Genomic DNA, 101,774 nt, shown 5'->3' with positions numbered 1-101,774 from the left:
AGGTTGGGGCTGTGTCCTCTTTGTATAGATCACTCATTCACCTATTGATAATTGAACACCTACTGTATGCCAGACCCTGTTCTAGACACGGATGAGGTATCTGTTCTCATGGACTTATCTTCCAGAAGGTCCCTTAACAGAGGGCTGCATTGCAGGCCATTGCAGTTTCTAGGAATCAGAAACCCAAGGCCTCATGTTAGTATTGCGTCCTATTATATCGAGCTCATCCTTCTCAGAGCTCATCATTCCATAGTGTAACATTAGTAGTTTGGAATACTTTTTTAAATAAGACATTGAAATTTACAGCCCTTCACATAACTACAGCGGCTGTTTATTCATTTCATGGTATGTGCTATAATGAGTGGTTTGTGTGTATTAAACCATTAAATCCCCATAACATCACACAGGGAACACAAACCTCAGAGAAGTTAAATAACTCACTTGAGGTTGCACAACTAATGAGGAGAAGAGCTGGGTTTTGAACAGAGAGAACCTGGCTCCAAGTTTAATATTTTAACCCCTTTGCTGTGCTCTCTCCTGTCATATTTGAAGATGCCTTTCCAGACTCAGGATATGAACTTTGAGGGGTTTTCCTAATAAAATTATTAGCACTTAACATTTGTATAAGACCTTAAAGTCTCTAAGCCCATGGATAGATTTTTGTAGGGTGAGTAAGAACTGAATCCTTAATGTGAACTGGGTTCCCCCCACCAAAAAAAAAAAAAAAAAAAAGATACTAATTTGACTAGGAAGAAAAACCTTCCAGTGTAACTATTGTTTACTAAAGGATTTTAGCCCTCATGGGTTTTGGCTAAGCAAAACCTTGTTACTATGGGAGGCTGAGGCAGGTGGATTGCAAGTTGGAGACCAGCCTTAGCAGTTTAGCGAGCCCGTCTCAAAATAAAGTTAAAAGGGCTGGAGATGTAGGTCTGTGGCAAAGTGCCCCTGGTTCAATCCCTATTACCAAAGGAGGATTGTATAAAAAGTATAAGATCATGAGAGTTCTGACTCAGTAAAACAGCTCTCTGCTCTCTAACCATTTCTACCCCTGGCTGCTGCTCTTCCCACCAGGATTTCCTAAATACATATACTTTTCTGCAGATTGTTGACCTGTCTTTTAAGTATTGTTTTATTGGAAAAAATATATAGCAGTAATATTTTTTAAAGTTTGGGTGAAAAAGAGCCCTTGCCACATCATTCTTGCTAGAGGCTCTCAGCTTGGTTGTGCATTAGAATTGCATGGGGAGCTATTTAAAATACTGACTCCTGGGTGGCCTCCGTTATACTATTGTTCTGGTATTGCTATTCTTAGTTTTGCTTATTACCTTCTAGTCTTTGTCTAATATATATATTTTACCTCTTTGCACAAGCCATGTTTGAAAAAAAAAAAGTCAATCTACTTTTTAGTTTAAAAAAAAATTCTCTCTATCCAAGAAAAACTTCACACATAAACCATTTGGAAGTAAGAAGTAGATTTTTTTTTTTCCATTTAAAAATGTCTTTTCTAATTCTAGAAGTAAGATGTGTCCATTATAGAAAATTTGGAAAAGAGGCAAATTTTTGTACTTCTAAAATAAACTGATTTCTAAAGAAGCAGCATGTGAACCACACAGCAAGGGATTCTGGGCAGATATGAAGTGGCCCTCCCTCATGGCAAAGCTGCTGAGACTGTGGAAGGATTGACAAGAGACTAGGGTGACCTGTCCTCTGGATGAAGTCCAAAGTCCCTGGACAGGGCTCTCTCTGTTCGTGTTCAATCCTTCTACATAGAAGCAGTGGTTCCCGAAAACCTGGTGGGAACTTTGAGGTCAGAAGAGTGCTGTGGTCCAGTGTGGGCTTTAGTGAAGCTGTCTGTGAATTTCCTCCCTGTGGGCTTCTGCAGCTCCACTGTGTCAGAGATAGGAGAGCAGAAGTGGGTGTGTTAGTCATCTAAACTGCTCGTTTCACCCCTCTCCTTACTCTGTATGCAGTGGTCTAACGCCCCCCAAACGCAGTCGTGGGAAGCCAGCCCTGTCTCGAGTGCCCTTCCTGGAAGGTGTGAACGGAGACACCGACTACAGTGGTTCAGGTGAGGAGTGGTGTCGAGGCAGTGCTGGTGGGTGGGGGGGCAGGTCTTCTGAGCAGCCAGCTCTTCAGGCAGCTTCACCACTGGGGCACAGAATCAGGCAGCCAGTCCTGGAGCTCCCCAAACTCTCAGACACTGGCCAAGGAAATGTCCCTCACTTGTAGGCCATTCGTGCTTTTAAATATTTTTTTCATCTTAAATTTATATATATAACGCATGCCATGCCATGGTACCAAAGAAGAGAGAGAAGGTGCCAAAGGGTATATAATGACAGCCAGTGCTCCCCTCCCTGGAACATCTGTTAGCATTTTCTTTTGTGTCTTTCCAGAGGTAATCCATGTATGTACAAGCCAGAACTTGTGTGTCTATTTGAATGAACAAAGAAGCTAGTGTATACATATTCCTCTAAACCATTTCTCTTTTTCATCTAATAGTATAGCTTGGAGATCTCTCTGTGATTTGTATTGGTTGCCTTGTTCCCAATACATGGAGCGCCTTCATTTGCTTAGCCATCTAAAGGTAGAAGTGTAGATTGTTTTCACTTATTTGTTATAATCAGTATTGCATCGAGTATCCTTATGTGTGTATGGACCATTTTATATCCAGGGCGATATATCTATAGAAGTAAATTGTTGGATTGAAGGAAATATGCATTTGTAATTTGGATGGATATTGCCTGTCTATGCTCATTAATCAGTGATAGAGTGTGTCACTGAATCTCACAAAACTCTGTTGTTTTATGGGTCTTACTCTTTGGATCAGTGGACTAAAGGGCAGGGCCTGGCCAAGAGGAGAAACTTGGGCTGGGGCTCAGATGCAGCAGGTAGAGCAGGCTGTTCTCTGAGCTCACCCTTGTCCATCCCCATGCAGTCTCTGCAGCACTTCTCTGCCCCTTTCCTTTTCCCTTAGCATCAGTTTCTGGTATGTGTGTTGATGAATGCATGCCCGCGTGTTTCATTACTTTCTGTGACTGTCAACACCCAGAAGGCAGGGTCATGTCTAGATGAATTTGTGTAGCATCGAATATCAAAACCAAGAGTGAACTGGCACACTTTGTGCTTCTGGTGGTGACATTTTATTCTTATTTTTAAAACCCACATACTTAAAATGATGCCAAAGGAAATTGACCTCTCATACTTCTATCATCTTAACACTATTATCTTCATTTCTCTGTGTTGCCTTCTGTTTATTTTAGGCATGTTTTTAACAAAGTGCTAATCCAAAACATATACACTTTTGTCTTCTGTTATTTTTTTACTATTATCTCATACTTCTTTCATGTTGACACATAATCTTTATATATCTCTTATTGTAAAATGTATTGAATATAATCAATGCATTATAATGAACTGGTCTATTGTTAGACATCTCCAACTTTTAACATACATTATACATTAACATTATATAATGTAGTGAACATTTTTGTTCAGAATCCTTTTATTCATCTTTAAAGTTATTTTTCTTAGAATAAGTAGCCAAGGAGCAGATGGTTCATATACTTTTTTAATGGCTCCTGAGACATAACCCCAAATTACATTCTAAAAGAATTGCAGTTGTATCAGCAGTGTATCACTGCACCAGTTCCCGCTCACACTGCCTCTTCACCTAGTGTCTTTTATCTTTTCATTGTTATTACTGTTGATTCAGTAGAGTCAAAACAGTACCTCATTATTTGGGTACATTTTTTTTTTTAAACCATAAATGAGAGTGTAGTATTTCCTGAGAAATATAATTAGCCACGTTGAGCTTTGGACCTTTTTCCTTTGTTGAGTGCAATCGCCTCCTTGTTCCCAGTTTGTAAATATGGGGAGAGAAAGAGCTTTCTCTGGTGTTTGGAAGCATTTGTGAAGCACCTGAGCATGTGTGCTAGGTGGGGCCTGAGTGTAGAATGAAGTAAGCTGAGGAGATAGGGTGCCTGCCTAGGGCCAGACACCCAGAGAAAAGTCTGATAAAAACAGATGTGAAATACCTGCAGACCTACTTGGCTCTGCTGAGTGCTGTACAGCCAGGTGACCTGGATGACCCAGTGTGGCCTGGTCAGAAAAGAACTCACTTTGCGAGTGGTTTTACTGCAATGTCCTTCCCAGATACTTTTTCCCTCAAAGCTTCCATCATGAGGACTCCCTACTTAGCGGGGCCAGAGAGTGATATGTGGCTCTTTCTGCCCAAGCTGGGGTATTGCCCTTCTCCCTGAGACCCTGGGGATGAAGCAGGTTTCCCTGGGAAAACCATCCTAGGGTTCAAGTTCAGAGGTCGGTAAACTATAGTCTTCTGCCTGTTTTTATATGGCTTGTGAGCTATGAATGGTTTTTACATTTTTAAACTATTAAGAAGAAAATCAAAAGAAGAATATTTTATAATGTGAAAATTATTTGAAATTCAAATCTCAGTGTCCAGAACAAAAATTGGTACACAGCCACACTTATTCACTCACAGATCATCTGTGGTAGCTTTCATTGGACAACTGAGAGTTGAATACTTGGGACAGAGACCATGTAGCCCTTAAGTACCTAAGATATTTACTGTTTGGCAGTTTGTAGAACTAGTTTGCCGACCCCTGATCCACTAAGAATTTCTCCTAAGGAAAGGGCAGGGTAAAGGAAGGGTGGAGGGGATGTTGCTGACTCATTTCTGGGCTGCCCCAGACAAGTGGAGGCCACAGGCAGGGCTTTGGGGCACCATTCCAAGTCCCCTTCGGGCGCTGTCTCCTCCCCTCCCCCACCCCCAGGCAGAAGCCTCCTGATGCCCTTTGAAGACCGCGGAGACCTGGAGCCCCTGGAGCTGGTGTGGGCCAAGTGCCGAGGCTACCCCTCCTACCCTGCCTTGGTGAGTCTGCCCCAGACACCACCCACCTACCTCCACCTGTTGCCTTGCCTTGGGGGCTTATCTGAGTGGGTCAAGCCAGCAGAGTGTGGTGGGAGTCAGGGTGCCTTTAACTGTAGAGGGGAGCGGAGTTTTACCCCTGCCTGGATGGGGCAGGCCAGTAAGACTTCCAGCTGGGAGCATATGAAATAGGTTAAGCATAGGCAGACAGAAATTAGGGTTCTTAGAGTTTTGATAGCATTTATTTATTTACTTATGCATATGTGTTGGAATTTGAGTCCAGGGATCAAAATGTGTGATGCCAAAGCCCTTGTTCTGAGCCATTGAGTTCAAAATCATCCACAGTCCTGTATTCAGGGATAAATTGGTGTATACCTCACTCAGCCTTTTTTTAAATGCATAAATATGCATATATACGAAAGCATACTGTTTTTAACCTCCCTTTCACTTAAAAAGCATACTATGAATATGCAGCTCTTATGCCATTAAACATTCTTCATCAGCATCACTTTTAATGACTGCATCATCTTCAGTTGTTTTCATGTACCATATTTTAATCAGTCCCTAGTTGGACATTTAGATTGTTTGAATTTTTCACCATGATAAACAGTTGGCAATAGAGATCACTGTATCTTTACTTTTCTGTGTATCCTTGTTATTTCTTTACAATGAATTCTGAGGAATGCCTTCCTGGGGCAAAGTCTGTACAATTCTTGTACAAGTTCCCAAGTTGCCTGAATATGAGTTCCAGTTTATATTTCCACCAACAGTAGCTAAAATTTCCATTTCTTCCATAGTACAGTAGCTAAGAATTCCATTTTTACCGCCTTGAGTCTTATTTCTTAGAGCTCTTTCTCAGTTGGGGAGGAAAAGTCCACCTGGTTCTGGAAGATACCACTGATCCTAAACCTTTGGGCCGTGTCAGAATCATTTGGGGGTGGGGAGGATTTTAAAACAGCACATACACTGAGTCAACTCCACCTTACAACCGCCAAATTAGACTCTCTTAAACCCAGACTGAGGCATGGATAATTTTTTCAAAAACTTCCTGAGTGCTCTGTAGCCAGGATGGGAGCCACCTGCTAGTCTCTCATATGCACACATCTCTGGGCTTTTGCTTCCCCAAGCCCTTTACTATCTGTGCTTCTTTGGAGCCTAACAACAGCATCTTAAGATAAAGAGGGCAGGAACACAATTCTGTTTGGACAGATAAGGAGACTGTATCTCAAAGAGGTTATACAGTTTGCTGCAGCCATAATGGGAACCCGCCTTACCTACCTCATTCTCTCCTAGTAGTGGCAGCTGGGAAGATCCACCCTGTGTCCCGCAGCTGTACACATTGGACCAGGGGCTGCCGATTTCACAAGGCTAGGGCCCTGCCAGCTGTGAGACTGTAGGACCCCCCCGCCCCACTCCCAGCTTAAGTCATTAAGGAAATGATTTATTTAGGCTGTGCAGGTTTGGTGGTTTTTTGTTTTAAGCCTCACATGCAAAAGACCTAGTCCCAAACTAGTCGTTTAAAAAGAAATTCAGCCACCACCTGAACACAACCTGTGTTTTTATTTTGGTGCATGCTTTCCCAGTCTTTCTCCTGTGCACATTTCAGTACATATTTGCATATTATATTGTACTTTAATCTTATTTTAATTCCTTGTCTTTTATACAAATGTGTTTTGTTTTTTTTTTAGTGTGCTAAAATGTAGAAGTTTTGGGAAAACAGAAAAAAAGCAACATAAACCCCACCATTCTAACATGTTGCTCTTAAATATTTTATATACTTTTATTTGTTGTTTACTTATTGTAGTTGTGATAATAGAGAAGGTACACTTTATTGTATAATGTTAAATTTTATCACAAGCTTTGTTTCCATCTTGTTTTACATCTGTATAGCATTCATTGAGTGAATGGACCATTATTTATTATTTTGGGACATAAAAGCTATTCTCAGATGGCAGGCTTACCTACTTTGCTTTTGCCCTCAAAAAGTTTTTCACAATCTATTCTCAGGAACCAGCATGCCATAGTAGCCCCACTGCCTCCTTTGGTAATTGAGGAAGCTTAGAAGGGCTTGTATAGTTGTTCTTATTAGGACCCTTAGCTTCAGTTCCAGAAGGGACTCATGCGGGGAGGTAGACTTTTGACCAAATTACACAGCTGGCGGGTGGGGTAGAGGTGGTTCTTCCTTGGAGTAAACTCTTAAACAGAGCACCTACTTTCAGCTGCTTATCTTGAAAGGGATGTGGGGAAGTTGGCAGACACCCAAAGGTAAATAATGAGAGCAATTTATTATGAAGAAGAGGCCCCTGGGACATGGTATAGGAATTAAGATTACTCTGTCTCTAGAGAAGACTGCTTCCTCAATAAGTTTCCAAGTCTCTCTGGCCTTTGTGCGCAGAGACCATCAGCTCACTCCTCTGGAAATGGGCTGTGCAGGAGGCTGCTGGCAGCAGAGGCCCAGGCCTTGTCCAGGTATCTGGTTGTCGTCCCAGCCATGGCTTCAGCCAACTACATCTACTTGCTTGGTCTTTTTGTCTGTCAGGTAACACTTTTCAGACCTCCCAGCATCAGCAAGAGATTGAAATGAGATGATGTGTAAATAATTAGAAGCTTTGGAAACTTTGAGAGTGCTCCATAGGCCTAGAAAATTATTGTTTTATTGACGCTGCCGGGCATTTTGCTGTGCACCTGCTCTGAGTTAGGCCGGGGGTGCTAGGTGCTGGAAACAAACCCCGAACGAGGCAGGCCCAGCCCCTGCACCTCTGGTGCTTCTGCCTCAAGGATTAGTTCCTCCAGTGGTCCTTGTTTCCAACAATCTCATTCTCCCTTCTCCACTGACCCTCCAAGCTCAGTCTTCTACCTGTACACTGAACCTCTTCTGATTTTATCGTGGAAGTGTGATGTGTATCTGACCCTTACCTCAGGATGGGTTATAGTTGGGCAAGAAGGTATTGGATGGGCTAGGGATAGAGCTCAGTTGGTGGAGTGCTTGCCTTGCATGCATAACGCCCTGGGTTCAATCCCCAGCACCGCAAAAAAAAAAAAAAAAAGATGTTGGGTGACCAGGTTCTTTTCCATAGAACTGAAAGGATGTCCTACTTGCTAATACTGAGCCTTTTTGGTAGCCATGGTGCTAGGCAATTTCCTTAAGCATTCGAGGTGAATTACAAAGGTTCTAAAGGGAAATTGAGGGGGGAAATGACCTCTACTCTTACCTTGTAAAGGACATTGGGAAGAAGGGGTTTACCTACCTGGTCAGGACATCAAAGATACCCCATTCAGTACCATCCCTGCATGAACTTCCCATTTCTTGTTTCAACTCCAAGGCCTGATAGTCCATAAAACAAGTTCTGTCATCAGGATTGATTGGGCAGAGCTGGAGGATTAGACAGAGTCATGGTTTCTGTTTTGAAGTGTTGCAGGTCATGGATGACACCGGCCTCTCCATTCCTCAGTTGTGGGCAGAGCTGAGCCCTTGCATGGCTTAGGTATAGGGTGTTTTGGCAACTGGTCCTGCACCAGGGGTTCCTGTTCAACCTATCCTTCCCCACTGAGTGCCCATTTTCTTTTCTGCCTCCAGATCATCGATCCCAAGATGCCCCGGGAGGGTCTCCTGCACAATGGTGTCCCCATCCCTGTCCCCCCGCTGGACGTGCTGAAGCTGGGAGAGCAGAAACAGGCAGAGGCTGGAGAGAAGCTCTTCCTTGTCCTCTTCTTTGACAACAAGCGCACCTGGTGAGTGATGGCACCACTTGGGGCCATCAGGTGAAGGGAGAGGCGTTACCTACCAGCAGCTGTCCTGTATTGCTGTGTTAATGATAACTGGCTACTAGTATTAGTAGTAACTGAGGGGGTCACAGATGGGACTCTCTGGGAAGCACTCCGAGGTGAAGCTTTGCATTAGGAGGCAGGCTATAGAGAGAGCTGTGGGGTGAGGGGCACAGCACTGGGCAGAGGAAGAAGTCAAAGTGCAAAAACCTTGAAATGGAGGCCTCAGCTCATCCTCTGAGGAGCTTGGGAGGGCTGTTGGGAATTGGCACTGTGTCTTTGTACCTTCATGCCAATTTGTCCCTGAATGCCAGCTGTCCCTGGAGAGGGCATGACCTTGGGCCAGGCAGCTCCCTTGGTGGATGGTTCCTGGAGAGAGAGACTCAGCTGAGAGCCTGTCGGCTGCTAGCACTCCCTGCAGCTGTGGGAACACGCATCTCCATCCTGGAGAACATCTGGGTGATGTGAACCCTCCACAAGGGAATCACTTGCCATGGTTTATGAACACCTTAAGGTTCTTCTTAACACTAGCAGGAGAGTGTTGTCACCTCTGCTTTTGTAAAACAAGGAGGTGGAACTGGTTGGTAAAAATAATGATAGCAATAGCTGCTGTTTATTGAGTGCTTACTCCATGTTCTTATGCTAATTGCTTTACAAACATGATCTGGTTTATTCTCATTTAAATCCCAGTCCCCTCACAATTCATTTTTTTATATGAGGAGGCTGAGACTCAGACAATACCCCTGCTGGGCATGTTGTCTCACACCTGTAATACCAGTGACTCCGGGGGCTGAGGCAGGAAGATTGCACGTTCAAAGCCAGTTTCGGCAACTTAGTGATGCCCTAAGCAACTTGGCGAGACCCTGTCTCTAAGATATAAAAAAGGCTGGGAATGCTGAGCGCGGTGGCACACACCTGTAATCCCATGGCTTAGGAGGCTGAGGCAGGAGAATCGTAAGTTCAAAACCAGCCTTAGCAAAAGCTAAGCACTAAGCAAACTCAGTGAGATCTATCTCTAAATAAAATACAAAATAGTTCTGGGGGTGTGGCTCAGTGGTTGAGTGCCTCTGAGTTCAAACCTTGGTACCTGCCCCCCCACACACACAAAAAAAGAACTGGGGATGTGGCTCAGTGGTTAAGTGCCCTGGGTTCAATCCCTAGTACCAAAAAATAAAAGACACCTTGACCAGAACTGACATAGAAACCAAGATCTGAAGGCTGTGCTCTCAGCCACACATTAGATCCAACTAGGGAAGTGGGGATGGGGGTAGGGGGATAACACACACACACACATAAACACAATGTAGACACCAAGGAGGTCCATAAATTCCTGGCATTGCCTCTACTTCCTAACCACAGCTCCATTTCCTAGCCATAACTCCCTAATTCCCCAAAGCATGTGAGGATCAAAGTCCTCCAGGGTCACTCAGCCTGCCCTCTGGGACAGCAGATGGGCCTCTAATGGCTCTAGGGCCCTGACAACCCTCAGAGCAGAGTGAGGGCCCAGGGAAGGACCTGGCTGCCAAACAGATCCTATGCCCTCCTCCCCACCCCTGCATACTTGCTGCCCTGTCCCACCTGGTTCTTGGTGGCTCTTGCATGAATTTGTACCAATCTAACCTACTCTGCCCTGTAACCTCTCTCCAGCCTTGCCTGTTCTGGGCAAGTGGGCCCAGAGGAGCCCCTGGACCCATTACAGTCCAGCTTTTTAACTGTGCTTGTATTTCAGGCAGTGGCTTCCAAGGCACAAAGTTCTTCCCTTGGGTGTAGAAGATACTGTGGACAAGCTCAAGATGCTGGAAGGCCGCAAGACCAGCATCCGCAAGTCAGTGCAGGTGGCCTATGACCGTGCAATGATCCACCTGAGCCGAGTCCGGGGACCCCACTCCTTCGTCACCTCCAGCTACCTGTAAGGATGAGGCTGGGTTTGCTTCTGGCTGCCCTGCCTGCCTCCGTCCCATGGGGCACAGAGAAGCCTCTTCTGCCCAGCCAGATGTATGGCCGGCAGTTCCCACTCATGGCAGGCCAGGGATTGGACTGTGTCCTCACTTAGGGCAAGGCCTCAGTTTTGACCAATAACATGGTTTCCCTGGAGGGCCTGCTGTGTGCCAAAAACTCCCACCTGAGGTCCATCAGGGCCATTCCACTGAAGAACCACTTAGAAGTAGAAACAGCTGTGGGGCTTGGGCCCAACAAGGAGATGGACCTGGCCCAGAAGGCGAGAGGTGCTAGGCTCCTTCTCAAGGGGCTGCCTGGCTCCTCCAGCCCCTTCCCAGCTAACTACACCTCAGGGCAGGCGAGGTTCTGACACTGATCCCAGAGATGCTGTGGATGCGCCAGGGTCCCTTGGGGAATCCCACTGAGCTCCCCTTCTCCCCCTCGCCAACCCATTCTCAACCTATCTTGTCTTCACCCTCTTTCCCTGTTCCTTTCCTTCCTTTCTCTCTTGTGCCAAACTGACAGAAACATCACCAAACTTGTCTTTTTCTTTAAAGTCTCATTCCCTTCCTGGCCGGCTGCTATGCTGGGTGGATGTCTCTGCCAGGCCCCTCAGGGTCCAGGCAGGGGCCAGCCCACCCGTGAGAACCCCACCCACCAGCACACCTCCCCATCCCACTGACCTCTGCTGCTGCTAATAGGGCTGAGCCTGGCCATCTGAGCATGCCCCAGGGTGAAGTGGCCCTCTTACCCTCTCCCTGTCTTGCTGTGTCATGGGCCCAGGCTGGAGTGGGCCCCTATCAGCAGACCAGGCTGATTGTGAGAGTATCCATCTGTCCCCTGAGATGCCATGGGCAGTTGGGATGGAGCGGTGCCCATCAGCTGGGTGTGCCCTCTCCCTCCTCCCCTCTCATGGGCTTTTTTGTTCTGTAACTGCAGCCTTAAAGCTCTCCACCACCGTGGACAGCATGGCGCTGCCTTCGCACATCCCCCTGCCTGCACTCTGCCCCATGGTTCTGCCCCATGGCTCTGCTGCTCCCTCCTCCCAAACCAGGGAACATAGCCCTTGAATTTCATCCCCTGTCTCCTTCCCTCTTTCTCTTCAACCTCCTCTCCACCACCTTCCCAAAAAATGGAAGGGAAAAAACAATACAAAACTGTGAATGGGGAATGCTGACTGACAAACCAACGCAGCTTTCAGAGGCTTCTATGTTTGTTCTCTGGACATTTCTTTTTTCCTCCTCTTAAACACCAAAGTCGCAGGCCAGCTTGCAGGCCACTGACCGCCATGTTGATTTTTAACTTGACGTTCTTTTTAATTGTTTTAAATTTTTCATAGGGGAGTTTTGGACAAAACAAAGTCACTGGGGAGATCACTGCCATTTGTACACACTCAACTTTTTAAAAATACAGCCAACCACACACTGACTTCTTATACATTTGGGACATGAGCCAGAGTTTAAAAGGGAACCAACTAAACTCAATAACATAAAGGATGGGATTTTGGATTTTGTACAATAAAAACAAAAAAACAAAAAACAATTCAGCATATGGCTAGGGAAGGACATGGTGTATATAATTGTAAAATACTGTTCTAAATTATTCAGGCCTATACTGTCCATTACTGGAGTCCTCCATTGTGTGGCCACACAGTGTGGTTTATTTAAAGGAGCCTACGCGTCCCCTCTCCCCGGGTAGTTGGTCAACTGTGGACTCTGTGACCTTTGTCTAAACCTGTGTTGTAAGATCTTGGAGCTCTCTCCCCACTCCCCCACTCCATGTCTGTCTCTCTCTTCTCTTCCCCTAGCACTTTCTTTTCTTAGTCTATTTTTCAACCTCTGAATCCTTCAGTCTCTCTCTGAGTCTCATTTTTAAAAATGCTCTTTTAGAACGCGAAACGGCTCAGATCCTGCTGTGGCATGGGGCCTGTGTGTCTCTGTCGCGTCTGCTGTGAAGCACATGATGCTCTATTTATTGTAGAAAGTGACTTTATTTGCTTTCTAGAATTGTTTATAACAGATGGTATAAGAGAGGTAATAAACAGAGAAAATCTATGCCTGTAAAGAATACAAAAGTTAATTTTACCTACTATAATATGACTGTCGGAAACTTATTTTCTCTCTGAGAAATAAATGTTCTAATGGGCAGCAATTGCTGTGTTTGATGTGGTCAGTGGGGGCCCCTCTTCCTAAGACCTACTCAGTTGCTCCTCAGAAGGCCAGAGCCCTTAAGAATGGGGGTTGTCTGGCTGTTGCAGGCCCCTGGCTGGAGAGAGCTCTGTCTCTTGAACCTTTGGGTAGGCATGAAGATGGGTGCTGACCTTGTTTCCCTCCCAGATAGTGCCACCTGGGAGCCACGGAAGGGCCAGCCCACCTTCCTATACCTCAGATTCTCTGTGGCCATGTTCCTGTAGGAGCTCTGCTCCTCTTCAGTGGGAGGAGTGGCCATCCGGACACCCACAGCACCTCAAGAGTTTTAAGACGCTCTCTCCTTTTGCCATTATTGCTGGTCTGTTCTATAGATGGGCAGCTGACCAGGCAGAGCCCAGCTCTTCTTAGATTTGGAAGGGATCCTTGAACCTGCCTTGCCCCCAATTCACAGAAACAAGGAACAAGGCCAGCAGGAGTGAAAGGCTTGACCAAGGTCCACGAGCTAAGGAATGGTGGCAGAGTCCTGGGAGGAGGATCTGGCCAGAGCGCCCCGTGGGCTCCACGGCATTTCAAGGTTGCAGTGGCCTCTTGTATTCCATGCTCCCCATTCTTGGTGGTTGTGGCCTCAGCCTTTCTGGAAAGGGCATTGAGAAGAACGGAAGCAGCAGGAGGATTCCCAGGAACAAACTGCTTGGTTGTTGGGCCTCAAATAGCTTTTCCCATCCCACCGCCTCTCTGGGCCTGCCCAGCTCCTGTGCCTGTCTAGTGTGGCAGAGGACATGGGTCTCCTGACTATCTTCTACCCAGGCCTGTGACATTCTTGATATTGAGGTTACTAATGTGTGAAAGTCAGTTCAGCTTAACACTAAAGAGGTTCCTCCTTTGTGCTGATGATCCTTGTGTTGCAAAGAGCCTGGGTCTCAAGGTTCTCACAACCTGATGATAAGACATCACAGAAATCTCTGAACGAGGCCAGTACCAGAGTCCCAGAAGCCTGGAGAAGTTTGGGAGACTTTTTTGGTTGGAGAATAATGAAACTTTCAGAAGAAATAAGCAATTCAAGCCTTGAAAAATTGTCAAAAAGTCCTTATTTATGAATTGAATTTTGAATTATGAAATAGTGTAATGAAATTATGAAGCCTATAAAATATTTTAGAAATAAGGAAAAATGGCCAAGTGGGTGGGATTTAATAGGCACACCTGAAGATAGATGAAGCAACTTGTCCTGGCTAAGGAAGGAATTGTGCATATACTGACTAGTGACCGACTAAAACCCCTTTTGACTGGAAGCCAATAAGGTGGTGAGGCAGTGCATCAGGCTTAAAAACCCTGTCACTCACTGGCTGTGTGACCTCAAGCATGACAGTCAACATCTCTGAGCCTCTCTGAGACTGGTGTAGTGGAGGACCCCCAGGGCAAGGCATCAGTACACAGAAAGTGGCAGCATCCACTAAGGACTTGAACAGGGAAGAGATGATCAGAAAGGAAAAGAAACAGGTGTTTGAGACAGGGTTGCTGGTTAACTGTGGGGATCAGGGAGCCTGGGAAGTTGGAGGGTGCATTTTGCTGCCTATGGAGCTTCTGAGAAAAACCTCTAGTATGCAAGTGGGAGTTGGACCCGGAGTTCAAGAAAAGGAATAGATGACGAGGAGGTGGGCAGTTAGCAGAACGGCCAAGGAAAGAGGAGGTGACAAAAGACTTGAGGAAAGTCCCATGTGTATATAGAAGGCAGGGAGAGGATGGAGACAGCACCCTCAGAGGGCCTTGGTCCCCAGGGGTCCCTGTGGAGAATTGGCAAGCCCTAGGGATCATCCCACAGGTGGGGATGGGGGGAAGACAGCCAGGTGTGCTCAGCATCACAAGGCAAGAAAAGGCGGTGCCGGAGCAGAGCCCAGAACCCAGCACCACCTACTCCGCAGACCCACCCCTCAGAGCCTTCCAGGGGAACAAACATGTCCTTAGTAAGTTCTGTTCATGGTGTGATTGGACTTCATGGACTCAAGTCTAACACGGTGTTTAAACCTTGGAGCATGCAGCAGGGGAGGTCTGACTTGGAACAGAGAATCCTGTTTTCCTAAGAAGTTTAAAAACACCATGAAGCCGGGCGTGATGGTGCACACCTACACCTGTAACCCCAGCGACTTGGGCTGCTGGGGCAGGAGGACTGCAAGTTCAAGGCCAGCCTCAGCAACTTAGCGAGACCCTGAGCACCCTGTCTCAAAAAATAAAAAGGACTGGGGAATGTAGCTCAGTGGTAAAACTCCCTGGGTTCAATCCCTGGTACAGAAAAAAATCAAAAAATTAAAATATCACTAAAAGCATTTGCCAAAAAACCATGGTGGGGGTCGGGGGCTGAGATTGTGGCTCAGTGGTGGAGCACTTGTCTAGCATGTGTGAGGCCCTGGGTTTGATTCTCAGCACCACATATAAAAAAATAAAGTTCTATTGACAACGAAAAAAAATATTAAAAGAAAAAAACAACAACAAACATGGTTGGCTTGGCCACTTCCGTTACTGTTGGCCTTACCACTTGAGCGTGAGTTTGCCTCTCAGAAGGGCTTGCCTGACCTGGCTTGGCTCAGCCTTGACTGCCGGGCTATGCAAGAGGGTGCTGAGGGGGACATGGACAGTGAGGCCTTCATGAGCCCCGGGGCTGCAGGCCTCCATCAATGCCTGTGGACAAGCATCAATCATGCGCATCTCTGGTCCTGCCAACTGCAGCCAATCTGGCCTTTACCGGAGTCAAGAGCAGGGAATAGTTTCTTTAAAACAAGGGGTAGAAGTTTCTAAATGACTGCAGGGGCCAGGGAGGTGTGTGTGTGCTGGGCCAGAGCAACAGGGAACTGGCTCCATCTTGGCACTTGGGGTGTCCTGTTTGCCCTTCCCCTTCAAGGGCCTCAGCTGGTAATTGGAGTGGACAGGAAAAGAAAAAAAAAGAAAGTGCTAAGGAGAAAATAAGAACTATCCTCAGCAATAACCATTTTAACATGATTCCTGAGAGTCTCTTGTTTTCTCTAGGTGAGCATGTGTTTTAGTTTCTTGTACTTGGTGGCTGAGAAATCATCGGCCCCGTTCTCCGTATGACTAGGATGCGAGCCTCCCAGCCTCCTCTGCCCACAAACGCCTCCTCCTCACTGGCCTTCTACTAAAACTATACACCCCAGACACTGCCTGTCATTGTTTTCCTTCATTTTGTTAAAATACCGGAAGTCTCCATGGCATTGGAAATCAGACGGGTGCAACACATCTCTGTCCCAACAACTTTGTACATTTCCATGGGAATAAGTCCTAGACCAAATTATGCCCCATTTCCAAAAGTCCATGAACAAGGAGGCATCACAAGACCACATCATCCTCTGATTCAAGAAACTCTCAATCTGCCCTTTAGTACAGCCACCAGCATCAAGAATGGAAGGTCATTCTCAGGTGGACACGATGCTCTTCCGAGGGCAAGACCTGGGGCTTGAGTGGGTGGGTTGGGAGCAGGAGCAACTGAGCTCTAAACTTTGAATCTTTTTTTAGATGTAACTTTACCTTGAGTCCCATGAATTTGCACATGTGCAGGTCAAAATGCAGAATATTTCCAGGGCCCCAGAAGTTTCCTCATGGCCCTTCCCAGTCAGTACCCCTGCTCCAAAGGTGACCGCCTATTCTTGAACTTGGTGTAAATGGCATCACACAGAAAGCGCTGCTTGTGTCTAGCTTCTTCCATTCAGCATCATGTTTCTGAGCTCTCTCCTGTTTGGCCTGTAGCTATAGTTTGTTTTTTGCTATTTCTGAGCAGCATTTCATTGTTCAGACACCCTGCAGTCTGTCTGTGTGTTCTCCTGCTGACGGACACTGGGGTTTCCATTTGGGGGCTGTTAGGCCGGCACTGCTAGGAACGTTCTTGTATGTGTCTTTGGTGGACATAAGCACTTGTTTCCCCAGGAGTGGCATCGCCTAGCGGTGGGGCAGATTCATGTTTAGCGTTAGTCCATTCTGCCGGATTTCCATTGGTTGTTCGTTTTACACTCCCCAGTGACACAGGTCCGCAGCAGAGGCACAAGTCCAGGTGTTCCCCATCCATGTCATACACGGCTCCTCGCCCAGGGCATTTGCTCTGGATCTGCTTGTTGAATGGTTTCCACTGAGCTCCAGCAGGCAGCCATTCTTCTTCCTTTACAGTGCTACCCTGCTCCAGGGTGTTTTCAACTGGGGAACCCCCAACTGAAGGGACTGGTGGGGAGGGAAGCTGAGCGGGTGCAGTCTGCAGACGCATGTGCCCACCCGACTGTGCTGCCCTCTACCCTTGGCACCCACCTTGCACCATGGCATCTCTGCACTGGCTCGTTGCAAAGTGAGTCATGCTGAACGGTCCCTGGCTCAGAGTATACAGCCCTTCCCTGGCTCTCCTCCTCACCCCTGCCCACGGGGCTCCAAAGGACACCAGCCTCCAGCACTTCAGTCTACCCCCAGCACATCGTGTCCAAATCCTTCCTTGCCCACAGGCTGATGTCCCCAGTTCCACCATTAGCACTCCGTGCTTTTACCTCTCGAGGCCATGACCCACTGGCTCGACCCCGGTCAGAGTGGGTCCATTTCCCTTTAAAGGGTTGGTGACCTGGATGAACAAAGGCAACCGGAGCAGGTCTGCATGAGGCCATTGACAAGGACACTCAGACCTTGAGGGAGGATTAAAAGGAGAGGAGAAGGGCCCATGTGTCCTTGGCTGACCGTGTTCAGAATCAAGCAGGAGAAGGCGCAGAAGTCTCTGAAGTGACTTCAAAGGACTCACTCAGATCTCTGGTGGGGTGAAGGTCATTGGAGATAAGAATGCAGGTCAGGGGAAGAGACTGGGCAGCCTCATGAGGGAGTCAAGCTCTGGACACACAGGACTGTGGATCCAGGGTTGACTTGAGCAACGCTCTGAAGCTGGCCTTGTCCTCAGGCTCAAGAGTATCATCTAGGACTGGGGGCAGGGGTGGGTCCTCAGAGGCGGGTGAGGCCACAGGCTTTCCTGAGCTGGATACAGGGCTCTGGACATATCCAGGAATGGCAGCCGGAGCCACAAAGCCAGTTCCCCTTTTCCTGCCCCCCAGCCTGGGACCTGGATTGGGTGCCTCCCCTCCACCCTTCATCTCGCCCTCCCCCTTGTCTCCCTCTCAATCTTCTCTCTTTATGACTTTTTTTTTTGAGAGAGAGAGAGAGAGAGAGAGAGAGAGAAAGAGATTTTTTAATATTTATTTTTTAGTTTTCGGCGGACACAACATCTTTGTTTGGGTGTGGTGCTGAGGATTGAACCCGGGTCGCACGCATGCCAGGCGAGCGCGCTACCACTTGAGCCACATCCCCAGCCCTCTTTATGACTTTTGATTTCCATTTGTTATATGATTCAGAATTCCAAAACTCCTCTCACCGTCCTCAGCCAGAGGATTTTACCAGCCACAGATGCAACCTTCCAGAGATCCTTTAGTATAAGAATGTGTGCGTGTGTGTATGCACACGCATGCGCACGTCTCCGTTTTGTGTACGTATTATAGCATATTGCACACACAGTTTTGAACCTCATTTTTAAACATTGGTCTCATTAAGTATTAAGCAGATATAACAGTTATATATAGAAATTTATTTTTTTAAATTTTTTAAAATATATATATTTTTTGAGATGGACACAATACCTTTATTTTGTGTATTTATTTTTATGTGGTGCTGAGGATCGAACCCAGGGCCTCACACATGCTAGGCAAGCGCTCTACCGCTGAGCCACAACCCCAGCCCATAAGATATATATAAATTTAAGAGACACCCATGATACAATGAACCCACCTGGTATCTGCAATCTGTTTTAGACAAAGAGGGCTGACTTTCCTTGCTTCTCTTTTCTCTTTCTCTTTCCTTCTTTCTTCTTTTTTCCTTTCTCTTTCTTCCTCTCTTTCTCCTTCCTTCCTTTTACTCCTTCTTTCCTTTTTTTGTACAGCCTATGTTGCCCAGGCTGGCCTTTAAAATGCTCTCTGTGCCCTTCCCCAGCCCCACTGCTCTTCCCCTGAACACCTCCCCAGTTTTATGCCTATTATGCCTTTTTCCTTTGTAATCTTGTCATTTATTTATAATATATTATAATAAATATGTATTTACTATAATCAAATAATCATAAAAAAGTAGTACATTCAGTAGATATAATAAACATAAGCACTGTATATAATAAATATAATAAAATGCTGCAAATACATACTGCATACTTCCTCAACCTTTTGGTAGCCCTCTCTGACTTTTATCCCAATCATGACTGTAGTCCCCAGACTCAGGGTGCTGAGAGGAAGCTGCAGACTGATCATTTTCTTTTTTACTTCCTTCCTTCCTTCCTTCCTTCCTTCCTTCCTTCCTTCCTTTCTTTCTTTCTTAGTTGTGGCCTTTGTTTTATTTATTTACTTGTATGTGGTGCTGAGGATGGAACCCAGGGCCTCACACGTGCCAGGCGAGCGCTCCACCACTGAGACCCAGCCCAGCCCATCTTCACTGTTGCACAGAATTCCATGGCATGGAGACACTGGGGTTCATTTCCGTCGTCTTGTTGGAGCACATTTGGGTTGCTTTCTAGCTTTTGCTTCTAGGCAGAGCAGGGGTATGCATGAGCCTAGTTGTCTCACTTGGTGTTTGTGAGGGTTGAGTCAGAACTTCTCCAGGACCTGGGCAGGGTCCTAGGGAATGAATGCACAGGTGACTTCAGTAGATGCTGCTGATCAGTTTTCTAAAGTGGTGGTGACTTTCCACACACCTGCCTGCGGTAAGAGTTCCCCTTAATCACCTTTTAAACCTGCCAGACAGATCCAGGTCAATCGTCATTAAGTGAGGTTAGGTTTTCATTTCCCTGATTACGCACCTGGCATTTTCTTTTACTTCAAATGCATGTTGGCAACGATTCCTGATCAGAGCCGTGAGGGCTTCCTCCTCCCATCTTGGCTGCAGAGGGTGCCATCATATGACATTCTCCTGACTGATTGCACCATTCCTTACGAATGGACACCTAGTGGCCTCCAATCTTTAACCATTGGGCAGCACGTGACTGGGGGTGTGGAGAACAAAGTGCACCTGCGCCCGAGGTGTGGGTGGGCAGGTCTGGACCGGGAACCTCTTGAGCAGTTTAGATGGAAGACAGTTTGCTTTCTTCTATGGCCTGTGCCTGCTTATTTTCAGCAAATTTCTTTAACTCCTGGAGCCCAGGGTCGGAGCCTCATCCACCTGCTCTCTGCAGGGCCACCCTGTCCCATTTGCCCTGCACCCCCACCCCTTTCTCTCAGATGATGAGTCTCAAAGGGGCCGGGGCAGCACATGCGCAGAAACAACCAAATATAGGACACGCCCTGGCCCCCCACCTATGTGCTGTGCCACCTTGGCTGAATTCTCTGCCCTCCCTGAGTCTCAGCTTCTCCCCACCATGAAAAGGTCAACAGCACTTACTTTTCTGGGGCTGGGAGTGGACCAGGCCAATGCTACTGAACCACTCTGTTCATGCGCTGGCTCCCTTGTCATCCAGGACCGTTCTAGTTCTAGGAAGCTGTGATGAAGCTGGAGGCTCTAGGGCTCCTGGAGGAGGCCCAGCAGAGCCCCAGATGGAGGGTTGCTTGGGGAGGGGATATTTGAGCTGCTTCTGTCAAGTCAGGCATCACTGAGGCAAGTATGAGAAAGGGCATTGATGGGTTGGGAAGTGAGAATCCTTGGACAAGACACCAGGCAGCCAGACTCAGGAGAGAGGGTGGAAAGGTTGGGATGTGCTTGGGGGCCGCTGAGTAACTGGGAAGATGTATTGGGTAAAGGATGTGGGACTTAGAGCCCTGAGTGCCTCTGGGGCTCCCTCTTGGAGAGCTCCGTGGGCAGAATGGGGTCCAGGGTGGGCCCAGGCTTCGCCATAGTGCCAGCAGTTCAGATGCCCGCTCCTACCTGAACTTGACAGCCATACTTGACAACTGCTGTTTTCATCTGCCTGGGGAGGTGCAGCCCAGGACAAAGGGCTGTGGGGTTCAGCAGAACTGGACCCCCTACCAGAGAGCTCAGTAGCTAGTCTGGGGTGTTTGCACTGGGAGAGAGCATGTTGGGGGGTGGCACGTGACTCAGACCAATGCCCTTTTCCAACTCAGCTGTGACCTGGTAACCTGCAGCATGGGATTCCCAAGGGCTGGGTGCCAGTGACATTGCCTGTGACTAAGCAGCATGTCCTCCAGGGAGTCTGGAAGCTGATCTGGAGAGTGGGAAGCCATGACTTCTACAACAATCACGTTCAACTTAGTGCTTGAAACTCGTTAGTCTCTAACTCCCAACAGACCAGGTAGATTGGAGGCATTATGATATTATCATGCCTCTTTCAGGCCCAGGCTGAGTCTCAGAGAGGTTGAGTAACTCAGGCAAGGTCACATAGCTGGGAAGTGGCGGACCTGCACAATTACACACTCTTCTGGGTGAACAGCTGGAATTCTTACGTCCGATTCTGGAGTCCCACTCTCTTCCTCTTCCTCCTTTTTCTTTATTCTCTCTCTCTTTCATAGATATTGCATTTAAATGGCTCCAAAATCAAAGGACACAAAGGATATGCAATGATATTCCTACCCCTATTTCCCAGTTTTCCTTCCTTGGAGACAACTAAGGGTGCTAGTCTGTGATAATTAGTTTTAGAACATTCTCTGCTCATATAAATAGGTATATTCTATAGATAGTCTTCCTTGCTTTTTTTGTACTGTTTTGGTCAGTTTTTTACCTCACTTAGTATCTCTTGGTAATCTTTTCACATTGGCTCACAAAGATCTTTTCCTTATTCTTCATGTAGCCTGTTTATTCAAGCCCCCTCTAACTAGCAGATATTTGGGGACTTCTGACCTGCACAATTACACACCCTTCTGAGTGAACAGCCTTGTGCTCAGGTCATTTGCATGAGCAGGTGTGTCTGTCATGTGATGCTCTGGAAGGGGAACTGCTGGGCACACTTGGTGCCATTCATTACCTTCTCCCCAAATCTGTCCATAGACTTCACCAAAAAAATGATTTTTCCTTCTACAAACGGACTCCCCTACGTGTTCCTCTGATTGTCCTTTCTCCTGCACACTGAGGCTCTCTGGGCTCAGGTCCCGGCTTCTGGACTCTGCAGGGAGGGGACAGGTGGCACTCCCCAGCCATGTGCCCAGCACAGTAGGAGGTCACTCAGCATGGTGAGCAGCACCCATCTTCCTCATGTGTCACCATTTCCTTAATTGGTCCTCAAACAGCCTTGTGTGAGCCTGGCAAGAATGACCATGCCCACTTTACAGGTGGGCAAGCTGAGGCTCCGGAACAACCTGACCTGCCCTCCACCTTGAGGCCGAGGAGGAATCCCAGGGCCTCCAGAGCGGCACAGCCCCTGCCCTGGGGCCACACCGCCTCCCAGTGGCAGCTGGGCAGCAACTAGCCCAGGCAGGAAGGCTCCTCAGCCTTGTTTGTCATTCCCCAGTCACAGGCTTTGAAATCGGCTTGTTTGTTTGCCAACAAAGATCAGAGAGATGGAACGGGTGGCAACGTTTGGGGTCCGCGCAGCTCCTCCGTTCCTCCCACCGGCAGGGGCAGGCGCAGACGCCCCCCCGCCGGGGTGGGGCGCGGGTGAGGGCGCAGGAGGAGCGGAGCCCCCCTCAATGCGTCCCCGCGCGGCCCTCGATGCAGGGCAGCTGACAGATCATCTCTGCTCTGGTGGCTGTCGAGTTGCCATTATTCCAGAGACGACCGGAAGGTCCTCACGCATAGAAAACGAGCCGTCACCTGGAGCTCAGTGCCGTGCCTGCGACAGGCACCATTTGCGCTCTGAGCCTCTGGCTTCGATCCCGGTGCCCACAGGGTCCTTCCCGGCGTTTCTCAGCGTGTTGGTGCCTAGGCAGCGTCTCAGGACGCAGGCGGCTCTCTCCTGCCTGTTATTATAAAAATGAAAAGGGTTTCCCCAGATGGAAAACGGCTGCGCAGCTCCATGCCTGCAGGGCTCCGCCTTGTTTTTTGGGGGGGGTGTGTGTGTGTGTGTGCTGGGGATTGAAACCAAGGCCTTGCGCATGCGCACTCTACCAACTGAACTATATCCCAGCCCCTGGGGTGCTGCTCTTGGTGTCCCTGTGACTTTCAGCTGCCACCTCATGGTGGTTGGTCCTGCCTGGGTCCTCAGTGGTTCTCTATCCACTTACCTCCCCAGCGGGTGTGGCCCTGGCCACCTGCTTCTTTGACCTCCTCTTCCCCAGTACTCGGCTTTCCCTGTCTCCCCACTCCATCCTCAATCAAGCCAGAGCTGTCCAAAGAAGCCAGTGTTAAACCTCTTTCTAGTTAGATCCTGCTCTCCACCAGCACCATGGTGATTTTTTTGTTTTCTTTTGTTTGTGTGTGTGTGTGTGTACCAGAGATTGAACCCCCCGGTGCTTAACCACTGAGCAACATTCCCAGCCCTTTTTATTTTGAGATCTTGCTTAGGGCCTCACTAAGTTGCTGAGGCTGGCTTTGAGCTTGCAATCCTCAGCTTCCTGAGCCACTGGGTTTACGGCATGTGCCACCATACCTAGGGTTCACTGTGTATTTTACTTCTTATTTTGCGTACCTCTGTCTACCCCCCTAGCACATGAGCCCCACAAGGGCAAGGACTATATCCACTGCTCTTTTCAGCACCTAGAGGAGTGCCTGGTACACAGTAGGTGCACATTTGTTGAATGCATTTCTTTCCGAGTGTGGAGAAGGCTCCGAGAGCCAAGTTTACACTAGTACCTAGGAAAGAAGTGGAGGGCGAAGTCACTTTCTATCCAAGAGGCTGGAGGAGGGTTATGTGTGTGTGTGGGGGGAGGTGGCGCCAGGATGAGGAGGACAGACTCCAGCTCTTTGCCCAATTAGCTGTTCTTAGCTTGGGAGGTGATTTTGGGAGTGTTCTTCATTCTTGAACCCAAATTACAGGATTTACCTTTGCTAAATGGTTGCTTCCTCCTGTCTCAGTTACCTAAGGTTTCTAAGCAGATGATTGAATGGAACCCGCCCCCTGCCCCGTCACCTCCTAAATCTAAAGCCAGGGGCCACCCAACCCATCACCTCTTCCAACCCCTGAATTTTGCAAGCAGAGAACTGAAGCCTGGATGGGGTGCTGGGGGGTAGAGGCCGGCCTTCAGCCCAGGCCTCCTGCCCTGCAATTGTGTCTGCACCACAAGCTATGCTGCTTCACCCTGCTGCCACATGCAGTCATTTGCCCAAATATCCTCACCCCTAAAAGAGACAGAGAAAATGTGTAGCACAGCCCACACTGAAATGTGCTGTTGAAGAGGTTGACGGATGTAACCCAGCCCCAGGGTACCCAAGGGATGTGCTCACCATGTGGCAACACAGTTCTCGGTGCTCTACATGTGGCACCTTGTTGAATCCAGTGCCAACGCCAGAGGAGGGCACCGTCACTGTTACCTCCCTTGTATCGGGGCTCAGGAGGTCACATACCCACACACACTATAGGAAGTGACAGAGCCTAAATCCAAACCCCGCTGGGCTCCAGAGCCCCTACTTGCGTCTTTACTCTCTGTCTTACATTCCACACCAAGTGGCTTTTCCAGACAGTTGGAGTCAGCCTGGAAGAATTCAGTCCTTCTGCAACTTTAATTAATTAATTTATTTTGCGGTTCTAGAAAATACCCAGAGCTTCCCACATGCTAGGCCAGCCCTCTACCACTGAGCTACAGCCCCGGCCCCTGTCCTCCTCTGACACAGGATGAGGTGTTCTGCTCGAGGAATTGGATGCTGGCTGTATATCCATCCTAGAAGTCCCAAGGGAGGCAGCCGTGGAAGGGGACCCCGTCCCAGTTAGTGCCAGGTGCTTCTGTATGTTTGTTCTCCTCAATTTCCACAATGGACCTAGGACCTAGGATCTCAGAGCTAACAGGTGGCAGAAGTAGGACTTGAAGCCACACTTTTCTACTCAAGAGACTCCCCCAAGGCTTGTGTTAAACAGGATGTGACTGAACAGTGTTTCTGGGTCGTGAGCCTGGGCCTCAAAGTCATCTCAGTATGTTCCAGCTGAGGTTCTTATACTCTTCCTCTTACTCCTTGAGAACAGAAAAAAAGTCATGTAGACTGGAGTTTCCACTGAGATGGGTAACAGAATTTGAACCAAATTATCACCAATTTTTTTTTTTGTACCAGGGACTGAACTCAGGGGCACTCAACCACTGAGCCACATCCCCAGCCCTATTTTGTATTTTATTTGGAGGCAGGGTCTCACTGATTTGCTTAGTGCCTCACTGTTGCTGAGGCTGGCTTTGAACTTGTGATCCTCCTGCTTCAGCCTCCGGAACCTCTGAGAATATAAGCATGTGTCACTGCACCGGGCACCCATTTTTGACTCCAGAAAAGAAGACAACTACTTTGCCAAGCCTTAAATCAAATACATTTGTGTGTGTGTGTGTATGTGTGTGTGTGTGTGTATGTGTGTGTGGTGCTGGGGATTGAACCCATGGCCTTTACATGCGAGGCAGGCGTTCTACCAACTGAGCTATATCTCCAGCCCTCGAATACAATTTTTAAAAACCAAATTGTCTACAGTATGCCATGCTAGACATTTTGGTTTTTTTTCAAAGATCAGCATATTAGTGTGAGGTGTCCAGATAGAGGCAGACCAGTGTGGACTGAAGGATCACCTAGGAGTGAGGGCTCTTGAGTTCTGGGTCTGGCTCTGACTTGGGCTTGCTGTGTGACCTTTAGCAGGTTGCAATGACTAACCAGTTTTGAGCACATCTTGAGCAGAGTCACCTTCTTTCCCTGGCCCTCTGTTTAAGCACCCTGGAAATAAAGGGCAGGGTCTGATGAGTCCTGAGGTCCCCTCTAGATCTGAAGGTCTAGGATAGGAAATCAGGTTCTGGGATTGAGATCACTGGTGTTCAAAGCCCTGTTTCATCACTTACCAGCTAGTAAATGAGCAAGTTAGACAGGTTGCTTAAGTACTCTGGGATTTAATTTCTTCATATGTAAATCAGAGATCAATAATAAGTCTGTCATAGAGTTGCAAAGATAGAATGAGAAAATTCATGTAACTTGCTTGGCCTGGGGCCCAGCACAAACTCAAGATGTGTTCAAAACTGGTTAGTCATTGCAGTGATGAGAGAGCTCTTTGTATGGTACTGAAAATAAATAAAGAATGAGATCACAAGAATCAGACCCTCCACAGATAGTTACTGAGCACATATTCTTCATTTGGGATGAACACATCAGTTTGCTCCAAAACCATTCCCAGGCCCTTCTTTGCCATTGCATAACACAGAGATTGAAACCCAGATGTCTTCTCCCCCAGCCTTTTTCTGCCATGTGAACCACGTTTTGGCTATGAAATGTAAGCTAGTGGGTGCTTCGGGGAAGATTTTTGTTACCTGCTAAAATGGACAATCACAGGAGGAAAGCCCTTGCAGCCTCTTCTACTGCTTCTTACCTTAAGTGTGAATATGCTATTTAGAGCTGTGGCAGCAGTCTTATGACCACGAGGCACAATCACAAGGAGAAAAACTCCAAAGCTGAGGATCTCCTAAGGCTAGAAAGAGTCTGGGTCCTGGGTGAATTTGCTGAACAGACAAGCCCAGCTGCAGTGGCTGCTGGATTTCTCACTCTGTGAAAATACAAACCATATTTGTTTAAATCAGGGTCAGCTTCTTGTTCCTGGTAGGTGAGTTCACCCTATCTCATGCACCACTCAAACAAACAAACAAACAAACATTAAGTTTCCACTAGTGCAAAGCACTATTCTAAGCATTAGGCTTGCGAGAAGGGATGAGACATCTTTCAGGTTTTGTCGTCTATTCAGATCCTTGTTGTTTTATTGCAACAAAAATGTAGGAGGTGGTCCATTGGAAGGCTTCATGTTAGCACAAGGGCACAAGGCAGATGGCAGACTTCTAGACTGGAAAGACTTTTAGCACTTCTCCAGCATCAGCCTTGCTTACAGTAGATGCTCAACCAATGCTTGGTGAAGCTGCCCGCCCTATGCAAAAGATGATTGTGTGCCTATGTCCTTTTTAAAGTTCAGTGTGGCCGTGTGACTTGCTTTAGCCGGTATGATGTGAGCAGAACTGATACATGTCAATTTCAGGTGGGGGCATTAAAGAGTTACTGTAGATCTCTACTCTCTCTTTCTGCTGCTGCCATGGCACAGAAAGTTCAGTTGATGCCCTGGCCATAAAAACACATCATTGTGAAACTCTTTGGTTGCAGAAGATTAATTGTTCCTGCAATATAACCTAGCTGAACCTAATGTAATGAGTGAGTGATTAATTAAATGAATGAATAGTGGCAGTGTCAGGAATGTATGAAAAGGCTGGCACGGGGGGGGGGGGTCGGTGCCAAGGCAGGGATGTTTGAGGCAGATAGAGTTGGATCCACAGTAGAAGCTGCCCCTTGACCTCTCTCCCTTCTTCTGGAAGAGTCTGTGTCCCGCTATGGTGGCTGTCCCAGCCTCCGCTGCAGCTAAGGCATGGACATGTGAGCCCCTCCCAACTGGCAAACCCTGAGGGAAAGTCTTCCCAAGGGCTTTCTAGACAGGATGCTTCCTAAATAGAAAGTGTAGACTTTCCTCACAGCACAAGCCACTCCATGTTGAGTTTTCTTTTACTTAAGGCTGCAAGTAAAAGATACAGCACTGATAGCTGCAATGGTGCAGTGGTCCCTGAGGGAGACAAGGAGGCCCTGGACAGAGGCCCTGAAGGGACAGGGAGTTCGGGAGAGCTGAGGAAAGCTGGGAAACAGAACCAAAGGGCCTGGTGAGTGATTTGGAACAGGGGCTGGGCATTGTGGAGCGCAGAACAAAGATTCCTAAAAACCCAGACACCGATGCACGTATGTGGGGGGCCCTGTGGAAGGGACAGGTGCTTAAAAGAAATTCAGCTCTGTCCAAGGACCAGAGTGTGCAGTAGGAGCTGGGAGAAGGGAAAGGAGGGTGGAATCAAGAGGCCCAGTGGAGTCAAGGAGGCCGGGTGGGGGGAGGCTGGAATTGAAGAATGGCTGGGCTCTCTGGATGGATGGAAAAGATCATACTAGTCCAGGTTCACCCTTCCTAATGTAGCTGAGGCCAATTTTTATAGCTGGTACGTCACAGATAATCTTGTCTTGCAATTTTCACTTTTAACTTTGTTTCAACATTTTTCATCTATTGAGTGGAAAGGCATTCAATACCAAATATACTTTGAGCACAAACATTTAAAATATGGCTACTTACTGTGTCACTAGCTGTATCATTAGGTATATCATTAGGTATAGCCGTGAACTTGGCCCGTCACAGGGGCTGAGGCCCTTGGTAAGCAGACAGAAGGGGCTGCTCATGTGCTCCTCAGGGACAAAAAGGCACAATCCTAACAGAGAATACAAAAAGATGGTCAGTGGGGTGCTAAGAACTTACCTCCCAGTTTGGACACCGAAGGTCTGAATCACTGAAAACCACGACACAGTATCAGAACAAAGAAGAGCACTGTCTTTCCATAATCATGTAAATGTCATTTTACTTCTCTGAATCTCATTTCCTTGTCTATAAATGGATTTTTAAAAATCTCTCAGTATTGCTGTGAAAACCAAATGAAATGATTCTGTGAAGGTCTCTGAGAACAGATTAAGAAGTTTTTTGTTAATTAGTGACATACAGCTAACACCTGTATTGTCACTTGTAGTTCTCAGGAGTCTTCTCAAGCTCCAGTGTGCGCGTGACTCACCTGGGCTCTTGTTGAAGTGCAGACCCTGATTCAATAGGCTGGGATGGGCTGAGACGCTGACGCTGCCCACATCACACTTTGAGTAACGGCAATTTGCAAACCTGAACTTTCTGGTAATGCATTCCCAGCAGACTTCAAGTCACCAATTTGGTCAAAATAGACTGTAGCCTTTGCTGTTCTACAGGTGATAAACTTGAATGATGCAGATTTAGAAGACAGAAACGAGGGTCTACACCAGAACTAAGCATGCTGGGTGTGTCGATAGATATTACTTGGAGAAGATGTGGTGACATACATTTAGTGAACTTTGGGGCAAGGGTTATGATGCTTTCTTTCTCATATAAGTAACATAGAACCCAAACAGAAATAGCTTAAATAAAGACATTTTCTTTTTCTCCCAATACAAGAAATCTGGTAGCAGAGAAGTCCCTCGGGCAGTTAATCTAGTGGCTTGATGACATCATTAAGGACCCAGGTCCTGTTCATTGTCTTGCTGTGCCATGTATGGCATAGTGCCTGGGCCTCGTTAGGCCAGCTGTGCTCATAACTGTGGCGAAACAAGCACCACATCCTGATGGTGGTAAAGGCAAAGAAAAAAAGGGCTATTTTTTCTTATTGGTCTCTTTTTTTCAATTGTCACATTCTTAGTTCCAGAATTTCCATTGTGATCTTTTTATAGTTGCTGATTCTCCCCTTGGATTTCCTATCTTTTCATTCATTATGAACATACTTTCATTTATGTTCTTGAACATGGTTATAATGGTTGCTTTAAAGTCTTTGTCTTTAATTCTTACATCTGGACCATCTTGAACTTGGTTTCCGTTGACTTCTGCTTCTCTTTCTATGGGTCCCATTTTCCTGTTTCTTTTCATGTCAACTACCTCTGGATGGTATCCTGAGCATTGTGTCTTTATAGTGCAGGGACTCTGGATTCCTTTCATTTTCCCAATGAATATACTGCTTTTTGTGTTTGTTAACTTGGCTGAATTCTCAGACTGGAAATGCTGTCTCCCCTCTGTTGGATAGGAGCTGAAATCTTAATTTAGATCTTCTAGACTTGGCTGTGCTGCTTGGAGTCTATACCACACAGGTGGGGTTCAGTGATGTACAGGGTCTAGACACAGAATCTGGAGTTACCTGTTTATGGCTTCATCTTTGCAGGGTTTCCTGTCTCACTGTCCAGCTTTGTGGTCACCAGAATTCTGTCCTCTGGTTTTTCATGCCAGGACTACTGTGGGCTTAAACATTCACGTAACCTTTGCTGGTGGCTTTCCTTAGGCAAAAAGCTCCAAGAAAATAAAAACAAACATCCAGTGCTATTCCCTTCCTCCAAGCTTTGACTGCTCCCCAGTATCCATGCTGTTTGGATCTTTCTCAAGTGTTTTCATAATTGCGTTTTATAATTTTGTCATGTGGGAGGTTTTGGCCCAATGGGAGCTACTCAGCCATCACTGGATGCAGAATTTTTGTGAGTCTGTTTTCAAAGAACAAAGACAGCTTTCTCATAATCCCCCAGCAGATTTCTTCTCTTATTGGCCAGAATTGTGTTTATCTGCTCTTTTTTTAATCTCCCTTGTTCCAGGGCCTGCTTTCCCTAAAGGACATAGCTGCCCCAAGAATGTAAACAGAATTAGGATTTGTTTAACCAGGAAAAAGGAGAAAGAATAAGCCAGAAACCAAGGCAAACTGCCACACAGAACTTTTTAGTGCCTTTAATATGGAGGATGGCATGGTGACTCTCCAAGGGCTTGTCTTTCTCTCCCTAGCTCTTGTGTGTGTGTGTGTGTGTTTTTCCTGGGAATCAAATCCAGGGCCTCTCACATGATGCTAGGCAAGCACTCTACCACTGAGCTGCATTTCCAGACCTTTTACTTTTTTTTTTTTAATTTTGAGAAAGGGCCTTGGTGAGTTGTCCTGGCTAGCCTTGAATTTGCAGCCCTCCTGTCTCAGCCTCCCATGTGCAGGTCACTGGATTGTGGGCATGCTCCACCATGGGCCAACTTCATCTGCATATTTCTGAACTGTATTCATTTGACCAATAGGTCCTTTATCCACAGAGCTTACGCAGAACCGTCTGAACTTCTGGAAGCCACAATCAATGTTCCAAAGCTACCTTTTGGTCACAATATTCAGTGGGCTTCCCTCATGACAATCTGACTAGCAGCCTCTTGTCTGAACCAATATTCCCAACTCAATACTTGTTTTGTGCATCAGAGCAAGAGTTGCTACCAAACTCAGGTGTGAACCAATGGCTGGAACAGACTCCCTGGTGACCACATATTTCTTTATTTTGGGTCAATCAACTCCTAGAAGATGGTGTCTCTTGAAAAACCCAAGGTCATGGAGTCTTTCCTTGTAACACAACAAAACATAGAGCCAGGGCCTTTGGGGTCAATTATTTAAGCTAAACTAAGCTGAGGAAATGGGGACTTTCATGGGGTTACTGTGTTGCCAATCATCTGTTCCCTGGGCCTAGGGAACTCTTCCCAAACTGTTGATGGATCCCTGAGAACAGTGTAAGTTTCATTTTAAGGAAAAACTGAAGAAATGATACAAACATAACAGTGAAGATCATTTTGAAAAAGAAAGATGGCCCAGTTGCCCCACACAGTGGTTTTCACATGCCCACCTTTTTTAAAAATCTACGATGTTTCCTTGATTCTAAAATACCACCTATTTGAAGACTCAGCCTCAATTTAGTAAAAGCTTTTTAGGGGGAGGAAAAACTCCAAACAGAGCTACCGCAACCTATTAAGAATGACTATTGACAGCAAGAAACCTTAAAATTTGAGGGTGGGGGCAGGACATGATTCTTAGACTTAAGGAACAGAGAAGAGAGAAACATTTGTTTTAAAACCAGAAGGCATTTTAAATTATTTAATTTTAAAATCAGAAACACATCTGCTTGGTTCTACATTGAGAAGGCAGAAGTATTATCAGGATTGTGTCTCCCTGCTGTCACCACCCTGTCCCCTTGCCTAGAGGACACCAACATTTTTGGTCTTTTGTGAATCTGTCAGAGGTGGCGTATGCTTATAGCTGCAAGTGGATTCTTAAATCCTTTGCTCTCTTTTACACAGATGGTGACATCACACACCCTCCTCTGAACTTTGCTTTATCACTCAAAATGTCATAAACAGAGATCCATCTCACGGCCTGACCATTTTGATTTCTTTTGTTTTTCTAAAATTACATCACAAGCATTTCTCCACCTTCCTATATCACCATTTTAATTGTCCTTTGCCATGATTCTTCTGTTTTGTGAGGTGATGGAACCACAATCTAATAACACGCTCTCTGCTGTTCCACATTTAGATTGTTTCCAGTCTTGCCTGTTGCAGAGAGCACCACAGTAACCATTTTCTCATGCGGCAAATATTCATGAACTGGAATCCTGTGGGACCAACTCATTTTAGAGGCGAGTAGCAGGAATGGCCCTGGACATAAGCAAGAATGCAGACGTGATCCTGTCCTGCAAGGGACCTCTGAGCACGGTCTGTGCTCTGCAGAGCAGGGATCTCAATGGACTTAGTGACACTCATGGGCAGCTTATTTATTGGGTTTGTGGGTTTGGTTAACGTGCATCCACCTCAGACACAGATTCAGTCTCTATGTGCTGATCATACCACTGTCCAAGTCCCCAGCTGGGCTGAATTTACAAATAAATAAGTAAAAACAAGTTAACAATTAATGTGTACCAGGACAAGTCCCTATGAGTACGTGCTTTTACAGAGGTATTATTATTCTCCCATTTTTTAATAGCAAAAACTTGCATCTAAATAACTTGCCAGGTGTGCCATTCACACGGCTATGGCTTGAGCTCAGACAACCCAGTTCCCAGACTGGCGACACTGTGCTGCCCTGGAAAAGCCAGCAGGACTCAACTGCATGTCTTGTTTTTGCTCCATGAGGCCGCCCGGTCCCTCTTCCTCCTTTAGTGTCAGCGGGGTGACCTTAGATGGCTTGCTGCTCACTCACTGGATGAGCACTTTCCCGGGTTGAGCACCACTTTTCTTCCTCTCCAGAATTGCCTGCCAGAACCTCCGAGGTTGGGCTCTCCTCCTCCACAGGGAGAGGGGTGCCCAGCTTCTTCCCTCCACACAGCCACACACTGCGAAGAGACCCCCATCCTAGAGCCAGCCCGGATCTCGGACCTCAGGAGCCCAGGTGGATGCTCTCAGCTCAGATCTTCAATCACGACCCCCTGTGCCCCACTCCATCCCATCCACCTCTGTGTCACAGACAACCCCCACAGAGGGAGGCTGTTCACCCTTCCTGCCCTCCCCAGACATCAGCAAGCCCAAACCTCATCAGCAGGGTCGCGACCAGCCCTGCCCTGGGACTGGCCCACAATGCACCTGTAATGACACTGTCTAGGAGACGCCCACTCCCCCGCCTGTTTCTAATGATTCGATTTCTTCTTAGCTGTTGGAACAAAAGGCCCCCTTCACCTCCGACTATTCCAAATGCCAGAAACAATAGCTACTGTGATCTTCCAGAGGTTCTTCTTTGTTTGCCAGAATGGAAGCCACAATGAAAACCACCCATGATTTTGGCAGTGGCAAATGGGTTTCCCTCCACCCTCAAGCCCTGTCCTCTTGTAGCCTCCTTCTCTCAGCAGTTTTATTTTTGAAATTTTACATGCATATACATAAAGAAAAAAGTTTCCCTTTTAGACATAAATGGTAGCATATTATACTTACTGCTTGGGTCCTTTTATTTCCTTCCCTACTTACCAATACATCTTGGAGAACTTTCCCTATGAGCACATCCAAATCAGCCTTATTCTTTTTTGTAGAGGCAGAGAATTACATTATGCAGCTATTCCATAATTCATTTAACCAGCTTTCCACTGAAACTCGGATTCCTTCTAGATCTTTGCTGTTACAAATGATGTTATTTAACAATCTTGTGCATACATTTGGTGATGGGGTGGGGGGCTCCTGTGAATGTTTCTGCTGTATAAATTCCGGCAAGTATTGATTTTTAAATAAACGGTGCCAAATTGCCCACCAAACTGCTGCTTTCCTATGGAGACAGAACAATAGCTTAGACTTTGATGGTTAAATTATTTAAAGTAACTGGGATTTTATTTTATACGGAGAGCATCTTAATGCCTTCCATAAACCATGAAAGAAAAGACTGATACATTTTATTATATTAAAATTTAAAACTTTAAGGGCTGGGGGGCTGGGGCTGGGGCTCAGCGGTAGAGCACTCACCTAGCATGTGCAAGGCGCTGGGTTCTATCCTCAGCATCACATAAAATAAATAAATAAAATAAAGATATTGTGTTCAACTACAACTAAGAAAATATTAAAAAAAAAAAAAAAAAAAAAAAAACCTTTAAGGGATCGGGCCACAGCTCCGTGGTAGAGTGCTTGCCTAGCATGTGCAAGGCCCTGGTTTCAGTTCCTAACATTGCAAAAATGAAAATTAAAACGTTTTGGACCACAGAAGACAACATCACAAAGTTGAAAGAGAAGCCACAAAGTGGGAGAGGATATTTGCAGTGCATTGAATGGAGCCAATATCAGTTCCAAAGTTTACACGTTATTAACAAAGACCAATTGGCTTCCCACCCAAATGGGAAGAGGTTAGCAAGCGACAAGAAGGGCAGAGTGAAATAACAGAATGACCACGTGGAATGATGCCTGGCCTCACAAATATGGTTATTTGTGGGAAATACACATTAAACACCCAGGAGGTAGTGTTTCACACCCCTCAGATTCGCAAATTGTTTTTCATCGAGTATTATCAAGAGCAGTGAGGCAATTCAACCTCAGCTAGACACTCGGGGGAACTGGTGCAGCCAGTGTAGACAGCCACAGGGCAACGCCCCGTCAAACCGAAGGGCCCGGATATGAACCAGAGTTTCTTATTCTGTGCGTTCTCCATGCTCTGGCACGTGTGGCCTCCCCGACTGGGGAAGAGACTGCCCCTCCCAAGGCTTGCCAATTCTTGGAGCTGGCAAAGGGCTCACGACAAGCCCTCCATGAACTAACCAATCAAAGTTCTCCTCTGGGAAACTAACCAATCAGAGCCCACCCCTGAGCCACCTCCTCCGGCGGGCGCCTACCCTCTGCCCTAAGCCCTGTGGCCTAAGCCCGCCCACGTCATTCCCACTAGCCAATCCTAAACTGCTCCCTGCCCCTCCAGGCCTTTCTCAACAGATTCTTCTGGGCTGTGCTCACCCCTTCTGCCTCCTGATCAAACTTGGTGAAAATGTAAACAACAAGATGTTTTATCAATGGCATTAGCCTCTCCGTGGTGTAACCCAGTCACTTCTGTAAGTTGAAACCCCAGGGGTACAACTGATACACCCACACTGGGACCAGAGAAATTCCCATACAGTGCAAAGTATGTTCTCTCTGGTGTCGTTGGCTGTAGCAAAGCACTGGAGACAACCCAAGCATCTATCATGATAAATATATTATCCCAAGGTTTCAAAAGGCAGGACTACAGAAAAAAGACCAAACCACATATCATAAGGCTAAATGAAAACAGAGTTGCAAAATAAATGCAATGTAGTCTGTTTATGTGAATGTAAAAATATTTATAAAACAATACTACATGTTGTTTATAAAATATTTATGGCTTTTTTTTTTTTTTTGTACTGGGGATTGAACCTAGGGGTGCCTAACCACTGAGCACAATCCCAGCCCTTCTTATTTATTTATTTTTTTTTTTGACAATTTTTTTTTAATTTTAATATTTATTTTTTAGTTTTTTCGGCAGACACAACATCTTTGTTTGTATGTGGTGCTGAGGATCGAACCCGGGCCGCAAGCATGCCAGGCAAGCGCGCTACCACTTGAGCCACATCCCCAGCCCCAGCCCTTCTTATTTTATTTTATTTTTTGAGATAGGTTCTTGCTAAGTTGCTTAGGACCTTGCTAAGTTGCTCAAACTTTCGATCCTCCTGCCTCAGCCTCCTGAGCGGCTATAAAAAAATTCATGTAATAAAAGTATGAAAACATGTAGCACATACCTATAATCCCAGCAGCTTGGGAGGCTGGGACAGGAAGATCACAAATTCAAAGCCAGCCTCAGCAAGTTAACCAGACCTTAAGCAAATTAGCAAGACCCTGTCTGAAAAATAAAAAAATAAAATGGGCTGAGGATGTGACTCAGTGGGTACTGGGTTCCATCTCTTGTACTTGAAAAAGAAAAGTGTGAAAACATGGACAAGAAAGATTCACTCACTAATCTGGAACCTGGTTTCCCATGGAGGAAGAGGTGAGATTGAGATCAGCAAAGAGTTCCAAGGAGGTTTTGCCTCCATCTGTGATGTTTCATTTCTTTAAAACCAAATAAATATTTGGTCAAAATGTAGTAAAATGTTACGATTCGTTTAATCTGTCTGGTGGCTACGTGGATGTTAGTTGTACTCTTTTGGGAGCTTTAATGTCTGTCTGAACTGTTTCACTAGAAGAAGAAGATACTGTTAGGCTGCATGGATGATTTCAGTTCATACAAAAGGACATCCTGATGGAAAGTTAGCAAGCTCTGTCCTAATCTCAACTGGGCCAAAGTTTGCCCCCCTCTCTCTCTTTAAGTCGTATATTTTTAATTTTTTTTTGTAGTTGTAGATGGACAGAATGCCTTTATTTTATTTGTTTATTTTTGTATGGTACTGAGGATTGAACCCAGTGCCTCAGCATGCTAGGTAGGTGCTTTGCCACTGAACTGCAGCCCCAGCCCCTTAAGTTGTACATTTTAAAATTCCTGACTTTTAGAAAAGTTTTGAACACTCGCACCTCACAGAGGATCCGCCTGTATGTTTGTTGATCAAGTATTCAAAAATTAATTTGCACACCTCAAAAGGCAAGTTACAGTTTTAGAGGGCCATTCAATTAATTGTGACAACCGTATTTTATTTTTCAGATAGGGGAGGAAAGAGAAAAGAAGGAAAATCTTCCTGAGGCACCATCGAGAGGGTTTTCTCCTAAAAGTGGATCTCTTCAGCACTTGTAATGGTCAATTTGAATTGTCAACTTGATCGGATTAAGAGATACCAAGGATTAAGAGGCTTATGGGTGTGTCAATGAGGGTGTGTCTAGGAATGTTTGGCACGTGGGATAGCCAATTGAAAGGGAGACCCTCCCTAAGTGTGGGCAGCACTGACCAATAGGATGATGGCTTGGATGGACTAAAAGTTGGAACAAGAAAGCAAGCACCTATGCAAGTTTGATTCTTCTTGAATGGTTCTTGATCGATGCTGGGATCATCGGAGGACATTGGACTCTCTGCTTCTTGATCACCATGATGTGAGCTGCTTCCCTGTGCCACACTCTCCAGCCATGATGTTTAGCTTCATTTAGAGCCTTGAGAAATGGAGCCAGCCTTATATGGACTTCTAAAACTGCGAGCCCGCAAATAAACTTTTCCTCCACTACACTTGTTCTGGTTAGATCCTTTAGTCACAGCAGTGAAAAAAACTGACTAAAACAGCACCCTTAGCTGCAAAGGAGGCTGGGGAATTGGGTCTCAGCCTTCTCAGTTGCTCTACAGAGATTCAGACAAGGAACAAGTGTGCAGGAGGCAGCTGCTGTGTAGCCAGCCATGGTTTCTGCCAGTCCTCCCCACAGTCTCAACTTGTCCAATTATTGGAACCCAGAAGCATTTAACTTGTTCCTTCATATTTGGTATATATTGGGAACAGGAAGTTAGGCCTCAGATTCAGGTTAAATATTTTTGTTAATAATATCGATTGGTGATGCTGTGACATTCACACTCTTGTATCAAGTAGCAACCAGGTTCTCCACTAAATTTCTGTTTTCAAGATGTGAGCAGAGGTGATGTACCATCTTTGAAAAGCCAACCTAAACACACCCTCCTTCCCAAGAGCAATCCCGCAAGTCTTCGAAGACCTTATGCGTAAGTCTCATATTTATGGCAGCTGCAGCCTCTGTGCATTGATTTTGGGTTGTCTTGGAATTATATGCAATAAGCAGTCTTGTTTCTTAATATGACCGATGGGTCATATGAGAAGTGAGAACTTGGTTTTAAAAAACACCTGAGAAGATCACAACACAACTCTTCAAATCAAATGCAGAAGTGTCGGGAAGTGATTCTTCCTCGATGTCATTCCCTCGAAGTTCTGAGGGCCTTGAGTGTGACACCAGGAACAAGGGGAAGTGAGCTGAACATTCTCCATGGTCTCACCCTGAGGGTCCAGGGTAACAGCCCGGGGGGCCTTCTCATGGGTACAGTCGTGGGTTCCTGGTTTACTGGCACGGAGGCCATGCCTCCCTGCAGCAGTGTTGAACACAGGCCACCGCAGCCGGGTAGAGCAGGTGGCCTTGCTTCTGGTTCACTGGGACTGTCAGGAGGACCTGGAAGGAGATGTTTGTCCATAGCCATCTTGCCTTCAATGGGACCTCGTGCTCACCTCCACCTGCCTCTCCACCCGCTTAATGGCAGTGTCCCTGTCCCTCACTCTGGAGCCATCCCTGCCACGTCTGGTTGCCAACTTTGGACAGTCTTATAAGTAAAATCACCCCCATCCCCCGCTCCCCACCCCCAGTTTCTCCAAGTCTGACAAAGGCTGCCTGCCCCTCCCTACCTTGGGGCCCAAATCCCCAAATCCTAGCATCAACTGTGACTCACCCTGCCCAGCCACCCAGCCTCCCCACTCCCGGGAGTCTTCTGTGGCAATGGCTTCACTAACTGGTCTTCCTTCAGCTGCCACCCTGGCCTGGCTGCCACGGCCCTCCTTCCTTCTCCAGCCCTGCTCTCACCTCTGTCCCAGGAGGCTCCAGGCTCCCCCTGCGTGTGGCTCCTGGACACAGCTTTCCTCTTTCAATCTGTTATTCCACCTTATCTCCAGGTCCATCGGTTCCAGAGGCTTTGGACTTTACTACTCTCTGATGACAGGCACACCACCTGCCAGGCATTTACAGCCATTATCTTTCCGCTTTACTACCGCGGAGCACAGGAATTATTGTCTCCTTAGCAGACTAGGAAAACCAGGCGTGGAGAATCAGAGGGATCCCACTGCCTGGAGACAGCGGAGCGGAGCCTTTCACCCTGTGACTCTGCGCCCCTCAACATTTCCCTCCTCTGTAAGGAGCTCATGATGATCCTTATCCCAACCCGTCCCTCCTCCCATCCTCATTAAGTCCCCCAGCCCACAGCTCCTCACACTGCTGGATGATGGTCAGCCCACACTGCTCTCCTCCCCTCTTAACTGCCGGCAGCCTCCTCAGCCTTGCACAATTGAGTTCTTAATTACAGATTGCCTTGGACGGGGCTCTGGTTCTTCCACTTTTGTGTGCCTGTCTCTGAGCTAGGGGGCGGAGCTTCTGCTCGGGCTCAGGCCTTGCCCCACAGATTGCGGGGGGGGGGGGGGGGGGGCGGCTAACCTGACTTTCCCAGGAAGGGGGGTCTGCTGTTCTGAAAGCCAATGGCCACCTTGTCACACTCCCAGTCTTCATCCCAGATGTTTGCCTTGTATCTGCTGGCACGCGCAGGCACGCGGGCACACACACACACACACACACACACTTTCTCTGTTGCACACATGTCTCATCAAAAGCTCTCTTCCGAAACTGAGGTAATTGTATCAATACAAGACAGAAGATGCCCTCCTAACTGAATCCTAGCCACTGCCCTCAATGTGGAAGTCCGGTTTAGACCAGGAGGACACCAGAGCTGGTGAGGCTCCCAGGACCAGAGAAGGCATTGACCTCTCCTCCTCCTCAGAGGCTGGCCTCCATTGGAAGTGGGTGGGGACTTGCTGTCTCCACTGTAGTTCTGCCCCTGCCACTGTGGTCTGGGGGAGTGGAGAGGTGGAGAGATGTGGTCTTTCCACATTAGTGCTTAGTGGTGAAATCTGGGGGCCTTTAAAGAAGACCCATCCTCCAGGGAGGGAGGGCACCCCTGTAGCTAACCTGGTCCCCACGCACCATCTCCCTTGCCAAAACATCTCTGCCCTGACCCAGGGGACCCACAGGGGACCTTCCAAGCTGTTCATCCTGGGGATTAACTATTGCCATCTCCAGCTTCTCATTTCAAAGCGGGAAGAAGAGCATCCCAAAGACTCAGAATGATCTGGATTTCAGGTTGGTTTCTTCCTGCACACTTAGAGGTAGCCTGAAAGATCAGTGAGAGAGTACTGCCCTAGAGCCAAGGGGTCTAGGACTTCAGAGGTGGAAATGTGTGGTGGTCTCAGCCCTGAAGCCAAACTTCTCTTCCTTTACAGTTTTGCCTGTGGCGATCCTAACATGAGAATGAGAATAAACAAGTGAATAAATAAAGGGATGCTTATGTAAGAACAAATAAAAATAATTATAAAGCACATCCCATAAACCACACAGCCTGGAGGAGCCAGGGAGGGGCAAGGGGCGGGAGGAGCGTGGGAGGTGGGTGTCCCACACGGGCAGCCTCGCCTCTGGGGGGAGGGGATGCTGTCCTAGAGGGAGGTGGCTTGTGACTCCTACACCACAGCAGCGCATCAAAGAGGGAGGCGCACGCGGATCCACTGGCAGAGGTTTTGCAACTGGGTGTGTAAAGCCTCTTGTGGAGGGTTGAGTGGCATCCTCCTGTTTGGGCATGGCCCTGTCAGGGAGCCGTGAACACTCCTAGGTGTTCCAGAGACAGGCAGAAGGCTGGGGAGCCGGTGCCAGAGATGGATCCAGCCAGGCAGTGAAGCCAGCCGCAGGGTCGCAGGACCAGGACCCTGCTCATGGATTTGGAGGACCTTCTGCACCTGATCCTGAGTTAGAGGCCCCTTTCCAACCTTTGAGACTGCCACCTGGCAGGGTTGAACAGGCCCGGGCGGTAGCTGTCTGAACCACCCGTGGGTTCCCCGGGCCAACCCAGTAGAGACGGCCACATTCCAGGCTCTGGGCTGGCAGGGAAGCTGACAGCGAGTTCCCACAGGGATTGGCAGGCCAGGCTGAGGCGAGCAGGCTCTGAACCGTGGTCCCTCCTTCCTGTGGAAGGCCGGAGGCTGAGGCAATGGAAGAGCAGGTGTTCAAGGGGGACCCAGACACCCCTCATTCCATCTCCTTCTCGGGCAGTGGATTCCTCTCCTACTACCAGGCTGGGGTTGTGGATGCCCTTCGGGATCTGGCGCCTCGGATGCTGGACACAGCCCATCGCTTCGCAGGGACGTCAGCAGGTGCTGTGATAGCAGCCCTGGTCATCTGTGGGATCGAGATGGGTAAGGGCTTTGTTCTGGAGGGAGGTGTCCAAGCAGAGCCTGAGGAGGCTTTGGAGATGCTTTGGGGACAAAGCCAGGCCTGGGAGGCAGGAAAGGAGGAGGTGGGTCAGTGGGACAGTGGGCAGTTTTGATGTCTGCGGGGTCACAGCCTTTGACCCGCTGGGTGAGTGTGGACCCAGCATCTCTCCTTCTCCTTCAATGTCCTTACCTGTGAGCTACCCTGTGACTCAGGGCCCAGGGTGAGGGAAAGACAGAATTGCTCTCAAATATCCTGTGTCAGAAGTCATGCCAAGGGCTGGGATAGAGCTCAGTTGGTAGAGTGCTTGCCTTGCATGCACAAGGCCTGGGGTTCAATCCCCAACACCATAAGGGAAAAAAGTGTGGGGGGGTTACAAGGAGTTATGCCAGGACACAGTCAGGTAGGGTTTTGTGGTCTCTTTTCAAATGTAAATACCTTTGGGAGGGGTGACAGGTCAGACCTATCAGGTGAGGATGGATCTTTCCCCTTTTCCAGGTGGCCGGAAAGATGTGACTTGAGGGTGGGGGCCAGGGCAGGAGGGGACCAGAGGGGAGAGACTGGAAATCAGGGGTCAGGGCAGAAAATGGAAGCTCTCACTTCACCCTCTGCCCTGCTGATCCATGGTCCTTAGAAGGAAGGGGCCACCCTGCTAACCCAGAGGGAGGACCACAGAGCCACGCCTGGAGCAGTCGCCTCCCAAGGGCCCCCTGGCCACTGGGCTGCAGCAGGGACATTTGCTCACCTTCCAGGTCCTCATGGAGCAGAAATTCTAGGAAAAAAAAAAGAAAGAAATATAATAAGCATTCAAACAAGAAAGCTTCTAATGTAATGTCAGGAAGTGATAGAATCTAGAATGAATTACAACAGGACAGGGACAGAGGATGAAGTGGGGACCATATTTCGTTTTACATCATTATTATCATTTGTTGTAATGGTAGTGCTGGGAATTGAACCCAGGGTCTCTTACCACTGAGCTGCATCCCCAGACCTTTTTATTTTTTACTTTGATAAATTATGAATTGCTGGCCTTGAACTTGTGATCCTCCTGCCTCAGTCTCCAGAAGGGCTGGGATTACAGGCTGCCACTGCACTTAGCCGGGGTCTATAAGTGGTTAGCGGGAGGTGACATCCAAGCAGTGACCTGCCGTAAAGAGAGAAACAGCCCAGAGGCTAGTGTTGGGGGATGGAGGAAGACAGTGGGAGGGGGGATTGAGGGGCATCTGGGCCAGCTCAGGTGGCCACTGCAGCCAGCTCTGACTTTATCTGGCTCCTGTGAGCACTGGCATGCTGGGATGCAGACAGCGTGGGCAGGTGGCAGAGAGCATGTGCATGTGCTCTACAGATGGGGTCCAGCCCTGCTGTTCCGGGACCTGGGACCTGGAAGAGAGTACTAGAGCTGTCCGTGCCTCCGTGTTTTCATTGTAGAAGGCAGATCTGAATATGGCTCCTTCCCAGGGCTGCTTAAGGATTCAGTGGGCTCACATGAGTGAACGGCCCATAAAAGCGCCTGGTATGTGGGCAGGCGCTTGGGACCTGTCCACTCTCTGAGCTGGGCAAGGTAGAAACTAAGTTGAGGGATGAGTGTGGCTGGCCAGGAGGACGGCTAGAGTGATTGGATTTGAAGGGACAGCCGTGAGACCTGCTGAAGGCCCAGCTGCACCGGGTGAGGAGGAAGGGGTAGCAGCCCTACCCCAGAGCAAGCAGGGCGCCTCCCTGCTAGGACCTCACTCTCTGCTGGCTAGAAGTATTTGCTTTTAGAACAGTAGCCATGCCCATTGACTGGGGACCTCGTGTGTGCAAGATGATATTTTATTTTTCACCTTTCACAAGGAATAAGTGAAAGTCAAACAACAGGAAAGTATATAGAATGGAGAGAAAGCCTCTGTTCAGTCTGCTGCCCCGAATCCCACTCCCCCTCCTGTGGCCTGTTCTGTCAGCGTGGATTGTTCCAGATCTTTTGTGTGTGTGTATGTGTGTGTGTGTGTGTGTGTGTGTGGTGCTGAGGGTTGAACCCAGGGCCTTGTGCATGCGAGGCAGGCACACTACCAACTGAGCTGTCTCTCAGCCCTCAGATCATTTTTAAGCACAGAGTTCTCTGTGAATCAGTTCGTGCCTCTGTCACCCAATGGACCAGCCTGTGACAACAGTGGGCCACAGGGACCCTTTTCACTGAAACCTGGGAACAGGCCTCCTCTCTGTGGGATCAAGGTCCAGAATGTGCGCTGCTCCTAATGATGCAAAGTTCAGGGAATGGGTGAGGTGCGGTGGGCCTCGCTCCCCCCACTCAGGGCCTGTGAGACTCATCCACGTCCCTCTAGCCTGGTTCAGGCACTTGAACTGCCGGGTAATTTACTAGTAACTGGCCCTTCCTTTGTATCAGGCGCTGTCCTCTGTCTCTGGCATATTAACTCATTCAGTCCTCACAACAACCTCTGCAGTGCAAACGGTTATTATCCCATTTTATAGAGGAGGAAACTGAATCACGAAATGCTCACATCACTTGCCTGAGGTCGTACGAGCAGGACTTGGAAAAGCTGGAATTTGAACCCAGTCTGGCCAGAGTCGACACTCTCCCCTTTAAGTCATGCTGGTATGTCAGGGCGGGCATGCTGGCTGTGTAGACAGCAGGTTCTGGATCAGCTCCATCTAGCTGAATGACTCTCCAAAATAATTGTACCAATTTAACCCCAAGAAGCCTGTAGGAGCTCTAATTGTCGCCCCCAGAGTCATTTTTCCTTGGTAGTGTCAGACTGGAAAGTTCTGTGTCAATCTAACACACCTGGAATGATCTCAGGGATTTGGCTTCCGGATTGCTCGTGAGGGTAAGCCTCTACCTGTTCACCGACCCTCCTCCTCTGTGACTTGCCAGCTCATGACCTTGCCCTGTTTGGGTTTTGCTCCTGAGTTACCCTTTTCTTTACCTTCTAGGTGTTCCTTATGAATTCTTACACTGGTTATCAGCTGTAGCCTTGCACCTAGATTCCCTACTATGAGGCTTGCCATTTTCTTTGTGCTATATTTTGTCACTCAGGAAATTTTCACAAAGTCAAATGGACACAGCTTTTCCTCTTACAGTTTGTATTTTTTAACCTTCATTACATGGTTGCTTCTACGTTGTCTTTCAAAAATTTTAAGTCTTTCCTATTTAGGTTCATCCATCTGGAGTTTATTTTGTATGTAGGATGAGGGAAAGACCCAATTCCTTACTTTGCTGCTCACTTAGAACACTGCCTTAGGTGTGTTCAAGTGCCTGCATTCCTATGAGACTGTCCTTGGAGTCTCTCAAAGTTTCTTTGTCTAAGTGGCCTAATTTCTGGACCAAATGACACTGTGTTAAACATCATAGCTGTATAATAAGGACACATCTCATATGGCAAGCCCTTCCTATTCCTTCTTCTTTATTTTGCAAATATTGCCTTCATTCTTTTTTTTTCTTTTTGGCACCAGGGATTGAACCCAGGGTTGCTTTAACCACTGAGCCACATCCCCAGTCTTATTTTTATTTTGAGACAGGGTCTCACTAAGTTGCGAGGCTGGCTTTGAACTTGTGATCCTCCCGCCTCAGCCTCCAGAGTGCTGGGATCTCAGGCGTGCGCCACCGTGCCCAGCTTCCTCTATTATTCTTGTCCTACCCTGAGAAACACTCTGCTGGGATCTTGATTGAAAGTGCTTCTTCCTATTTATAAATAGAATCTGTCTCTCTATTCTGGTCTTTTTGTCCTTCAGTAAAGATTTTGTGTCTTTTATTGGATTTGTTTCTGAGGGTCTTATAGTTTTTGTTGCCACGAGTTTTTTTTTTCTGAGGCATTTTCAGAGCTAATGGACTATCACTGATAAAAGGAAGGTTGACGGGTTTTGCATACTGATCTTGTTTTGAGGGACCTTGTTGAACACTCCCGAGAGTTCTGAAAGTTTGTCAGTAGATCATCTGGTATTTTATGCATAAGTAGTAATGCTATATGCCTGTAACCAGAGTTAGTGTCTCTCTCTCTTTCTTTCTGTGGTGCTGAGGATAGAACTCAGTGCCTCATACATGCTAGGCAAGTGCTCTGCCACTGAGCCACAACCCTAGCCCCTTAGTGTCTCTCTCTCTCTCTCTGGTACTGGGGATTTAGTCCAGGGACACTCGACCTCTGAGCCACATCCCCAGCCCTACTTGTATGTTATTATAGACAGGGTCTCATTGAGTTGATTAGCGCCTTGCTTTTGCTGAGGCTGGCTTTGAACTCACGATCCTCCTGTCTCAGCCTTCAGAGTCGCTGGGATTACAGGCCTACACCACCACATCTGGCTCTTAGTCTCTTTTTTTTTTTAACAAAATTCTTAAACTCCTGGTTCCAGGGACTATCCCCTCAAGGACACATCTCTGTCCTTTGTTCCCAGACTGAGCTCTTCTGTCCTGAGGCTGTTTGTCCCTGTGAAAGCTGACTCAGTGAAGGGTCCAACTCCTGACTGGCCGGTTCTGTGACAGGGCTGATTTGGAGGCTTGAAACCCTTGGTAAAGTGCTTAACACAGTGCCTGGTTTTCTTTTCTTTATTTTTTCTTTATACCTTTATTTTATTTATTTATTTTTATGTGGTGCTGAGGATCAAACTCAGTGCCTTGCATGTGCTAGGGGAGAGCTCTACCGCTGAGCCACAACCCCAGCCCTCTTTCTTTTTTACATTAGAGCAGTGTAGTCGTACATAATAGTTGAGTTCATCCTGACAAAACCATACATGCTTGGAATTCGATTTCAGTTCATGCCTGGTTTTCACCAGAGATGCAGCAAATGTCCATTCATTCATTCATTAACCTGATGACCACCTGATTAACATGGTGGTCTCCATGACAACTAGTGGGCTTCCAAAATTTCCAATCTGAACTAGAATTAAAAAAATATCTCCAACTTGTATTTTTCCAAAATACAACTTGTATCATTTTGAAAAATAACTTTTTTCTTACTGAAGAATAGATATTCGGTAGACTTGAAATCCCATTCTTATTTAAGCTACTGCTTGTACATTTCTTCCCATATAAATCGCATGGCAAGACCTTGCTCTCTCCCTCCCTTCTTTCCACAGTGATAGTTGAGCATATACTAGGTCCTGCCAAGGATGCAAAGATGTCAAACCAAAAGAAACTGCTTTGCCCTCAAGGCGATGACAGTCTACTGGAACTTGAAGGCAGCCACCAAATAAGCCCCCCCACACACACACACACAACAAAGTTCCAACTGGATATTAGAAAATTAAAAGGCAAAGCAATAAGCAAACACCTCCAGTCATGGAAAGCCGCCTGGAATTAACTGATGAGCTAGTGATGGAGGGTGAGTGGAAGCTAGACAGGTAGAGGCAGGTTGGGCAGGAACCCAGGCCTCTGAGCAAGAACGCGGCAGGACAACATGACAAAGCCATTCTGTGCGGCAGCATGGTGTTACTGCGTGGGGGACAGAGCAGGTCAGCTGAAGTTGGGGTTTCAGGGAGGTGGGCTTGGGCCCAGGGACGGCTGCCCCAGGTGGGAAAGCCTCCAGAAAGAGAGCCACGCCCCGGAGAGGCCCGAGCAGGCTGCAAGGCCCCCTGCCACTGCTCCAGGTACCCGAGGTCTCCAGCTCATGGCCTGAAACCCACAGTGACAAAGCCTTGCTTATATTGTGACTGAGTAAACATAAGTCTAAACGGAGCCGTCATGACAGGATAGTCAGCATACTCTGGGTCACAATTTTGACATTCTTTTCATTTTGACACTGACATTCAATGGAAAACTGTTCATCAGGACCCTATATTGTTGCTTCTCAATCTTTTATTTCTTCTTCTCCTAGAGATTTTTAAAAATAGTTCTTAGTTGTAGATGGACACGATATCTTTATTCTATTTATTTATTTTTATGTGGTGCTGAGGATCGAACCCAGGGCCTCCCACATGCTAGGCCAGCGCTTTGCCGCTGAGCCCCAGCCCGATGCTTCTCCATCTTGACTGCACATAGAATCACCTCCACTGCCAGGGTCTCCCCTCACTAAGTAATCTGGGGCAGCACCGGCATCCCTGGCTACGAAGGCTCCCCAGGTGGTGCCCATGTGCGGTCAAGGGGGAGACCAAGTCCTTTTTGGAAAGCCAAGCTCTCTCACTGGGCGAGGTTCCGTGAGTCTGAGCAGGCGGTGGAGGTGAGCCGGTGGGGCCTCTCATGGAACAACCCATCACATACTGGACCAGCCACGTCTCTGGATCTGATTATTAATGGGAAGTGGGTTTTTTCAGGGTCGAGAAAAACAGCTTCTCTATAGCAGCGTTGGGTTGGATGGGTTTCTGAGAGGTCCTCTAGGTGAGCAGGCCCAATGGCTGGCCTCCAAGTCCCCTTAGCCCATCCCCACACAGCCCGCTTTGAGAAACTGTGGAGTCGTGTGGTACAGAGGCTCCTGTGGCTGTTTCTCTTTCTCTCCCCTTCCCCCACCACTTTAAAAAATAATTTGAATGAAATATAATTCACATACCATCCAATTCACCCCTTTAAAATATATAGCACAGTGATTTTTCACATATTCACAAAGTTGTGAAATCACGACTACAATCCATCTTAGACCATTTAAGTTATCCCCAAAAGAAATGTTCTTTAGCTGTCACCTCTTAACTCCTCCATTCCCCCAAGTCTCTGGCAGCCACTCATCTACTTTCTGTCTCTTCAGGTTTACCTACTCTGGACATATATTATAAAGGGAGTCATATAATATGTGGTCTTGTTTCTGGCTTCTTTGACTTAGCATAATGTTTTCAAGGTTCATCGGGTCGTAGCAGGGGTCAGTGTTTTAATCCTCCTCATGACTGAGTAATATTCCATTGAATGGACATACCACATTTATGTATCCTTTCATTAGATGATGGACATTTGCTTTGTTTTTACTTTTAGCTATAATGAACAATGCTTCTGTGAACATTCATGTCCATTTTTAAATTTTTAATATGGAAAATTTTTAAACATATTGCACAGAACAATATAACAAACCTCTATGTCCTTTATCACAGTTGACTATATTGAAAAACCAAATGTCATCTCTATGTACCCAACATTGCTTTGTTTTAGTAGAGAGGTTTTTAGATCATTTTTATTTGGAAATCTAAAAACCTAAAACTCACAAAGAAGTTGCATGTACCTTCTCTTGGCTTTGCTTCTGCAGAGCTTTCATTTCTCTCTCTATAGATAAAGGGGTGTGCCTGCAGAGTGGCCCCGGGGGGGGCACAGGTTGGTTGGTGTGGATGCAGCACACAGTTGAGCAGCGCAGGCAGCTGTGCAGTGACTGGTCCCCTGCTGGGGGAGGGGAGGGCAGGACTGAGCTGAGTTTTAGTCAGTTTTTTGCTATGTGACTAAAAAAACATGACAAACACAACTGTAGAAGAGGAAAAGTTTATTTGGGGCTCACAGCTTCAGAGGTCTCAGTCCATAGGCAGCCGGCTCCATTCCTCAGGGCTCAGGTGAGGCAGAACATCATGGCGGAAGAGTGTGGGGGAGGGAAGTGGCTCACGTGATGACCAGGCAGCAGGGAGAGACTCCCCTCACCAGATACAAAATACATATGCCTGAGGCGCGACCCCAGGGACCCACCTCTGCTGCCACACCCGACCAGCCCTCAGTCACCGCCCAGTTAATCCCGTGGGGGGTTGAATCCACTGACCGGATTGAGACTCTCACAACCCAGCCATTTCTCCTCTGAACCTTCTCTAGGTCCAGAAGAAGGGCAACATGTGTCCCCGTGTCTTTGTGCACGCTGTCCCCTCTTCTAGAGGTCTCATCCCCTCACTCCTCTGTCTTGGCTCCTTCTCTCTATCCTCAAGGCCCCCCTCCCGTGTCCCCTCCTCTCAGGCCCTCCCAATTGCCATCAGGCCCTTAATCCATCTGCTGTAGGGTGGCCGGTCTTTGCCCCAAAGACCAGAAGGGCGCAGACCTCAGGACAGCTCTCTGGATTCTGAGAACAAAAGCTACAGAATTTTCCTGCAGTTGGATCTTGTGCCCGACTGGCCACGCACATCACTCTCACGAGGGCTTCTTGGGGGAGTTTAGCAATGAGGGTGTTAGGGTGTTAGGGTTCCAACCTATGGTGGCCAGAGCAATTAGACAGACGAAAGAAATTAAAGGCATAAAAATAGGAAAAGAAGAAATTGAATTATCACTATTTGCAGATGATATGATTCTATATCTAGCAGACCCAAAAGGCTCTACAAAGAAACTATTAGAGCTAATAAATGAATTCAGCAAAGTGGCAGGATTTAAAATCAACACGCATAAATCAAAGGCATTCCTGTATATCAGCGACAAATCCTCTGAAATGGAAATGAGGACAACCACTCCATTCAAAATATCTTCAAAAAAAATAAAATACTTGGGAATCAACCTAACAAAAGAGGTGAAAGACTTATACAATGAAAACTACAGAACCCTAAAGAGAGAAATAGAAGAAGATCTTAGAAGATGGAAAAATATACCCTGTTCATGGATAGGCAGAACTAACATCATCAAAATGGCGATATTACCAAAAGTTCTCTATAGGTTTAATGCAATGCCAATCAAAATCCCAATGGCATTTCTTGTAGAAATAGAGAAAGCAATCATGAAATTCATATGGAAAAATAAAAGACCCAGAATAGCAAAAACAATGCTAAGCAAGAAGTGTGAATCAGGCGGTATAGCGATACCAGACTTCAAACTATACTACAGAGCAATAGTAACAAAAACAGCATGGTACTGGTACCAAAACAGGCGTGTGGACCAATGGTACAGAATAGAGGACACAGAAACCAATCCACAAAACTACAACTATCTTATATTTGATAAAGGGGCTAAAAGCATGCAATGGAGGAAGGATAGCATCTTCAACAAATGGTGCTGGGAAAACTGGAAATCCATATGCAACAAAATGAAACTGAATCCCTTTCTCTCGCCATGCACAAAAGTGAATTCAAAATGGATCAAGGAACTTGATATCAAATCAGAGACGCGCCGTCTGATAGAAGAAAAAGTTGGCTACGATCTACAGTCGGTGGGGTCGGGCTCCAAATTCCTCAATAGGACACCCATAGGACAAAAGTTAATAACTAGAATCAACAAATGGGACTTACTCAAACTAAGAAGTTTTTTCTCAGCAAAAGAAACAATAAGAGAGGTAAATAGGGAGCCTACATCCTGGGAACAAATCTTTACTCCTCACACTTCAGACAGAGCCCTAATATCCAGAGTATACAAAGAACTCAAAAAATTAGACAATAAGAGAACAAACAACCCAATCAACAAATGGGCCAAGGACCTGAACAGACACTTCACAGAGGAGGACATACAGTCAATCAACAAGTACATGAAAAAATGCTCAACATCTCTAGCTGTCAGAGAAATGCAAATCAAAACCACCCTAAGATACCATCTCACTCCAGTAAGATTGGCAGCCATTAGGAAGTCAAACAACAACAAGTGCTGGCGAGGATGTGGGGAAAAGGGTACACTTGTACATTGCTGGTGGGACTGCAGATTGGTGCAGCCAATTTGGAAAGCAGTATGGAGAGTTCTTGGAAAGCTGGGAATGGAGCCACCATTTGACCCAGCTATTCCCCTTCTTGGTCTATTCCCTAAAGACCTAAAAAGAGCATGCTACAGGGACACTGCTACATCGATGTTCATAGCAGCACAGTTCACAATAGCAAGACTGTGGAACCAACCTAGATGCCCTTCAATAGACGAATGGATAAAAAAAATGTGGCATTTATACACAATGGAGTATTACTCTGCATTAAAAAATGACAAAATCATAGAATTTACAGGGAAATGGATGGCATTAGAGCAGATTATGCTAAGTGAAGCTAGCCAATCCCTAAAAAACAAATGCCAAATGTCTTCTTTGATATAAGGAAAGTAACTAAGAACAGAGTAGGGACGAAGAACAGGAGAAGAAGATTAACATTTAACAGGGATGAGAGGTGGGAGGGAAAGGGAGGGAGAAGGTAAATTGCACGGTAATGGAAGGAGACCCTCAGGGTTATACAGTGGAGGGGGTAGAGAGAGAGGAGGGGAGGGGAGGGGAGAGGTGGGGAGGGGGGAGGGTGGATGATGGGAAAGGCAGCGGAGCACAACAGACACTAGTATGGCAATTTGTAAATCAATGGATGTGTAACTGATGTGAATCTGCAATCTGTGTATGGGGTGAAGGTGGGAGTTCATAACCCACTAGAATCAAAGTGTGGAATATGATATGTCAAGAAATTTGTAATGTTTTGAACAACCCACAATAAAAAATTAAAAAAAAAAAAAAAAAAAAAAAAGAAATAGATGTGGTCACAGAAAAGCATGAAACTTCCCGAGTGGTTGAAACCCAAGTGCCCTTGCAAATCTCCCTGCCCCGCATCTTCTTTCCTTATTTTTCCATTGAAGTTTCTTGGCACAATAGACTCATAAAACCTGGTGAGTCGGTCACACGGATCTATTTAGTTAATTCTGTTGCTTATCCATCTATCAGGGATGACCTTGCTCCAAGCTTTTATTGGGTGATTAAGTCAAGTATCTCTTCCCTGGGAACATCTCTGTCACCCTTAGGTGTTGTTTTTCCTCTGTTCACACACTGAGCACCCATAAAATGTCCCAGGACACTGGGTGGCACAGAGAGCATGGCCCCTGGGGGATTCCCAGCCTGGAGGGAAGGTTTCTATGGGCAAAGCACAGTGGCGGCCATTGAGAAGAGAGGGAGTATCTCCTCTGAGCAGAAATGGACGAGACTAGTGTGGGCTGGGGCTGTGAGCAGCCAATCTTGAGTTTCCTGACCAGGACATATCAGGCCAGGGATGCTACTTTTGAATGACACCTTGCTGTGGTCACTGTGGGTCCCTGCATCCCACAGCCCGGAAGCCTGCAGCTTGGAAGGAGGCATTTTTAAGTGGGAGAAGGTTCTGGAAAGCACACAGATGCATAGAGAAGTGAGCTAAATTTATCCCTCCTCTCAGAACCCAGCAGTTACTGTGCTGAACACTTGCTTTCTACCAATGGAGAACTGTCTGACCAGAAGATTTCGTTATTTCTCCCCCAGGGGGGAAAAGAGAGGGGGAAAGGAAGGAGTAGAAGAGAGAGGAGAGAGAGAGAGAGAGAGAGAGAGAGAGAGAGAGAGAGAGAGACCCAGGGGATACAGTCAGAGACTCCAAAGATTGAGACAGAGACTTGGAGAGAAGCACAAAGATGCAGAGAGAAAGGTGTCCTTTGGTTCGTGGCTCAAGTAAACAGCAAGAAAGAATTTGAAGCCGAGCCCCAGACTGGGAGAATCAGACATCTTGCCTCTCCGTCCCCCCTTGGCCACCTGACTCGGGCTGTGGCATTGCTAATTTCCAGGTTGGACCATTTTCAGACATAAGTTCTTTGGGAACGTCAGTACTGTTTCCATTGTCTTGGCTGCTCCCTGTCACCTGCCCCCACCCCTGAATAGCTGAGAGTTGACAGGAAATGAATAATATACTAAGCCACAATTGAATAAGCCTTGCAAGGTATTAAAAATGCATACCTTTGACCCAGCATTCTAGGAATTCATCCTCAGGAAAACAATTAAGGACTTGGGCAAAGAATTTAGGTTGAGATTGTTCATCACGGCATTATTTAGAAAGGTCAAAAAGCCAAGAAAAAAGGAAACAAACTAATCAGCCAAACCCCCTGTAGGGGACCTGCTCAATAAATACTGGTATAATCTTATAAAGCTTTCCACACTGTTTTTAAAATTACATTATAAGTAGATATTTATTGACTGGGAAAAAACACAATATATTGGTTGGAAAAAGCAAATCATAAATAGTGGACATAGCATGGCTTCCTATAAGTTAGAATAAAAATAAAATCGAGAGTCTAAGAAGAGAGGCCAAGTGGTAATCTCTGAGTGGAGGAATTCTAAGACATTTTGGTGGTTTTTTTTGTTTTGTTTTGCTTATCTACATTTTCTAAAATTATTTTTTTCCACCATGAGCAGGTCTGATCTGTGTGTCAAGAACAAATATCATTTCAACCATCCCAGCGGTGCCTCTGCCAGAAGCCAGGCACGGCTGAATCAGGGTTCCTGGCCCCAGGCACTGGGAAAGGTCATTGACCTTTGCAAGGTGGTAGACGCTCATTAAGAATCCCCAAAACAGTGTCCCCATCCTGGTTTGACTCCCTATCCCAACCGGTCTTGCAGGAGAGATCTCAGTGACCCAACAGCTTGGTGTCCAAACCTGCTTCATAACCTGCCCCTGAGTCAGCGACACCCGCCCTGGGGGGAAACACTGCCGCTGAGCCAGCTGGCACTGCAGGGCTCCCCACCTCCCGGGAGCGCTGTCCCTGGTGATGGCTGCGATGCGGGTTGCTTGCTCAGGTCCGTCCCTACCACACAGATGCAGGTGCGATGCTGAACGCTGGCAAGAGAAGGGCGTCACCATGGCAACCCAGGCTCCCCCCAGCCTCTCCATCCCTGGGATCAGTCCAGAACCCAGGGGGTTTGCAAAGACTGGGTTTTGGAGTCAGAAAAACTACTGCCTGGTGTCTGGCCTCCCGCAAGACACTTAGCTTTTCTCTGCTTCTGTTTCCACATCTATAAAACGGTCTTGCAGCGTCTGACCTTGCCCACCCCCAGGACTGGCGAGGAATAAGCTGTGAATTGGAAATCATGAGAGGAGAAGCATCCCTGTTCGGTTTGTTCCCACGGCTGGGTCTGACCTAGGGCAACTCACTTAACCCCTCTGGCTCAGCTGCTCTATGGAGGAACAGGAGACTAAGACATACTGTGGGGACTTCCTGGAGACATGTTGCAAGGTGCCTTGAGAATCTCAAAGTTGGAAGGACTTCTCGCCCTCTGCCCATGCAGGAAGCCTTTCAATAAGCTCTCCGACAGAGGTGCTTATCCAACCTTTGCTTTGTTACCTCTTGTGACAGAGAGCTCACAACCGCACAGCTCCCCAAGTAGCTATACATGACATTAATTTTAAGAAAGGTCTTCCGTGGAGGCCATCTTACCATCAAATATTTGTTGAAGGTCTGGCACTTTGGCTTATTGCACATATTGATCATGCACAGGGCCCTCTGAGGCCCCGGGTTCAATCCCCAGCACCACCACCCTTGTCATCCCCACCCCCCAAAAAATAACTTGTTTAAAAAATTTAGCAATCCTTTTCAGAGCTATTTCCACCCTGATTCTAAGTTGAGAGAGTGTGAGAGAACGCAGCCTCTGATTGGAAGGTTTCTGGCATCCTCTACTGCCATGATCTCCCCACCTCCTGCTCCTACCAAGCCAACCATAGCCGATCCCCGTCAGAGAGCTGGAAGTGTGGGTCCGGCTCTGTAACAGCCTAGCCTTGGGCTCTCTGGGTCCAGGGGCTTTGCTCACACGCACAGTGGCCCATTCCTGAGAGCTCTGGCCTTCTCTGTTCTAGGCTCTCACATTATCAGAGGTCACTCAAGACCTCTCCTGGCCGCTGGCCACAGGCCCTGGGTGAAGCCGCCCCCTCTCCTCTGCTTCCTCCACAGAAGTGTACCTCAGGTTCCTGAACAAGGGTCTGGCCGAGGTGAAGAGGTTCTTCCTGGGGCCTTTGTCCCCATCCTGCAAGATGGTGCAGATGATGCGGCAGTTCCTGTACCAGGTCCTGCCCGAGGACTCCTACAAGTTCGCCTCCGGGAAGCTCCACGTGGGCCTCACCCGCTTCACGGACGGAGAGAGCGTGGTGGTCTCCGAGTACACGTCCAAGGAGGAGCTCATCGAGGCAAGGCCCGGGACTTAGGATGCCACGTCGGGTGGAGGAGGCCGCCCGGCTCTGCACAGCCCGGGTGACCCCCGACTTCCTTCCTTCCTTCTCCTCCCACCTCCCCGGTCCTCCCTGTCCTGCCCGTCTGGCATCTCCTCTGCCAGGAGCCTCGTTAGACGGACACAGAGAGACCTAAGGCCAGCCAGGTGGCCCTGTGCTTGACTCCCACGTCCCGGGGGGCTCCGCCGTCCTCGCCGCTGCGCGCCCAGCCGTCTGGGCTAATCCTGAGCTCCTTCAGGACACCCGGCCTGCTGGCTGCTCCTCCTGAATTACCCCCAGTTTGTGGAAACGGTCAGGCAGAGCTTCCCTCCGTGTCCCCCTGCACTATCACGTGGCAGGAGGTCATCACTGCCGGGTTCTCACTTGCAAAGTGCACACGCACCCCGACAGCCACTGCGCTGAGCTCACCAATTCAGATTTTAGTTATGAATCACTATTGCTGGGCTGTGCAGCGAATATGCCCAATTTTCTTTCAGGACAAAGGGGCTATGCCTCAGGGCCTTCCTTCTCCCAATCAGGGCCTTGCTACCGCACCCTCACTTCCCCTTCCTGGCCCGATCCTGGGGCGAACAGGCAGTGGACAGCTGGTGTCCCCCTGGGTTATCACCCTATTCTTCTAGTCCTGCCCTCTCAGGCCCAATTCCCACTTCATCTCCTACTGCCATGATCTTCTCTCCCTGTCCCCACCTCCTGCTCCTACCAAGACAACCATAGCAGACCACACCCAAACCAGGCCCCAGGGCCTTTGCACCTGCTTGCCCTTTGTCTGGGCTTCCTTCCTGCCTGCCTGCCCTGCTTCCCCATACAAGGGCACTTTCCTTCATCACCTCCTGCCCTGCCCTGCTCTGCAACCTTCTTTGGGGCCAAAAAGCTATGCTCACCTCCCTATGAAAATGCTCACAGACAGTGTCCTCCCTACTCCTCCCTGTCTGTGAGCATTTCCACCCCTCTGAGTTCAGGGCCTGGCCCAGGGCAGACGTAGATTAATGGTAACTGAATTCCACTGGATTCATGGAAGGTTGGCATCTGCTGGGATCCTGGTGATATTGAGGCCACTCTCTCCCTTTCAGGCTGGGTCATCAGGCCCCAACTGACCAAGGAGGTCACCAAGGACCCAGCTAGTTAGGGCCAAGCCAGGAATCGAACTTGGGGTTCTGCTTCCCAGGCTGGCACCTGCGCCCCAGGCTTAAGGAAGTGGGGCTGGGGGTGGCTAATTGACCAGTGGCCTCCAGGTGAGCCCCCCATTTCCAGGGCCTGTGGCACCTCAGCCCTGCTCTCCCCCCAGGCCCTGTACTGCAGCTGCTTCGTCCCCGTGTACTGCGGCTTCATCCCCCCGACCTACCGTGGCGTGGTGAGTGCTCCTAGTGCTGAGAGGGACGAGCGGGACCCAGGGTACCTTGGGGTCCGGGTGACCCACATCTGGGAAGGCAGAGGGGTGGTCTCCAGGCCCAGCAGGAGGCCTCGAGTTGCAAAGTGTCTCCCCTCTGAATTCCCCATGTGGGTGGTTTTGGGGTTTTAAGATGAGCCTCCCCGACGGGCGCGGCTGCTGTCTGGGCTCACCAGCCGTCCAGAGCCGGCAAACCAAGGCTCGACCTTGGGATTTTCCCAGACTCAACGGACGGATCCTGGGACTCTGGGACCTGGGAACTTGAGCGATGGGGATCTTTGGAGCTTTGTGAGCCGGTGCCCAGAGAGCCTTCCACGACCCTCTGAAATCCCTCGGAGGAGGATCTCATAAAACCAGCCAGACTCTGATCCATGGTGTTTGGGGAGGGCCGAGAGTCTGTGCCTCTAACCTGCCCCCGGGGACCTGGCGCTGCTGGGTCACGGGCCAAACTCTGAGCACTGAGGGCCCAACCCACGCCCTCCTCTGTCTAGAGAGAGGGAGGTTCAGGGAAGGCCCTAGGTGGCAGACAGCTCCTTCTCAGGCCCCCCCGTGTCCGAGCCTCTGTCCTTGTCCTGCTTTGTTCAGTTCATAGAAACAGAAGGCCCCAGAGAGAGGCGCATGAGGCTGGGCACCGCCAGGCTGTGCCGGGAGGCAGGGTCTCTAGCTTCCCACTCTCAGGCCTGGGAGCCCCATCTCAGCACCATTCAGATGACTGAGCAGAGGGTGAGCAGGGTCCGAGCACTGGGCTAGGAGTCCAAGGCCACCGTGTAGCCACAAGTGACCTTGGGCACATCACTGGCCCCAGGCATCTTGGTTTCAAGGCTTGTCCCTAAGGCTCTTCTGGCCCTGCTGTCCCATGGTCCCAATCCCTTGGCGCCCTCCTGGTGGAGGATGAGACTCGACGCCTCAGACAGCGTGTCTCACTCCCCCAGAGGTACATCGACGGGGGCTTCACGGGCATGCAGCCCTGCTCCTTCTGGACCGACTCCATCACCATCTCCACCTTCAGCGGGCAGCAGGACATCTGTCCCCGGGACTGCCCGGCCATCTTCCACGACTTCCGCATGTTCAACTGCTCCTTCCAGTTCTCCCTGGAGAACATCACCCGCATGACCCACGCCCTCTTCCCCCCGGACCTGGTGGTGAGGGGCAGGAGGGGTCTGGGGCGAGAGCGCGGGACCGGGGTGGGACGGCTGCGGGGTGGGCCACTCAGGGTCCACCTCCTCCCCTGGAAGAGCCACCCACTTCCTCCAAGAGCCTGCATCCTGGCCAGGGGCTGGCCACGGGCGGCCCCAGCCCCGAGCTCTTCCAAACCCAGCGTCCTCCCCTGCAGAGCAGCGTGATGTTAGCAGCACTGATGGGGGGACCTGATGGGGGGACCTGATGGGGGGGACCTGATGGGGGGACCACCTGCGCTCTGACATCAGGGTGCCACAGCCGGGCTCAGCAAGCCGGAGCCCAGGTGGCCCAAACCAGCCTGTCCCTTGATTCTGTGCAGCCCGGGGCTGTGGGTGATTTTCCATTTTTAAAGTTCTGTTTAGAAAAGAATAATAATAACAGAAGGAGAGCATGTGGCAGAGACCATGCAGCCAGCAAAGCCCCAGAAATTAACTAGAAAAACCCTGATGGGCAAAGCCTCAGGAAATCAACCCTCCAGCATCCTCTGCATAGATGTTATGACTGTCGCCATGTTACAGACGAAGAAACTGAGGCTCTGAGGGGCTTCCTGTCACACAGCCAATAAAAGGCCGCACTGGAGCTTGAACCCAAACTCCAAATTCTGCTCTTCACGTGGCCTGAAGGCATCTTCTCTGTATCTCCCAGAAACTTTTCACCCTTTCTTTAAAAAATTTTTTTAAATTTGTTCTTTTTAGTTACACATGACTGTAGAATGTGTTTGACATATCAGACATACATGGAGTATAACTTCCCATTCCTGTGGTTGTACATGGTGTGGGTTACACTGGTCGTGTATTCATGTATGACCAGAGGAAAGTTCTGTCTGATTCATTCTACTGTCTTTCCTATTTCCATCCCCCAACCTTCCCTTTATTCCCCTTTATCTAATCCAAATTACTTCTATTCTCTCATTTAGCCTCAGACTTATTTCATAGTCTTCAGATTCATCTATTTACTGGCAAATGCCATGATTTCATTCTTCTTTATGGCTGAGTAATATTCCATTGTGTATATACACCATATTTTCTTAATCCACTCATCTGTTGAAGGGCACCTAGGCTGGTTCCGTAGCTTGGCTATTATTCTCACCCTTTCTTGCCAGGGGAGGCTGGTGATGTGCTGTGAGGGGAGGGACACCCTAACACGGCATCCCTAGGGACCAGGATCAGGAATTGCTCCTCGGTTCCTTGTAGATGGTGAGGGATGGGACACTGGATGAGTACATTCTGAAGAGCCCACAAGTAAAGCTCAGGAGCAATGCAAGTGGCTTCTCTTGGTGGGGAGGGGACCATGGCTCTGTCCATCACTGCAGCCTTGGTTATTTTCTGGTGCCCACCCCCAGATCCTGCAGGATTACTACTACCGAGGCTACGAGGACACAGTGATGTATTTGAGAAGGCTGAGTAAGTACTTGTGGGGCCCCAGGGGAGGGAGGTGGAGGACTGGAGAGGAAGGGCTGAGTTGAGGGACAGTGCCCCACCTTTGTGGCCTGGAGAGGAAAAGTTTTCCCTCCCCCACACTGCCTAACAATGTTACATAGAATCCTCTTAGGAGAAAGATTTAATTAAATTTTAAAATATTGTCCTATCCGTAAGGCACAGACAGAGAGAAAGAATGGTATAGAAACCATATTTGAAAAATTATGGCTCCAAAATTTCCCAAACTGACGAAATACACCTGTCTAGAGATTTAATAATACTACCAAATTCCCAGGATAATACAAGACAGCCATACCTAGTCAATTCATAGTAAAAGTGTTGAAACCTAAGATAAATATTAGTAAAAACTTGGCAAGCATTCCAACTTGTTAAAAGTCATGGGGGTGTGTGTTGTGGCTCAGTGGTAGAGGTTCAATCCCTGGCCCCACATAAAAATAAAAACAAATAAAATAAAATAAAGGTATTGTATCTATCTACAACTAAAAAATTTTTTTTTAAAAAAACTCATAAGATGTAAGAAAGACAAAACACAACAAAAATGAATAAATTGAAACAAAACTACATGCAATCCAGATAATGGCATTATTAGACAATGACTTTAAAACATTCAATTTACATGTTCAGAAAAATGATGAGATGACAAATTTCAGTAGAAAACTGGAATCTAGAGCCAGGTATGGTAGCACACACCTATAATCCCATGGCTTAGGAGGCTGAGGCGGGAGGATTGTGTATTTCAAATCCAGCCTCAGCAACTCAGTGAAGCCCTAAGCAACTCCGCAAGACCCTGTCTCTAAATAAAATGTATTCAAAAATAAAATAAAAAGGGCTGGTATGTAGCTCAGTGGTTGAGTGCCTCTGGGTTCAATCTCTGGTACAAAACAAAACAAAACAACAAGAATCTATAAAGAATGTTAGGAGTTCAGGAAAGATGTAGTAGATGTACTTTTCTTTATTCTTCTTGTTAAGTATAACTGCAAACCCCAAACATCATATGCAAAAGGAATATAAGACTCATAAAAGGTGAAGAGAAGAAGACAAAATGGCTAGGATATCCAGGACCCAAGGAATGACATGGTGGTGGGTTCCCTGAGTTGTTTGTTTCCTCATACATATTTGAATTTGAACTGAAGAATCTGGCAAAGTGAAACACTAGTTGGGCCCAGAATTAACTAGCTAGTCAGCCAGCCAACAAATAAAAGGCCTGTTGTTTGTAAATATAGGAAAGGAGTAACAGCAAGACAGAAGAAAACTTTCAGACAATAACTCCTCTTTCCAGAAAAGCACACAGAAAAAAAAATCTGTGACTCCACTTCCACTTACACTAGCAAAGGCTTAGTTGAGTGGAGAGCCTGGACTTCCACCCTTGCAAGGCAGTAATGTGGTGCCCAACTATAGTTAAGATGCATGCTGTGACCACTAGGGCAGTGCTATCCAAAGTATGGTCCATGAGTTAGCAGTTTGCAAACTGTCGATTGTTGTGACAAGAAGTCTCCAAAAGAAGGTAAATCAACTATTTACAACAGTTTACTCAGGTGACATTTTTTCCACAGCAGTGGAAAATAAGCTAGTGAAAATAAGTTAGAAATCTCCAACAATTTTTGCCTAAAAGAAACAGTATGTTGATTTGCATTCTGGTACAGTTATTTTATCATGAACTAATACTCTGAGCAAAGTTGTTCTAGAGTAACCCTTAGGAGAATAATAAATAATGTACAAGTTAGTAAACAGGGATATAAAACAACTAATCAAAAAAATTATATAGGAGAGAAAAACAAAAATAGATGTGTCAAACAGAAAAAAATGTAACACAGTAAACAGAAAGTCAAATGTATCAGGGCTGAGGTTGTGACTCAGTGGTAGAATGCTTGCCTCATAAGTGTGAGGCATTGGGTTTTATTCCCAGCACCACATATAAATAAATGAATAAAATAAAGGTCCATCAACAAAACCAAAAAATATTAAAAAAAAAAAAGAAAGTCAAATGTATCAGGGATTATAATAAAACAAATAATATAATTAAATTATTAAGGAAGTGTCAGACTTGATAAATAATGCAACCCAAATATATGTTTTTAATAAGAGACACACATTGAATGTAAGGATACAGAAAGGTTTTTAAATTATAATAATGGAAAAAGATACATTAGGCAAGCACTGGCCAAAAGTAGTTGTTATGATTATATATCAAGGTCGGAAGCACCATTTGAGGTAAAATGATAAAAGAATTAATATAGGAAATCCAGAAATTCTAATTGGTATGTACCCAATCACACGGCTTCAAGATATATAAAGCAAAACCAGATAATTAAAAGGAGAAAGAAACAGATTAATAAACATTGTGAGAGACTATAACACAGCTCCACACTGATAGGTAAAAAATCAGTAAGGCCACAGAAGACCTGCACACTGAATAAACTTGATCAAACTGATATTAACACTGCACCTAATAGTGATAGAGTGCACATTATTTCCAAGTGCACCCTGAACATTTATCAAAACTGAAAATAGGCCAAAAGCAACCCAGGGAGACCCTCAAAATAAAATATAAAAAAGGGCTGGGGGGGCTGGGGATGTGGCTCAAGCGGTAGCGCGCTTGCCTGGCATGCGTGCGGCCCGGGTTCGATCCTCAGCACCACATACAAACAAAGATGTTGTGTCCGCCAAATACTAAATATTAAAAAAAAAAAAAAAGGGGGGGGGGCTGGGATGTGGCTCAGTGGTTAAGTGCTCCTAGGTTCAATCTCCAGTACAAAAAGAAAAAAGGAAAACAAAACAAAACTGAAAACACTTTGAGCCATAAAACAAAGTTCAACAAATTTCAAAGGATTCAAATCATATAGAGTATGTTTTCTGACATCAGTGAAAATAAGCTAGAAATCTCCAACAAAATAATAACTAGAAAATACCCAAATATTTCAAAAACTGGCAACATACTTCTAAATAATATATGGTCAAAGAAAATATCACAAAGGAACAGAGTTTTCTGAATTGATAATAATGATGTAGAAAAGTGTGGGATGCAGTTAAAATTATGCCCGATGGAAACTTAAATTTTAAATGCTATTATTAAGAAAGAAAGACTCTTGATTTTTTTCTTTTTTTTTATTTTTCCTTTTGGCACCATGAATTGAACCTAGGGCCTTGCACATGCTAGGCAAACACTCTACCAGTGAGCTGCATCCCAAATTGATTAAATTATGTTATGTGCATGTACAAATACATAACAATGAATCCCATAATTATAATATACCAACAAATAGATGAAAGTCAATGATCTCAATAACTATTGTGAGAAACTACAGAAAGAATGGCAAAGTAAATCTAAACAAACTTCAAAAAAGAAAATAATAAGAGTAGACAAAAGAAAAAAAACACAAAATATCAGCTCTTTAAAAAGAAAAATGGGAGAGATCTCTAGAAAGACTAATCCGAAAAACAGAAAAAATTTAAATAGGTCTACAAAAATTACAGATCTTAAAAATATTAAACAGAAAATAAAATAATATCAGGAGCAATTTAAATCAATATAACTGGAAATTTAGGTGAAATGAACAAAGTTGGAAAAACACCATAGTTTTTATTAAAAGAATACAATGTTCAAATAGTTCTATACCTATTAAATTAAAATGGTATGAAAATGTTTTCACAAAGAAATTTCCAGGCCCAAATGGTACACCAGAGAATTCTTCTCTATAGTTAAAAACACAATAACTTATCTTACATAAACTTTTCCAAAAAATAAAATATATGTCAATTTAATGAACGAGTTATCCATATTCTTTTTGCCCCCACATTTTTTTATTGGTACATTATAGTTGTACATAATGATGGGATTTGTTGTTACATATTCATATATACACACAATATAATAACATAATTTGGCCAATGTCACTCCCCAGCACTTCTCAACTCCTCCATAATCCTGGTAACAAACCCCAAAAAGGTCATTACAAGAAAAGAAAATTTATATCTAATCTCTCTCACAGTAGCATATAAAAGGAATCAAGCAATATAGAAAAAAGAATAAGAAATCACAATCACATTTGTCTTATTTCCTAATGCAATAATAATAAGACATTTGAAAAAAATCAATTAACATAAAATCACCTTAAAAGACAAAAGGAGAAAAATAATTTACATGGTCACATTATCGAATCATTTTCTTGAATTCACAAAAATTATATATCTATTCACATTTGTGTGTGTGTGTGTGTGTGTGTGTGTGTGTGTGTTGCTGAGGATTAAACCCAGAGCCTTGCGCATGGGAGGCAAGCACTTTACCAACTGAGCTATATCCCAAGTCCTCTATTCACCATTTAAAAACAAACAAACAAAAATATCTCACAGGACAATGAATAAAGGGGAATTTCTTTAATTAAGAGTATCTATAAGCAACCAACCAAACAAAACCCCAAAGCATTATATCTTACAAACAAAACCCCAAAGCATTATATCTTATGATGAAATATTAAAAGTATTTTCCCCTAAGATGAGAAATGAGACCAAGATTCCTGCTTTTTATCACCATTTGTATTCAATATTGTACTGGAGGCTCCGGTCAGTATAATAAAGAAAACAAAAATGATATAAAGATTGGGAAATAAGAACTAAAACTGCCTCCTTCATAGCTGATAAGACTATGTACACAAAAAATCTAACTCTCGAATGCTGATAAACATGGGTGGGTCTACTAAGTGAAAACTTATTGGGCTGTAGAGTTACCAAGGGTTTACTTTTCTGTATATACTCTATCTCAATTAAGTCAAAATCCCAAACCAAACAACTGCAAATGCCTAGGCCCCATCTCTACAGTCTATGACTCCGGGAAGAATGGGAAGGGAAAAGGCAGCATAAAACTACTTTCAATAGTTCCAGAGTGATTTGGAAGCATGCCCACTGTCCTAGAGTAGAGAAGAATACTAAGTATGTAAGTGACACTAAGTTAGGGGTAAAGGAGAGGATCTGTTACTAAAGAAGTATATAATTATGAAAATTGGCTCACAAATAAAGCTTGAAGAATATTTCTAAGATTTAACCTCCCAAACATTCTAAGTTTAGATTAAATATTCAACAACAACCACAACCTAGGTAATTCTGTTAATTTTTCCTGGAATATAAAGATAAGACATATATCCCATTTATTTTACAAGGCTAAAATCTAATTAAAACATACACACAGGAGGGAAACTGACCTACTTAACTTGTGAATATATAAGCAAAAACTCTAAATAAAATACTTTCAAACTGGGCTTAGCAGTGTATTCAAAGAATGCACTGTGGCCATGTAACATTTGTAATACAGTATCAGCATGCTTCAAAAGTAGAAAAACCAACAAATATAATTAGCTATATTGATAGATCAATGATATAAATTTTTTCTTCTTCTTTTACCAATGAATGTATTTGTTGCATTAACCATACATGCACCTGTGTGGGTACACACACAGAGACTATATAAGTTGCTTAGGCTGGCTCTAAATTTCCTATTCTCCTGTCTTAGCCTCCTGAGCTGCTGGGATTTATAGGCATGCCCCACCATCCCCAGATAAAATACCATTTATTCACTGAGCATCTTTTATGGTTGAGTCAAGAGCTGGAATCCCTGAGGGCCATAAAACAGAGCAAATCATAAGCCTTATCCTGCATTTAGAGAGGCAAAGCAAATGAACACTTAAAAGTTTGACAGTATAAGGTAGTAAATAAATGGGAAGTGGCAATTCTCTGGATTCATTTACTTTATATTTATTAGGTATCTTTAGTATTTATTTACTGGGTAAAATAATGGTTACTAAATATCTTTTAGCAATGTTAGGTAATCCCTCAGAGAAAACTGAAGACAGAACCAAACCAATTCTTGACAATGGAGCATTATAACATGTTTCCCGGTCTGTATTTTCACTTGTGTACCTCTGGTCTCTCTTTTCACCCCTGCTAGTCTCATTAATTTTATTTATCTTGTCAAAGATATTAACACAGTAGTAGAATCGCCCAGGAGGCATTAAAGCAACATAGATAAGAACTTTAGTGGATACTCAGTCCACACTTCTACCTTACCTTCATACAGGATTATTTCCCTAACATCCCACATATGAGTGTTGAGCTCTGTTTGAATATTTCCACTGAGAGGATGTTACTTTCGCTAACATTTTTTTGTGTGTGTGTGTTTGGAATTGTTACGTTTTTGCCATTGGCTTTGAATTTTAATTTTTTATTTTATCCTGGGGCAGAAAATAGGTGAGTTCAAAAGTAAAATTATTTATCCAACTAAAACAATTTTAAAATAGGCTGGCTATTTATCCTGAACTACCTAACTCTAATTATTATTATTTTTTAGTTGTAGATGGACACAGTGTTTTTATTTATTTATTTTTTAATATAGTGCTGAGGATCAAATCCAGTGCCTTATACGTGCTAGACAAGTGTTCCACCACTGAGCTACAACCCCAGCCCTGGCTAACTCTACTTACTGAAGCATTTAAGTATCAGGATTCTAAACTTCAGAACCTGAATTATGGCAACCCTAGAATTTAGATGTGTCTGTGAAGCCAATGGAGGTAATAAGATAGTACTAATCCATGGAAGGGAGATTCCAGAAACAGATCTGAATCAGGGACATCAAGATGGTGTCAGAGGGTGAGGCCATTCTGAATATACTACTATTATCAGTCTCCCATACTTTCCACTAGCCCCAGGGTCTCGATACTAAGTCCTTTAAAGCAGTAAGTGTAGTGAGGAGAAAAATAAATAGAATTTTATGTAATACCTTATGTCTAGAAATTCCACTCAGTTTTACATCAAAAACCTCCGAGTCATCCTTATACTTCTCCTTCAATCTCAATAGCTGATCAGTCACCAAATCCAACATTCTTTAAACCCACTTGACTAGTTCTGTATATTTTACTACCTAAAAATATCTTATATCCACTGTTAGCACCCTGGTTCCAGTTAACATCAATTCTTGTCTGGATCATTGCATTAGCTTCTAATTAGGTTCCCCACACTCACTTTTTTTTTTTTTAATTTTTTAAAAATTAAAAAAAAATTTTTAAGTTGTTGATAGACCTTTATTTATTTTATGTGGTGCTGAGAATTAAACCCAGTGCCTCACACATGCCAGGCAAGTGCACTACCGCTGAGCCCTAGCTCCAGCCCCACCACACTCACTTTTGATCTCTCAAATTTGTTCCCTAAATTACAAACAGCATGATCTTTTAAAATCACTAATGTGATGATCAAAACTCTTCATTGGGACTGGAGATATAGCTCAGTGGTAGAGTGCATTCCTAACATGTGCCTGGCCCTGGGTTCGATCCCCAGCACCACAAACAAAAGAATCACAACAATTCTTCATGGCCCTCCTGTGATCTTAAGATAAAAACCAAATCCCTTAATTTAGCCTATAATAATAGCAATACTACAATATATCCTTTACTAGAACATATTCTTTAACAAAAAGCAATATGGGGCAGAAAAGACATTTTTAAATCTGGAAAACAAGCCTTGTTAGTAAAGGAACTGTAAAACACTCTTAAACCTATACAATTTCACTCCATGTTCAAGAATCTTTAAGTGCAGTGGCTTTCCTGTTTCCTCTCCCTGCCTCAGGTTCTCAAGTGCTAGTACCTCCACATGAACCTTCCCTCAAGTCCCCACAGAGATCTTCTTCTCTGAGTTGTGGAAGAAGCTCAGATCTTGCTGTTTTTTTTTTTTTTTTCCCCTCCCAATGGTGGTGCTAAGTAAACACTCTACCAGTGAGCAACCCCTCTCTCTCAAAGATACCAAATTCTTCAGAATTTTCATTAGAAAATAATTACCTACTTGGGTGACTCTTTCCCATTAAGTAGGGGCAAGAATCACATCTGTCTTTGTTCACCATTGCATTTTTAGTTTTATGTGCCCAATAAATAATAGGTGCTCAACAAATTTATTGAATAAAAAACATAATTTTAAATTACTATGTGTACTAAAACATAATGATGGCTTTAGGAGCACGTAGTGAAGCTTAATAAAAGACCACCCAATCATGATTCAATTGCTTTAGTCACTCCTTTCTTTCTTTTTATTTATTTATTTATTCTTTTTAGATATATATGACAGTAGAGTATATTTTGACTAATTTTACATACATGGAGTATAACTTATTCTAATTAGGATACCATTCTTGTGATTGTACATTATGTGGAATCACACTGGTCCTGTATTCATATATGAGCATAGTGAAGTTATGTCTGGTTCATTCTACTATCTTTCCTACTCTCGCACCCCTTCCTTCATTCCCCTTTGTCTAATCCAATGAACTTCTATTCTTCCCTTCCCTACCCTTTCTTTATGGGGAGGAATAGGTGAGTAGGAAAATTTCACAAAATGAGATGGTACACAACATGCTTTCTGATTCTAATGTCAAGTATAAATTTGATAAACCAATTAGTTTAATGTTAACTTTTAGTTCAAAATCTCCGGAAAGTACTTTGAGAAAGTATGGATTGAGTTTCAGTGACTTTCCCCCAGAATTACTTAATATTCAAGGATATGTTCTAGTGTAGTTGAAGGTGTCTGGAGTCCAACTGCCTATTAGTAAAATATTACTCTATTCAGGAACACACAGATCTTAGTTTTCTATTATTTTAAAGCTTTATATCTGTTAGTTAAAACAAGAAAGTTCTTCTAGTCTTTCAGTACTTACAAGTGAAGGAACTGTGAATATCTGAACCGAGAGGTCTGCGATTGAAAACTCTCTGTCGTGGTCATCTGTCACATAATCACTCTGCAAACGCTCATAGTTCTATTAAGAAGGCAAAAAAAGGCAAGGAGTGCCAGCTATCAGTTACAAAGAAAAGGCAAGCACTACTCACCAGAGTAGGTGCAGTGAAGAACTGGACAGACAGAGCAGTCACCGACACTGCTCGCTCGTGATCATCCTCCATAAAATCTCTCTGCAACTGCTGGTAATTCTAAACAACAAGGGGGAGATTCACCTCTAATCCACATTGACCAAAGGGTTAAGGATTATAATGAAGTCAGTGCTGGATAACTCAATAGGATAACACTGCTATGAGAACAACAACTGGAATAATTTCTACCAATTAAATCCTGTATAAATATTGATTCACTAAAACCTGTGGAATCTTGTATAAACAGTGATTTTTCTGGAGCCCAAAGTTGTTTATTCAAATCCTAGGATGATATTTTAACTGGTGGGGCCAAATACAGTAACATAACAAAGTCTTTCATGAAAACCGATTTTCATTACTTCTGGATGTGTATTAGAATCATTTGATGACTCCTGCAAAGTACACATGCTTGGGCCCCACTCTTGGTGAAGCTGCTTCAATAGATTTGAGAATGGAACATAAACACATGTATTTTGAAAGAGCTCTCCAAATAATTCTTACATACTCCCTTAATTAAGAACTCCTAATTCAGGGGAATAGAAAAATATGTGGTTAGTTTAATCAAATGTTGCTGAAAGGAAGAACTTAACCTTTATCAACCACTGAGTTCATAATTCCTAAGTCTTATATGCATATTGTTTCAACCAAGATTATTGTTTCCTTAATAGGACCAATGCATAATTCACAATGGCACAGATTTAATTCTTCCTTTATCACTTTGTATTTAACAAATACTACATAGATGGATATTTATGTTATCAAGGGAGATGTTAAATGTTTTACTACTGTAACTTTATTTTATTGATAAAAGATAAATCAATATGTTGATGTATTATGAGTAGATGCGAATTTTTTTGAGTTTTGAAATAATTTTAGGCTATACTTATCCTTTATATAACCTATTTCATTAATCTTCAAAACTCAGAAAACACTTACTTTTGCAAATCGAATGGCAAATAGTTTCTTGTATTTCAAATCCATAAGTAGGCTGCTCATGAATAATTGATGATATACACTCCTAGCACCTTTAGAAAAAGAGTAGGTGTAAGATATTGCTATACCCAAGAAGCCAAAAATTACTTTAAAGTTTTTATGTGATTGTCTTCTAAAACTCCCAAGAACAAAAGTCTACATGTTTTTCTTAGTACAGATTTTGTGCTAAGAAAATTATGTTTTCTAAATATAATTTTCTAACAAAATATAAGGTTATTTAATTTGCATCATAGACCAAAAATGTTGCTGTTTTTCCCAAAGGTTAAGACTGTACTCCCGCCCCTACTTTTTTTTTTTTTTTTTTTTTTTTAAGTATTGGGGAATGAACCCAGGGCCTCACACATGCTACATACATACTTATTCCACCACTGGGCTATACTACATACAGGTCCTACAATGCTAATTTGAAAATGAAAAGACCTTTAACATCCCAACCCTTTATACCTTAAAAGTAGTTAAGAGATTCACCTTTCCATAATTTGGAATCACTAAGCATCAGTCTATCCACCAGACAAGAGTTTTCACCATATGGTCCTTCCTGTAATCCAACTTGACATAAAATCCGGCGAAGGCCATCTTTAAATAGGAGGAACAGCAAACATGAGATGGCTACTTCAAATATTATAAAGTGACATTTTAGTACATGTTCAAATAGATATATATAGTTATGTGTCTTATTAAAGGTCAAATTTACTTAGAAAAAGTGAACAATAACTATTGTTTTTACAAAAAGGAAAAAAAGTGAAATCTCACATTATATACAACTCTTTTAATGAATTAGAGAAAAACACCACAAAACAACTGATAGTGCATACTTATATTATTACATATATATAATACATACTTCTATTAAATATTGTTCTTTAAGCACTTATGTTAATTAAAGCAGATGATAATCAAATGGCTATATACTCCAAAATAACTGAAGATAGGTATAATATAAAATTGCGCTAACATTTAAAAAGAAGGGATATGACTTCTGGACTATAATATATACCACAAATTTTCAGAGTTGCTACACAAAATGTTCATTTGTTAAACAAAAATTCACTATGGATCTACCATAATGAAAGGCCCTAGATGACAAATTCCAATATCTTCTAAACGCTAAACTTTAGAAAAGTTCTTCAAATATGAATATAAGCCTTAAAATAACTAAAACTTATCATATTTTGTTCCATACTGTACAATTCAAATATCTACTTTTAGTCTTCAAGCATGCAAAATTTTTAAAAATGGAATTTTTATTATAAAAGCTGTCAGAAATCATTTAAAAGCCTAAAGACAAAATCTCATATAAGATTTAAATATTTAGGCATTTAAAAGTTATTGATGATAAATGTCTCAAAGAAAATTTTCAGCACAAAATTACTTTCATGATACTATTCATTAATACCACAGCACAGTACTTGGCATATAGGTAACAAATGAAGAAAACCAAAACTAAAGAATATGGGGCCAAGAAAAATTGGGAAGACATTTTCTAGGCAAAGCAAGTAAAAATGTTCTCCTAAACTTCTGCACCTCCATATTTGCAACTGTCAGTTTGCAGTGTGGCAATGCTCTAAAAGCCTTTGGTATTACTATTTTAGTTATTTTCTCTAATGTAACACTGAGATGTCATTTATCAATAGCCTTGGCTAAATAGTAATATGACAGGTAGCTTAGATCTATCCCTATTTATTTTTTATTTTATTTATTTATCCCTATTTATTTATTTATTTTTTATTTTATTTATTTATCCCTATTTATTATTTTGGTGTTATACACCAAACTTATTTTTGGCTTTGAACTTGAGGGTTCATTATTGTTACCATTAAATTATCTAATTTGTGAACTGCAGAAAAGCAAACAAGACAAAGCAAAAATACAAATCAGTAACTCTCAATTTGCAAATTTTCAGAGTAGCAAATTATTGCTAACCAAAAATTGTCGGAGTCAAAACAAAGATACTAATACTAGTGTTTTACCATTTAAACTGCCTACCATTGGGTTTTATTTACAGCAGCATCTTCCAGCTTACTAGCTTATGAAGAGTTCTACAGGATGCTCCATTTCTCAAAAGGTTCTTATAGCAAGTTATTGAGATTTATATTGTATTAGCATCTTAAAATTGTTCATAATTGTTTAGCCCATTGTTCCCTGTATTATTTGAAGTGAAAAATCCCTTGTGGGACAAAATTAGGTAAACTCAGGTTTTCTCTGTAAAAAGATATCCTGAAATGGTATTTTAAAATGTGAAATTAAAGCAATGATTCCACTTGATCTTTTTTCCAAAAAGTTTTGCAAGGACATATGAGCTCATTTTTTAATAATTTATTAGTGCAAGCTTTTATGAACTTACCTGAATATCCAATAATACTTCCCAGCCAAGACAAAAGTTTCAAACCAAAATTCTGATGTGCAACAATAGACGAATGCATAACTTGAACTTTGAGTGGCTTTGTCTGTCTACTGGTATTTCTCTTAAAAAGAAATAGCAAGATGAAAAAACTAACTTAAAAAGTCTATTTTATCAGAAGAAAAAAGTTAACATTTCACTTAATATAACCAAACCACCATCATCATCAAAGGAGTTTTTCGAGTAGAAAAGCACTGCTTTGATTGCTTTACTTCATTCAGATCCTAATTTTCTAGAAGGAATTCTAGGATTCACACAAAAAGGTAAGAAGACCCGGCCTGTGAGTAACCTGAATCTTTAGTCATATATCTTAAGATCTGTGGTACCAGTTATAAATTATTTAAATGCTTAAACTTGTTTTATGTCTTTAATTTCTTAATATAATTTACATTACTTAATTTAATAATTTACTTCATTACATAGATGTGATTATGCTATTAATACTTTAAAATCATGGAAAAATACATATAACAAAATTTATCACAACCACTTTAAGTGTATAATTCAATATTGTTCAGTATATAAAATAAATCTTCAGAACTCTTCATCTTGCAAAACTCAAACATTTTATTTATTAAACAAGTCCCAATGGCTCCCTTCTCTAGTAATTATCATTCTACTTTTCTGTCTCTATGAATTTGACTATACTAGGTACCTCATATAGGGTAGAATCATACAGTATTTATCTGTTACTTATTTTACTTTGCCTAATGTCCCCAGGGGTTGCCCATGTTGTAGCATATTTCGAATTGCCTTCATTTTTAAGGCCAAACAATATTCTACTGTATGTTATGCTACATTTTGTTTCTTTATTCATCTGGTAACAGACACTCGGACTATACAAATTTCTGAGACCCTGCTTTCAATTCTTCTGTGTATATGCCCAGAAGCAAAACTGCCTAATCATGTGGTAATTCTATTTTTATCTTTGTAAAGACTTGCTACATTGTTTTCCATAGTGGCTACCACCATTTCACATTCCCATGAGCAATCCACAAGGGTTTCAATTTTTCTATATCCTTGTCAATATTTTTCTTTCTGGAGAGAAGTCATCCTAACAGGCATAATGTGGCAACTCAATATCTCACTGAGATTTTGATTTGCATTTCCCTAATGATTAGTGATGTTAAACATGTTTTCATGTGCTTATATTTTCTTGGTAGAAATGTTTATTCAAGTCTAGCAAACATTTTTTAAAAAACACCTTTTTACCCCTTTTCATTTTTTGAATCCTCATTTCAAATCCTGCTTCATCCTATTAACTATATTAACATGATATGCCTTTGCATATTTTTTCCATGTACATATATTCTATATGCACACTATATTTATTAACGTACTTACAGGTATGTATAAGGGATAAATTCCTAGGAGACGTAAAGCTTTAGTCAAAAGTTACTAGACTGTTTTTATATGTGTATTCCTATTCTCTGCAAAGATATTTTATTACTCTAATTTCACTTTGATGTGTATAAAATGTTCCTATTTTAGGGCTGGAGTTGTGGCTCGGTGGTAGAGTGCTCGCCTAGCACATGGGAGGCACTGGGTTCGATCCTCTGTACCGCATCAAAATAAAGTGAAGGTATTGTGTCCACCTACAATTAAAAAAATATTTTTTAAAAGTTCCTATTTTATTGATTACTAATGAATTAAAGATTCTTTTCATGTATACTGGCTGCCTAAGATTTTCTGTTGTGATCTGTTTTGTTATCTTTTGTCCATTTTTTAATTCAATTATTCTGTACTTTCCTCAAATCTGCGATTTGTCTGTTGACTTTGTTTATGCAATATTTTGTCATGATTTTTTTTTTTTATGTAGCCCCAAAATGTGCAATTTCTTTTCTAATTCCTGGGGTTCTAATTTTGGTTAAGAAGCACTCTCCCTTGTAGTTGTTTAGGTTTTCCTCAGATGAGTATTTCTGAACTCTGTATTCTATATCACTCTAATGTATCTGTCTAATCCCATGCAAACACCACCAAGGATTACAAATACTGATTTTTTTAAAAAGGAAAAATTAAAAAATATTATTCAATGTATAAGGAGATATGAAGTGACAAATGTGAAAGAAAAAAATAACAAAATTAAGGAAAGAACTTTGTCTCTAAATCTTAACATTCTCATTCCTGAAAATAGTCCAAAATCATTACCACTCCCATTTAAGAGTATCTTTGAACATTAGAACTACAGTATTATAACATTCAATACTGCATGAACACTTTCTAAAATTCTTATTTGGTAATAATTTCAATTTACAATATGAATAAAATGGCAAAGTACATCCATATAACCTTTTGTTTTCCAGATTCATCTGCTGTAAATTTTTTTTAAAATATTTATTTTTTAGTTGTAGGTGGACACAATACCTTTATTTTATTTTATTTATTTATTTTTATGTGATGCTGAGGATCAAACCCAGGGCCTCGCACGTGCTAGGTGAGTACTCCACCACTGAACCACAACCCCAGCCCTCATCTGCAATAAATTTTACCCCAACTGTTCACATCTTTCTTTCTTTCTTTTCTTTTTTTTAAAGAGAGGAGAGAGAGAGAGAGAGAGAGAGAGAGAGAGAATTTTTAATATTTATGTCCTAGTTTTCGGCGGACATAACATCTTTGTTTGTATGTGGTGCTGAGGATCGAACCCGGGCCACACGCATGCCAGGCGAGCGCGCTACCGCCTGAGCCACATCCCCAGCCCCGCACATCTTTCTCTTCGTACTTTTTTTTTTTTTTTAAATCACTGAGGGTGTCATTCACAGAATGACCTTTTATCCATAAATACTTCAGTATGCATTTCCTGTGAATGGGAATATTCTTCTAATGACCATAGGACAGTTTCCGATGCACTATTAAATTGATTATGTTTAATAAGACACTTAGAAATTAAAGAAATGGGGCTGGGGTTGTGGCTCAGCGGTAGAAGGCTAGTCTAGCATGTGCAAGGCCCTGGGTTTGATCCTCAGCACCACATAGAAATAAATAAATAAAATAAAGGTATTGTGTTTAACTACTTCTAAAAAATAAATATAAAAAAAATTAAAATTTAATTCATGAGATACCATTTTAGACACATCAGATTGGCAAATACTTTAAAATCTGACAAAAGAATACTCCACAGCAGGAGTATTTGTCACAGCAAAACAAACCTGGAAACATCCTCATGGAAAATTGTGGTAAAATCATCAGTGGAATACAAAGGTTAAAGAAAGAATGAATTAGAGTAATGTATCAGAACAGAAAAATCTAAAAATAACACTGATATGATAAGGCAAGTTGCAATATAATACATTTAGCATGAATCTTGTAGGTATGTGCGTGCATGTAGGTATGTGGTATTGGGGATTGAACCCAGGGGCATTCTACCCTGATTCCTAGGCTGCTCTTGAATTTGTAATCCTCTTGCCTTGGACTCCTGAGTTACTGGGATTACAGGTATGAGCCACCATGCCCAGTTTCAGTATGAATCTTTTTAAATGATGTTTAAAGACCTCTACAACAATATACATCATACTGACAGGTGTTTAATGTATGAAGCACAAGAAATGAGCAAAGTGAATTAATGCAAGTAGTTCTTTTTATGTAAGGAGGAAAGAAAATGGGATTAAGAAGAAATGATATGGGAGCTTCTATACATTTTTATTTATTTCAAATAAGTAAGAAGAAAATAAGTTTCAATAAACACAGGTGTTCACTGTGTTATTTCTATTTTTCTATGTATTTAAAATACTTTATAACATCTAAAATTATTTTTTAAGTTGGGAGTGATAGTGCATGACTGTAATCCTACCTATTCAGGAGGCTAGGCAGGAGAACTGCATATTTGAGGCCAGCCTGGGCAATTTGATGAAACTCTGTCTCAAAAAGTAAAAAACTAAAGATGTAGCTTAGTGGTAAAGAGCCCCTGGGTTTAATTCCCAGTACCACCAAATGAAACAAAACCAAACAAAAACAAAAAGTCTATAGATGCAGTTACATGGAATAGTTAAGTAACAAACTTTAAAAAATAATACAGTAAAGACTATTAAGCTACTATCTTGCTATCATGTATCAAGAAGCACCATTCTCTGAATTCTAATTTTGGTGCTAAAGACCAATTTAATTACTAAAAGGCAATGGGAAATCCTATTACTTAAAAACAAAACAAAAAGCAAAAAGACTTCTAAAATTTCTTATCTATCTCTTCATTTTCTATTATCAATCTTACATAGTTTTAAAAAACTAGATGAAGCCAGGTGTGGTTGGCACACATCTGTAATCCCAGCATCTTGGGAGGCTGAGGCAGGAGGATCATAAGTTCAAGCCAGCCTCAGCAATTTAGCAAGGCCCTAGGTAACTTAATGAGACCCTGTCTCAAAATAAAAAAGAAAAAGTGCTGGGGATATGGTTAGTGGTTGAGTTGCCCCTGGGTTCAACTCCTGGTACCAAACAAAACAATATAAAACAAAACAAATAAACAAACTACATAAAATAATGTAATACTCAAAAGAAACATTACCTGTAAATATGATTTAGTTGACATTGGCTTTATATTCATGAAAGAATAAAAATTTATTCATAAACACTAAATTAAGGAGGCAATAAAAAATAATAGTACAGGAATGTTTTTAAGTTACTTACCACAATTACTGATTTTGCTTGCTCACAATACTGGAAGTCTCCATATCGAACAGACCTACGTCCCTATAAATAAAAATAAATTAATTTGTAAAAACATTCAATTCAATATTAGTACCTTATAAACTGGTAAATAAACAAATGTGTTTGAACATATAACGCTAGTCAATATTTAATATTTACAATATTCATTCTACTCATCAATGATAAGTAAATTCAATTTTTCTTTCAAAAACATCCTTTTTCAAACCATTAGTGTATATGTTTCTTTGAACAACACAACATTCATTCTACTAGGTTTTTATAATTTCCCTTTTCATAGATGAATATTTTAAAGACTAGGTAGAATGAAGATAACTATATATTTCCTTTTAAACTTTCTGACAACTGCTTACAGTTACACCAATATACATTTGGGCCAATATTCAAATGAAATTTTTTAAAAAGCCAATTTTCTGCAGTAAGTTATCTGTAGTAGCAGTTCAATTTATTATATGATGTCAATATGATAAAATCACTTACATCTCGATCCACTGTTGTTGCAAAACCAATGGCTTCTTTTTGAGTACAGTTAACAGCTTTCTGGAGAGTATATATTACTTGTTCATAGGTGTGAACCTCATCATTAAACAACATACAATAGTAGGTGTCGCTCTTTTCTCTGCGGGATAAAAAATTAATGATAGATTATCTATTTGAATATTATGTTATTCCAGGCTGATTAATATTAATAGCATACTCTGCCTTACAGAATGTGAGAAGTATTGGGCATGTATCATTAAAGAAGTCATCTTGTAGTCTCTGCTCTGTGTCATTATATTTACATTTTGGTGGAGAAAATACTGAATGTATAACTGTATGTGACCTGAACAGAAGGATACTAGAGCAGGATATAATAGGTCTGGAAGTTCAGAGAAGAATTGCTAAAGAAGCAATCTAAAACCCAAAGTCAGACTCCATCTCCAAATCTGCTGGCAATTCACTTTCTTTTTCCCAGGTTAATATCTATACTGCATAACGAAACATTATAGCAAAAATGTTGTAAGTTCTTGCTATCAATTCCACTCCACCTCCCATAGATTAACATTCAATAATGTTTGTGGACATTTTTGGTTGTCATGACTGGGCTTGGGGATGCTATAGGCATTTATGGACAGATGCCAGAGATGCTGCTAAATATCCTACAATTTACCAGACAGTTCTCTTGACAAATAATTTATCTGGTTCCAAATGCCAATAGTGTCAAAGTTGAGAAACCCTAGACTACAGGAATGTTGAAAGCAAAGGCATAGAGTTGGCAAAGGTAAATTTGGGGAGCTGAGAATCAGGAAAAAGGAAGAGACTGATGTGAAATTAGTGTGGTCTGGAGAGAAGTAAAACCTTGAATAATGGATTTTTATTTTTGCCATCTTACGAACAATCAAAGACTTGTAACAGGAGATATACCTAAAGAGATATGGATGATTTAAGTTAATGGGTAGATGAAAGAAAACTAAGAGGGAAAATATTACAAGAAAATCAAGTTGGGGGGGGGCTGGGGTTGTGGCTCAGTGGTGGAGCGCTGGCCTGGCACATGCGGGGCCTTGGGTTCGATCCTCAGCACCATATATAAATAAATAAAATAAAGGTATTGTGTCCAACTACAGCTAAAAAATAAATATTAAAAAAAAAAGAAAAGAAAATCAAGTCAGATATACATTTCCCTTCTATGCTGATAGGTCTGAACAATAAAACAAAAACTATTCTATTCTCTAGGCTCTAAACTCAGATCTTAGATCATTTAATCCCAACCTGAATTTCATGAAGATAACAGTTAAAAGGCACTAAGTAATTTTCAATATTTCCAAAAAAATTCACTATAGCAACAACTCATTTTGTTAAAAAACACTTTACCCACAAGCTCAATTCTCTGAAACTCACTAAAAAATCAAAAAAGAAATACTACCAGTGTCCAGCTTGAATTCATCCTTTGCTACAGACACAATTCCAACAAGTTTGGTTTCACTTTTTAATTAAAGAGAAGGTTTAGGCAAACATATTAACAAGGAAAAGTAAGCCCTTCCCCTTAATACAGTGGTGGCTGAATCCAGCTCTCTGGTCACAAGTCCATTACCTCAATAATCTAAGTAAAAATGGCAGCTGCATGCTAAAAAGAAATCATTATAAGGGTGGAATACATTTTATAATTAGAATCAAAATGATTAAAATTGAGCAAGTATTTATTCAAACCACTTACACTGAAGAGCTCATTCCCTAAGATGTATGATACAGGAAATAAAAAGTAGAATTGTATAGTAACTTATCAGTTTTACATATCATCAGAAAGAAAGAAAGAAAGAAAGAAAGAAAGAAAGAAAGAAAACTGCCATGTCTGAAACTAGTTAGTCTCAAAATAGTTTTAAATGACTATAAACCAACTAACCAACCAACCATGAACCAAGAGGAAAACTTCACCAATTAAATGAATTATACATATTTAAAAACTATGATATCAAAACTCTTGTTCTCTTAAAATCAAATCATTAAAAAAAATTATGTCCTATCCTACCTGTATAAAGTAAAAATTTAACAATTTTGACTACACACAAAGAATAAAGGGGCTATACTTACTCCATCTCCAAATCTGCTGGCAATTCACTTTCTTTTTCCCAGGTTAATATCTCTACTGCATAACGAAACATAATAGCAAAAATGTTGTAAGTTCTTGCTATCACATCTACTGATAAATGCACAAGAGGATCCTGGAAGAATAGAAAAAAAAATAATGCAACCATGTTAAATGAACATTAATTTTCTTTTTTCCCATCTGCTTCTACCTTTCAAAAAACAGTATAGAGAAAGCCGAAAAGTATTCCAGCTTCAACTTCTCAATGAATTTAGTCCTACACATTACAACCCAATACATCAAACTTCCTAAAATGTTTTTGATCAGAACAACCCCAATTTTGAACCAATTGAATCATCCAATGGCAACTCCAAAGAATTTTGGAATTTTGGAATGATATTTCAGGATCACTAAAATCTAACATCAAACCATCTAGCTTCATATCCTGATTATCTAATTTGAAGAAAAAAGCAAATGAATATTTTGTATGGATTTGCAAATAAGAATAGTTCTATAGGTCTAAAGGAGAGCTTGATTTTAATAATTTTAAAAGGGAGGACTCATCAAAGTCAGAAAACTGTCCCTGGATATTAGGAACCACTCATTTGTCTCCTTTTCCCTCTGCAGCATGAGATATGTGTATATGCTACCAGAGAACTCTGCACAAGAGATTTAACAGTGTTGGTAAGTCAATACATTTCTAGGTTAATGTAAAAAAGTACTATTTTAAACATGCCTAATGTTTAATTTCTTTTTCTTTCTTTCTTTTTTTTTCTTTTTTGTGGTGCTGGGGATTGAACCAGGGCCTTGTGCATGCTAGGCAAGCACTCTACCAACTGAGCCAGGCCCATTAAACATGCATAATGTTTATCATGCTATCTTTCAGTCAAGGCTGGCAAAATGTTTTATGTAATCTTTAATCTTAATGCTTTATCTTAAATCTAAACATTTTATTTAGATCAATGGCTAAACAGCATTCTACTTATTTCTCAAATTAGAAAGTATCATGTTATAACATGCCATAACATGACAATAGTAATAAGCATATTCTTACGTATGAATGCGTGTACACACACATATCCACACAATTTTCACCCAGACAAACCAAATGGAACTGATAAACAAATAAAGACTGTGGAATAAAAAAAGGACAAAAATTTCTAAAGGAGATAGGTCTAAGGCTCAAAGGTCGATTTACTTTCCTCAGTAAGAAACAGATTTTTCAATTTCTTACAATACTTTTTATCTATAACTCTTCCCATGTAAGCTGTTACATATCCTATCAAGTTTTCTGTTGTCATAGTTTTGTTTATTCCTCTCTACTTAGCAAGGTTCATTATTATTTGTTACAGAGGCTTTAAAAGTCATTAACATGGTGAGACCTGTGCACAGAGAAGCAGAAATGGTACCATCTGGGGACTCAAAAAAAAGTACTAATAATATAATATGAACCTCACACTACACCAAAATAGAAAAGAGAACCAAAACTCAGCTTTCTTAGTAATATCACCTCACCACACAGTCATTCCATTTCTTATGATTACTCCTAAAATGCAAAAAAGTCAGGGACTGAAAAATTACAAAAAACAGTGTTTATAAAAATTCAATGATTCTGGATGCAAACAACCACCAATTCTTGAGAAATTAACTGTAAATTGTACTATCAATTACTACTATTGATTTTAGTTCTTGAATTAGATTTATATTATAAAACAAAGTTGATAGTAAACTTTGACTTTTCTTTCAAGCTAGAAGAATGCAAGGTACACTACTATATACTCTTGTAATGCTTAAATTTTTAAAAATGTAAACCTGAATTATAATAAAGATTTTTTTTATTGGTTGTTCAAAACATTACAAAGCTCATGATATATCATCTTTCATACATTTGACTCAATTGGGTTATGAACTCCCATTTTTACCCCAAATACAAATTGCAGAATCACATCGGTTACACACTCACATTTTTACATTACAATAAAGATTTTAATGGCTGTATCACACAAATAAGGTATAAATGAAGATTTTCTCAATACTGCCAACTGAAAATATAAACAAGAAGCTGAATTAATTCCTGGTACCAAAATAATGGGGGGGGGGGGCGGGTTACCAGGAATTAAACCCAGGGGTGCTTAACCACTGAGCCACATCCCCAACCCTTTTTTATCTTTTATTGGAGATAGGGTCTTGTTGAGTTGCTTAGGGCCTTGCTAAATTGCTGGGGCTGGCTTCGAGATCCCCCAGCCTCAGCCTCCTGAGTCACTGAGATTACAGGCATGTGCCACCACACCCAGCCCCAAATAATCTTTCTTATCTCACAAACTGACTTTCTGATGAGTAAATAATATGTTTCATCTTATTAAAAAAAATTCATGGGCTGAGGCTGTGGCTCAGCGGTAGCAAACTTGCCTGGAATGTGTGAGGCACTGGGTTCAATCCTCAGCACCACATATAATTTTAAAAAAATTCATTAATACCACTTTAACTTGTTTATTACTAGGATTTTTATATTTGAATTTCATTTAAAATTTTTCTGTTAAAATTTCTTTTACTACCACAATGGGGCCTGGGACTGTAGTTCAGTGGTAAAGCACTTGTCTCACATATGTGAGGCACTGGATTCAATCCTCAGCACCACATAAAAACAAATAAGGATACTGTGTGTTCATCTATAACTAAAAACATATTTAAAAAAAAAAAAAACTAGCATAATGGACTGTTAGGAATTTCATTACTCAAGTTTATACTACCTAGGATTAAATCTAGCTCTAGCACTTACTATATGGAATACTTTGGGCAAGTTTCTTAATATAAAACTCAAGCTTCTGCATCTATAAAATATTAGGAACAGCAGTATCTATTTTATGCGGCTTTTTTTCTTTTTTGTACTGGGGGTTGAAGCCAGGGGCTTTATCCTCAGCCCTTTTTATTTTTGAGACAGAATCTTGATAAGTTGCTAGGGCTGGCTCCAACTTGTGACCCTCCTGCTCAGCCCTACATGTCATTGGGATTATAGACAAGTGCTGCTGTATCCAATTTATGAGGCCATTTTAGACTTAAATGAGATAGATCAAGTAAAGTACTTAGTAAAGAACCTAGCTTTTAATAATCACTGATCTGTATTCAAATGAAATGGGAACAGTTGGCACTGGGCTATAGCTCAGTGGCAGGGCGCTTGACTACCATGTGTGAGGCACTGGGTTTGATCCTCAGCACCACATAAAAATAAATTAAATAAAGGCATTCTGTCCATCTACAACTACAAAAAATAAAAATAAAAAAATAGAGAAATAAATGGAAACAGTATTTGCAACTGAAATTTTCTGATCATAGAATCTTCACTAAGGATGTTCATTCAGTTAATATTTATTATTTAATTAAATTTTATTCCAAAAAGAATTTAAATAAACTGCAATCAAGATAACACTCATTTATAAAGGAAGATCATGTAAATTTCTGTATAGCTACTACAGGCTATTAGACAGGCTGTTTCCAAATAGATGGCCCTTTTTCCAGAAGCCTCAATCAAAGGAAATACTGTTATTAGATTTACATACAGAAAAAAAAAATCTAAATGAATAAACCTAAAAGAAACTTCTTATTTATAGGAATAAATATTAACAAAGGAGACACCCTACAATATGTGGTGGTTCTCAACTAAGAGAAGTACTACCCCACTACCCGCCCCATTAATCCCCTTGAACATAGGGCCATTTGTAAACCTGGTTGAGCTTTCCTTCATTATTACTAGGAAATATTACAGTCATTTAGTCATTTAGTTTTTTACTAAACAAAAGGGTTCCAACAACATACACTCTTGGTCAACAAATGTTTTCTGTCAAAGAGTAAGATAGTATTTTAGGGGGCTGGGGTTCAGGTTCAGTGGTAGAGTGTTTGCCTAGCACATGTGAGGCACTGGGTTCAATTCTCAGCACCACATAAAAAAATAAATAAAGCCATCTTGTCTACCTAAAACTAAAACTAAAAAATACATTTAAAAAATTTTTAGTCTTTGCAGGTTACAGGGGCTCTGCGGTAATAACTCAATTCTGCTGTTGTAATGGAAAAGCAGCTACAGACAGCACATTAAATCAAGCATACCAGTGTTCCTGTAAATATTTTATAGACACTGAAATCTGGATTTCTTATCATTTTCATATATTGCAAAATATTATTTGATTTTTTTTTTCCTTCCAACTATTTTAAAACAACAACAACAAAAAAATCACTCAGGCAAAAAGAGGTTGCAGATAATATTGGGTTTGTGGGGTCATAGTCTGCTGATCCTTAGCTTATACAATGAAGAAATATCCCACTCTAATGACAAGATCTGAGAAAACATGGGGCAACCCCTACACAGTCTTCCTAAAGAAGTATAACAAAAATTTATCAGTTTTTTCTTAAGATGTAGATTGAATATATCACCAAAAATTCATGTTAATAAAAATTTTTTTGACAGACGAAACCACATTCTAACATTTATAGTTCTCTTCCTTTTCAAGCATGTAATGTGGAGAGCCTAGATACATGTATGAATTTAGTTAGTAGGGACCAGGTATACCAAACACATTACTGTCTTTTAATATCTTTAGTCCATCTTAGTCGGAGATTTCATTTCCCTTAACTGAACTCTTAAACAGATATTAAATGGCAGAGTTTGGGAATTTTATAACCCATCAAGTACCTACAGTATATATTTTCTTAATGGTTGTGAAGTGGTGTCTCACTGTGGTTTCAATTTGCATTTTCCGGGAATAGGGATATAGCTCAGCTCACATGCACAAGGCCCTGGGTTCAATACCCAGCCCCCACCCCGAAAAAAAATACCCCAATTTGCATTTTCCTAATGACTAATGATGTTGACCATCTTTTCATGTGTTTACTGGTCATTTGTAGATTTATTTTTTTCGGAGCAATCTCTATTCAAGTCCTTTATCCATTTTTTAAATTGGGATGTCTTTTTATTATTAATTGTAAGATACATCTTCTGGATACTAGATCCTTAACCAGATATATGATTTGCAAATATTTTTTCCAATAGTCCTAAAATTTTGTAGTAGTGTTTGTTAATCTTTTTTCTAAAGTACAAAACTTTTCTTTCAAATATCTTAATTTGTCTTGTATGTTTATATTCACATGCAGAACTTTGATCAAATATATTTTAAAATATGGAGCTGCAGCTGGGCATGGTAGCACATACCTGTAATTGTAGCAGCTCGGAAGGCTGAAGCAGAAGGATCACAAGTTTGAGGCCAGTGTTGGCAACTTAGTGAGACTTTATCTCAAAATGAAAAATAAAAAGGGCTAGGGATATAGCTCAGGGATAAAGCATTCCTGTGTTTAATACCTAGTAATACACACACACACACAAACACACACACAACCCTGACATCAAAAATCTTGATCATTCTGTTAAAATATTTGAGACCTGTGTGGTACATGCATCAGGAAGGACTATTATTTTCCATTTATCCCAAACCTATATTGGACCTTATAAGTACTTTATACATACCTCTCTGACATTCAAAAATAATAAAATAAAATCTGAAATAAAGATCCTGAAATAAACATTAAATTGTCACAAAAAGCAGACATTCAAGCATTTATTTAACAAGAGTCCACTTTATTACAAATATCATCTAAAAAAAACAATTTTAAGAAACATATATGTACAGCTGGAGTTGGGATCATCTGTACTGAGCTGTTATTTCTACACCTGGTCCCATCACAAAACCAGTGATATGATTTACTAAGAGATGATGATTAGGGTTGGCTAACATGCATGGTAATAGAAAAGAAAGTTATATACAAAAACCAACCTAGTTAACTGGCCCATACATAACAGGAAAAATAATCCCTGTAATGATAAAAATTTTAAAACTCAAACAATTTTTCCTTAAAAGAAACTTTGTGAAAATGTTTTTACCTCTTCTTCCTCGATTTCAGAGGTGTTAAGTTCATGTTTTTGACAGTAAGGACCCTCTTTCCAAGCTTCTGTATCACCACAGTCACAGAAACCTCCACCTCCTGATGTTGTCATCTTCAAAGAAAATTGTAAAGTACCTTGTCAATAAGTATTTACTGAGGGCTATCAGATAATAAATAAAAATATCAAGTGCTAAGAAAATAACACTGCTTATATGTTTAATTCTTTGGAGGGATAAAACTAAATAAAATGCCAAGCCTTCTGATGTTTTATTTTAAATAAGTGTGTAGGTTAATCTATGTGATTTCAAAATAAAATACATTGTAGTGTTCAATAAACTACAGATATTTTAAAGAGGATATGTCTGCCTGCATAGCCTCCTTAATTAGAAAAATAATGAGGATTCATGAAGGTTTTCCTGCAGGATTTTGGTTAAATTAGTATAATGCTGAGATCTATGCAATCAGGTTGTGATAACATAATATAACATAACAAAATAATATGATATGTAATACACATTCAAGGGTTATAAAGATTTCTATAGCTAGCCAGGCATGGTAGCACATGTCTATAATCCCAGCAGCCCAAGAGGCTAAGGCAAGAGAATCAAAAGTTTGAAGCCAGCTTCAATAACTTAGTGAGACCCTATCTAGAAATAAAAAGGACTGGGTAAAATACCCAGGGGTTCAATCTCCAGTACAAAAAGAAATTTGTAGTTGCTGTCCCCCACAAGAGTTTTTTTTTTTTTTTTTTTTTTTGGGGGGGGGGGCGGTGGGTAACTAAGGATTGAACTCAGGGGCACTCAACCACTGAGTCACACCCACAGCCCTATTTTTGCTTAGCACCCTGCCGTTGTTAAAGCTGGCTTTGAATTTGCAATCCTCCTGCCTCAGCCTCCCAAGCCACTGGAATTATAGGTGCATGCCACTGGGCCTGGCCCCCACAAGAGTTTAATAATAGTATAAAAAATGACCAACAAGGACTATAGAAATATTTCATTTTTCTTCTCTCACACTTCCTAAAAAACCACTTTTAGAAAGGACAGGTAATAAGAGTTCAGGAAACACAAAAGTGCTACATGATCATAAAAACTTTCACACTTGTGTGATTCAAGAATTATTCACAATTCCTTAAGTTAAGGCAATGATTCAAGAAATTTGGTGGGATAGAATATGTTAGTTAATAATCGGGAGACTAGAAATTCTGCCTTTCTTGAAATACTTTAGGAAAGTTTAGGAACAGGTATTAGTTACAGCAAATTTTAGAATAAATCCTATTATATCCTGTCCAAAGTATAAGTATTTGTGTGTTATATATCACAATATAATTCATATAAACCATGTGTTTCAGCTATTCCAAGGGGACGCAAAGATGTGTGCCCAGAAACATGGATAGGCAACCATTTGGAAAATGATAACTCCACCTTATGGCTTGTGTGTGTGTTTTATTATCAAACCACAGATAGAAAGCCTTAAAAGCAACTGGGATTCTCTTAAAGGAAAGTGGGATCCTTTTATGGATTTATGAGAATAAAGAGAACATGTAAGAATGTAGGGAGCCCAATTTTGTAGCTGCTTTAATATATTATCAATACTTGGGTAAAGCAAATTAAAAACAGAAGAAAAAGTCCTGACCCATTAGAGCTTCTGGAATTAAGAACAAGATTGATATATTCCTTCTCTACCATTTTATTTTATGATCAGGGTAAAAGTTCCATCTACCATCTGGTTCCTAACCTTTGAATGTTCATGGTCTATCTTCAATTTCCAACAGAGGAACCAGAACAGGCTTAGGAATAAACTGCCTAAAATAATAAAACTGGTGAGTCTTATTATGCACTGGAGTTGGGCCTTCTTCTATAGTGTAGTAAATGTCACTTTAATAAACATTTAAAAATAGCAAAACAAGCTGGGTGCAGTGGAGCATACCAGTAATCCCAGCTCAGAAGACTGAGGCAGAAGGATCAGAAATTTGAAACCAACCTTAGCTACTTAGCAAGGCCCTATCTCAAAAAGAGCTAGGGATGTAATCATGATAAAGCATCCCTGAGTTCAATGCCCCATGCCAAAATAAATAAATTAATTAAATTTAATTAAAAATTTAAAAAATACTTTTTTTTGGTAGTGCTGGGGATGGAACCCAAGGACTTGTGTATGCTAGGCAAACACTCTACCATTGAGCTACATCCCTAGCCCTAAAGAATACATTTTAAAACCACTTTCCCCATTTACATGTTAAATCTTTGGGCTTTAAAAAGAAAAGTATTCAATATAAAATTCAATGCTGTATATAATTATTATTTGGATATTACTAACCCTATATCGATGGTCTCTGTGAATACTTCCCAAAAAGCACTCCATGCATAAAACACAAGTTGGATCAACTGCACAGTCTCTGTAAAGTTAAAGAAAAAAAAATCAGAGTGTCATAAAATAACTATGTTATTTCACAACAGAATATTTCACATTGGGACCCATCTTAGAAAAGCCAGACTAGAGGTATTATTAAGACAGGAAATATCAATCCCAAAGATCTGTCAGATCTTTGACAGTGAAATCATTTTAAGGTACTAGATGTGTACTAGAGGGTCTTTCAAGGCATTTGTTACTAGAATGTTAAATTTCCCCCAAGATTTGGGAAAATCACACTATATATTAAAAAATACAGATGTATATGGAACACATTAAAAATGTGTATAAACTCTTAAGATTCATAACTTGGAATTAAAAATAACTTCCTCCAAACAGGTATTTGAGACCAAGGGTCTTCAAAGAGATATATATATATCTCAAAAGGGGAGGTGTCAACTGAAATGCAAGAAGACAATATTAGAACTTATATCTCTACTTAACTAAAAGGGGAAAATTAAACATTCTATATGCTCAGCATACAGACTGAAATGGGTCTCCTCACTTGGTCCATATGTCTGGTATTCATGTAACTATATGGTCCAAGACATATTAATGGGAGAGCAACAGTTCCATAGGGTGGATAAGTTGCTAGTTGTGCTCCAAGTTGTTTCATTTGCCTTAATCATACTGCCAATTATATAACATTTATGGATCACATCTTCAGAGAATCTCTAATTTCATGAAATGAGATGGAGTGTGTATAAAATAAGAAACAGTGGTTTCTTACATAGAGCTTTAAAATTCTTATAGACAGAGGTGCTAGGAGAATCCTTTTGCTAATATTTGGTCTCAGACCCCAATTCCAGACACAGAGATCTAATCTCTTGGAATTTCCTGGGTGATTTCTTGTTCTAATAAGATGACAGTTGGCAGATGGCTGGGGGATCCTTTGACAGCCTTAGGATGGGGGTTGTTTGACAGGGGAACCAACTATGAGAATAAAGATTTAAATTTTCAGCCCCAATCCTCCACATCTAGGGAGGAGAGATGGGCTAAAGTTTGAGTTATAGCAATAGACAAATGATATAATCAATCAGGAACCTCCTTAAAACTCCAAAAGGACTGGATTCAGAGCGATTCTTGATTGGTAAATACATAGAGGTCCCTGGTGGATTCTAGAGAAGGCAAGGAGGCTCTTTCTACCTGCCTTGTCCCGTGTATCTCTTCCATCTGGCTATTCATCTGTATCCTTTGAAACAGCTCTTACAATAAATGGGTAAACTTGAATAAAATGTTTTCCTAAGTTCTACGAGCTGCTTTAGTAAGTTGATCAAACTCAAGGAGGGGTTCATTGAAACCCCCAATTTCATAGTTGGTTGGACTGAAGAGGGGGACCTTGCAATATGCATCTGAAGTGACTGGTAGGCTTGTGGAACTTGTGGTATATGATGTCAGAACTGAATCAAATTATAGGACACTCATTTGATGTCTGCTGGAGACCAACACATCTGGTGTCAGAATTGTTCTGTTGCTGAAAGTTGTAGCTGGAATAATTTACCCTCTACTATGCTAGTACTGAACATTTACATATCCACCAATGCCTTCCTACCACAAATAATGTTGTAATGAACATCCCTGCATATGTTATTACCTGAATCCACTTGAGATGTCATTTGCATATAAAATCAAGAGTGGAACACCTGAGTCATATATATGCTATTGTTCAGAGAGGCTACATGACCATGGGCAATGTATAAGGGTCTTCATAGCTTTGCACCTTCAGCAACTCTTCTTATTGCTCAATTTTTTAATGTGCACCAGCCTGATATATATGAAACATATCTTATTGTTTTAATTTGCATTTTCTAATTGTTAATTATGTTGAGGAACTCTTCATATGCTTGCTGATTTGGGGGTTTCCTTTTCTATAAATTCCTTTTTATATACTTTACAAATTTTCCTGCTGGGATTGCTATCATTTTATTATTTGCAGGAATTCCTTGTATACTCTGGAGGGTATTAATTGCTTGTTAATATTAAACATTGCCAATACTGTCTGCCATTTCCCACTTCTGTGTGTTAATTATGCTCATAGAGTCTCTGATAATCAAAACTCCCCATTTGGTACAATTAAATTAATATATACATCTAGTTTGTACTTTGAGGTTTTAAGAGTACAAACTCACATCTCAAAAAATATTTTTCATTTCCTCTAACCTTTTTGTTTTTTTTCCACATTTGGTATTTATTGGGAGTCTACCTTTGTATATGATGCAAAGGAGTCTTATTTTCCCATATATAACAAGCTACTTGCCCCCTCAACATTATTTGTGAAATAATTTAGTTTCTATTGATTGCACTGTTAACTTTATATCAAGTTCCCACACATCCATAGATCTATGTCTAAACTCTCTAATATTCTGAGAGATCTACATGTTCGTATACTAACCACATAGTTATCATTATGTCTTTGTAATATGTCTTAATCTCATAAGTCCCCCTTTTTTCCTCCTTTTCTAAAGTCAACTAAGCTATTCATAACCTTAATTCTTTTTTTTTAATTGTTTTAGTTGTAGATGGACACAATACCTTTATTTATTTATTTATTGCTCTACCACTGAGCCACAGCCCCAGGCCACAACCTTAATTCTTCCACACACCATTTAGGATATTTACAGAGTTTCTCAAAAATATCCAACTAAAAACTTGACAGATTATTTGGAACTTATTGACAATACATCAAGATTACTAATATCTTTACAAGAGTAAATTATTAGGTCCACAATTCTTCCCTTTTCTGAATGAATTTTATTTCAAAGTAAACAAAAGGTTGATGAGGGACTGTTTTTCTTTTATAGACATCTAGCTAATAAATGAAGAAGAAATGATAAATCAGCATTTTGCTATTCACAATGGAATAATGATCTAAGTAACCTTTATAATGATTTTTAACTGCTAGGTACTAAAGCCCAACCTTAAAATAAAAGCAGTCAAGCATTATGTCCCCTTTGATTTGAAGAGTTAAAAAGTTATTATGAAGTAATAATCCCCTCTCCCATACAAAAACCAAAACAGGACTCAATCTAACCTACTACAGGAATTTAAGAAGCCTGTTAAGCAACACCATGAGGACACAACCAGCCAAATTCATAACATGGAAAATTCCACAGAAAGAATGAACTTGTTTCTTAGTCACATAAATGGAAAAACGAAGAAGAATGGAGAGTAGAGGAAGGAGGGAGGAGCCGGCTACTCAGGAGGCTAAAGTAGGAAACAAATGAGGCCACCCTGGCAACTTAGTGAGACTATTCTGAAAAAAAATTAAAAACACCAAAAGGCACAGCAGTCAAAGACAACAATATTTGAACTTTGAAACCACACTTATGAATCAATCAGGACAATTTTAACCATGGCTAGATATTAGACAATTAGTGTTAATTTTTCAGGATGTTAATGGTTATAGAGAAAAAAACTACATTCTGATCATCTACTAATAAGGCACATCTGGAATTAGCTTAATAATAAAGTGGTGGGGCAGAAAAAGCTGTGTGTGGATGAGGCAAACATTAAACAGAGTTGACATTTTACAGCAAATTTTGAAGCTGAACAATGAGTAGACGTCAAGTCTCTTACATTCATCATAATAATTATGTTTAAGTGTTCAAAAATCCAATAAAGTTCTTTTATTTATGTTGTTTGCCAAGATTTTCTACAATACACAATTATTGGAAGGTAGAAAATACTTTTCTGAATTAAACCAGAGAAACATTTTTCTTCTCTCAACTATTAAAGATGGTGAGTTGAGTTGCATTAATAACCCTTACAGATGAACTACCTTTGACTCCTGAACTAAATAAATCCACCTGATTCTATGTATCATTCTCAGTGTATTTTTGGATTGAAATAGCTAATATTTTACTTAGGATCCTTCCATATATATTAATAAAGGAAATGGTTCTATAACATATCCTTTTGTATTGTTTTTATCAGGGTTTAAGAATCAAAATTGTACTAGTTCATAAAGAATAAGGCAGCCTCTCACTGCTTTCCCAGTTTCTATAATTAAGATATGTAAGAAAGGAATTGTTCCTTCAAAATTTGATGGAACTGGGGCTGGGGTTGTAGCTCACTGGTAGAGCACTTGCCTAGCTCATTAGGCACTGGGTTTGATCCTCAGCAGCACATAAAAAATAAATTAATTAATTAAATAAAGGTATTGTGTCCATCTACAACTAAAAAAAAAATTAAAATAATTTGATGGAACTCATCTGTATAGTCATCTAGGTGAGGGATTTTGGGAAGATAATTGATTATCATTCTGATATTTTTATACTGTATTCAACTTATATTCATTTTTTCTAGGAATTTATGTTTCATCTGTTTACGAATTTAGCATTTAGTTCTTCATATCCTTATATTTCAGAGGTTCTCAAACTTTCAATGGCACCACTAGACCAAAAGACATGCCAATTCTGTTCATCAAATCAGTTCACAACTCAGCACCTGGTAGGCTTCTTCTTTTTTTTTTTTTTTTTTAAAGAGAAGAGAGAGAGAGAATTTTTTTTTTATTTATTGTTTTAATTTTCGGCGGACACAACATCTTTGTTTGTATGTGTTGCTGAGGATTGAACCCGGGCCGCACGCATGCCAGGTGAGCGCGCTACGCCTTGAGCCACATCCCCAGCCCTCAACTTCTTAACTTTAGAAAATACTGCCAACTTTATTTCCTATTCCATGTTAAGTTTTTACAATGTATTTGCTTTTCTGTCACAGCAACAAAAAAGCCCCAGCTTTGCAATATGACACACCATTAAAAGGAATGCAACAAGTTTATCAGTTTTCCATTTTGATATATGTGTATCTTCTCTTTTTCTTAATCAGTTTTGCCAGAAACTTAACATATTAATAATTCTAAACAGTCAATGCCTCAACTTCTTGTGTTTCATTTTCTGACCTTATCTTAATTTCCTTTCTTATTTGAGTTTGCCCTATTCATTTCCCAACTTCCTGATGGAATGTTTACCTTATTTTTTAATTTTGAATGTTTACCTTATTTTTAATTTTGAAACTTAGAAAAGTTACAAAAAACAGTAGAGAGTTCCTTTATACTGATACCCAGCTTCAGCTAATGTTAAGCTTAGTATTATTATCAAAACCAAGAAATGAACACTGGCACAATATTATTAACTACAGACCTATACAAATTTCATCAGTTCTTCCACTGAGATCTGTTAACTGTCCAAGATCCAATACACGATCCCACGTTGCATTAGTTGTCATAACTATAGTTGTCCTAACTACTTAGTATCTTCTAGTTTGTGACAGTTCCTGACTCTTCTCTCAACTTTCGTGACCATGACACTTTGAAAGAGTACTGGTCAATAATTCTGTCGATTTCCTACAATCTGGATTTGATGTTTTCATGCTTAGATTGAATTACACATTTTGGCAAGAGTATCATAGAAATGATCCTGTATCTTTCTCAATGTGCCACAACAGGGAGCATAGGATGTTGACTTAATATCTCTTTTTTTTTTTTTTTTTTGACTTAATATCTCTTATTACTGGCTTTTTGTTCCATCTAGTGAAGATGGTGCCAACCAAATCTCTTATCTGTAGTTATTGTTGTTCCTTTGATGCAAATGCATAAAGAAAAGTTTTTTTTAATTGAGCTTGTTTAAAAAATTGATTTAATTTACATACTATAAAATTCACCCTTTTAAAGTGTGCAACTTAGTGGTTCTTAGAGAATACGCATAATGTTATAAAACGTTGTCATTAATTCTAGAACACTTTCTATCATCCCTAAAAGAAACCCTGTACTCATTACCAGTAAATCCCCTTTCTTCCCTCCCAAACTCCCCTCTCCCAACCCCGACAAACACTAATCTACTTTATAGATCCATGGATTTACTGAACATTTCATGTACACGAAATCAAATATAATATATGATTTTGTTTTTGTAACTGGGTTCCTTCACTTAGCACAATTTTCTCAAGGTTCACCTACATTTTATTAGTATTTAATTCCTTTGTATGGGTAATGTTTATTGATTCATCTGTTCCTGGACATCTTGGTTGTTTTTACATCTCCTGGCAACTGTGAATTGTGCCGCATATACATGCTTTTGTTTGAATGCCTGTTTTCAAATCTTCTGGGTATATACCCTGGAGTAGAATTCCTGGGACATAAGGTAATTCTATGGCTAACACTTTAAGGAACTGCCGGCTGTTTACCAAAGCAGCCGCACCATTTTTATATTCCCATTAACAATGTATGAAGGGTTACAATTTTTTTAAATCCTTGCCAATATTTATTATTGTCTTCATTTTAAAATTACAGTCATCGTAATTGGTGTGAAGTAGTAAGGTGGTTTTAACTTGCAATCCTAATTATTAATGATGTTTACTGGTCATTAGTAGAAATGACTATTCAAATCCTTGCCCATTTTTAAATTGGGTTGTCTTTTTGTTGTTTTAAGAATTCCTTATATATTTGGAATTCCAGTTCCTTATTAGATATGTTTTGCAAATATTTGTATTTGAGGGTTGTCTTTTTATTTAATTTAGTTACATGTGGTGCTGAGAATCAAACACAGTGCCTCATACTTGCTAGGCAAGTGCTCTACCACTGAGACACAACTCTAGCCCCTCTTTTTACTTCCTCTTAATATTTATTTTTTAGTTGTAGTTGGACATGACACTTTATTTATTTATTTAAAATATTTTATTTTATTTAGTTGTAGCTGGACACAATACCTTTATTTTTATTTTTATGTGGTGCTGAGGATCGAATCCAGGGCCTCACTCACACTAGGCAAGTGCTCTACCGCTGAACCACAACTCCAGCCCTCTTTTTACTTTCTTAATAGTGTTATTTGATGCACAAAATTTTTAAGAAACCCAATTTATCTGTTTTTTTCCCCTTGTGACTGCTTGCAGTGTGTGTGTGTGTGTGTGTTGCAAGAGATCAAACCCAGGGTCTCCCATATGATAGGCAGGAGCTTTACTACTGAGCTATAATTCTAGCCCTGCTTGTGCTTTTGATGTCAGATCTAAAAGGCCACTGTTTAATCTAGGATCATAAAGTTTTACACTGTTTTTTTTCCTACAAATATTAGCTCTTACATCTAGGCCTTTGATCCATTTTGAGTTCATAAAGCATGGGTCCAACTTCCTTCTTTTCAGTGAGTATCCAGTCTTAGCACCATTTCTTGAAAAAACTACTCTTCCTGCTTCTGAACTGTTTTGGGATTCTTGTGAGAATTACTGGTTACAAACACAAATATTTAACTCTCAATTCTACTGTCTTTTCTTATGCCAATACCATACAAATTGCTTTTGTAAATGTTCTGTGTATACTTGAAAGTATATACTGTGTTTGATTCTCAGCACCACATGTAACTAAATTCTCTTGGAATAGTTCTATAGATTCTCTAATTGTTGATTTTTCTATTTCTCCTTGCAGTTTCGTTGGTTATCACTTGATGTATACTGAGACTATTATTAAGTGTAGAAATGTTCTCATTATGGCTGGGTGCAATGGCACATGCTTGTAATCTCAGTGTGTCAGAAAGATGAGGCAGGAGGATCACGAGTTCACAGCCAGCCTTAGCAAAAGTAAGGCACTAAGCAACTCAGTGAGACCTTGCCTCTAAATAAGATACAAAATAGGGCTGGGGATGTGGCTCAGTGGTCGAATTCAATCCCTGGTACTCCACCCCCCCAAAAAAAGAATATTCATTATGGATATTCATTATTTCTTCTTTACTTTTTGCTTCATTTACCAGTATAAAATTTCTTTCTATACTATTTTATGGGCTATTTGCATTCCTTATACTTTCTACCCAAATTAGATACGTTAGATATGAAAACTGGTATTCTAGCTTCCTTTTGTATCATATTACTTCCCTGTATATTTTTATCCACTGCTTTTCCTCCTGCTTTCAATAGTGTCTGTTTTAGTTTGCCTTTTATATAAAACATTTGCAGATTTTTAAATATCAATCTGAAAGACACTGTCTTTCTATTTTCACATAATTATAAAGATGAGGAAAGCCAGAGAACCTTGTCCTCTAGAGGAGTCCATCATTTAACAAAAAAGACAAATATAAACAGTGATGATACCAGTTGTTAACTGCCATATTAAAGGTATAAATGGTGAAAGTCAGTGTCTCTAGAACAGTCAAGGATCTCTGAAATGAGACCTTTGTATAAAACAGTCATCTTGGGGCTGGGGTTACAGTTCAGTGATAGAGTACTTGCCTAGTATATGTGAGGCAATAGGTTCTATTCCCAGCATCACATAAAAATAAATAAATAAAATAAAGGTATTGTGTCCATTTACAAAAATTTTTTTAAAAGTCATCTTCTTATTTTCTTTTGATCATATATTCCATTTATTAAAATGTTCTGAGCATGTACTAGACATAAATATATTCATATTACACATGTATAATTTTAAAATGTAAGTTATATACATGTGATACTGTACCAATTAAAGTCTCAATTCTACTACTGTGTAACTGGAGTCCCAGGAATGAAAAAAAAGGGAGGGGCCAGAAAAAGTATCTAAGAAATAATAACCTAAACTTCCCAAATGTAGTGAAAGAGATACACTTATAGATTCAAGAAGCTCACTAAATCCCAAGATCATAAATGAAGAACATATGTTTAGGCATATAGAAATCAAATTGCTAATATCCAAAAATACATTTCATACAAGGAAACATAAATATGCTAATGACAGCTAACATTAACAGAAACAACAAAGATCAGAACGCTGGAATCAAGATATTTTAAATGTTGACAGGGAAAACAAAAAAGCAACAAACTAATAACTGTCAATGGAGAATTCAATATACAGGAAAAACATCCTTCAAAGAGTGCAAAAGACAATCTGAATAGGCTTATATCTATTAAAGAAGGAGTCAATAATTAAAAACCTTCCAAAACAGAAAGCACCAAACTTAAATGGGTTCACTGGTGAATTCCATCAAATGGTTAAGAAAGAAATTATACTGGATCTCCACAATCTCTTCCAGAACATAGAAGCAGAAGCACCACTTCCTAACTCATTCTATTTGGCTGGCATCATTCTAAGGCCAACACCAGACAAAGACATTACAAGAAAACTATTACAGATCAATTTCACTCATGAACATAACAAAATATTAAATCGAACCCAACAATGTTATAAAAATTATTACACACAATGACCAAGTAGGATTTATCCCAGCTATGCCAATCTGGTTCACATGTTAAAATCATAGAATTCATCACATCAACAGGCTAAAGAAGAAAAATCACATGATCATATCAATAGATACAGAAAAAGTATCTGATAAAAGCAGTGTTTACTCATGATAAAAACTCTCAACAAAAGAGGAATTTGGTGGATTTATTCAACTTTTTTTTTCTTTATTGGTTGTTCAAAACATTACAAAGCTCTTGACATATCATATTTCATACATTAGATTCAAGTGGATTTACTCAACTTGATAAAGAATATCTCCGAAAAACCTACAGTTATCAGCATACTTAAGAGTAAGAAATGTGAATTTATGCTAATGAAGTTTCTGAGGGTGGGGCCCCTAGATAGCCTCTGGATGAGACAGTTACAGAAAAACCAAGTGATTAGAGGGTTGGAAATTTTAGCCCTTCCACTGAAATTTGGGAAGGGGGTAGGATTAAGAGATTAAGATCTATAAAAACTCTTGAACATGAAGACCTGATGAGTTTCCAGACTGCTGAATTACGTGGAAGTGCCAAGAGAGTAGCATGCAGATTCCATACCCCTTCTCCCATTTCTTGCCCTATATATCTTTTTTATGTGGCTGTTTTTTTGTTTTTTGTTTTTTTTTTTGTACCAGGGATTGAACCCAAGAGCACTCCGCCACTGAGCCCTATTTTGTAGTTTATTTAGAGACAGGGTTTCACTTGAATTGCTTAGCACCTCGCTTTTGCTGAGGCTGGCTTTGAACTTTCGATCCTCTTGTCTCAGCCTCCCAAGCCACTGGGATTACAGGCATGCTTCTATATCCTTTATAAACTGGTAAATTTCTTTTAGTTTTGTAAACTATTCTTGCAAATTAATTGAACCCAAGGAGAGATTTGTGGGAACCCCAAAAGCACAGGTGACACTTTATTACTTTTGATTGATATATGCAGCAGAGGGTAGTCTTGTAGGGCTGAGCTCTTGGGTGGAATCTGACAATAACTCCAGGTATATAGAGTCAGAACTCAATTAAATTGTAGAATATGAAGCCAGTGTTTGAGGAATTGGAGAATTAATTCCATACATCTAGTGACAAAAGCATTGTGTGAGAATGTATTATTCCCAGAAAGTAGTTAAAAAAGAGAATATAAAGTGTTAAAAAAATTTTTTCAGATAAATACAAATGGAGATAATTCATAACCAGATTGGAAGGAATTAGAACCAGATGGTCGCTGGTATCTACAAAAGGATCTAGCCAACTCTGACCCACAGACTGTCTTTCTACAACCTGCAAATTAAGAATAGTTTTTACATTTTGAAAGGTGGTGGTGGGGGGAGAAGACATAAAGAAGGCACAACAAAGACTGTTTGGGGCCTGCACAGCCTAATATATTCAATTTCTTAGATCTTTACAGAAAAAAAAAATGTGCTAACCCTGGTCTACCAGAAGTAATGAAGATCATCAGGAGGGAGATATATGTGGTTTAATATCAAGGCAATATGGATTTTTTCTTCAATTTCTTTAAAAAACTCAGCTGTTAAAGCAAAAATTATAATAGTGTTTTGTAAAGTTTATCATGTTTTTTGATGCAGTACATATGACAAGAAAATACAAAGTTCTATATTTTTTTGATGACATAATTAAAAAATGGACCTTGGGGAGATAAAGATGCATATTGTAATTTCTAGAGTAAACACTAAAAGAAAAAAGAAAAAGCAAAGTGGAATTAATTCCAGTAACAAAAACATTTGAAATATCAATCAATGCAATAACTATACTAATGGACATAAAAAAGAAAAACTATAACCATCTGAATAGATGCTGTAAAAGCACTTGTCAACATTTAATAATTATTTATATTTAAAAAGAAAACCTAGCAATCTAAGGATAGAAGGGAACTTCCTCACAGTGATATAAAGGGTATTTAAAAGAAAAGTACACCTAACATCATACTTAACGGTGAGAGACTACATGCTTTTCCACTAAGATTGAGAATAAGCTGAGGACATCCACTTTCACCAGAACAATAATGCAAAAAACACTGTCTCCACTCAAGGAGGACATGATTGGTTATGAGAAAAATCTCATGGAACAAACAAACAAGCAAAAAAAAAAAAAACACAAAAACAAACAAACTGACAGCTGGTAGAAAATAAATGTAAAGTAAAATCTTAAGAAATCTCAATTTATAATAGTATCATAAAACAAGCATAAATAACAAAAGATATGTACAATTTCTACACTATACAGTCCTGCAATCCTATGAGACATTACTATAAGATGACATTAATAAATGGAGACAGAAAATATTCAAGGACCAGAAAACTCAATTTGTTAAAATGTCAATTGTCTCCAAAATGATGTTCATATTAAATGCAATCCTAATCTTTTTTTTTAAATATTTATTTTTTAGTTGTAGTTGTCAACACCTTTTGTTTATTTATTTATTTATTTATTACGTGGTGCTGAGGGTCGAATTGAGGGCCTCACATGCACTAGGTGAGCACTCTACCGCTGTCCTGTAGTCTACAACCCCAGTCCTGCAATCCTAATCTTAGCAGTCTTTCTTAAAAATAAAACTTGAGGGCTGGGGTTGTAGTTTGGTAAAGCATTTGCCTAGCATGTGTGAGGCACTGGGTTTGAGTCTCAGCACTGCATATAAATAAATAAAATAAAGGTCCATTTACAACTAAAAACTATTTTTATTAAAAAATTGACAAACTGGCCCGGTGCAGTGGCGCACGTCTGTAATTCCCGCAGCTTGGGAGGCTGAGGCAGGAGGATATTGAGTTCAAAGCCAGCCTCAGCAAAAGGGAGGCATTAAGCAACTCCGTGAGACCTTGTCTGTAAATAAAATACAAAATAGGTCTGGGGATGTGACTCAGTGGTCAGGTGCCCCTGAGTTCAATCCTCGGTACAAAAAAAAAAAAAAAAAGAAAAAGATATCTTGGGATTTTCTGCTGCCTTTTATTAAGTATTAATTTCTAACAAAAACTAAAGTCTTTAAAAAATTAAGGTTTACAGGGGGCTGGGGTTGTGGTTCAGCGGTAGAGCGCTTGCCTAACATGTATGAAACACTGGGTTCAATCCTCAGCACCACATAAAAATAAATAAACAAAACAAAGTTAAAAAATTTAAAAAAAAAATAAGGTTTACAAAGGCCAAATGTTACCTCTGATATATGGATGCTAACACACAATAATAGGAGGAACAGAGAGAATACAGAAGAATGGGGAATGAAGGGGGTGGGGTGGGGGGGAGGGGTAGGAATAGGAAAGACAACAGAATGAATCGGACAGAACTTTCCTATGTTCATATGTGAATACACGACCAGTGTAACTCCACATCACGTACAACCACAAGAATGAGAAGTTACACTCCACATATGTATAAATTTCAAAATACATTCTACTGTCATGTGTAACTAAAAAGAATTTTAAAATTCAAAAAAATTTAAGTTTTTTTAAATATCTATTTGTTTTGAAATCCTTTAAATTATAACTTTATAATTCTGATAAAATCTGGTTTACAACTCTACTTACACGACTGCTATTTACAATAATAAATGTTATGTTACTGACATAAATATTCTAGACTTTGTAAAATGATGGTTCTGGCACAATAACTGTCAGGTTTTCAGTTATGATTATTACCGATTGGGTTCACTGCATGACTTTTGGCACTTTATAAAACTCAAAAAAGTCTGATAGTACTGGCATAATGATTGTCAGTTACGATTATTATCTTAAAACGCTGTGTACAATAAAACTAAATTGTCTTATCAATTGCTAAACTCTCATCAAAATTCTAACCATACAATGCACACCTGTAATCCAAGCAGCCTGAGAGGCTAAGGCAGGAGGATCAAAGCTAGCCTCAGCAAAAGTGAGGAACTAAGCAACTCAGTGAGACCCTGTCTCTAAATAAAATATAAAACAGGGGGCTGGGGATGTGGCTCAAGTGGTAGCGCGCTCATCTGGCATGCGTGAGGTATTGGGTTCGATCCTCAGCACCACATAAAAATAAAGATATCGTGTCCACCTAAAGCTAAAAAATAAATACTAAAAAAAAAAAAAAAAAAACAAGGCTGGGGATTACAGTTGTACATAACGGTGAGATTTGTTTACATATTTGTACATACACAAAATATAAAATTATAATTTGGCCAGTATCATTTCCCAGCATTTCCTCTTTCCCTCCCCTCCCCATCCCTGATACCTTTCTGCCACTGATTTTCCTTTGATTTTCATGAGATTCCTGGCCCCGCCTTTTCTTTTCCTTTTGCCTCTCTAGCTTGCATATATGAGACATACTAATCCTGTCAAAAAGTAGATTGCAAAGATTTTTTCCCCCAATTCTGTAAATTCTCTCTTCACATTCCTAATTGTTTCCTTTGCTGTGCAGAAGCTTTTTAAGTTATTATTATCCCACTTATTAACTCTTGGTATTGTTTCCTGAGCTTCAGGGGTCATACTGAAAAAGTTGTCACCTCTGCCTATATGCTAAGTATTGACCCTGCATTTTCTTCTAGCAGTTGGACAGTATTTGGTCTAATTCCTAGGTCTTTGATCCATTTTACGTTGATTTTGTGCAGGGGTGAGAGATAAGGATCCAGTTTCATTCTTCTACATATAAATAATCAGTTTTCCCAGCACTATTTGTTAAAAAGGGTGTCTTTTCTTCAATGTATGTTTTTGGCTTCTTTGTCAAGGATGATATGACTGTATATGTGTGGGTTTGTCTCTATGTCTTCTATTCTGTACTACCAGACTATGTGCCTCTACCAAGTTCTCTTTAAATACAGCTGCCTGATAAGGTCCAAGCTGTCAAGACTCAATTATCACTCAGAGATCAACCATTTGTCTACCACTCCTGACTTACTGTGGACCTCTGGAACATCTATGTCCCTCTGACAGACAGCAAGAATGTGAGGCTCTTGTTCCCTAGGCCCATGACCCTCACCAGCAGGAAGCAGCCAAAGATTTCAATGACATCTGCTTCTCTAAAAGATTTCAGGGTCTCCAATTCTTGCGGGGAAAATGCTAGGCAGCAATTAGACATAAGCAGTGGGTCAAGAGCTTAAGAAAACAGGTCTGACAAGATATTTCAGGTCCCTTGCCTGATCTCAGCCCTGCAAACTATTCCTCTCACAACCAGAGAAAAACATAAGGTTGGGGAAGGACAAAGATGTTTTTGCTGAGAAGGGCCTAAATGCTAAGACATTAAGCAAGACACTACACAAATAACCCAGAGATTATCCATATGTAGGATAATCACTGAGGAAAGCATAATGATTAAGACTGGAGCCCACTGACCATAATGTCAGCCAGGCCAAGAAGGCCAAAAGTTGCCTTTAAACTGTCAGCAGGCAATCCAGAGCCAAGAGGTAAATACTTGGTTGAGACCTTCTAACAACTTCCGTACTGCCCCAATAAAAGCTGAGACACAAAGAAGTGAGTTGTCAGTGTCCTTTTGAGAAAACCCACTCTCTTCCTTGAGGGTAGTTTGCCCACACATTCTTTTCCTCCTAATAAATTCTGCTATATTAGAAAAAAAAAACTAAATTGAAAAGACTGACACAACGTTAGATATTGTGCATACAATACAACAGGAACTGTCTTACATTAGCCATAAGAACACAAACTCATTTTGGTGAAGAGTTGGCAGTTCATGAAGTTCAATATTTAACTGCCTTTGACCCAGAAATTCCACTCTTTAAGGATTTATCCAAGAAAAATTAAACATACATAAAAAGATTGGTATAAAAATAGTAACAGCCTGCAATGAAATTGTCAACTGAAAATTTCACTCTATTAGATTAGTCTAAAGGGCCTATCTTATTATCATCTTAATATTCCTAAATAGTTAAGATTTATGTTATTTAGTGTATAAAACACATAAAAAGTGTAATTAAGCACAGAATAAAAATGCCCATAATTTAATATGTTGTATATTTTAAGAAGAAAAAGTCACAGAAGTTTTATTCAAGATAGTCCAAATAAGTGTTCAAAAGGTCAGAGTAATGTAGGCAATTGTAGCATATTTATACAATGAAATACTACTCAGCAATAAAAATGGAGCCAACATCTAATAATTGCAACACATGGATAAATCTGACAGACATTATGCTGAGTAAAAGATGACAAATACAATGATATATAATTTCATTCTTACAAAGTTCCAGGATCAGCCAAAGTAACTGAAGGTTAAAATATCAAAACAGTGGTTTCCTAGAGGGCTAAAACTGATAAAAGGAAAATTTCTAGTCAAAAAAAAATGTTCTCTATTTTGACACTGTATGTTACATAAATAGCTATTATCAAAAATGTACAATTAAGATATGTGCTTTTGACATACATAAATTTTCCCTTAAAAACAATGGGCATGG

At 41.8% G+C, this 101,774-nt stretch overlaps 2 protein-coding genes and 1 long non-coding RNA gene across 18 annotated transcripts; 2 read left to right on the top strand and 1 right to left on the bottom strand.

Moving 5' to 3' along the window:
* Positions 1-747: 747 nt before the first annotated feature.
* On the top strand, positions 748-12,742 carry LOC124103248 (bromodomain and PHD finger-containing protein 3). Its single transcript, XM_046459740.2, has 4 exons — positions 748-2,068; positions 4,794-4,891; positions 8,466-8,620; positions 10,383-12,742. The coding sequence occupies exons 2-4, from the start codon at positions 4,808-4,810 to the stop codon at positions 10,564-10,566; spliced, it is 423 nt and encodes a 140-aa protein (XP_046315696.1). The 5' UTR covers positions 748-2,068; positions 4,794-4,807; the 3' UTR covers positions 10,567-12,742.
* Positions 12,743-36,286: 23,544 nt separating this feature from the next.
* LOC124103249 (E3 ubiquitin-protein ligase UBR2) lies at positions 36,287-89,357 on the bottom strand. 16 transcript variants are annotated; one of them, XR_009228257.1, is made up of 14 exons: positions 86,133-89,002; positions 83,818-83,931; positions 77,897-78,027; positions 75,809-75,947; positions 75,290-75,352; positions 70,616-70,736; positions 68,740-68,847; positions 68,215-68,303; positions 67,071-67,169; positions 41,361-41,387; positions 40,476-40,678; positions 40,174-40,369; positions 38,174-38,318; positions 36,287-37,768 (listed from the first exon to the last, which is right to left on the bottom strand). XR_009228257.1 is itself a non-coding variant. In XM_046459749.2 (13 exons), exons 1-13 carry the CDS (start codon positions 86,175-86,177, stop codon positions 39,603-39,605), a joined length of 1,386 nt encoding a protein of 461 aa, XP_046315705.1. In that variant the 5' UTR covers positions 86,178-89,003; the 3' UTR covers positions 39,404-39,602. The 16 variants fall into 16 exon arrangements, 12 of the variants coding, with proteins under 12 accessions (XP_046315705.1, XP_046315706.1, XP_046315709.1 ...); XR_009228258.1 differs by lacking the exon at positions 40,174-40,369 and having other exon boundaries at positions 86,133-88,994; XM_046459749.2 differs by lacking the exons at positions 36,287-37,768; positions 38,174-38,318 and adding an exon at positions 39,404-39,653 and having other exon boundaries at positions 86,133-89,003.
* LOC131424756 (uncharacterized) lies at positions 70,723-79,980 on the top strand. The gene is made up of 3 exons (XR_009228261.1): positions 70,723-72,254; positions 78,519-78,575; positions 79,244-79,980. It is a non-coding gene; the product is annotated as an uncharacterized LOC131424756 (long non-coding RNA).
* Positions 89,358-101,774: the final 12,417 nt, after the last annotated feature.

This window comes from Marmota monax, unplaced genomic scaffold (genome assembly GCF_021218885.2).
Source record: "Marmota monax isolate L192 unplaced genomic scaffold, Marmota_monax_Labrador192_F-V1.1 WCK01_AAM20220418_F8-fsc01076, whole genome shotgun sequence".
In the NCBI taxonomy this organism is placed as follows: Eukaryota; Metazoa; Chordata; class Mammalia; order Rodentia; family Sciuridae; genus Marmota; species Marmota monax.
The sequence above is the reverse complement of the archived record's forward strand: the minus strand, read 5'-3'. Positions and strand labels throughout refer to the sequence as shown.

Coding starts and splice junctions, on each gene's coding strand:
- LOC124103248 (XM_046459740.2), top strand. CDS start 4,808: ATGCCCTTTGAAGACCGCGGAGACCTGGAGCCCCTGGAGCTGGTGTGG. Junction 4,892..8,465: donor ACCCCTCCTACCCTGCCTTG/GTGAGTCTGCCC, acceptor TTCTGCCTCCAG/ATCATCGATCCCAAGATGCC. Junction 8,621..10,382: donor TTTGACAACAAGCGCACCTG/GTGAGTGATGGC, acceptor CTTGTATTTCAG/GCAGTGGCTTCCAAGGCACA.
- LOC124103249 (XM_046459743.2), bottom strand. CDS start 86,177: ATGGAGTGCTTTTTGGGAAGTATTCACAGAGACCATCGATATAGG. Junction 75,353..75,808: donor CAACAACAGTGGATCGAGAT/GTAAGTGATTTT, acceptor TTTTATTTATAG/GGACGTAGGTCTGTTCGATA. Junction 41,388..67,239: donor TCTTCACTGCACCTACTCTG/GTGAGTAGTGCT, acceptor TTTTTTTCCTAG/AATTTCTGCTCCATGAGGAC.